Genomic DNA, 144,179 nt, shown 5'->3' with positions numbered 1-144,179 from the left:
GACTTGTGCACTGTAGTAATGAGAAGCTGTTTTTGTTTTCTTTCCTCATCATTTCCTCTTTCATGCGTTTGTGCTGCTGATATTAACATCAGATCTGAGTGCTCAAGCTAAAAAGCTGAAAACACAGCTCGTGTATACACAGACGTCTTCCTGGAGCTAACACACACCACATGAAAGCTTTTTTTAAATGTTTCAAGCAGCTTTTCAAGAAAGAAAAAATAAATAAATAGTGAGCGTGAATAAATTCTTAAAAGCTTTCTTTGAATGTATTATCATAAAAGCCCTTATTTCAATGTTGGGAGAAGTGCTCAGAACAAAAGTATAGCTACATTCATAAAAACAATTCGTAAAAACAATATGGAATATGTCCTGCATATCAAACAGACGTGGGTTCATGTGAGGGCCTTCTGAGCCTGGGATATTACATTGCTTTCTCTCTCTCTCTCTCTCTCCTTCTCTCGAATTATAAGTCAGTGTAGCTTGACCAGCAACGAGCAATCTGATCGATGTGATTGAATAATAATTTATCCTGATCGTTACAAAAAATGTCCCTTTTTTTTTAAATGATGAATGAAACAAAAAACAGTGTTGGATGTATAATTGGTCAACACCAGCAGAAAATAAACTTGACTGCCAGTCTCATAGTCGACCACAAGGATCATTCTAATTGTCTAATTTTATAAAGATTTGCCAGTTTTCTCCAAATGATTCAAGGCTCATAGCCTATCTTGGTAGAAATATCACCTTACTAATACTTGAAATGCAGTTGTGAAAACAACTCATACTCAAAATCTATCTAAGTGTGTGCATTAAGAAGTATTGATAGAAGCAGTTATCCATGTTAAGAGCATTTCATTGGCACAGTTGCGTGCAATTTGCCGCCAGAGCAGGGGGCCTCCTTTCAGCAAAAGCTCTCATTGGCCGTTATAGGCTGTCATCAAAAGGTCAGCAGAGTAGTGAAGTTTTTTTCAACAGACTCGTGGAACTTTATGGATGTAATGTGTTTGGATTCAATCTTTCACTGGATTGAAATCGTGGAGACTAATTTTGGTGGATTATTATAATCATGAGAGTTCAGTTAAAATTTAAATGGCACTTTAGAAGATGTTTGTTTGTCGCTGGTCTGACCTGCACGAACTGGGCTTTTAAGTGTGTGTGCCTGCTGTTTTGGTACAAGTGTAATATTGTTAAAAGCTCACATTAATGCAGTGGGAAAAACAATGACTTATCATGGACAAAAATATATTCCAATATCAGAATACAAATAATTTAAGGATGAGATTAAACTCAAATGAGACTATGGATCAATAAACGCAAAAAAAACAACAACCAAACTCAGTACAACATGCCTCAGTACAGGAGGTGTGCAACATTCTGTAAACACGAGGCTATCCAGCACCTCGATGGTAAATTTAGTTTTAACTCCTTAAATCAATAGTCACAACCAAAATTGCCTGGGCTCAACACGAATGAAATCCTATTGCCTTACCTGATTCAAAAGTTCTCAAAAGTACAAACATAAAACTATACAAAAAAAAGCAACTTTTGCAAATTTGTATTATGGGTTAATTATTCTGCAATACTGTGTTTAGAGAAAGTCACTTCATCTTCTTTCTTCTTGCTATGTCCAGGCTGTAAGAGCAAGGGAGGGCTACATGTAAGAATCAGGCTAAAAGAACTACCCTAAAGATTGATTGCCCAAACAAAACAGCAGTATCCTCATCAGTTCATTTTCAGCATGTAGTATGTAGGCGTAATTGAAGAAGCATACAGTGTTGTCATTTCGCAGGTTAGCGCTAGTCAATTAGCCCTGGGTAGTCTTTCAGTACAGAATTATTTAAATGAAAATGTAAACAGTCTAATCTTTGCTTGGATGAGAACAATAGAAAAATGTTCTTTTGCAAGCAACTTCGCGGTAACATAAATATTTATAACAGGGAGGTTTACTTTGAGAATAGAAAGGGCTTTGAGAAGTGGAGCTATGAGCTAATGATGAATCATGAAAAAAGTTTGAATGGAACATTATACGTGGCTTTTTAATAGCATCGATAACTAACTTCAAGCAGTTGATGTATTAGACACAGACTGTAGAAAGATATTGTACCTCTGGCTTATCCAATGCTTCTATTCTTTATTATTGTACCTGCTGATGACCAAAAGTATCCCTATAAGGAACAAAGACATCAGGTATTTCAATGAACAAAGCATTTTTTATAGTTAGCATGATCTTCACACCGACAGTGTATTTGTTTTATTTCTCTTAGCACCGCCTACTGGACTATGTGAGCATCCCAGGCATCCACAATTAAGCATGGGAATCCACCAGGACCGCTTGATAAGGGGGATGAAAAGGTCAGGCCATTCATCAGCCACATACCTGGTCATTACAGCATCACCAATGGAAACTGTGACAAATGAACCCTTCTCACTTTAATGGACTTGGCATTCTGGTATTCTGAATGCACACTCTAGCACGATTTGGAGTCAACAAGCCACACATATTCACAGCAGAGGGCTGGAACACTCGTAACCTCTCCAGCCAAGACCAGAGGCAATTAACAAGCACCTACTTAGAAGAAGAAAGAGGTAATGGATGAGGACGTGGGAGGAAACGGATGAATGAGGGAACGAGCGTCGTGTCATTATGCAACCTTATAAAAGGGGCTTTGTGGAAGGAGAGCATGGGAAGAATTGATACTATGTCCCTGTGTCTCTGTGCTCTAATCCTCTGCAGCTTTTGTTCCCCCTTTTGTCTTCCTTGATTTTCATCTTTGTGCAATTCTCTGCGTGTTACCACATGCACTGTGTTGATTTGGATTTGTGTGGGCATCCGAGAATAAGCCTGCCTAATGCATTACAAACAGGAGAGACACAGATCCAAATTTCACCTTAATATATGCTAAAACATGTTGGAATTTTGGCAACTTCTCAAGCTTTTCGACACAGGGGAAGTAATCAAAGCTGCTCCTCCAGGGACCCTGCGTTCTGTTGAAACCTCCTGCTGAAGTTTTCCCTGTTGACAGCGCTCTTTGCTCCCCGGTTGAGCCCCAAACAAGAGAGCGAGACCCCGGTGGCAGTAATTACTGCGCCACTCAAGCGAAATGACAAATGAACAAGCGTCACAAAACCACGACCTGCTCACTCCCTCTTTGCTCATCCAGCCTTTCACACAAACACACACACAAGGGCCAAAAAGTCCTCTCTCTCTCTCTCTCTCTCTCTCTCTCTCTTTCTTTCTCCCTCTCTTTCTCTCTTCTATCCAAACATACCAAGTTGTATTGACGGAAGGCAGAGCAGGTGAAAGCTTTGACAGATACACACGCCTCTTTTTTTGGCTTCGAACTGAGAGATGGAAGGAAAGAAAAAGGAGTGGGAGGATGAGGGACTGGTAGAGTAGCCTGTCAGGAGGCAGGCAGCCATGTCCGTAGCAGCAGGGTCGTATGCCCAACGCTAATTACATTGATGAATGGCATTGGCTGCGTGTCCCGCTACCAGCGATTTACAGCCTCAGTGACCCTAACTATCACCATACTTGAAGGACAAAGCATGCAGGCTGCAGGGGGAAAAAAAGTGAAGAGGGAGAGAGGAGTGCTCACTCTGAAAAAAAAAAAAAAAAAAAGAAGAAAGATTTGATGCTTGTTGACATTACCCGCCTGTATTATCACCATTTCATGGCGCCCACAAAGCTAATTGAATCTGTGCCTCCTCCCTGCACTGAATCCTTTTTACTGCTGGCAGGGCCACCTTCATTACCTTTTTTTTTTTTTTTTTTTCCCCTCAAGCAGAACACTTCACGTTTGACACATGCCTCACTTGAACACAAAGAAGATGGAGCATGTCAGCACAGCTTCATTTCCACTGTGGCTCAAACTGGAAAAAACCGACACATAATACATGTTTACTGGATGGTGTGTGGAAAAACAGGAGGTAGGGAGGGGTACTTATGGCGGATGAATTCAAGCTCTCTGCTCACATCATGCCAGGGATGAGATTGGGACAGCTGTAAATATGAGTGTGTGTGTGTGTGTGTGATCACATATGTGAGGTAGAGGCAGAATGAGAAAAGGGAGAATATGATGCAGAGAAAGGGTTTTTGTGTTTTTGCCTTTTCGGATGGCAGAGAGCGAGCAGGGTGCCCTGTGATTGATTCTCCCTCTGTTTCCTACATTCACATCATCAAAGGGTGACATGGTGATCTTGAATACAATTAAGACGGCTCAGCCCTGACACCACTGTAATCAAACAGACTGGGGGAAAAGAAATGAGGACGTCAACTCCGGCTGCTGCATCTGCACTTTCATCTATAGCCCCTTTTCCAATCCTGTCAGTTTTCTGTCGATGTGAGGGATGTGTGCAAAAAAACAGGGCCGACGACAGGTCTAACTTCTCAGTCCTGAGTCATCCAGCATCTCTGCTGTGTAATACTTCATAGACAGAGCAGTCAGAGGAAAATATTTTGCATTATTTGCAGATAATTAAGCTATGTATAGGGCAGTTGTTACATTATAATGTAGCAGACATTACTACAAAATTATCAAAACATAAGAATTTAAATCTAAATTACTGAATACAAATCTGTTGTAGTAAGTATAGAAAGGCTGAACTCTTACTGATGCACTTACCCAGATGTTTTGTTGTCAGAAATAACAACTAGTAAGCAATGAAAACAGGCTGTTTGTTATCGTGTTCAAAGAAACATTGATCCGTCTTTGCCCTCAACACACTCCCTGACTACTTTGGGAGCTTCTGTTTTTCTCAGGGAGTAGATGTGATTCAAGTTCAGCTTTTGTGTAGCCAAGACAGACAATTCTGAAGATGACTCATATTTTGAAGGCCATAAACACTTTGTATGAACTCTTGACAGTCATTTCGGGGGTGTTTTGAATGCAACAGAGATGCAGAGATCCGCCGTTCTTCAAAACTGCTCGAGTCTTCACTGCAGGTGTCGACTCTCCATTTGGGTCGTACCGACATCCATCTGTGTCCGTACAAACCCATTTGCAGAGCGCATTACAGGCTCCAACGTCGAGCTGCTCATCCTTCAACCTCTCCATAATGGCAGTGCTTGACTTTAACTGCAAGTGCAGAGTAAAATATCACAGAAAGGAGTCTGAGCTAAATTAGAAGCAAGATATATATATATATATATATATATATATATATATATATGTTTTTTTAAGTACAGTCGGGAAAGGAACATCTCGCGTGTCAGGGGAATGTGAATTGTTTATCCACATGAACAGCATGTATCTATTTATTTTATTGTTTAAGATATGTTTTTGCCTTCATTAGATCAGACAGCTGAAGACAGGAAGTGTTGGGAGAGAGTGGGGGATGACATGCAGCACAGGGCCAAGGTCGGAGTTGAACCAAGGTTGCTGCAGAGATGACCAAACTCTTTTGTACATGTGGCGCGCAACATAACCGCTAGGATATCGAAAAGCATGTATTGATCAGAACTATAACTAAGCTAAGGCAATGGTTTACAAATGGATATGGAATTATCATTCATGATCAGATCTTTATCCTTTTCCTTTGGTTTGAGGCACGCAGCTAGAAAGTGTCTTTATTATCAAGGTGATCAAACCAATTCAAGGGTTAGAAATGAAAAATTGTTTTGAAAACTCATGTCTGACAAGAATTCTAATAGGATCTCAGCTTCAAATGGAAAGTCAAAAAGGTGTTTCAGAATAATTACCAAATTGACAAGACTGAATCACAAATGAAAGTCTTTGTAAATGATCTGCCTACGCCATTATTGAGCTATTTGGAAACATTTCACACAAACAAGCTGGACAAGGCCAAACAAAGGGACAAAGGTGTAACATTCATCACTAATGTTGGCTGTCATGTAATGCATGGCGTATGATCCAAAGACTGGTTAAAGTTCCTATACAATTAGAAAGCTGCTTTGTATGATTGACAAGAACTAAGAGCATTTGAAGTCAAACAAGGTAGTAGCAAAAGTGAAGTACCTGACTTCCTCAAATATGCTCCAGTTCTTTCCTAAACTCAATCCAACAATTTAACCACATGCATTACCCTCAGGCGTGTTGTTGCAGGAGGAACGTAGCAAAAAAGAGTTGGCAGTGATTTGTTAAAATCATTGTCATTGAATAATTCAGCGATTGAATTCAAGTATTGTCGCACTTGGTAAATTGGTCGGTACTGCTCATATTATGACTGGTTTTTAATCCTGTTGGATTATGTAGAACTAAACGAACATCCAACAAAAAAAGCATCCCACATAAAAGACCAAAAACAACTTTTACTCAAGACGCTTTTACTGAAGCCAAAAAAAAAAAAAGTTTGCAGGAAACCTCCTTTTCAAAATGTTTGTAGATAGTAGGCAAGTGAAGGGAATCTTTATGGATAAAACCAAACCGAAAATGAAAGAGTTGCAAAATTTAACCTGACGGTGGTGCATAAAGGATCAATGGGTCTGCAAAAAGCATTAGGTTTCATGCAAGAGACCATGAATACCCAAACTTAATTATACTCTTTAATGTAATTGTATGGACATCATGATCCAGAGAGAATGTTGTAAAGGACAAACTGACTACACTGACATTTATTGATATCACCTTTCTTAGGCTGGACAATCAGTGCAGCAAATACATATCAGGTACATATTTTAATAAATGTTAAATATCCTGTCAGAAAACACACATCCATTAAAACTGACTTAGCTGTCAAAAAAGGCCCTGCTATCAGGATCCCTGCCCATTATCAAAAACATGTCTGAAACGCAAGTCAAAGCAGCAAACAGCTTTTTTTTTTAAATTACAATCCTCCATAATACATCAAACAGTACATTTGCATCAAAATGAAGTATTAGTGAGACAGTCTCTTCTCATTGTAGAAGGGAAGTCTGCAGCAAAATAAGAGACTATATCCTTATTCACTGATCAAGCAAGAAATTAAGTAACTGCTTCAAAAGCATCCCCAAGATGATGTCTTCCCTGACTGCTCTTGCTCCAGTGATGAGGATTAATGATCATGAGACAGCTGGACCACTTTGGCAAAGGGTGCGACACATAAAATAACAACAACCCATGTATTTAATTAATACTACAAATCGCTACCGATAAAAGGTGTACAACATATTAAAGGTGGGAGAGAACCTTTGTCTCAACTATTGGTTTCAAAGGTTAGCAGATGTTTTCACTCTACTTATTTGTGATTTCACTGCCCAAATGGACTGTGCAGTGTGCGCAGTTAGCTGCTCACTTTATTAGTTAAACAGACAGAAGGAAATATGCACAGAAATACGTTGGCAGCATTATGCATATTAATGCACAGCTCTGCGTTTGGCTGGTGCTGCTGCTGTGCAGTTTCTAAGATGCTGTTCCAAGCACAGCTCTCTATTGTTCACAGAGGTAATGCTTTTTAGCTGCTCTCCTCTGAAAGGTAAAATGATGACTCTTAATGTATCCTTTCTAGAAAAATTAAAGTAGTGCTGAGGAGGGAGTTAACTGGATTTCAGATGATCCTTGTACATATAAAAAAAAGGTAGAGCTGCATGTTTGTTAATTGTACTTTAAGGTTTGTTGCTAATTAAATAGAAAACATATCAACTGTGTCTCATTTAATATGTGCGTGCCCCTTCAGTTAACATGTCAGACACTTCCCTCCCTTTCGCCTCACCATCGTCTTCTCATCTTTGTGTCTCTTCAGCCAACAGACAAGTTCAGTGAGAAGAGGTCTTGTTGCCAGGCAACAGCCCAGAGTGTATGATTAAAACTTTGATTTCCAATCTATCACCTGAGAGACTGATGTGGCTCCTTCCCTCTGATGCTCTGCAGAGCAGCTGGGGATGGACTCATGCATAGCAGCTCCACACTTGCCAAATGAATCCTTACTGTGAAATGAAACATTTGGTTCACATGGAGTCGGGCTACCTCGTCACCAACCAGCTCCACATCCAGCTACACCTTAACAATGTCATTTTGCACCGTATTCCAAAGTTATGCCAACCGAACGTGGTCCGTTTGGGGATTTTTGGTGGAATTAGTTTCCTCCGCTTGCATGTTTGAGTACAATATTTGTTATAGCTCTGCCGGTTTGGTCTTTTGTCCATTTGTGCCCTGGCTTCAGATAAAAGTAACTGCTGTTAGCGTACAACACTGATAAAAGGAAGGACAAAAACCTAATTATTGTCTGCTTTGTTGAATGACAACAGCCACACTGATTGAGGTGTTACAACCAGGTTTCATCATTGTGATTGATTATTTTATAGCTGGGACACTTTTAAGTTTTGAAAGACAATTTGAAGGAGGAATGGAAGATAAAGGCCATGGAAGTGAGTGTGTGTGAGAATGCATACACGGTGTATGTTTTTGTGTTTGAGAGTTTGTGTCACATTCCCAGACGAAGTGCAGAGCTAAGGCAGCTAAACAGTTTGGCCCCTGGCAGCATAGTGAGACATGGATGACGTATTTATTCCTGGCAAACGATGTCTGTATAAAAAAAATGACAGGTTTGTGTGTATCTGTGTGTCTTCAGAATATATGTGTGTGTCAGAGCTATCTGAGTTTCATCTAAATGCTCCCCTCTGGCATCCATGGCATCCCAATAGGTGGGAAATCTAATCTAGAGGCCAAAGATGATAAGAAATGGTGGCACAGAGAGGAACGGGTGAGACAATCACATGAGATGCTGATCTTAGACGAGGAAAACAGGGAGGTGAAATGGAAGGCAGGAATGCAACATTTTGTACCTTTAGGAGACAGGTCAGAAATATATAGGCACTCTGAGATTCAAGAGGGGGGGGGGGGCTTGCCAATGGCGACCATATCACTGGAGAAGATGGGAAAAGGGCATTGGAGGAGATGTGAAGTGTGTTGATATAAAAGGAGCATCTATCAGTTTGATTCTTGAACCACAGTGGACAGAGGCTTTTTATGGATTCTGTCTTGAAGGACAGGTGGCAGATCAGATTCCAGAAGCAGCCAAGAAAACAGCTGTTGTCAGTGTTTCAACAGGTTGACATCTAAAAAGATCAAATAAGCAGATAAAGACTGAATGCAAAAAGTCTTTACAAAAGCATAATGAAGCCAGAAAAAAATTAAAACTATCACAGCATGTATCCACTAAAGCTAATCTGTAAAACTTGGAACAGATTGTCCTTTCAACACTCAACCAACCTGAACTCTTGAGCACCTACAGGGCTACATGGCCTTCACCAAACTGCAATGTACTAAAAGCTCCATCCGTCAAGTAGCTAAAATTAGCCTAAATATTAACATAAAGAACATCTTGTACTCTTACAGATCCCAACCTCGCCAGTGAACACGACTGACCTTGCAAAATCAGCAAGGACCACCAGAAGCAGAAATGGGACATACATGCATTTGCATGACTTACTCACTGATTTTGCTTCTTTGGCTGATAAGTAGCGATGTCAGCATTGACTAGTTTGTATCGCGAACATCATAAATTAATGCATTCATTTTTTAATCATGATTGATCGCACGCTATTTTGTCCCCTTAAGGTGCATCATGGGTAAGCCATTGCAACGTCTCCATGTAGACACAGTGATGGGAAAGAACAACACTGCTTCATCTTTGAATGTCTCATTTCATTTAAAAAAAAAAAACACTTTATAGTTATACAGGTAATATCCACCTTATGACATCAGACAAATCCATTTTTAACCAGTCGTTTAGCTATTTTCATTTAGTTTTTGATCTGTAACAAGTTCCCTTTTCATGGTTTAGTTAATGACTTAACCTTCAATCTATTAGAAGGTCCTTTCTCTATTTCAAAATATAAGCATAACAATTTTTACTTTTAAATGTGAAATAATGGCATTTCAGACATGCCATTGAAAATGCGCTAAATCACAATTAACTATTGAAATGTAGCAATCAATCCAGATTCAAAATTATAATTGTTTGACAGCCCTACTAATAGGTAAGCAGACTGCACTTTAACATTACCTTTCTAGTCTTATTTCCACTCGTAGCACCTTACACTATATGCACACACTCGTACTGATGGCAAAGGCTGCTATGTAAGGTGCCAACCTTATGTTGACCTCTTGTCTAAGCCATCCCATATGCAATCTCTCAATGATGATTTCACCCTCAAGAGTGATTTGGGGTTTAAGGGAACTTCATGTTCATTGGACAGGCAGTGAACCACGAGGATTTAGTTTAATCAAAAAAAATGTGATTTATTTCCTCGTACTTCACAGGTTTCCTTTTAGGTTTTGTCCGGCCATACTTTGAGCCAGCCTTTGCCAGTGCAATTTAATGTGTTTTTATCTCAGAGCATCAATTACCAATGATTTGTCACAACCATTTTGCATCTTTGTGATTTAGATTTGGACAGTGTCATATATATGCACATAAAAGCGTCTGTTTTCTTCCAGTCTGTAATATGGTTAAGTATGTGTTTGTTAGGTTAAGGCACAGAGAAAATGACATGCTTATAGTTCAGGTAAGCATCAAGGGGTATAGTCAACAATGTCAGTTTTTTGATACTGGCGGCGGGAAAGCGTTGGTATCTGACACCTTTTTAATGAATACATGCTTTCCAAACTGTAGTTTCAACTCTGGCTTTCTGAGGGACTAATCTGTTCTGTTGTGGGCTGATTTGGTTAAGTGGTCCAGCGTATAGTTTTCACATTGCTTACTCCCAGTATTTTCTCTGTTGGTTGCCTTTGTCATCCGTGGAGGAGTAGACACTGAACAGTTGGAGATGACACAGGCCTTAGGCAAGTCTGTGGTTTCAACTCAGTGAGGGAGCTCCCGAGAGCAGGACAAGGAAACCCTCAGCACCACAGGAAGCTGGAAGCCTCCAGGAGAGGAGGAGGAGGAAGAAGAATGGCTGCAATTACTTCTTTCATTGTGTGTGTGTTTGACTGTTGTGTTCTATCTGCTCTCTGCTAGCGGGCACAAACGAGTACCTATAAACTTTTAAAGAGCTGCCTACAGACTAAGATGAAAGAAAAACTAATTCAGACATGTTCGAAGTCAAAGAGAGTGGGGTTTTCATATGTGTATAACAAAGTGTGTTGATTTGAAGTTTCTCGTTTACCAAAATGTAAATGTCACCAAACTTCTATTTAGCGTAGCACCTCTGAGCAGGGATACTTCATTATCTGCACAGCTTTGCTACATACACTTTGATACAACATTGAATACATCAGTCTAAAGTAAAGACTAAGATTAAAGAGCAGTCTGGTCTTTTACTGTGCGATTATTCACATAACTCAACCAACACTTTTTTTATAACATAAACTCCATAGGCCATTACAAGCTGAGTGTTGTGTACAGTTTGAAGGAAAAGCTGGTGAATGATGAAATGGATGAAAAGGACTTAGCTGAGCCTTTGACCTCAATGAGCAATCAACCTACTTCTTTTCAACCAGATAGTTGTTCTCATTACGTAATACAAACTTTTAGTCTTTGACCATTTTGACAACCAATATGTTTTTCATTGTTTACTCATGGGCTGCTCCTCATGTGTCTTATTATCGATTCCTCACTCCTGGATCCTCGCTTCAAAGAGGCGTCGTTCCATTCCACCATGTTGAAGGACGTCTCAAGTCTCAGCACTGAGGAGCGAGGATCGAGGGAACAACTCTGAGGAGCTAAGATCGAGGAAACATGACACCAGCCTTCCTGTAAAGTATTTTTACTGACAGAAACACCCCTCTATCGAATATCAATCATTGATTGGACAATGCAGCCGATCGTACTTCAGTGAAACGTATCTACATTAGAGGAGTATAATAACGGAGAAAAGACAGACATTAAAAAGACAATAAATGTACACAACAGCTGAGCGATGATCAGCTGATGTCATCCTCAAAAACGGTGGTCGAATGTCTCTTAAAACATATTTCCTCTCTCCTCTGCTTCGTTTCCTCGTGTCGCTCCATGTATCCCTGGTGGGAGGGACCAAGATGCAAGCGAGGGAAGCAAGTGGAGGAAACGCGGATGCTATTTAAGAGACACGAAAAGCACCCATTGTGTAATATTTGTAATGCAACAATAAACCAGTGTAGAGTTTGATCCAAAAGTTAGAAATGATGCCACCTTAAACACATATATATATATATATATATATTTTTTTCCTCTCTGGAGCAGTGGACTCCAAAGTGCTATAAATTCCCCATCTTGTCCACAAAGCTGGCTGCATTGGCCTACACTCTGCAGAATCATTGGAGTCAAAGGTCAAGATTGTTGGTGGTTAGAAATATATTTATTGATTATCGTATAAAATGTTTTGTTTGCTTTGGTTTGCATGTGTAGTCTTTTAGTGGTCAAATATGTGACCCACATGTTCTATATAAAAGGTTGCTCTATAATTTTCCCTTCCCAGTCTCTTTTAATGCATTATTAAATCTCGCAGTGTGGCGGGTAGTATAATAATCAACTACATTAGTGTCCTCTGGGTGACGACTTTTGATTGGGAAACTATAGTAGCTAAAGTTTCATGAGAAAGAGAGATGCTGCTGCATTTAAAAACTTTTCTTCCCTGAGCCTGGTTGTAATTTTTTTCCTAGCAGATTAAGAAGCAGTCATTGACCACTAGCTTTAATTAGAATATCACAGAGGGGTGTCATGTAGCCTTACAATTATACAGTACAATAAAAAGGCTTGGAAAGCAAAGCTGTTGGCTCATCAGGTTTAAGTGTTTCAAGAGGTGCTGTGGAGTAAATCAACTGATGGTCCGCAATCATTTCACGAGGACAATAAAATACTGTGTGGATTCATTTTATGCCACCACAATTAAACTGCGACTTTAACAGGTGAGTAGGATTATTTCTTTCCTTCATGCATATTGCCTCAAATACGTCATTATCTCTTGTTTTTTTTAAAGCTGTCTTAATGCTTCATGCCAAAAATAGCAATGAACATGGCAAGTAACGTAAACAAAGAACATTTATCAATTACAATTTTGTTGCTGCTCTGGTACGCATTAAGCCAGAAACTAAATGGAACAAGGATAGAGTTTCTTTTTTTTTTCCTGTTGGCTAAGATTCTCAGATTAAATATTGTGTTGAGCAATGTCTAGAAGGAAAAAAACTTTTCTGCTGCTGGAAATCCTGACCGCCTCTGTGCCTATCCTTTCTGCAGACCTACAATTCCATTTAGGGAAAATAATGATGAAATGTCAAGTCTTGTCAAGTCAATTTTATTTATAGAGCCCCAAATCATAGCGGAAGTTATCCCAGGGCACTTTTCATATAGAGCAGGAGTAGACCATACTCTTAAAACGTGCCTGAGGCATCAACTGGGTGGATTGAAGGGGTGTTCACTCACACTTGTGCCGAATTTGAGTGGGTGTGCTGCTGCTGCTGCTTCATCCACTCTGGGGCTGACTGGTGTGATTGAAGTGGAATGATGAATAGTTTGATTTTACAAATGTCTGAGAAGCTGAACAAAGCACTGAATCCAGCGGGCGTCAAACCCTCTGGGATTGGTGTTGCGTGTTTATTTGACCAGTGCAAAAAAAAAAAAAAAAAAAAAAAAAAAAAAAACAGCTGGCTGGGAGCTATTTCATTAAAGAGAGTGTAGTTGATTGCATTTTCTCCAGCACTCTCTGAAGTGCCTAAATGGAACTGTAGTCATCGCCTCATAGCCAACACTAGATGCTGCTACAAGTCTCCCTAAAGCCTGTCAATTTTGAGACGGAACATTTCAAAATCTCGAACCAACCATCTACTTTTTAAGACCTACTTATAAAAAACTTTAAAGTATTTCTCCTCCTAAATGTCATGTAATCACAAGAGAAACTAACATCTCTCAGTAGTGTCTGGACTGCACTCAATCTGTCATCAACATTTAGATGCCAGAGCAGCAAAGAGAGAGACAAGTAAGTTTGAAGGCAATTGAGAAATCAAATGTATGGCTCGATTGATGTGGCAATGACCATGTGAGAGCAGTGTGAACACATCGAGCTGCGCCTCTCTAAGTTACTACTTCTGCTTATCAAATGTAATATACGCCAGAGTGTAAATTCAGACACGAAATGAGAGAATGGAGGACAGTTCAGCTGTATATTGAGGTTCCTCGGTTTGCATTTAAGCTAAATCTTGAAATTGCAGGTCATAAAACATGTTCAATCTCCTTACTCAGATTCATTTTGAGACACAGTTCACAAACACATAGGGCTGAAAGCACTAACAGGACCTGCATTCATGTCACAATGAAGGGGTTTTATAGAGAATGGCGCCCAAGGAATTTGGGGTTCAGTGCATTGCTCAATGGTAATTTGGCAGTAATCCGGGAGTGAACCTGCACCTCTACAGCCTCAAGTCCCAATTCCATGCTTGGTCTGTCAGGGACAGTCGACTCTCTAGCTCCCAACCCAAGTCCCTACAGACTGAGCTACTACCACCCTCGCCCAAAGAACTTCTGGTGCCTCTGTAACACTTCACCATCTATGTCTTTGACAGGGAGCAAGCCCCACAGTGTTTCTCCACTTTGCTTTTAAAGATTTATGGATGAGCACACTGTGTACAGTACTGAAAAACATACAGTTCCCGATAAAAAAATGTAAGATCAAACATGGTGAATACATGGACAAGCACAATTAATTACCTCACATTATTATTGAACAATGGAGATAAAGTCTCACATTGCAAGAAATGCCAATACATGCGAAAATATTCATGAAAAACAAATCAATATAGTCTGCCTGAAAGCATTCTCAAAACTGTACGTTCATTGAATTGTTACTTGGAGGGAATCCTAGTGATGGACAGCAACCCGAGGAAAGAATTTCAGTTGATATTAACCTTGATAGTCTGAAGGCAAAATAACTAATGCTGCATTGGGGTTAAAGGGGTCTTCGATACCACCAGGGGCCAACATGTTTTTTACATGAAACCTTTTTTTTGTGCTACTTTTTGAGTCTCTCCCCACTGTTCTTTCATTACAATAACTCAAATAAGACTTAGCTACAGGGATTTCTGGCAAAATACCTTGGATCAGCTGAATTTCATTAAAGATGTCTTAAATATACCCTAATCTCCATAAATAAGTGCATGTTTTATGGATTCCTTATTTATAATTTATCTGCCCCCCAACTTCAAGGGAGGGAGGGAGGGATAACAAGTACTGAAAATCCTCATCAAGAATTAACAATGGGCTCATCTGTCATGTTATTGACCTCACACAAAGCTGATTACTTCCCTTGGACGCCGTCTCATTTCCGCTAAGTCGTGTACTGTGTGGAAAAAAAACATGAGCTGAATTCTAACTGAAATTATAGGGTTAGAAGTTCAAACTGAGCAGGAGACAATAGCAGGTGTTTTTAAATGATTGGGTTCAAGGTGCATGTTAAAGTAATACATTTATAGTTGGGGTTTTGTGTTTAAATTCTAGAGCTTAAATAAAGCATAAATATCAGTTTGAGTTTGACAAAGTTAAAGTCTGCTAAGAAGTGTGTAAGCAACTGTAATTTCTCCTAGACAAGAGTAGATTAGCACGTAGATACAGTGCATAGTCCAATATTTAAATAAATATATGTACTGATAAAGATAAGATAGCCTTTAGCCCTAGTTACACTACTGACCATTTGTATTTCTAAACTTAAACCCATGATTGCCTGATATGCTGTTCCAGTGTGTGATTTTTAATGCGACAAGCAAAAGAGACATGTTAAACTAAGACTCATGATAAAATGATGAAGGATGCTACAATAGGGGATGTTTTAGAACATGAGATGACAGCGTATATACGTCTGCAATGTTAATGCTACATGGGAAAAGGAAGTATTTGCTATTAGTAATTTAATGCTAACCCAGAGCTACTCCAGAATTCACAAGATGTTGGCAGCTGTTTCCAGAGGACTATATCGTCGTCAGACAATGAATGCTGATGGGTTCTGAGATTGCTACCAAACCATTCAACCTCTGTACCTTTTCGGAAAGACTGTGAAAAAGTCCTGTCTTGAACAGGCTGTGTACAAGGGGCATATCATTAGAGCCAATCATTTTGAATTATGATTTAATTCAGAGAGCCTCCAGTGACAGAGTTTGAAGGAAGAAAGGGTCACTTTGGATTCAAACTGAAACTTAATCTGATTTTGCATAAAATGTAAGCAGAATTTGTTTTGGTTTATTGTTCATTTAGCCAAGTACTTCTCAAAGTATGGGGAAGGCCCCCCTGGGGGAGCACAGAGGCATTACAGATGTGTGGCCAACATGTACTGTAGAACGCAGTGTTTCTCAGCTAGATGGACTGCCCTGGTATACAGTATATTATCCACCTGCCCTTGTAATTTCCCAGCATGATCAGCATTTAAAACCAATGAACCAGTAGGTGATCGATGTCCCTCGCTCTGTACCCTCACATACATGTTACAGGTCTGTATACTCTGCAGGTGACCAGAAAGAGAGCTAAAAAGAGAGAGATGTCTGCTCCTGGTTTTGCTGTGTCTTGATAACAAGCACATGATGTGATAATTGCTGTGTTGTACAAAGCCATTGAAGGCTCAGTTTAGAAAAAAAAATAAAAGTAAGTTTGAAAATCCAAAATCCACGGTTTGCAGAATCTATGCAGAATTGCAATATGTGGGCAAGGAAATCATTAACAAATCTGTGAGCTCAGTGAGATCCATACTTCGGCTGATACTATTAAAAAATCAGAGTTATATAACAGAATATTTAGGACGATGTCAGTTGCAGCATATCAGCGTTATCTCGCTTGTTCAGTGTATTGAACTATTACGACCCTCTTGTTTAAGTTTAAGACCCAGTAAATGTTTGCATTTTTTATGGTTTTCCACTGTTACCAGTGTAAAAACAAAGCTACAGCTTAAGACATTCGGCACAGCTATAGTGTACTTGTAGAATATGCAGAAAACTACGGGCACACTATTCTTGTGTGATCAACACTAAAAGAGATTTGAAAATGACAAAAGGGACAAAAAAGTCTAGCTCCACAATCAAGGCTGTGCAGAAAAGCACAAATTGGTGCATAATAATTGAACCAAATGCAGGAAAAAAAATGTTTGGTTTTAAAAATGTTCTGTGGTGACTTTCAGACCCCCCTGGTCTAACCTGATGGGGGTGACTATTAAATAGCAAATTGATCACTTTTAATGCCATTAACCAAGATGCCCTGTTAAATCTGGCCCCATTAGTCATCATGTTGTTCAGATTAAGGGGTGCAAAATATTTTCCTCTCGCAAAGAGGGGCATGGCAGAAAAAAATTAGGGAGCAGAGTGCTCCTGTTGCCATGGCAACGTGTCTTTAAAAACAGGGTTGTTTGCAGAGCTCTTTTCCAATCTGGCTGTGAAGTGGGGTGTAGCAGTTTGCAGTGGAGCCTCCCTGTCGAGCGTTTTTTTTTACCTGACTGACTGAACAGGCCCTCACTATGTCAGAAAAGTCACAAGTAGTGTAGCTGCTGGGTCAGGCCATTTGATGACAACAATGAACCTGTCCAAAAGTTTTCTGTGATGTTGACATGTCCCTGTTAGCAAGGTAGCTCTGCAACATCTGACGGTTTGTGATGCTATTAACTCTTCTATGTGTGAGAATAGCAAGACAAATATGTTATAATATCTGTATCAATTAGTGATCCATTGCATTCATGCACTTTATCAATTTCTTTTTTAAATGTTGATTTTTGGGCTTCTTGTGCATTTATTTATAGACACAGCAGTGGATAGACTCAGAATTTGGGAGAGTGAGCGGGGAATAACTTGCGGGAAAGTAGCCACAGGTCGGATTTGAACCCAGGCAGCGCACTTGGAGGACCAAGGCCTCTGTACATGGGGCGGTTGACTAACCACTAGGCGACGGGCATCCCCAATGCATTTTGACTAACGTGAAAACTGAGTTGTAGATGTTGTGAGTCAGTATTGACACATCATCCTCTTTTTGGTTACATGACACCTAAACTGCCTTAACAACAATTTAATATAACTTGTTTCCCAAGCATCACTCCACAACCTTGGAACATTCAGTTTTTAGCATTTTAAGACTATAAAACTATAAGACTATAAAAATGACACAAATTATGAAATTATTGTCACAGTGGTTGCTGAACAATCTACTGTGGATTAACCAACTAATGGTTGCTACTTGAGATGGATTAATCAGCAAGCAATTCCCACTTTTGTCTGTATATTTTACATGTTTTATCTTATACACTAAAACATCATATTGAAACATTTGATTTCGAATCAAAATATTGGTAAAAAAAAACAACCTATTGAACGAATATTTCAAGATTACTGTGTATGTTTTGCAGTGCTTTAAAGGTGGATGAATGGAGTGCTAAAAGCTACGAGAGATGTCATGAACAGCAGGGATAAGAACAGTCACACACTTTGCAATTCACTTCAATAATTTCAAGCTATGTGCTCATGCATGTATACTGTTTGTATGCTCACACATACACATGCGTGCTTGGTAACGTGCGGGTACGTGTAGTGAAATGGTACGTACCCTGATTGTCCAGAGACTCAGAGACTGTTTAGAGGGTGTAGAGTTTCTGGAAGAAGAAAAAAAGACAGTGTGTCATGAGTCCTTGGTAGAGCAGACTGTCTGGTTGCTGAACCTTGAGTCTCTACGATGTACCTCATCTGAAGATGCAACACAATAAGTAACACTCTGAGTCCATGTACAGTACATGAATTCAAGTGAATAATTGATATACTATTTTAAACCATGCTTACCATGACCATTAAATATCATCCTGACCTTTGTTAAGAGAGACACATTTGGAACTATGAAATACAAGATGTTGAATATAATTGTATAACTATGTACTAGTACAAGTAAATCAATATATACTTAATAAACATGAAATGCAATACTTAGTAAACAATACATAGCAAACTTCAAGTACCATATCTTATTTACTCCTGCCAGGATGGCGTATACTGCCGAGATAAACGAAGCCACAATGCAACCCAGAGACCACTTTATACAGAAGCCCCAATTCAATCTCTGTAGACCTGGGAGAGGACAAACATCCATGATAACAAAACCTCAAAGACAATTTCAAATATTCTGACAGGTATCTGCATCACTCAGAAGCTCTACAACTACTCCAGTTATACTTTTTCATGATGCTTGAGATGTCTTGTGTGAAGCACTTTGAATTGCCTTGTTGCTGAAATGTTCTATATAAATAAACTTGCTGTACCTTGCCTTGGCTAACATTAAATCCTCTCACAAAGACAATGGGTCTGGTTAAGCCTCCAATACAAACATCAAATATGGTTAGGGTTTATGTTCTACAAATCGAGCTTTATCACACCAACAGTCTTCAATGGATCCAGTGTGTTGGTGAGCTGAAAAGTTACATGAGTATTATATTTTAACAATGAGGCCCAGGATGTCCACTAAGTATTCTTTAAAGGCTTTGTGATTTTTCACACTTAAATGTAATAAAAATCAAGTATATCTTCTGAAAATAACTCTGTGAGTCATGACTGTCTACAATGGGTGTGACAGCCGAGTCCCACTGTCTGTGATGCTTTCCGAGTCCTATCTTCAGTTTGTTGACATGGACAGGACGGCCGGCTGGCTCATCCCCTCGCGTGTAAAAGTTGTTTCATTGAGGGACTAGAGAAAATTAGAATAACATACTGTACTCACTGCTTAAGTGTGTTTCTAGATCACGGTCATTTCGGGTAAATTTACATGCAATATAAAGATACGAGCATGATAAAGATTGCATTGTGAGTTGTTTTGGTTTCATGCTGGTGCTTAAGAGCGACATCTGCTGGATCAAAAAAAAAAAAAAAAAAAAAAAAAAAATCGCACATAAAGCCTTTAAGGTTTTCATAAGTTTATATCAACATACCTGCTGGACAATGGTCTAATCTCCTGCAGAAGGAAACAAGGTTGGAAACATCTTTCCATCATGGAGTACAAAAAAACTTTTGTCCAGATGTTCAACTCCAGTCAAAAATATACCTGTCAAAAAAAAGCTTTGTGCCATTAAAATAAGTTGCCCTTGTCCAGGTCAAGCACAGAATGTTTCAATAGGGAGTTCACCTGGGGAGACATGACAAGGAGAAGGTTTTAATTTGTATTTTATCCACGTGAAGAATCCATTAGAATTGCAGGCTTTAATACAATTCCTTGATGGAAACTATCTCTGCAACTGTACATTTACATTTTTGCGACAGTGCCAAAGGTGCCCTGTCCAAGGACTGACTCCACCAGTTAGAGATGATAGATCTAGGACAGAGCCACATCCCGTTGGCTAACTATGCATCCTGGGCAGGATGAGCGGAGGACATGTTTGAAGACATAAGAGGGTTTGAAACCTGCTGCTTGGGTCTCAACGCTAAAAGGAGAACAGCTAAGGATGGATGTGGACGAAACATTATGACTACTTTGAGTCAAAACCACAGTACAACACCATAATATTTCTGTCTTAAGATACATTTCTTTAAAACTAAGTATATATTGTGGAACTTATGAGATCAAATCAAACACTCAGGAGGGTCATATATAGTGAATTATTTTTAGTGATAAGTGTAGTCCCAAGACCAGGGATCAATCATAAACATAAAAAAGACTTACCAGACTGGCTGCTGATGGGATAACTTGGGAAGTTCTCCACAAAATTAGCCAATAAACCTAATGAAAACAAGTTCTTACAAGCCTGATGGTGCTTCAAAATCAACAGTTGATTGAAGAAACTGTCTAAATGGGTCTTCACTCCTTCAAATTGCTAATCACGCTCTTTAGTAAAGCCTGTTTTATGCCTCCTACAGACTATGCAATTATTGCAAGCCAAACTGTGCAACAGAAATATCATAATGTTTGATACAGCAGGCCTGTGAACTGCATGCTGCAAGGGAACACACCGTGTCATTAGCATCATCAGTGTGAGGCTGAGGTTGCCATGGTGGTCAGCAGAAAGCAAGCTCGGGCCATAGTGGCGTTCATGTGCAAATAAAAAAAATATAAAAGAGGAGCAAGAGAAAATGCGGACATGGTTTTGGCTAAGAAAAAAGGTCCAATGTTGCGAAGAGAGCTTGAAGTAACGTTATTGTTAGCATACATTTTGACAGCTTTGGTGCCTGTGCAGTTTCTCTGATTGGTGCATCGATTCATGCTGCATTTGTATTGGTTGGCAGTTGTCATAGATCGTCGAATATTTCACATTGTGAGATAATCTTCCGAAGTTGAGATCAGTATCTACTAAAAAAGAAGACTTAAAGTTGCAAATATGTAACTAAGTTAGGGAAAAATGTCACATCTTGCTATTTGAAATGTCAGCATTTACTGTAAAAAAAAAAAAAAAAAAACCTTTTCAAGAATTAGTCCGAAGTCCTATTTTGGGTCCGTATTATATTGAGTGACATATCTGGCCCTTTAGCTGCTTAAAGCTATACTTCATTCACTATGCTATTGCACAAAGTCTACCGTGTGTTCCCCAGAGCTTTTATTTCTTTATTTTTATGCTAGAAAATTGCCGAGTGCAGAATAACGGTTAGGGAGTGATGAGAAATAAACAAAGTTGTGATCTAGTCAGTTAAAACAAGCTGAAACAGAAGCAGATATGTAGATATGATGATGATTTGGTTCTTCACCACCACATTTGATTCTATATTAATATGAACAACTAATATGCTTTGAGGGGTGTGACATGAGGCTTACATTTCCACTGTTGGACCTCAGTCCCCCAATGTAAAACTATGTAAGTATGATGTATGTAAGTATGATAGAACAAGGACAACAGAAGGACTGCATATATCAGACATGAAAATATATATGCCTGTTCAAAATATGTTTAGTATGAAATAATGAAAATATAAACATTTCACTGCCTCATCAGCGACTCCTTGTCCACTGATTTGTTATTAATTACCTAAATAAAAACGCAAATGTGCCAATTAATCAATTTGACAGTCACACATGGGAAGCCTGCATGATCCATTCAAGTCGACTACAAAGGAGTAATAGGGAAAGAGGAAGCGTTGACTCTGATTCGGTTTCTACGCTTGTGCATCTCCTCCTGATGAGCGCTGGTTGTTATTATCCCATCATGCCACAGAGCCCTGATAGTTCCCTATTAGTTATTGTTCCATTGTTATGAGCCAAGCACGGCAGTAATTGGAGATTCACAGTTGATCGTTATCACAGAGCTTGGATTTTATTTTTACTCATCCATTATGTAAAATAATGAGAAGTTATTTTTCCTCATTCTGAGACTCAAAGGACATTATCAGTCTGTTATTTCTTTGCTTTCTTGGTTTATAAAAGCATAAAGACGGGCTGAAGGGATTAGCACTCTTAATTTTGTTTTTTTATCAGTACAAGTTTGAAATTTAAGAAGTGTCATGACTTAAAACAAAGATGCATGGAATAATTTTATGTTGATTTGAGTGTATCTCCATTTTTGCATGGCTCATAAAAAAACAGAATTCCTGCAGGCTAAAGAGCATGTCCTAAAGAAACCCCTGTGATATTTTCCCATAATTATAGTGAGCTGGCCTTTCCGTGGCGCTTCCACTGAAGTAAGTAAGCCAGCCCCCTGCTGACAAATTCAACTGACAGAGCAAATATACACTTCCTCTCATCATTCAATCCCTTCATCCTTGGTCCAATGTCTTCTGGGACAGCAGAGGGTGGATTTTGCCAGATATTAGCCAAGGCCCAGGCCAGTACACTGGGGGGATTTGCGAGGGTAAACCTCTTGCTTTGATGTCTCCTCAAATTTCCCAGCTTGACACAGTGAAACAAGGAACAGCATGCAATTGAGGGGAGTGATCCAAAAGAGTTACCCTTCTGACCTTGCTACCAACACACACAGGGGCAGTAATTACTCAAGGGGTAAAAAAAAAAAAAAAAAAAAATTCAATCTAATCTCTGGGTTATAATAAAAATAAATGTATTAAGTGCGGGATACTACCCTTATGAGTAAAATACAAACAGGAGCATTCTTGCAAAAAGCAAAAACTAAGACATTCATATTTTTCCTGACACCACATCAACCTGCTCAACGTCTAATGACTACATCTCGTATCTCTCAATGCACACTGCCTCTCTGACAGAAAGTCCAGGAAATTGTTTGCTCACAAACTAAATTGAGATGGTTAGTCCCAAATGATCTTTGCAAAAAGTTGTTCCATACTGATTTCTTTTCTGCAGCATAGTAAGCTTCTTCATTATCAAAAGCAGGAACATGGCTGCCGGACACCTTGGTAATTGGGGAAAGCTGTCATTTGAGGTAAAGACGGCTGAGCGTTCAGCTGTCAGTGTGATGTGTCAGACTGCATGGCGATAAAAGTGACAAAGCTAATTGTCGTCTCGAATCCTCAAGCTCAAAGAAACTCCAGAGACCTATAAAAAAGCTCTTCTCTTCCATCCTTTCTTCAGAACTTCTCTCCTTGATATTGAAAAAGCCTGAGGGAGACATTTGGGTGGTAGAGTAGAGTAGAACAGGAGTAAAACTGATGTTGACGTTATACTGGCTGGGAAAATACGAGCGACTCAGATTTAGTTAAGAAAAATTAGCTTGCTATCACACCGACTCATGCGAGCAATGATGGAGTATCTGCAATCTGATCGGAGAATTTACCGGAATTCACAGAAGCAACGATGCACATAAAGAGTTTGCTCATTGAGCTGGAGCAGCAAGCCTCTTTTAAGCAGTTCAAGACCTAACGCAGAGAGAAACCAAACACAGCATTCCACTTGGTATTAAAAATGACCCTCTGATGAGGATAAACCGTTATTCAGTGCAAATTGAGCAGAATCTGATTTTAATCTGATGAGGAGGCAATCATAGAGAACGCCTTGAGTTCATTAGATGGCAGCATGTTTGATTTATCTGCCTGGAAACAAAATCAATGGCTTCTTTTTGATCTGCATCGTCAGTTGGTGATGAAGTGGAGCGGCCATTATGTTAATCCTCCACATTGACTTGCGACCAAAAAACACTAAGGCCATGAACATTTTTTCAAGTCCGGTCCTGAGGATGGAGGGGCTAACAGGCAGCTGTGAAGGAACACTCTGGGGTCAGCAACTTGCCAAGGTTTGATTAATCACCGTGGGAAACCTGGTCAAGAACAGGAGTGACTAATGACCCGTGTATGGCTGTTGATTTAATCAATCAAGAAAAGGCTCTTACCTTGGCGATACACAGCCAAAAACACACACACACACACACACGCACACGCACACTCACTCCCTTGCACCAGCAGGAGTTGTCATTAAATATTATGTGTGATATAAAGTGCTCTTTAGAAACCACCGGGCAGTTTTTTTTTTTGTTTTACAACACAGGACATTTCTATGGTGAACTGGATTAATCAAACAAACCCATTCAAAATGACCTGAAGAAGAAACAAGCGACTTCTCCATATCTGTATAAAAGATAACATCAAGGCATTTTCTCAGCAGGCTATGAGTTCTTCTACAAAATTGGTCTGCAAGGCATTTGTAGCTGGTGTTATTGATTCAACTGGAAATGTAGTTCTGGAGGCGTACAGATACTGTTAGAATATAAGAAATAAGCAAATATGAAATGCAGAAAGCTCCAACTGTTTCATGAACATGATGTTTGAGATCAACAATAGGTTATTTTGTAAGTTAACTACAGATATTTTGGGCTTTTGAATTCATATTGCTGGACTCCTGTTGTGTTTTGAAATTCTTAGTTTCGCTAAAAATCAGACAAAAAAAAAAATAATAATAGTACTTATGTTTCAGCTGGAAATCTAATTCAAGGTTTCCTAACAGTCACTGTTTCCATGCATTCATATTTTGACCTTAAACAGGACATAGAACAAACGTCAGATCACTGCTCAACCAAACTGGCTCATTTTTCAAGATCAACATTTGAGTATTGCAAGCTAATGAAGACTTCCATTGCTTGTCGATATTCAGAATGACTGTGGCAGGCCTATAGAAGGGGTCAAGTCACAGGTCACTAAGCTACACCCAGCAGTGTTCCTTTACGCGTACTGCTTGGTTGCACTGGTGAGATATTGGTTATTTCATAAAGCCTTAAACTAACCCCAAGCAAAGTCACATCATTCCCTTCATTAGTTTTGTTGCACAAGAAGGTCTAGTAGATTACATGAGATTCATTCAGACATCAAATGTCACTGACGAAAAACTGACCTTTTTCTGAAATCTTACTTCAAATGAAAAGGTGTAAGCTACTGTAAGGAACTCTGTGTTCATTTTAGCAACCCCTGTAGTCAGATTGGTACTCTTTATATCATGAAGCCAACTGTCTTTGTCAAATTGTAAACAATCTTAAATCATTCTTTAAGTTTACTGTATGTAGTTTTAAAGGTGCACAGTCCTCTCTCTCACTCACTCTCAATGTTTAAGTATCCTGGTATTTTAATACAATCTTCCTTTGAGAATTAGTTATTTCTATTTTGCAATGAGAACTCAGTTTATTTTTTTCTGAATCTTCTTCCTAAAAACAATAACAGCAGTGAGTAGGGAATTACTTGGAGCCATAAATTGGACATGAACCCAGCCTGCCTTCTTCAAGGACAACACCTTCTCTTTATGGGGCGTGCAAACTAACCACAGGGCCACAAGTGTCCCTTTTTAAAAAAAAAAACTATTTTTGCTATATCACGATTATCGTTTGACTCCGGGTGAGGGGAGATGGACCCTGCCTGAGTCAAGGTGACACTGCTGAGCAAATACCAGATTGGTCCAAGAAAGCAGGTAACAGTGCACACAAGATAATAACTTGAGCACACAAAATTTCACAAAAAGTCTCTTTTCGCAATCTCTCACATCCAATTCCAAAACAATGAATTAAAAAATACAAACTTTATAATTAGAAAAAGACAATGAATCAGTAAAATAACAGAGCATGTAAAATATGGAAATATGAACACGTTTTTTTTTTTAACCCTAGGTAATTGAACTGTTGCTGTGCTGGGTTTGTGTTGGCTGGCCTTATTCTTGAAAGGGTGTAGAGTGGAAGCTGTGAAAAGTCTAAAGTGGAGGATTTAGCAACTACTGGCTTGATGTTTGGATTGTGGTGGTAGCTATCCCCTGCTATCTTGAGCTGTCTAAGTCAGCAAAGTATGAAATAAATATCATTTAGGCTATTTCACTGCTGCAGTTGGAAGAAGGATAACCTTCTCCTTTTACATGCAGATCTGTTGAGGTGCGCAGATTACTGCTGTTAGGGTTTGTAATCAGGATTGGAGAGTGGGGGTGGTGGACCACCACAGCAGCCCTTGAGAGCTGTCTTGGTGGTCCTGCTTTCACACCCTCTTCATAAGGGTAAACTGGAGCATTGTTTAAAGGAAGTATGTGCAACATTTTAAACATAAATACAGCAGAAATCAAGTAAATCTTCTGTAAATGTCTCTCCGATTCATGACTGTCTACATTGAGTTCACATCATGGTAACATGGTCGGAACTGCCTCAGGTATAAAGCTGTTTTAGTCAAGGACTAGAAAAAAAGAAGAGTGACACAGCCTACTCACTGCTTATTTGGATGTCACGTACGTGTCTTTAGATCAATTTATGTGCAATATGAACCTACACGTGAACTAAAGTGTGCTAACATCAACCTGCCAACACAACAATGCAGGCAACAGGCAATTTCAGCTCGAGCAAAGGCCAATAAGCCACTTCCACTTAATGGTGCTTAATTATGGTGCGTTCTAATTCATAGCTCCTTTGTGCGAACACGATTGGAGAGGGGTTGAGGAGGAGAGCGGAGGCTTCAGAATAGCGGAGGTGTCGCCAAACAGCGATTTGTTTTGGTTTAATGCTGGTGCTCAAGGGCGACATCTACTGGATCAAAAAGTCACACATTCGTCCTTTAAACAAACAAATATTATGCAATGTGTGATCAGTTGAACCCAACACACATACAGTCAGCTGCACTTACAGCCCTTAGCTTTACATACCTACCTACTATAAATTAGCAGATTACGATAGCCAAATAAAATCCCAAACAAAAGACACCAACTAATACCTAACCAGCAGCCTGTTAACATTAGACATCACGTTAAAACTCAGCATGTCAGATGTAATTTCAGTCTTACCGTTGAAGATTGTCCGTCATTTGTCCAGCGGTGGGTACCATGGATGGAAAAGCAATGACCTGCCTGCATGGAGCCCTTTACAAGGTTGAGGAGCGCATGATCACGCTGCATTATTCCTAAAGACCAACTCCTCTGGAAAAATATCCAAATATGAAGGAGCTCTTTCAATTTCTGACTCTGCCATGCCAGGATGGGTAATGAGTGTGCTTTTTTTTAAATATGTAGGGTCCTACATAAAAAAATTCCACACAAAGCCAGAAAATATTAACTCTGTGGTCATGGCAACACACTTCCAACAACAGTTAACTGTTAGGAGAAGCCAAGATGCATTTGATGCTAATGTAAGAAGCTTTTTTTTTTTTTTTTTTAAATCAAATAACATAACGAAAAGGTAACAAGAAAAAGGCAGGGACTACAATAAGCAGCCCTGCAGTTGACTTCGTTCAATAAGCAATTTCTGTGTTACATATAGCAGCATCATGCTCAAACAAGTGGAGTCTCTCCACAGAAATGACTGATTGAGAAAAACTTGCCTGAAGTGTTAACAAAATGGATTTTTAATATTCCTTTAACACATTGTATAAGGCCATTATCAAGGTCATTAACGGCTCTCTACATAGAAAGACTCTTTCTATTCTCTTAGTTTTTGGCACGTGAGCTGCACTGCTAATGTAAGCAGTGTGAAGGTGGTTATCTGTTAACATGCAAGCTGAAAAGAACATGAAGAGGTTCTTCAGCCGTCACCACTGCTCACACAGCTTGTGTGAAGCTGCCATAAAATGATTAATTTTCCTGCTGTCTTCAAACGTTAAACAAACTACTCATATTTGTGGACCAGCATATGTAAATACAGGCACTTCCAGCCATTGCTCAGCCTTGTCTGACACTGACCTGATGCGATGGTTACAGACATCAAAAATAACCACTGTTTAATCTGCATGTTGTTCCCTGTGCTGTCTGTCCTTATGCCCCTTCTAATGGCTCCAACTCTGCAGGTGAAGCCACTGATTGCACAACGAGGTGCACCTGGCCTCAGTGCTTGAAAAACTCTGTGCTGAGTTGAGGAGGAGAGAGGTTTTTGGAGTGGGGACGGCTGCATGTTGCCTCTCAGTTAGGGAGTGTGTGTTATCTTGGTGATTAAATCCTTTGACTTTAGTTAACTATGTAGTTATTCTGGTGTCTTATTAAATACCCATCATTTTGACTTCCTGAAGGTGTTTCTTGTGCTTTATTTGTGGGTTGTCGTTAGCCCCATAAAGCTGTCTTAAAGGTGTAACACCATATAGATGTAATCTAACTGATGGACTGGTTGACAGAACCAACAGACAAAGTTTAAACCTGGTTGCACATTTAAGACCCCTCAAGAATTGAGTCTAAAAAAAGATAGGTAATAGGCCTATTTCAAAGCAGGCATTTGATTTGTACAGAAGAAACAGCACAGTGTTGTTAATGTGATTAACAGACAACATGACAGTTCTGGTTCACAGTGAGATCCTGAGGACATGTAAACTATTAAACCTTGATAACTGTTAGCAATGCCAAAATATTTACATGGGCAGATAGGACATCTGATGTGAATCTTAAACACTTACTTTTCAATACACACAGGATAAGGCTTATACTGTATATGGCATAGGGAAATATTACTCTTCAGAACAGCAAGCAGACAAAGACTGCTTGGACTAGATATGAAAAGCAGCACATTATTTGGTTATTATGCAATTGTGTTGCTTGCAACTGGCTGAACAGATCCCCGGCAACAGGTAAAAAAACACAGGTCATCAATAAATACACTGATGGAAAGTAGGTTTTATATTTTATTCCAAAACTTTCAAAATAAGTTTCAAGTTCAAGAAAGTAGAATAAGCTTAGACACAATGCAAAGCATCATATACAGACGGATAAAATACATTTTATATATTGCAGACAAGCCATGGTGGGTCTTACATATTTACAGTATGTATGTAAACTTTTATGTACAATATTTTTTACATATACAAAAAGCCTTGTTTCTATTTTTCTTTGTATATATTTATATATATATTTATATATTTATATATAGAGATTTTTCATATACTCCCCACTAGCATTTGTACTACAATAATGAAAAAGAAAAACATTTACATATATGTCAATCCATTTTTTCTTTTTATATTACAAATGTATTTCCATAAAAATATATCTCTGTACAAAAAAAGTTTTATTCGTTATTCTCTTTTCTTAGAGACGGTTTCACCTTTTAAAGTTTCTCTCTGTACTTACACACAGTCTGCTGACGTCCATGTTAGTCGATTTCTTCACAGGTAACCCTTTTGGTGTACAGCAAGAGATCGACTCTGCATCTTTGTCTTTCACTGTGTTGTTTTGTTGAGGTGTTCGAGGGCCGTGTTTGTCTGGCTTAGGCGCTATGGGTTGTTATGAGCTCTAGTCTCATTCAGAGGCTAGTTGAGAGATCTACTGGACATGAAATATTGTCATGGAAAACAAAAAGGTAATGACCGTGGCATGAATATATAAAGACTGTGGTATTAAAAAGCAGCTCTGTAAATATTTTGCAAGATCGTACTATAGATAAATTGGACATTCTGTTTGTAATTCAAGGTTCACACATCGGCAAAGCATATATTTTCCATTACTGCGCACAGACAGAGGAGCAGTTGTGGGGTTACAAATATTGAACACAGTACAGATAAATAAATTTCGATGCACTCAGTGAAATGAAATACATTCAGTAGTTTTCAGTAATAACTGCACTCATCTGATCCCAAATGATGTCACAATTGGTCCCCTCTTATCTGCATTTATAGAATCAAATTCATCTTAGCTCCATAGCTTTTCAAAAATACATCTCAGTTCCCTCTCCAACATGCTTCAGTCCCGTAGACACACTGAAATGGGCTGAATAGTGAAAGCAAATTGGATGGAATAGGTCTGAAAAACACAGCAGTTAGTGTGGCTTTGTCGTATAGCCATCGATGTGCGGTGACAACGAACAATGGACGATTACAAACGACAGTTGATGCAGAATATGTCACACAGCATGGCTGATGGATAGCTTGGTTTTTCAGTACATGTTCACTGTGGCCTGTGCCAAAATCGGAGCGCTCTAACTGCATAAAGAAACGGGTCATTTTTTTGGCCTAACACTGACAGTGAGAAGATTCAGTGAACTCAGTGCCAAGTGAAAGAACATAGCTGTGATGTGTTTCATGTTAGAAGTGATGGTGAGCAGGAGAGAAGTCAGAGCTGTGTCTGACTGATAACGGAAATGAGCCAAGGATGAACCCAGTTTCTGTCTTAAAATAAGTAAAAGAGAACCAGGAAGTAGCCAGCTGCTATCAAGGCAGACTCTACCCTAAATCGTAAAGCACGGCTCTATCCAGAACTCAGTCATCCTCATTGTCATTTAACTGAACTGAACTTTCTTTGAGAACTTTCTGGACTAACCTAGTTTGACTAAAAAGGAGCATATTTCTATAGATGTATTGCCATTAAGTGAAAATTCTTAGTCCTGCATAAAAGTTTATGTTGATTAGGACATTTCGAAACAAATTTGGCTAATGATTGATAACTGTCTTTGGTTATTCAGGGTAACCTTTTAAACTCTCAAAAACACACAAACCCTCAAAGCAAGCACATAAAAACCCATGCCACTGATCCTTGCGCACTAAGATACAGTACAGTTGAGCTCATTTCTGATTCATAAGGGATAGTAATTGATGGTTTCTCTGACATGAACAAGCTCAGTTTTTCTCCTAAAATATTACAAACACAGAGAGCACAGCACCTCTTCGGTCGACGCATCTCTGAGTGTGTCTGGGTTATACATGCAGAGATTATTACAAAGACTTGACTGAAAACCAGACAAAAAAAAAAAAAACGACTCTAATTTTCTATCTGACACAAAAACCTTTCAATAACCCCCCCGTGCTTTGTAAAGAAATGATGGAGCCATCTCATCATATCAGGGGGTTGTACCAAGGCACTATCATGAATGTAAAGTGCTTATTGGAGACTGGTGGAGGTAAATAACATGGGGAAAAAAAGGTAAGAGTCTGGTCCTTTGAAACCATTTGATTTTCTTGAGACTGAGCCCTTGTTGGTTTAAACAATCATAGTTGTGTTAGCTTATGCTTCTGTGTAATGTTTGTCCAGTTTGACAGCCTATCACGAGTCTAATAGAATTTGTTCCATGCAGAGAGTGAGGGGCATCATGTCCTTTCCCACTAGCTAATCACATTAGTTTGTTTGATTCCCAACACAGCTTTAGGATGTGTTGTTTCATGTGCTAGATGTGTACATGGGAGAAATGAATGACGGGGGAAAGATCACATCAAGGTGACCTCAACAGAAACTAGAGGGAATGCAATGAAGGGGTAGAAGTATTTGAAGCGTTTCAAGAATAAGACAATGAACCGTGCAATGCAACAGCCGCACAAAAATATGAGATCTGAGTAACAATGTCTTCAAGCTAATGCGAGTGCAACTGCTCCTCTCCCGTGAAATCTCCAGGGTAATTCAATCGTTTCCTTTTCCATCAATTCACGACCTGAGTAGGCAAGGGGCAATATTCTATCTGTACTGTCGAGATAAGCGAGAGCTTTGTAAGTAATAAAATTGTAAAAAGCAATTACCGACCAACAGCGAAACTGATTGAAGGAACAATACAGTGATTGGTTTGAAAGGCCTGGATTTCTGAGAAAAATTATGTACTGTAGGTGTCATTAAAAATAAAAATAAAACCTGTTTGTTTGGAGGTTGAAATGACTGTGAAAGCCACAAAGCTGCATTTTATATTTAAAAATGACAACAAAAAACAAACATGTTAGTCAATTTTTTCCCTTTTCTTCTAACATGAAGGGAAACATGTGAAAGTTGCAAATCAAAAGAAGTTTGGGTATTTTTGGAGTCAAACAGTATTCAATTGACTATGTGTCCTGTCAGTGGTAATAGTAAGATGAATTCAGGATTCAATATGGGTTCCACAGTGAAGCAGGGCTAAATTAAACCAAATTGCATGTAATGGCTCAATTTGCTGCAGGGAAATCTGAGCACTATTCACCCCACTCAGCATCCACAGGATACAAAGGTATAGGGACAGAAAGTGGAAAATAGGTGGGAGCAGGGTGTTTGAAACGCAGTCTGTTTCCTCTTTGAATCGGCTACTCGTACACTTTGCACACACATACACACATCATGAGGTTCACAAAAGCGTTCACATTTTGAACTCTTCCTCGTCACCATGCCTGTCGTTCCACTACTGTCCTGTTGTTAAATCTGATGACTAGATCCCTCCTGTGTCGCCAATTCAAAACAACATTTTCTGTATATTTCTCCCCAGTTGCCATAGATTAGAGAAGTGTCAGCTTTAGAGGCATAAACACGTTTTTTTTTTTCTCCCCCCATATCATATTCATCATTTCCAATTTAATGCATGGGCGTAGTAATCAGTATGCCAGCAGCTCCCCTGCTGTCACAGCTCTGAGGAAGCCTTCTGCAACGTTTTCATGACGAGCGAAGAAGCAAAACAAAGCAACAACTACTCTCTTTTAAAAGAATGGAGCTGTCAGAAGTTAGCTTGGAGGAAAAGACCTGAATGTAATCCAGGGGGAGCAGTTCACTGACTCATCCATTCTTCAGACTCAAGCGCCTTCAGTTGGACATTTTGTGGGAGTTTAAACATGACCACACTTGTGATCTCTGTTTTCCTAGGGCCAAGTTCAGAGCACTCATACTGCGTCTTTATCTCAGAGGGGATACAGTCCGTACCACTTTCAAGCCATGGGAACGTTTATCCGGGGTTAAAAAAAAGAAAAACTCAAAGTTGAAGGTTTTGACATCAGACTTGCAGCCTTTCCAAAGAGAATGTGCCACTTTTTACTCCTTTGCTTGGTGCTACAGCTTGTTCTGAGTTTTGGTAATGAAGACAAATAAAAGACGTGGTCCAAAGGCTTTCCATGGAAATGTAATGCACTGCAGTTTCCGTCCCTCCTTTGAGACAGCCTGTGTTTTTTTTTTTTCCTCCTGTGGTGCCTCAGTGTGACAATGGTACCCAATGCCTACAGGAAGCATAACAGACTATTGACTCTTGGTTGTAATTAAATGCATCAGTCAGTCTGTCCCTGACACAACAATGGAGGGTGAATGAATCGCCATCAACAAAAAGAGGCAGTGGACAAAAGTTGGAGCTAGACACTACCTGGGATTTCATTTTCTTAGAGGATCTTTACATCGTCATTTGTTTGTTCTGGTCCAGAGCATTTAGATATTGTGATGAAACTAAAACCAATTCTCACTTTCTTCTTCAAAATAAAAGGTGGTTTGTTTGGTGAAATCTTTGGGGCCAAAACAGACAGCAGTTATTTTGCATGGATTGCAGATGCTGCCATTACAAACGTGTGCACAACCTACATGCAAGTACACTCTCTCTCTCTCTCTCTCTCTCTCTCTCTCACATAAGTTCGCTCAACACCTTCACTAAGTGCTTTTTTCAGCAGCCATAGCTACCTTTAAACCCATGCTCTGGACACAGCTGCCTCATCCAGCAGAGAGTCATCTCTGCATGAAAAAAATGCTCTAAAAGTAAATCGTAATGTTAAAATCTGTCTCCAATATGGCCTTCAAAAGTTACTGAATTTTTTATTCATTCTCAGCCAGAAGCTCAGGCCTCTGATGAAACCTTTCAAGCAGCCTCAGGAGCAGACGGTTTAGGAAAACAGGGTTCCCAATTACTCATCACATAAAGCACGCCATGTGAAGAGAAAAAAAACAGGGAAATATAAAAGTAAATGGAAAACAGTCCAGACTGTCTCTCTTTGACTCATAAAGGCCAACGCAGGGCTGCCTGCCTTACAGTTCACTTGCACAGAGATCACTGTTAGCTACTGGTCAATTTCTTGACTTAGAGTTGACCTATAAATTCCCTTTGGGTTTAGGCGGAGGGTGGTGAGAAAAGTCATCACAGCTTTGCTTCCAGCATCACTCCGGCCAGCTGCAGTGTCAGGTGAAATATTTCCCTTAAATATGGAAAATGATCAAGAAACCATGTGAAGTTATAAAAGCATGTTGGAGTTGGAATTAGATACAGTCATTGTCTTCACATGGTTCCATTTTTTTTCTTGCCTCCTGCAGGTAAGAGCCTTTCCACTGGAGATGTTTCTTGAATGTGTTTCAGTGAATAAAATAATCTTTGAAGGCTTCTGCTCAAGGAACAATGGACGTCCTCCGTAGGCAGGCGAAGAATGTGGTGCACTCCTCCTTCCCTTACTAAATCAAGGATGAATGCATGGCATGAAGGGGGTGAAAATGTTTGTAGGATAAGGGCAAGACAAGGTATGAAGGGCAGGGAAAAGAAGGAATGCAAAGAAAACAGACAGAAAAGTAAGGAAATCAAAAGATGATTAAGGGGAACAAAGAAGAAGTAATAATGAAAAGAATGGATATAATGATGAGGGGAATCACAAAGAAGAGAACACATAAGCATTAATGTAAAACCATCATCACTTTTACATGAATAAAAAATCATGTTCTAGCTTTTTTTTTTAAAGAAGTTTAAACAAACCAAACGGAAGTCAAGTATGAGCAACAGATCAAAGGAACCACAGAAGGAAAAAAAAAATCTAATCACAGCTTTTTTTATCCTCAGGAAAACTTTGAAACTGGATGCTGAATGTGCGTCTTGTTGCTTCAGCAGTTTTGACACCTTGGAAGTGTGATTAGCGCAAGCTAGCCACAAGCTTATAACTTCATCTACTTTCAGAGAAATGTGCATACAAGGATGCCTGTTACTTCAAGTGCTTTATGATTAGTCCATTTGACCTGGTTTTACGTGAGACTTACCTCAGGAGGAAGCGGTTGCTATACGGCTGTGCACACTGTGCTGACTGTGAACTCTGTCTCATTGGCCATGATGTCAGTGGGCTGGATGTTGCGGTCATACATAGGGTTCTCGAACGTAGCTCGTCCATTGGTGTTTTCATGGCCCACGTAACCATTGAAGGGGACTTTGGGTCTTCTTCTAAAATGAAAAAATCAACAACATAATAAACTATGAGTTCACTTACACTAGGATCTGATAATACAGTTTATCAACCTAAGGCAGACATACTTGTCATCTTTATAGTTGAAACGTTTTGCGATCAATCAATCATTTTACTGTAACTTGACCCGTGGATTAGAAACAGATGAGGATTTGGCTTTTGGCTTTGTGATGAAGGGAGAATCATATAAAGCAACACCCCACCATTTTTATGTGAAAGCTTAGTGTGCGAGACGATCTATCAAAGATGCCAACTCAGTCGCATGTTTCAGTGCCAGTTTTCTAGGCAGTGGAATCATTCTTATCTAGAAAGTGCAGATGTTGACATGGCCTGAAGTCCACATTCTAAATATCTAAATGTGTTGAATGCATCAAAATTATGTAAATGTATTCGTCAGGTGGAAGATAATTTATCTAAGTTGATTAAGAGAGATAACTTGCAGAGGTGAATTAAAGCTGTTTTAATGTTTATTATACATAATGACAATAATGAGAAGTGTAAAATATAGTATACAAATTGTGTGAACCTTACCTATGCTTGTAGAGGTACAGAGCGAAGCCTGCAATGATCATTGCTATAAAAGGCACTAGGATGGCTGCTGCCACTGAACTGCTGTTTGACGCAAAGTTGTAGCCGGGGTTGTCTTTGCTCGGATCTAAACTCTCTGCAGGAAAACAAAGAAGACAAGGAGATGTATTTATTTAAGCATCAAGAGTGCAACGTTACTTCAGCAGCAAACATTATAATCAAAGAAAAAGAAGGAGACTAATGAATTAAGAAAGTATCTAAATGATTGATTTCATCCTCTTCCAAGAATGTGTAATAATATAATACAAATAAAACAGGAAAAAGTGAAATCAAATGACTTGTTTGCTGAAGATATCTAAATAGATATCTAAATTAATTTTTATTGAATACTTAAAAAAAATAATTTACCCCCTGGGAACGTCACATTTCTTTATTCTTACAATGACTCTTAATGACTGACACTAAAGGCCAAAAGCTATGAAGTCAGATTTATTACATTATTTATGAAGGTGTGCGTCTCAAAAACGGCTCCAGTGGAGGAGCAACAGCGCACCTGTTTGCCACAGAATGCCAAAAATCCTCCAATAAAGGACGACTGACAAACAGAAAAGGAATTCAATTAGTTGGCCCTGTGGTGTTTGCCAATCAACCCCCTGCTGCATGAGCGCAAGCACAGAAACAAACACACCAACACATCCACACAGGTGAAATGCAGTCGCCGCTATGACACTGCTGAGCTCAGAACAAAACACAGAATCCTAAACAAATTGAGTAGGATTGGTTCCAAGACGTCAAGCCCACCTCCAAGGTGCGCATGCCTTTTTTCTCATAGACACTTAGACACACATACACATGAATGCCCTGGCACCAGCCCCAGTCCTCTGTATTAATAAAGAGCTGTTTGCTCAATCAGTGTGAGCTGAGGCAGGATGGAGAGGGGGGGGGGGGGGAGGGGAGAAGACTCTGCACCTGCTGTACAAGCATCTCGCTCATTACAGCAGATTTTCATATCCACTTTCACCATGTCCACAGAACCATCCCCGTGCATACATGTGCTTAATCTGTGTTAACACCTATTTCAAATCGGTCAGTTCCTCCTTCCTGCTCATATGTGATCTATTTTTATAACTACACTCCTGCTCTATAGTCTGTCTCACTGCCAGTATGAAAGCACATCCAATCTGGGCTCTGCTTTTAAAAATCGACTAAATTCATGTGAAACCTGTCATCAGAAACAGCATTAACGTTAACAAACAGTAAGAAGCAGTGTCTCTTGTGTTAACTGCTTTAAATGTGTTTGCATGGATTCAATTTTCTGAGATCTGTGTCACAAATGGAGTAAGAAATACATTAAAAAAAATCTTCTTAGAACATATATCACAGTTGTTTTTTTTTATTTTACAATCCCACTTGGTTAAGTTTCAACTTGGATCATCCTTTTTCACTGCATTGGAACAGTGGGTGGCAGCAGTAAACTAGCATTGTGACCAGCCAAGTCAGTTCCAGCATCAATTTAAAATGCACCAATTAAAAGGCACATCCACATCTGCAGAGAGAGTCCTACTGATTCTACCTCCTTCCTCTACGTGTGCTTTATTTAGTTCACACAGAAGAGTGGGGAGTGTTTTCAGTTGCAATGCATCAAACCATGGGGGAAAAAAGCCCCCCCCCCAAAAAAAAAAAACATATCCAACAAACACATCTGCTTGACTGCAGCAGCAATTCACCTCCATAGAGAGTGGATGTACAGATTTGCTGTATACAAAATGAAACAAAAATCCCAGTGAGGAGCATCACATGGTTTTGTATTTCTAGGTCAGAAACATGAAGCAGAATAGATGGATGGAACTGCAGCCTTTTGAGAAAGAAAATAAAAATAAAATAAACAACTCTTTGAAGTAGCAGTAGCAGCAGAGCCGAAGCTGCTGCAGGAAACAAAGAATGACACACAGCAGAGAAAGGAGGATATTACTGTATCAAAACAAAGAGATGTGAGTTTACTTGATATGGCAATGACACCACAGGCATCAACACACTACCCACAAACTCCCAGAGGAAAGACTTTGTGAAGCTGTGTTGTGTGTGCATGTGCTTGACTATAATTCATGTTTGTGAACTGCGTTTGCCTCTCTATAGGGTTCTCAAAGCCACATTTACTGAAATTGTTTCAGATTTGTCAAAGTAAATAAATGATAAATTCAACACAGCAAATGCATGCTTTGAAAGCACTTGCTGCTAAGCTTAAGGATGCCGCACACATTGTAAGTGATAGATTTGATTTTATGATAGAAATCAAGACACATAAAAAAAAGACTGTCATCCCCCAAGGGAACATATGCTCACACTGGTTTCTATAACCGAGTGGTCAGCTCACTTACCCAGTCTCTGGAGACCAAATTGGCCAAAGCCTTTTCCTCTGACAAATCCCTGGTACACAAAGGAGTTGGATGAAGCGATATAGGACACCTAGAGAGAGAGAGAGAGAGAGAGAGAGAGAGAGACAGAGAGAGAGACAGAGAGGAACGGAAGACAGACACTTTATGTGTCACATCTAGGCTTTACAAAGGAGCGTATCATCAAAGTGTCAGCAGCTGGTGCACGCGGAAAATGAAATATCATGTCAAAGGAGCTGAGAGGCACTCTTATAGCTGACATTTAATGTGACGTTTTTCTGCTCAAGAGGACAAACATCAACACGCTCTGACACGCCACAAACACACTCACACACTCACACACGCAAGCATGTTACACAAGGGGGAAAAACTCACTGCATGTACGAAAACACCAGTGTGCTGTTGGGCTTGTGAAACATGCACGCGAAACCACTATTCAGCAGCGCACACACTTACACTGTGACCTGCTTTTTTAATTATATCTTGAGTACGTGAGCATTAGAGGTGTCTGGGGTTCGGGGATAATGTGGGAGAGGAGTGGAGGGGGTCTGTCGAGTCCTGATTACCAGGCAATGATTTAACTGACATTTTAATTAAAGAGAAAACTCTGGGTGGGCCTTCCATCTCCCCAGAGTGACAAGGTTAGCGTGTATGTGTGCTGAAGCATATTTCACAATAAAAGGTGTGTGTGTCTGTGATGTAACACCTTTGCAGTTACAAAGAGGGGTTCACATATTGGATCTGACCCTGGACTTGTACTTACATGTCCATCTAAGGCCCAGTTATCTATTTTGAACTTGTTGACAAAGATCTCCACAGGGCCTCTGATCTGGTGGACCTGAAGCAGCAGCTGAGCTTCCTCCCTTTTATAAGTGCCTACAAGAAGAAGAAAAAAAAGAGCGGCTTACAGTTAGTTTTTGGAACAGAGTCTGCATTGCTTGAAAAAGGATAAAACATTCATAACATACATACAAATAATAAAAATTCTACCATGAACAAAAACATAAATATTTTGTTCATTTATTACACAATAAACACAACGCTTCACTCAGTATAAATTATATATATATATATATATATAAAATATATATTATATTATATATTATATGTTATATATATATAAAAATAATAATATAAGCACCAATGTGGACAATTTCACCCGACACTGCCAAAAAAAAAAACCCTGCATCTGGTTGGTGCGGATTTCCAACCCTGAAAGACATGTGTGTTTCTGCTTTTTGAATTGTCTGTTCTACTGCCTGTGCACCAACCAGCTAGTTTGAGTTCCACTCCGCTGTGGTCGATGAGTGTCCCGTTAACCCGGTTGCTGAAGGGTTCAAAGGCAGTGATGCTTAGCATAGCCGGCTGCTTCTTCCCCAGGTACTCATAGGATCCCCTCCAGAGAGAGTTCTTAGCAAAGACGCCACCTGGGACTGACAGAGACAAAGAGTGTGAACACAGGAGGCTAAGACAGCAGGGTTTAGTTTACTATACTGTGCTGGACTACTTTGCTTGTTAAATTATTCCCTCAAGCTGAACAGCAGGGGTTTTTTCACAAACAGGGGTGTGAGTAAGCAGTTGTAAGGCTATAACACAAAAAATGATTTTCTAAGATGATACAAACAGTTAGTATGATACCAGAGAACCATACGTGAATACAAATAAAAGTAATCCTAAATTCATCTTTTCAGGACAGATTATATGTATTTTACTCTCATACACTTCGCGTTTTACTTTCAACTTTAGTAGTATTTGATGATCTTTTGTGTTACTCATTTGTACTGTAATTTTTTTTAGAAATCTGGTATTAGATTTTCCTTCAGGATTGATAAAGTTTTATTTTATGCTCAGAGTTCTATTGAGAACCGTATTAGCAGTTAGCAATTGTAATTATAAATCACATTTCATCACAGGTAAGCTCAATGCTGTACATAGATGTTAAAGACATAGGAATACAATAATTAAAAATTGTTCCCAAAGTCATGAATAAGATACAGAAATCAAAATACACACACACACACACACGCACACACACACACACACACACACACACACACACACACACACACACAGAGTAACTGTTTGTATGCTTGGGAGAGTAGATAGGTTTTGAGTTTAGCTTTAAAAGTAGAGACAGTAGTGATGGACCCTCAGGTAAGCAGGTAGTTCGCTTTAGAGAAAAGGATCACAGTAACTAAAGGCCCCCTCTCTGGCCTTTGATCTAATTCTGGGTATGACTAAAAGACCTTCACTTGATGACCTGAGGGCCGGGGTTGGGTCATAGTAAGTGAGCAGGTCAGAAATACACTGGTAGCTGAACCATTGAGTGCTTTATGCACTAATAAAATGATTTTGAAGGTAATTCTGTATTGCAATGGGAGCCACTAGAGTGCTTTGAGGACGGGAGTGATATGACAAATGTCCTTGTATGCTTTTGGACTCTGTACAAGAATCATAGTTTTTAATAGAAAACAACTATGTATCTGAAATACATTTCAGTTAGAACATCTTAAAATATAAGAAGGGCCTGTCTTACCTGGTAATTTGGAGGGTGGCTCTTGCACTGTCCCCACTGGGCTCTTACCACTTGGGCGGTTATCAGCTGAAGAAAAAAAAAAAAAACACAATTTACAAGTTTGTCCTGTAAACAGGTGAGGTGCAAGCCTTAGGAGGTGATAATAAAAAATACAATTTCCTCCTTTAACACAACAGCTCCGAGGTAATTGCCATGAGAGGATATCACCATCAGCTCTTCATGTCTACCTCCACAACTCACAACCCCTGCAGTCGCCTGAGTGAGAGCTGCCAGCGACAGGACTTGACTCATGCATCAAAGAGCAGCTCAGTTGTCCCCCGTGGGGGCTACGGCTATGTCAGAGACACAGCCGCTCTGCTTCAGGGAGAACACTTTAATAATGCCTTACTGCTCACACGGGGCCTCAGGACCACGCCACAGTAGTAAACATACACCCACACAGGCAAACAGAGCAAGGAGGGCTTTACACAAAAATACAAACAAAGACAGGTATACTGATGGTAGTTTATGGGCACAGACATCACCTCGTATAAATGTATACAGACACAAGCAAACACATGCACACACACTCCCACAGCCCTGCACTATATTAGCTGCCAGTCTTTTGAGCCGCCCTTCCATCCCTGCACCCACAGGTGCTGTTAATATCCTGTTCTCTCTCTTTCCTTCACTCTTAATGACACAGCTGTTAAAATACCCATCACCCTCGATATTTTAGCAGCGGCTGGGCATGGAATACATCAAACGGATATCTCTCTTTAGTCATTCTTCTCTCGTTAACCCATTAGCATTCATCTATCCTAGATAATTGTGAGTCGATGACTCTATTTTTTCCCTGTATGTATTTAGACCAATGCTTGGGGGTGTCTTAATGGCAGTCTATTTGTCTGCAAGACCTTGTTAACACTGCCTCACCATTTATAAGAGGTACTTCTGCTAACCTAATCAATGAGAAGCATTGGCCTAATCAGGTTTTGCACGCTCGTTAATGTTTCCGAGCTTGTGTGTCTGCGTGTGTGATTCCATGCACTGTTATTGTGTGATGGATGGGCCATTCAAGCCTGGCATGTGCCTTAGAATAAGCAAGCGTTAACAGAACTGTTTATCAACATTAGCTGATTCCCCAATTTCCCAACCTGAGTCACCACTGAATCATGCACCATTACAAAGCCCAGTTGATTCAATAAACACTAGTAATGGAAACAGCACATTATTTATTTGAGTAGATTTTTCCTAAAGTGTTCTAAACATCTACGCACTTGCCTTGGAAAGTGGTTGGTCATGCGCTTACATCTGTAGTGTCTAACATTTTCTTAATGTCTATGTGTGTGTTTGTGCCTTTGCATTTTTTTTCACATGATGTATTTCCCTACATCCCATTATAGATGTAATGCAACCATATTTATACCTGCACAGAGAGGTTGTTTCCCAGTCCAGCTCCCATCAGACCTGCATGTCCTGTGCTCTGATCCTCCCGCCAAGTAGAAGCCAGGCTGACATGTATAGATCAGCGTGTAGCCAAGGGATGGCAGTTCAATGGCTCTCACATCAGACTGGGCTGGCAGCTCTGGTTGGCTGCAATGGTGGGCTGGACAAAGAGAGGAACAGAAAAGATTAAAGACACCAAAGAAGAAGCGGGTTGGAGGAGACACAGGTCAGATGGAGGAGATGAATCTGCAGAGGGAGCAGAGGAGAAAATTCTAAAGAAAAAATGTACCACCAAAAAGTTGAAAAGAATCAAGGAAGATCATATGTAGACAACAGTGTAGGCATCGTACTTTGAGGAATTGCAACATTTGCATTCACTTCTGAACCCTAGGTTATGTTTCCCACTTTACTATGCATATTCATACTTAAACATACCTTGCTATAGATATTTGTTCTTTAACACAAGAAGTCTGAGTACTTACCAATGCACTCAGGCTGAAAACCACTCCAAGTAAGGTTGGGGAGACAAGTGCGAGAAATCGAGCCCTGGAGTAAATAGCCCTTTCTGCAGCTGAAGAACACAGTGCTGCTGATCTGTCGGGACACACATACAAGAGCATGATGAGCACACACATCTGACATAACAGAAAGAATATTCAGAAGGGACAGTCTAATCATTTGCAATTGTTACACTCGATTGCTTAAATTCTTACTTGATAGCCTTGACTGTTGTTTTGATTTCCAAAGAGAGGAATGCCAGGGTCTCCACAAGTAGTGTGAGTGGGATCTGAAACACATACACATCCTTTATGTGATTTATACTCTTAAGTTGAAGCAAGCTCCACTTACATGTCACCAACAACAAAATGAATTATCACCTTGGAGACATTGTATGGAAATTACTTTTTCACAGATCTGGATTGTATTTCTGACTGTTGAATAACTATGTGCAGACAAACATACACACAAACAAACGCTTGTATGCACAGTACACATACAGTATGTGAGCCAGCATACAACAACCGAAACAAATCCCACAAAGTCTTTCATTGGTTATCTGAATCCACTCTCTATCCCCGCTGAGGGGAGATTATAACACAATGATACACCCTCTGGACTCACCAGTCCACACACCCTGTCAACCAGATGACAGACAGACAGACATTTAGTAAAAATGTGTTTCTTGTATTCTTCTTCTTATACCAACAACTGTTATTTTACAACTTAATTTTACATTCTAACTGCTGTTGCTCATGTTTTGCTCATATTGGCTTTGGTTTAAGACAAACAAGGAGCCTTCTTTAGATTTAATTCTATTTACGGCCAACAGCACAGATTAACCAGCTTCATTATATCCTAAGGTCCTACGACATGCCCAAACGTGGTGCAGTGGATCTCAAACTTCACAGTTTGGATTGGATTGGATCACATACTTTTGTCAGGATGGGATTGTTTTTCAGGTTGGCCAAATAGAAGTATATATAACTAAATTTCCATTAATAACAAAAGAAGCAGTAAGATAAACCTAAACGCCCCTTTTTATTTGGAAAGCGCTTTATAAAATCTGAGTACAACAGACAGTTGTATAAAATTCTGCATCATTTCAAGAACAGCATTTGAAATCAATTATCAGCGACATCAATTTTAAAAAACAAAACAATTCAATATTTCTTCTCAAACTAGCTGTAATCTACAAAAAATAATTATCACATGAACTTTTACAATGTTAAACAGGTAGCATACACACACCAATCATTTAACAGATGTGAGTGAACAGGCCGCTCCTACAGCGCTTGTTTTTGGATGGAACACAGTATGATTTATTTTTTTTAAGATTTACTTTTGGGCACTTTGTGCCTTAAAAGGAGAGACAGGACAGTGGATAGAGCTGGAAATCAGGGAAAGAGAGTGTGGGGAATGACATGCGGGAAAGGAGCCACAGGTGGGATACAAACCTGGGCCGCCCGCTTGGAGGACCACAGCCTCCATACCTGGGGCGCACGCTCTAACCAGTGCACCATCAGCGCCCCCGGAACACAGTATTTGATTTGGGTAAATTTACAGCGACAAAAACTACAACATGCTGTAACGTTACTAACATGAAGTTTCTGATTGATATTATACACAGCCACCAGCTGATACCTGCATTATTAATACAGACATGATGAGAACTAATGAAACAAAACAACCATACCAACGAAATATCAAGGCTTAATGACCCCATCATGTGTGAAAGACGATTTCCCTCCCCCCAAAAAAATAAGTTTGAAAAGGCTGACTTGTCTTCCCATTTGTACAGCAGACCTTCATGGTACCTGCTACTTAAACTGCTTTGTTCTCTTTGGGATTTGGCGGCTTTTAAAAATACATTTATTTCACATAATGCTGATAACTTTTCCATCAATCCGCAGATAACATGCAATTCGTACAACTAGGGGTGATCCAACTGTAATGAAATGTACTAAAATGTTCAAAACAGGCTAACAGATTAAATTTCACTGATCTTGGTTTGACCTTTCCCACATTCCAGACACTCGGGATTTTTAATCGTGCTAAAACAAAGTGGCTGATAAATTATTCACAGGTAAAGTAGTTCCAAGAGATTTTTTTGCTATAATAAATTGATGTACAGACTCTTATTGGATCTTTTGTTGGCATATGTGCATATTTTATAGCACTTTAAATACCACAGTAGACCTACAGTCTTAATCACAGGAAGGAGCAATACTAGTGATGACAAAAAGGAAAAACAAAAGTATAAAGTTTGATACTGGGGTTGATCTCATGAAAACTGTTAAGGGAGCAGTACTTACAAAAATGTTTGTCACTTTAACATAATTCATTTTTGTGTGTTTATGCACGGGTCAATGGTGCAGTATTTTGGGTGGTATGGTTGGGGAATCAGGAAGTTTCAAAACTTAGACAGGATAGATGGGATCTGATGTTACAAAGCACAGCTTGCCTGTTGATATTCTGGTAAAACAGGCAGTCTGCAGTCAGGCATTGCCAGACCTAAAGTTTCTCCATATTGTGTCCACAACGATTTGACTGAACCTGGGGCTACGCTTCAATAGGTGAAAAACAGATGTCCTGGGCTGCTTTAATTAATTAAAGAAATCAAATTGAAAAACAAAATCAATGAAGCTTGTTGGCTGGGTCAAATGGTTTTTGCATGCATTATTTGTTGAATGCAGAGAGTCAACAGGACTCACAAGAAAAACAATACTGAAGCAGAATGCAAACCAGCCAATACAAAGCTTAACTAAGACCATTTTTTGCCAAGAACCACCTTACCGCGACCTGTATGCCATTGCTTTGATTATTACATCAAGTACTGAAGTCAAACTGATTGAACGTTACTCTATACTGAGTAACAAACAGTTAGCTTACCAATGCAAGAGGGCTGTGTGCCACTCCAGGTGCCATCGTACTGACAATATCTTCTGGTAGAGCCCACCAGGATGAGGGGAGAGTAGCAGGAGAAGGACACAGAGGAGAGATAAGTGAATCCCCGATCCTCCCTCCTCCCCTGGGCTGGCATACCGGGGTCTCCACAGAACACCGCTGCACAGATAAGACAGACGGAGGAAAGAAAGAACCAGGGAAATTTGAGGTGACACACTAATGAAGTTGTGGTTTTGAAATGTCACACAAGGGGACATAGACACTGTACATGTGTGAAGGAAATGTCAGCAGAATGCCAATGACGTGTAATGTAATTAGTCATTCCAGTGTGGTGCCACTTACGGAAGCACTGGGGTTTCTCTCCGCTCCAGTTGCCGTTGCCCTGGCATGTTAACACAGTGGGAAGGGACAGCTGGTAACCTTGGTTACAAGAGTAGCTGATGCTAGAGCCCCAGGTGAAGTCTGTACCGACAACCTGTCCTTGAGGGATGGTAGGTGGTGGACCACACACGATCGCTACAAGGAGACAACAAGGCAGGAACTCATGGTCTATACATTTTGGTTTAAACGATAAGATAAGTTACATTTTTGGCTTAAAGTATTGCAGTGATGTAAGGTAACTACGTTTGTAACAACAACAGGTCCTCCATTATCACTTATTATTTTCCTCTACCATCATTTGGATCTAGCTTTAAATTGCTTTGGCATTCATGTTATCCTTAACAACTTTACCTTTGCAGTGAGGTTTGGTGCCATTCCAGGTGCGGTCCTTGGTGCAGATAAGAGTGGAGGCTCGGTCAGCATCCATGTTGAAACCAGGAGCACACTGGAAACTGACTGTGCAGTTGTAGTTGAAATCATTGCCCAGCCTCAGCCCATTAGCTGGTACTCCAGGGTCAGCACAGTTGATTACTGGAGTACGAAAAAAAGGATAAAAAGCACTATGAAAAAAAGGATAAAAAGCACTATGAAAAAAAGGATTAAAAAACACAACAAAAACTAATGTCTTATTTTATTCAACACACAGAGTTGAACCCAAGGACAGAGATGCAGAGGCTATTTGTTTGGGTAAAAGGAGAAGAAAAAAATCAAAGGAAAAGTTCATACAGTTCACATGTGCATCATCTCCAAGTCATGAGAGTCGATGTTTCAATTTGTTTTGTATTTAATTGTACTCTATAAGGCAGGCGATCAATGTCACATACTTGATGAAAGATGAAATTCAAGCAAGTAAAACAAACTTTTTAAAATTGTACAATCAACAAAGCCTCAGAGTAAATGAGCAGTTTACCTTGTAAAAACAACTTAACTGTCTGAAAAGCTACATAGTAGGTGTGCACCTTTGGTAAGAGGCAGGCGATTCATTAATAGAAAACCAGTTTTAGATGATGTATCAAACAGTAAATGTAAAAAAAAATCACTTTCTATGGAACTGACTCTTCAACAGCATCAATTGTTGTCTCTGAAGGAACTGTCCTTTGATTGTCTCCAGTTCAGAGCTTTGAACTACACAAAGACTAAACCTTGTGATAAATCTTGTACAGTAGCTCCCTAAAGCTCCACAATGGATGACATTTCTCCTTGATTATACTTGAAGTCCTGCGGGGGGGGGGGGGGGGGGGGGGGGGGGGGGGGGGGGGGGGGGCAGTGTGAGTGAGTAACAACAGAGGTAATTCCAGTGTGTGACTCAGCAGCTTCATAGCTCAACACTGCTGAAACGTGTGAGATGGGAAAAAAAAAAAAAAGGGCACAGAAAGACAAGTTGCGCTGTTCCAGTTGCCTTGGGACCAAAAAAAAAAAAAGAATTATTGAATTCATATGACCAACATTCCAGTGAAACTCCCACTAGGGCAAGGTAACAGGAAGTGTAGTGTCTCCCCCTTGACTGAGCAAGCACTTACATTTCCCACTGGGCTGTTAAGACTGTGCCGCCTGGCGCTACAATGTCTATCTAGGAATTTGTGTCATGAAAAAACAACCTAAAGAGCAGAGATGCAGTGACATAATTCCTCCTATTGCATACCATTGTTCTGTGATAGTCAAAGGCTAACAGTCTATTTTTCCTACAACATCATAAACATTGGATCATGATAATGTATGAAAATATAATGTCTGGGTTGGTGTACGTTTCAACTATATTGGGTATACACTACAAAAATCTCACTATTAGGTCCATTTAGCAGTAAGCCTTTAATAGAACGGGGAGAAAAATCATCAGGAGGGCTCCAATTCACACATTCATGGAATTATAAAGGTCTTTTAGCGACATTTGTTGTCAACATTTACCCTTTCACTACTATGGATTACATAGTCTTGGAACCCTTTTGGGGCTGCTTAGGGTTTTTATCCTCTCTATTCAAAAGAAACTCGTTCTCTTGGTGACCTCTATTTGCCAGGGTCTCTCAGCTGTGAAAAGCAGCTGTGTGGCTTTTGTGAGGCATCATGATAAAGGGATGTTTTTTTCAGTGGACCATGCCTTCTACAAATGTCCTTCTATACAGCCAGGGATCAGTCATGTATGAGAAGAAAAAAAAAAGTAAAATCTAGCATAACAATATATATGCATTACCTCCATGGACCCCTGTATTTTCTCCTATTCTATGAAATTTCTTGCATTATATAACTGTTAAATAAATGTTACTCTATAGAGCCTAGTTGTGTGTTGTGCTTTTGTCAATACTTTTTCCTAAGTTCTTAAATGTAAACTGATGTTCCAGTACAAATAAACACCACTGGCCTCTCCCTGTGAGAGACTTTAATTACCAGAGCACTCAGGCATGTTGCCTGTCCAGGTTCCGTTAACAGTGCAGTGTCGGGTGAGCAGTCCAGTGGAGTAGTAGCCCTCCCTGCAAGTGTAGGTAATGGATCTGGAAAATGTTAGGCCATCGTGGATCAAGATCTGGGCGTTCCTCGGGGTTCCCGGGTTTCCACAAGAGATCACTGAGAAACAAAGAGAGCACAGCAGACAAGGATTCAGTATTATTAATTTACAGACTGATCCACAGTCACCATGGGAGTACGTGTTGGATAGTAATGTGTGTCTAGGGTAGATCAGAGAGAAGAGTAATGGTCAAAGGGTTATGTTTCGACGAGCTAAGTGCAGATTCAGTCTGAATTAGAGTTTTTAAATTTAAATATATATTTTTTTAATTCTAAATGTCCAACTACCACCCTAAATGCCTGTAATGTTTCTCTTTTTTGTTTGGTCAATTTGGTGGTAAATACAAGTTTTTAAACTCATTATTTTCTTGAAAGTTGATCAGTTATAATCAACCACCCGACATAATTGTGGGGGATTGCATTTTGTGTTTTCCATGTATCATAGCAAGTATATTTTTCTGAAAATAAATCCTTACACCGACTGTAATACAATGTATTTATAAAATACAGTACGTCTATTCTGTAAAGTCAACTTAATGCTGTTTTCTTGTCTGTGTCATGCCTTCTGTTCTCCTTTTTGTGTCTGGTTTGTTGTTCCTTTACTTCTGGTTTTCATCCACCCACACAACTTCCCCACTCATCATCTTCTCCTACGTCCTACTTCATTAAGTTACTTTGATGGACATATCCTTTGCTCAGAAATCCCCTAGGTGTCTGCCGGCCGGCAGCACTGCTTCTGTTCATTACAGTCTCCAGCTTGCCCGGGGCCCTTAGAGCCCTGTGGGCTTCACCCTCCCCTAATGACCAGATGTGGCCTGGCCCTTGAAGTCTGTGCCAACAGAGAACAGGTGGGCAACCTCAGCTAGTGGGCATACCATACACCAGAAAGGGAATAAGACATCGTGAGGCAAGGTACAGAGGTGGTGTGTGTGAGTGCAGAGGGGGAGTTACGCATAAAAAAGCACAGTTGAACACAGCTTGAGAAACAGGATGGAAATTCTGCAAACAACACACTGTGTAAAAAAGATAAGAAGAAAAGGGTCGTGCGCTCATGGAGAGTAAGAAACCGGCAGGGGAAATACAGTGTAACTACAGACAGAACTTGCCAACTTGGTGGTGGATAAGTGCAGCTGAAAGTTTATGCCTGATTATTGTGATTCTAATGTTTCAGGGGGACAAGTAAAAACCTTTGAACAGAACTGAAAGCAGATCACGCACTTTCAAATGTAAGGTTAAAGCGCAGACAAAATGAATCAATTCTAATATATGAAATTACTAGCGTTACGTAAAACCCAATAACAACTGACGCTGATGTTAAACAGATGCAACAGACTACATCCATGTTGGTAATTTTATGGATATTATCAAAACTGTTCAAACTGAAGTGTTTTTAAAATATCACCACTTGAGATCATCTTTAGCAGGCTCATTCAATTTTACTTTTGCTGTGGCATGCAAGATGTTTGAAAGCACTCTGCACTCTGTTTTTTTTTTTTATTGTTTTTAATGTCTTAGTCTTGTCTCAGCATTAATAAGGAACAGTGGAGGGCCTTAAGACCTATATTGATTGGATGCACGGACTACTACACATTCAGGGAATCTGCTTTTTCAGGTGTTGGCAGCAGAAAGAATGAGTGCTGCAGAAGGCAAAAAATTGAAAGCCTTATGGAGTTGAATCAACAGATAATGTCACCCATTCTCTCTTGCTCATTCACTGTTAAACATATTTGCAAACACATGCAAATTGGTGATATTTCTTTCATTCAGTTTGTGAAGGCAGCAGCTAATTGCAAAATTAGTGACTGCTTCATCAGTATAAGCCACAATCTTTGTACTGAAGGAAAGCTTACTACGGCAATTCAGAGGGGGATTTGTTGAGATCAGTTTGCTTTGACAAGACATCAAAATTGAGAAATGATGAAAGATAAATTTCCATTAGCAAAAAGTGGTTATACTCTCTAAAACAGTCATTAAGGCTACTATTTGCTCAAATTGAAGGGGATTATTTGGTTCTTTAACACCGCTGCAAATACAATTCAAATCCAAGCTAAAACAAGTTTGTTAAACTAAAGGAGAGGCAGTGATTACAAAAACTTTGGAGGAGAGAAGGAAATAAAAACAATGCTTGGAAGAAAACAAGTTATCAACGTGAATATGGTCATAAACTCGTGTGTCATTTATGCTTAAGTGCATGAGAAGTTCAGTGAACAATTTCAAATTCAGTTACACAGCCATAACTCTCCAGCTGGCCTGTCATATTGTTACATGATGGTCTAATACTGTTTATTCATCATTGCTCCCGCAGAAGTCCATCAAACCATTCATCCATTCATTTCCCACCAGTTATTCTGATTCAGGCTGCAGTGCCGACAAAGTAATCAGTTATCAAAACATTATTTTCTCCAGTGATGTCCTTTAGCTCATCTTAAGGTATACCAACGGGTTTCCCAGGCCAGATGGGATTTCTTATCCCTCCATGGTCTTCTAGGTCTGCTCCAGGGTCTTCAGTTGGATGTGTCTAGAATACTTATACGATTCCTGAATTACCTCAACTGACTGCTTTCAATGCAGAAGAGCATTGCTCTTTCTTGATATCTCAGCCCCTTCACTTTGATCCCGAAGAGTTTTTCTGAAGTTCAGCTACTTCTTCAGCACACAGTGATGGAAGTCAACGTAATCTACCTATTGATCTTATCCAACCCTCAGCTCAGACCCCAACATTCATAAGTGGGGAAAATAAATCAAAAAATAGAACTGCTGACACCACATAGGGTTTAAGGAGTATAACACCTATAGTACAGTAAACATACTTGGCCTTATAGGCAGGAGAAATAACCTTTGTGCTGTCAACCAATGATCACTCTAATATCAGTGTAAAGAATAAGAGATGGGGAGACAAAACTACGTTGGTTCCTAAGAATCTCCTCTCTCATGCAAGCTTTTTAATCTTGCAATCTTTTAGAGAAGTGCAACCTTGTTATAAAAGATTATGTGTGAGCGTTCCCTCCAACCAGTCCACATAATTCAGATATAGAACATCTCACACAGTCGATGCATATATTCCTTACCATGACACTCAGGTTGGGTGCCGAGCCAGGTCCCATTGGAAAAGCAAGTTCGCTCGGCTGAACCCTTCAGCATATAACCAGGCTCACAGCTGAAGCGGACAACACTGTTGACTGTGAACTCTTCTCCCAGACGGATACCATGTACAGGAACACCTGGATCTCCACACAGTCCGACTGATTCACCTGGAAAAGAGATAATTACAAAAAAATTAACATCTGTGACAAAATGATACTCATTAATTGACATTATAAGCATGCATGAGAGTTGTATTCTCCACATGAAAGATGTTTTTACTCACTCCGACCACTGTCATCTGGCAGGAAACCAATTTCGACTAGCTTCCTTTTTACATGACATTGCGTTAAATCTATTTACTTTACAGGCGGAAAAATGTGACATAGGATGTGATTTGTTTTCATTTGGCAAACATATATACTGGAACTTGTGTCCATATTAAAAATATAAACCCAAATTGTTCCTTGCTGCTGTTTACTGCTCTTATTCGACATTGGACAAGGTGGTTGTCAACATCACTTTTCAGAAAGTCAGGAATATCCATTATTCAGCAGGTGGCCTATTTTGTCATGTTACTAGATGATCACATCGTGTTCATTCATCACTGCTCAAGCAAGTCCATCAAACTATCCATCCATTCATTTCTCACCAGTTCACCAGGTTTAGATTTTAGAGCTAGCTATTTAATCACTAGTCAAATCACCCCCACCCTCATTCACCTCCACTGGCTCCCGATCAAGTCCCGCATTCAACATAAACTCCTCCTACTCACCTACAAATCTCTCCATGGTCTAGCACCACCGTACCTCACCGACCTCCTCCATCCCTACACCCCGTCCCGACAGCTGCGGTCTTCAGCCACAGGCCTGCTACCCACCCCCCACATCAAACTGCGATCTTTTGGTGACAGAGCCTTCAGTGCCTCAGCCCCCCACACCCTCTGGAACTCTCTCCCCGCCGAAATCTGCACTGCTGCATCTCTAGTCATTTTTAAAAACCTCCTCAAACACCACCTGTTCACCAAAGCATTCAGTCTCATCTAACACTCCCCCCCAGCTGATCACCCACTTCCTTTGTCCTTCATTTGTTTGTCTCTTGTTGTCTCCCATTATGCCCCCCCCCCGCCCCACACACACTTTGTAAAGCCTCCTTGGGTTTCATGAAAGGCGCTATATAAATCTAAGTTATTATTATTATTATCACTAGTCCACACATTGTTTTACTCAAGTGATGTCGTCCAGCTCCTCATAAGGAACACCAAGGTGTTCCCAGGACAGATGGGATTTCTAATCCCTCCATGGCCTTAAGGTCTGCTCCAGAATTTCCAGTTGGATGTGTCCAGAATACTTCCACAGTACTTAAAGGAACACATCCTTATATGATTCCTGATTTACCTCAACTGACTGCTTTCAATGCAGAAGAGCAGCTGTCCTATACCAAGCCCTTTCTTGATATTCAAGCTGTTCACTAAGTCCCTGAAGGGTTTCACTCTCTGTCAGCTCAAGGCTACAGGAGAGACTGGAGACCTAAAATAACCGTTAATCTGGGAGCATTAAGAGCACTAAGGGGTCAGCTCCCCCTTCAACTCAATATTGTAGATGCCATATGAATCAACCTATTGATCTCACATTACCTTCAAATTAACAGACCCCAAAACATATCTAGATGTAATGAAAATATCATTAGATCGTACAGTTTGGTAATTCTTTCGAAAAACTAGTGTTCATCAATGTCACTTTAAAATGTCAGCATACTATTTGTTTTCTGCCCGGTTGTCGGTGTGGCCTGATGTGTGCTGTAGGTTGTGAGTTTCTGTCACCGTCTAATTGTGTCTTTGTGACATCTTATGGTATTTTCTTTGTATTTTGGCCATCTAAATGTGCATTTCTTGAAACCATCATTCTGAAACCACATTCCTCAAGTGTATTAGGAATATGAGGGCTCTGAAGCAAATCCCTGTAAGCGGAAAGAGTATGGGGGCCTATATCTTCATAAACCAGTGGAGGGGCAGGCGCCTCCGTTTTTCAGCCTGTTATGAGCGGATTAAAGCAGTTTTATGGAGGACACTCTTTTTGCCCTTGAGGCCTCTGGAGCTGGCAGACAGCTCCATCTTTGTTCCATCTACTTTAATTATTACCTGCTAACAGCTGCCACCCAAACTTTATTTGTCGGCCTTGCATTATGAGGGTGACTGGGTGTTGATAATAATATCAGAAAGCAGATAGCTTCAAAAAGGCTAAGAACGCTGCACCAACAACTACAATGATTGGCTGAACTAAACAGTTATTTTCAGTTGAACCGTTCTAAATCCTCAGTAAATCTGGGTTTCCATACCGGAGCAGTGTGGTGGCGAGCTGCTCCACTGGCCATCCAGCTGGCACATTCTCGTTGTGTTGCCGATGACAGTACGCTGGCCGATGCAGCTGTAGCGGATAACTGAGCCTACTGTCCGACGGTCTCCTGAGATCTGGGCGTAGGGAGGCATGCTTGGGCGGTCACACAGCACCACTGTCCAATCAGAGCACAAGATGAGAGAGGGAGACAAATGAACATGTGAAATCACCCAATGGCTACTAGTACTAGAGAAGGTTTAAACATCCATCAGTAGTTACTTACTGAAAGTAGCCAATTAATCAAAGTGTTAACTGTTGAGTGACGTTGGATTTGTACTTTTTTTTTTACTTCTCAGCTAATTGGTAGACCTAGTTCCATCCGAATGCTTCATTACTTTTTCACACTGAGCCTGGTTAGATTTTAAAAGCAAAATCAGATTTCCTACTTTGAATGGAAGCAAACCAAGAAGTGCTGCTAAATGGTTAAGTTGGTGAAAAGATTAACCACTTAAGGATCATCATTTATGTCATTGTGATGGGGAAAGGGCTTAACATTTGCATTTTCTCTTTCCTAAATATGGATAATTTCCTACTTTTCTTAATTCGACATATTTTTTCTTGTTAGTCTTTCAGCCTTAGAATGTTAGTTGAATTAAAGCAGTTTTAATCATGCAGCAGCAATTACCCCCGAGCCCATGCGGTACTCACACAGACACTTTGGCAGGGAGCGATCCCAGGTACCGTCCCCCTGACAAGAGATGGAGCTGGTTCCCAGCAGGTAGTAGCCCGGGTTACAGCTGTACGACACAGTTGTCTGGAAGCTGTAGCGATGCGGCCCACTGGGCAGTATCTGCCTAATGCTGTTGTCTACATGGCCTGGCTCTGTGCAGTTCACAACTGGAGAAATAGATGACGACAGCACAGGATTAGGAGACAAAGAAACAAGGACATTTTGTGTTTTAAGTAAAGGGTCAATTGAACACATATTTTTAAACTTGAATTTCTCAATTATTGTGAGAATTGTTTTATTTGATATGGTATGAAATGATATTCAAAACTGCCCACATTATATTTACGTTTTTTTTTCTTTCATTATGAAAATAAAGGGTATAATTTCATACAGACATGAGACTCTCTCTTACACACTGAGAACATGAAAATTAGTTTTTGTTTCTACTCTCTCTGTCTTATCGCTTCACAATCCACATGTTCCAGCCATCCAGAGTTTATCCATCTATCCACCCCAATCCAAATGAAGTAGGAGGCGGACTCCGGAAATAAACATTTGCTTCATTAGAGCCAGTCTCCTGCTGGCCGCTGTGGTGCAGAGATGGTGATAGATGGGGAGCTCACAGGAGAAGAGGCACCATGTCAGTTAAGCAGCAGATGGAGGGAGTTAGGGAAGGGGAGAATGAGGGATGAGTGAGGAACGAGGGACGGCGAGGGGGGGTGCTGTACAGAGTTAGAGAGGAAGAAGCCCTGATGGTGCAGAATATATTAAAATTCATGACAGAATGTCAGGCTACGAATGTAACCAGCAGAGATCCATCTTGAGTGTCTCAGATACAAGACACCTTACACTGCCTCAACAGAGTCGGAGAACAGTGAGTAACACTTGCATTCTATTATGTTCTGTGAACCACAACTAAATGTGTACTATGATGCCAAAACTGCAATGGCTTCTAAAACACTGTGTGGGAGTGCCCATGCAGCCTTAATGCCTCAGTTTGCCTTGCCAGTCTTGCCCGATGATCATGCCTTTACCACTGCCAAAATGAACCCATTGTATGCTAATGCACGTAAAAGCTTTCTCATTTCCATGCTCCCAAGCTGGCCAGCACATCTAAATCATCCCCAAAATACCTATTATAATGTATTTCTTCCAGTGGAGCCCTGACCTGTGGTGCCATCATTTACAACTTACCGCATAATAACACTACAAAGCGCATTTGAATCATTGGAGCCGCTTCAGTGCAAGACTTTCCAAGCTTGGAATTCAGCTTTGAAAAGAATGTGCTCGGGCAACGAGGGGCTCAAAAGTGATCCAGCAGTCATCTAAAACGTTCGACCTCCTGGTACATTTTTTTGTGTGCTGCCCAGTGGGCAGCGAGAGAGGAAGCACAAGGATGAAAGAAAAAAAAAAAAAAAAAAAGAATAAACGTGAAAGGGGAAGAAGGGCCGAGGTAATTCATCTCTGTTCCACTCAAAAGTGTGGACCATGGTCGACCTATCCTCCTACTGGACTACTGCCAAGTTACAGCACAGTAAGTGGTGTGTCTGAGTGTGTTTTTTTTCTACTACCGTGTGGCTCTTGCTTTTTATTGCTGAACAACAAATAAACACACGAGTCATCCAAAGAAGGCGGTGTTGTGGCTCCGTGTCTGTGACTCAAAGTGGTGTTGATTAGAGAGGGATAGGAGACTGGCCAGGCTGACAGTGCTTTCCTGCTCGCCGCATTATTGATGGAAGCAACACAGTCTTAGTTAAACTGGACTGGGGAAATCGTTACCTTTGTCCTACTCAACCCCCTCTGTTTTCTATGCCTTTTGCATCCATCCACTACTCTCTTTCCCTCTAAAAAAAGAAAAAGCAGATTATTTGGCTTAGCCAAGGCTAAGGTGAGATGGATGAAGCGGATGTCATCCCAGCACTTCTAGCTTTCCACTCAGGGGAGGAAGTACATGGCAGACAGGAGAGCGTGCCTCACCAAAGATGTCTCGAATGCTGTAATTAAGGTGATAAATCTGATTGACAAAAAGACCCCTAAGCTACTTATGTCTCCACATCATCAGTGAGGATAATGTGCGATCCAAACAGACGCCCACATCCACACACACACAAACACACAGAGTCTCACACAAAATACATCTCACAGTCAGCATCTGCGTGGAAACAAGGCCAATGCTAATATGATGTCACTACTAGAGCGGAGAGATTTAAGGCGTATGTCTGGGAGAAAATCTTTCCTGCTTATGCATGAAGCAGTCAAATACTCTTTTCTCTTATTTAAAAAACTTTAAATTTAAATTTAAAAAAAGAAGGATTCCTGTGAGCCTCTCATCCCTTCATAAATGTCTAAAAAAAAAAAGGCAAAAATCCTTTCTCACCTCATTTCAAATAAACTCACCAGTCAATCAGTCACTGGTCCTGTCATTGCCTTGTCATATTCAAGGCTTGACCCTGCCAGCACCCTTTCAGTGCCTGTCACAGGGCCCTCAGTTAGTGTGGACTCAGAGACAAGACGTGGGTGCTGAGATATATTGCTGGTCGCAAAAAAAACTCTTCCAAATCAAAAGTCCCTGCCTCGCTCGTTCATAACAGAACAGGGTACTTCTTATTCAGAGCAAAACACAGGGTATGGGTCTCCAAGGGCTGCTGTCTTTCATACCAGCTCAAGGATCCTGTGATTGTTTTTGGCTGTCTCTGAACGGTTATTAACTAAGTTTGTTTCTCTTGACAGACAGGTGGGCCTTAGGGTGTAACAGAGGTAGCTATGCTGACAGGAAATAACATCAAATGTAAATATTATCTTAAACCTCCAATGACAATGTGGATGAGAACGTGGTAATTAAATAATCGAGGCCTCTCTTTTGGTTTTTCATTCCAATTTCCTTTAATACACAGCATTTAAACTCTTTCCCCCTCCGGGTGTCTCTGCGCTGTCTCTATGATTGGGGTCATCGCTGGTCATAGAAGATATGAACTTGCACATTACAATAGGTAATTTAATACCTACCCACACAAACGGATGAGAACACAAGAAAGAGAGAGCCATACACCTGCAGGCATAAATGAGGAATTAAGGACACATTTTGACAATGTCCTCAATTTGGGCATGAGGGATACACAACGCTGTATGCCAATGGCTTATTTAGCAAGAAAATATTCACAAGGCATGATGAATATATTCCATTGTGAGAGCTGCTATGCTACACATAGACATTGCTTATGTAGCTGTACATGTGCATATATATATATATCATTTGAACATTGTCTATAGTTTAGTTTACCTATAACCAACCCAACCCGTTGTTCATATCCCTCTACTGGTTCCCAGTTACTGCTAACATCAAATTTTGAAACCTTATTGCTCGCTTACAAAACAGCAACAACAACAACTGCTCGTCCTTACCTAAACTCTCTCATCCAGGTCTACACTCACTCCAGCCCACTACACTCTGCCAGTGAAGGGCGTCTGGGTCCAACCTTAACAACAGGGCCCTAAGTCTTTAGCTACACTCTTCTCCTCTCTCACCCCCTGGTAGGGGAACAAAACGACCATTCGATCCACTGCATCCCTTGAAGAAAACACCTACGCACTTGATGATATTGAGGATGATGATGGTGGTTTTTGATGATATTTGGAATGGTTTTGATGCTGATGAGAACTCTCAAGAACAGCTGCATATGTTGTGCTCTGCCTCTGTGAACTGCCTGTCAACACCTGTGTCTGATCAGACTTAAAGCTGTTGGTTTGCACTTACTGACATTGTTGTTTCCTTCTCTCTAGATCCATACTTGTGTTGTACTTACTCTCTGATGTTCGTGGCTTTGAACAAAAGTGCCTGCTGAATTAATTGTATAAATGTTTTTGCATATACAGTACATACAGGTTTAATGATATAAGAGGTGTAAGTAGATGATTGTTTGATAAAATGTTCTATTTGTGCAGTCTCTTTTTGCTCAGATGACAAATTGTTTTTTTTTAAATATTTAAGTGCATAAGGATCCAGCAGCAGCCGTTAAAAGGTGCATACCTCCTATCTTTCCTGGCTCTTTGCAATCATCCTATTTGTAGGCATACAGTTCATGATGCAATGACTACTAAGCCTTGGAATCTACTTGTTACTTACTTTTACACCTTGGGAGGGCGTTGCTCCATTGCCCATTGGACTGGCAGGTTGATTTCACAGCTCCCTGAAGAACGTATCCGGTATTGCAGACAAAGCGCACGAGGTCGTTTAAGTTAAACTGAGTTCCTTGGGTCAAACCGAAGGTGGGGTTTCCAGGGTGACCACATGTGATAGCTGAAAAGACAAAGAAGAAATAAAGTCACAGTTACATACATATGCAGAGCAGTAAGATTAAAGGTTAAGATTAAACACACCTGAGTAAACAGATTCTGATTCTGATAAACAACACCTAGATTGGTGGAGTAAAAGTCAAAACAGAACTAGTGTAGAAAAACACAGAGCTGAATGTCAATCATGATAAATGATGCTAACTCTGAAACTTGTTGTGTCTAAGCTGCTCCGACTTCATGCACAACTTGTGTCCTCTTTCCTCAGGTAAAACATCCTTGTAAAAAGTCTAGTATTATAGAGTACAACACAAAGTAGTCTGGTAATATCAGCCCTTAACTAGCATGATAAGAGAAAATCTTACCAAACACAATACACTAATAGATTTCATTATGACAAACTTTTCTCCATAGTCACTTACGGACACAGACTGGAGTGCGTCCTGACCAGCGATGATCTTGTTCACAGATCCGCACAGAAACCCCAATGAGACGAAATCCTGGGTTGCACTGATACACAACGCTGCCTCGATAATTATAATTCTCTCCAATGATCTGTCCATTCACTATTGGCTCTGGGGTGCCACAATGGCCAGCTATGAAAGATGGGAAAATGAAAGGATTAAGGACAGACCAAAGTGTTCTGAATTACTTTAAAGATCACTCTATAACTATATTATTTATTATTGGCTGGCTGCTGAAGATCTCACCTAAACATTGGACCTGTGTTCCGCTCCAGAGTCCGTTGGACATACACTCTCTTACCCGAGAGCCCACCAAGGTATATCCTGTGTTGCAAGAAAAAATGGCAGTGGCTCCATACACAGTCAGAGTTCCGATCTTGTTTCCGTTTGGTGGAGTCCCAAGATCCCCACAGGAGATGACTGAAACGACAAATGTATCAATTACTAATATGGTAAAAAAACATAACCAACAATACAAAACACGTTCTGTTTGAAAAGTTAAGATGTAAATATGTTTAAAAAGATTTGTGGATGCTTTGTTTTGTTATTTCTTACGATACAGTTTGAATTTAAAAAAGAAAAAAGTATGCTCTTTGTCTCATACAGATGTTTTTTTTTTAATATTGTTTGAAGCTCATCATGACACATCATCTTCATGTTCAGGTAATGTAGGAACATTAGGGACATGCAGTTTTCACTTACTCTCACAGGCCGGGCTTGGATCTGGATAGTTCCAGGTGCTGTTTGCCTGGCAGCGAATGACCCTTTGACCCCGGTAGTAATATCCAGGGTCACATATAAGCATCAGTATAGCGTCATACTGGTTTTGAGTCCCATAGATCAACCTCCATCTCCCATGCTCCACCGCAGAGTGACCAATGTCAGGGCAGGTCACCGCTAGAGGGTGAAAGGATTTACACTGATTATTAACTCAAATCTGTAATTGAGATTGTCACTAGTTTAATCTCAAAGCTGATAGGAACATTTGAAACACAAGATGGGTTTTCAAAACTTTAAATTTGTCAGCTTAAAGAGAGTGTTCCCTTGATATTGCTGTATTTAAATGTAATAGAGATACTTACGAATACATCTGGGCGGGGCCTCAATGGGACTCCACCTTCCAGATTCCTGACAGATGACTGAGGTGGTGACAGGTCCAGAGAGACGAAATCCTGGGTTACACCTGTATGTAGCTCGGGCTCCTAAAGAGAAGTCCTGGCCCACGATACTGCCATTCACAGGAGGCACTGGCATTCCACAGGACATGACTAGAAGGGAGCGAGAGATTAGGCAGGAAAGTGAGCAAAAATAAATGTAGTTTAGTCAAATGAAAGCTCAGATTGCAAACTATATTTTATTAATCATCTTAGTTTGTATGCAGAGTGCTAAGCTAACAATGGGCTTCCTGTACAAACACACTCCGAGAGGAGGTATTGATGTGTGGTAAACATTAGCTTGGGCTGCCATCTGCTCAATAGTAAACAATCAAGTCCAGAGAGAACACATGCAATTCATGGGAAGAGCCCACCTGGTGCAGACTTGACCAGATACTCAGTGATTACCTTGCTGCTCTCTGGTTTGAAATGATCTGCTGATACGATTTTATAAATGAGGTTCATAAATATTGTAGACTCCACAAGAGTTTTTAGATTTTAAAATCTTCATTTTATATACGCAAAACACATTAAAGATTACACAACAGCATCACAGTTTTGTTAAAAGAAAAAATTGATTTTGAGCGAATTTCACATAAACTGTTTTCACTTCAAATACATTATTCTTGCCCCAATGGCTCCTGCTTTATTTATACTATCTATTTTGTGTTTTTAAGAATAAAACTGTAAACTGTTAGTTAGGTCAGTCTTTTTTTAAAGCGTGTGAATACTATACTTGTTTCCAGCAGTAAAAAAAAAGAGCACAGAGAAAGGCAGAAATAACTGTGACTACAACCCAAAAGAGCGACATATCAAACAATTCAGCTTGTGTGAGCCAAATATCATTAATCTGACGCAGTGTGAACTTCAAAGCAGTTCTGAGGCAAGGTAAAGTGAGCTTCCTTGAAGCATGCCTAAGGCTGAGGGGCTGCTAGTGATGTCACACTGTCAGTTGAAAACGTACTTTGATCCAGGCAAATGGATTCAGTGATAGTTTTTTTTTTCTTAAATCCACTTAAATCAGAATGACTACACTTACAAAATACATTTGCAACAAAAATGTCGTCTTTAACTCATTTTAAAAATATTTATTTCACAGTCTGAGGTTCATTTCATCACTGAAAAGTGGGACTGATTGAGAATTATAATATTAAGTAACTTAGCAAAATCATTTTAAGTGTAAGTTGCATTAGCAATATAAAATGAGCCAAGACTCAGACTCAAGCCTGAGTCTTGCTCTGTACAAGGCTGATTGTACAGGGCAAGACTGTCTCACTCAAACAATACGACAAACATGACAATCTAGTCTATCAGATGTCAATCTGTTTTTCTCATTGATTTAAAAACAATATTTTTCCTCATAACTTGATGCAATTTTTGGACCCTCACCTTGGCAAAGAGGCACTGGTGCATTCCACTGGTAGATCCCCTGTGCAGTTCTGGTGCAGGTGGCACTGCTCTGTCCGATGAGCCTGAAGCCCTGGTCACAGTTGAAACGGAGGGTGCTGCCAAGTTTAGTCCCAGTCAGACTGTGCACCGTGCCATTTATAGGGTTACTTGGTGGGCTGCAGTAGGCCGCTTTGACAAAACAACACAAATAGGTTAATATTTGAAGAAGCTTTCGGATTAAATTGTGTGCAACAACCATAAAAACACAGTAATGATGCAAGTTGTTGTGGAGGAGGTGAAGGATTAATATGCCTTCAAAAAGCACAGAACCCAAGGTCGCTTTTGCATCCGTCTTCTCTGCCTGGCCTGGTAAAAGAGGGTATTTATTAATTCAAGCGCCACTGTGCAATCTCTTTAAAGCAAAAGCTGAAGACTAGAGACAAGGGAAACTGATTAGAGGAAACTTGTGTTTGCCACACAGCGTAACAGGAGTTTGCCAGCCGCAGCAGAGGACGATCATAAAAGTGACGGATACATGATAACAGACACATAGTATCTGTTTTTGTTTGTTGGCTAAATTAGATGCTGCAATCATCATTTGTCATCCCAAATGGTGCCAGCAACAGGTCTATGGATTCTGAAGAATGGAGTGCTTTGAATCCAAAAACAACTTGTAACTTCATACTTAAGAGAAAAAAAAAGGTTACACATTGTAAAAATAAATCCCCACAAAGTTATTGTGATGCAGCAGAACATGACTATGTGACCCAAACAGGGCTCGTTGTGGGGAGAGTTCAGGATGAAGTGGACCATGGACACAAAACAGCGTATTATCCATTACACTTAATCACTATGACCACTTTACGGCTCCATAAAAATGCTAATTCTGATTCTAACCGCTCACACGTGGCTGTATAAATGTGTAAATGGCCTCTCTTTGAAGTTGGTGGTGATTTTTAGCACCATGCAATCAGATAAAACTCTCATACAGTATAAAAAACTTAAAGCCATGTGAGCAGAGGGATCTTTATTCAGCATTTGTTAGAAGATGCTATCTCACACAAAATGTTCTAATCGGATAAAGAATGTGAGACTCTAAATGATCTGAAGAGACTGTAGATGAAAAAAACTATATATGTGGAATATGACATTACCGTCTCCAGAGAAACAATGTGATGTTTCTCAGGTGAGCCACAGAAGTTGTTACAACATCCTTTGATAATTTATGAATGGGCTCATTCAGCTATGACTTCCTCAAATTCATCAATCGAGGATGAATTATATTTAATGTCTGCCTTGATGCCTACATTGATAGGAATAGACTATACAAAATAAATATTGTAAAGATCCAATGATATCTATTTTGCAGAATGAGCAACTTTCCTCCTTCTGCCAGTTACAGTGACTGACTGCTACAAGAGCAATTTTTTCATACCCTTTGTGTCTAACTTATTGGCCCCTCTTTCTCGGTTCCTTGCTCCAACTGTCTCTCTGACTCTTACTGTATACAGCATGCATACAGCATTTCACTCCAAAAAGCCCTGCAGTTCACAAGAATCCGATCTACACTGGCATGTGACCACATCAGTTTCAATGATATAAAGGAGAGACAGAGAGAAGGAGGGAAGATTATGATACAGACAGAGAGCACTGCATAAGAGAACTGTAAGGGAGATAGTGACAGAATAGTTTAATAGAAAGTTTATTGAATTCTTGGAAAAGGTGATAGAGATGGACAAAAGCAAAGCTAATTGAATGAGGATCTACCAGAGAAGATGAAATAAAGTTGGTGACGATTGAAGACTCAAGGAGACATCATATGGATTGGTGAAGAACAAAAACACTGAATCTTCATGTGCCATCTGTTTCTACTCCCCACCAAGGTGCTACAGAAGTCACGTCTTGACTATGACAACTTGTGGGTCCTCAGCCATTATTTAGTCGTTTTGTCACTTTGCCTGCTTTAGCGAAATCACTCATGGCTAACAAAATATATGTATAAAAGAGGCAAGGGGAGAAAAAAAGAGAAACAACAGAACATCCGGTTGGGGAGACAGAGCTCCACAGAGAGGAGGGAGCTGATTAGTCAATCTGGCTGAGTGGTGTTGATACAAAACGGAGGGAGCCTTTTAAATATTTGAACACCCATAATTCACAGCGAGCTACGCTGCTGTTGTATACCAACTGATCCTTTATGGTAGCCAGCAGATACAACTGCAGCATTATAAGCCATACAAGAAGCAGCTTTAACTAATTCCCAGGCTGCTTGAGAACAACAAGGATTGCTGCACATGCCTGCCGCCCCCGCTAGGTTGTCATGGAGATGGGTCATATTTCAAGATGTTTCAGCTGCAGTTGGTTGCAATAATCTTGTTGACACAGTTAACCTAAGGAACCTCTGATGTGGTCGAACATACAAGAATGTCCTGAAGTAGCACAGTCGTACAACAATTTCCTTTTTGGAAATCAATTCTAAACGCACCACTGAAACCACATTTTATACAAAAAAAAAAAAAGAAAAAAAAAGACTTCATGCTAGTGTTTGCCTTTTCTCGACTCACCTGAGTAGCGGATGCGAAAACCCTTGTGGCTGGTTGTGTGGTCGAAGGACCAGTGCAGGTAGACTTTGTTACTGGAGCTGGTGATGCTCAGTGGGCTGGAATAGTTTCCACTCAGGGTAATCAGGAGAGGACTCTGTCTAGATGGGCCTGGGTTAGGAGAGGAAATTAAATCATTACAAGTAATACATTTCTGAAAGCCTGATAACTCTGCTGAAAAGAATAAGAGCTCCAATACTTTCCTGTAAGCACATTTTGGTCTTAAAAATAATGCATTCTGTTCCATAATGTAATCCCTTCAATTTGAAGAGCATTTCCCTTGCAAATGTAAAGTCATTGAACAGAGAATATGATTAATACAAATTCACATTTTCGAGAGATTTCATAATTTCAAAGTCTGAATTTTGATAGGAATACATTTTTCCCTACTCAAGGCTTGATAGAGATTGTGCATTTTTAAGACTTGTCGAAATAATCAAACTGAGTTGAGTTCTTCATTTAAAAAAATAGATCTCTTTCCATAATTGACTTGACAGGCTAACAGTTAGCACATTTCTTCCGCTCCAGCCTGAACACCGAAAAAAGCACATATCAGGAACACTGCTTTACAACTTATTTTTCTCACAGCCACCTGGCAGAGTTGATGATTGTACCTCTGACAGGACAGGCTTTCACTTTGAAAAAGTGGCTGGGTATGACTTTCTTTTATTGGTTCACCTGAAATTTAGTTTTTGGTCAAAGATGAGAGGAGGGTTTCATGCTTGGGTCCAGAGAATACCAAATATTCCATATGGTGGACATCACATACGCATATGCATAAGGAAATTCTATCAAACTCTAAGGAATGGTCAAAAGAATAATTAAGATGCTGATACTTAACACAATTGTTAGTATAACAATTAGCTTTCTCAGCAAAAATAGAGATACTCACCGTCAAAGATCTCAAGCTCGTCGAACTGACGGCTGGTCTGGAAGTGTTCAATCGTGAATGTGATGTTGTAGCCAGGTTCTATTTTTACCACCCAGGAGCAGGACTCGAAATGGGGGAAACCATTGCCAGGTGACTGACTCATGATAACACCTGTGGAGGCGGTCAGTATCTCATTCATGGGACAAGTCACTGTTGAGAGAAACAAAAGAGATGATCAATTCAATTAATCTGAATGCAGGGGAAATTGGTTTGTTTTGTATTGCCTTTCTTTGCTGCATCATAATTGCACCTAGGTTGTAATGGTTTGTGCTTTCTAGTAAATTAAATTTCCCTTGAAGCGCAAATTGGATTGGTTAGATTCACATTGTTGTTGGAGGACGACTCAATGTGACTAAAAGCATAAGCTCATTTAAATGTCAGCCTGCTGCTGATGCTGTTGAAAGGGAAAAAAGCTGTCCAGGCTAAGACATTTCAGGACCTGCTTTTACATTCTATATCACTAATGACTTGCATGAGCTTATTCCCTGTGCATTGCCCACTGTCAGTATGCAACACATGTGATGCTAACTTGGCGGGAGATTCTCACATCAGCCTTTAAAACCTATTACTAAGACACATTCGGGCGGACCACATCCATCCGCTCATCTCTCCTCTCCCCCTCCCTTCGTATTCTTGTGGGATATTGCCTTGACATGTCTGACATTTTCGAGTGCTTTCAGTCGTTATTATCAGACGTTGCATGGCACTCCTGTCTGTTGCATTTTTTGTTGCGAGGCTGTGAAGCAAACCTCTTAATCTGCCAGAGCTGACTGCATACACAGAGGATTCCCAGAGAAAATAAATAAATAAAACAAGCCGCGACATAAAAGGACGTTATTCCTGCGGCAAATACACAATACATCTGCTGCACAGTTTCTCTTGGTATTGTTTTAGCTGCTCACCTAATGTGGCTGAGGGCAGAGCAGGTAGAGTGTGAAATAACTTTCCACTGCAGAGCAAGATAGACACTTTTTTCCCCCTCTTGCTTGTGATTGCTTTTTCTCGGCTAAGTCAAGAACTAGAAACACATTCTCAGTTGTGAAATCAACTGTTTTTTGCTTTATATAATTGCTTTCTATATAACAAACAAATCCTTAGGGCCTATTTTGGCTTACATAATACTACAAACTTTGTCAACACTGTAGACTCGCTGAAACTCACCCAAGGAGTATGATGACTTTTATTATTAACAAATTACCATTCAAACTAGTAAAAATACCTTTTTCTTTATTTTATGCGAGTGAGGAGCTTACTAACAATCAAAGAAAGATTAGATAACACATCATGAGATGCAACAAAATATAGATTGTAAATCCTTCAAAGTAAAAGTTATACTTTTAATGTGCATATTTTTGTGTCTGACTATTAGTCATCCAAGTGTGGCAGAACATTTTGCAGTGGGTGTAAATGCACATGTTGTGTGCTGCAAATTGAATAACCAAGCCTGTTGTGCCTCAGGGTACGGCAGCAGGACTTGGCACTAGCAGGTCCTTCATTACAGTGGTGAAATACTGAATGCTCCAAATCACATTCTAGCAGCGTCTCCTTGGTGGGATGATGTGTGTATTTGGGTAGGTACTTGTTTTTGTGTATATAGATAGGCCACGTGTTTTTTTTGCACTTTTCGCTCTTGGCTTGTTCAACCTCCTCTCCGTGTGTTTGTGGAAGGAGAGATTATTCAATACGCGTAAAAAAAAAGGAGATGGCAGACAGCCTGGGTTGAACAGCATTTGCAAATAATTATTTCCATTTGATTTACTATTCCTGGTGTATCAACTGGGTGGATTTTTTGCCTCATTAAATCTCAGTACATGTCGGGAAAGCTATCACTCACAGACATGCAATCTACCTTTTTGACAACTTTTTGAAGTTCATTTGAGTCGCATTTGTTTTTGTGAATAGTTTCAAATCAACGTCAAATCAAACCCATAATATCTACTAAAGTTCCTTACTATGCGTATAATTGTATTTTGAGGCTTTTAATGCCTTAGATAAAAAGTTGACAGCAGAGAGATCACTGGCCAAGGTGATCAAGATGGAGTGTGGAAACAGGTTCAGATGTGGAATTCCCCCCCCAAAAATTGCAAATATAACTTAATGTATACATTTTCAAATCTTCAACTCAAGCCCTTGTTACATTACTGATTGTAAGTCAACATCAAAATGGGGATTTAAGTGTGGCTGTTCAGCACTGGTGGTGAGCAAGAAGATGTCAGGAGGCAGAAATAGATGCAAAATAAGGTGGTTGATTTATTAACCAAAAATCGTACAAAATAGCAAAGACAAAAGTCCTGGGTAATCTAATAAAACAACTAGATTAAATAAACTGAAAGAAAACACAGCCTCACAGCATGCTGCCACCAACAAACAGTTCCCCCCAGACTCTGGCTGAGTCTACCCAACTGAAGGCCTCACTCTGTCCAATTAGGCTCTGGTGATTACACTCAGCTTAATCACTCTGCACGCTGCAGTCAGTGTAGGGAAGGTGGAGGCAGGTGAAAGGTATGGGATAACCTTTTCACAGCCCTTTTAATGCAACATGTCACATTCACACACTGATGCTATGTGGATGCCCATCAGTATCAACTGACCCCATACAAACACATTCAAACAAAGCTGGCTTTGCCATCAGGTGCGATTTTGGATCAGTGTCTTGCCAAAGGACACTTCAACATGTGGATTGCAGGAGCTGGGAACAAACTGCCAACCTAAACCAAAATTAAAAAGACATAAAAGAAAAAGAAAAACAACCTGATTACAAAAGAATGGCAAACAGCTTGAAAGACATCCACCGCTTCCACTAAGCCACAGCTGGCCCAAATTGTGCCTTGCCTGAATATACCATGAACTAGAGTGGCAGGGTAACAAAGGTATAATTCTGTCTCAAACATTTAAGTGAACAATTGTTGAAGAACATCAATAGTATTTCTGCAGAACGTGCAGTGGATCTGACAGTCATGTTGCATTGTGGGAATAAGAAATGTACTGCTTCTTTTGGTGTATAACTTTAGAAGCTGAAGTGACACTAATCTATTTTATCCCCAAATCAAAGAAGGCATTGACAAAGTCTGGGAAATCATTTCAAACCTGAAGCACCTCGTGGATGTGAGTCAAAAGGACTAAATCCATCACTGATAGTGAAACTGATTGCGCCTGAAAGTGGCATATAAAATCTAAGAGTGAAGTTGATTAACCAATCAATTATCTGAGAATGCGATGTGTTTGTCAGTGACCTTTCAGAAGGCTCCAAAGTGTCTTCAAAACTGCTTTCAGCTTGTCGAGGAGTCGATGGGAAAAAGACAGGCAGGTGTTGTTATCTACAAACTGCTACTTTTTAAAAGTAATCCTTTTAAATGAAGCATCACTCTCTTCGGCTGTAAACAAAAGGGTATTAGGGGACAAATCTGAGAGCTTGAAAAAGGCTGCCTCGACCCACAAGGTGAGATGAACGCCGATAGGCCTGAAAATGAAATTTCACTTTAATGAGGCACGGAATAAAATAAACTGATAGCAGGATTGGCAATCTGCGAGACAGCCCTTCTGTTTGTGATAAATTGTTCATGGTATGAAATAGCTTCCTTATTAAAAATGTGGTGGCAGACAAGCACAGATGCACACGCATCTGCATCCATTCACATACATTTGTGCACAAGATTATCAAAGTATGGACACACTGGTGCATAAATCTGAATGTACTTTATGCTGCTGCAGTGGAGATGGCTTTACTCAAATTGGTATTTAATTAGCATAAACTGAGGAGAGATAACAAGCTGATTGGAGGGGATGGGCCACAACATAAGCATTAGCTATGATCTTACAACACCGAGAAGTGAGGGAAGACAGTAAAGATGTGGAAAAAGAAGAAGGGGTAAGCCATTGTGTTGGGTTTAAATTAAAAGGCTGGGGCAAAAAATAATAATCTAGTGAACAAATGGGGTTATACTGAGAGGCAAGGGAGGCGAAGGAGCTGAGTGGGATGAAGACAACTAGCTGGATAGGATACTAATGTAATGGGTGATTATGCAGGTTTAGACAGACTTTTGTCTGGGGGATAAACACAGGGATTTTGGATCATAAGAGCGCATTGTTTATCAGTAATGAATTAAAGTAACACTTTGTACCGGTGCTGTGGCTTTGTGTGTGTGATGTAGGGACTCCCTGTGGTCTCAGCAGACAGCAGATGAAGTTAAGGGCCAACAGAACATAGTTTAATCAAATAGCAGGCAAATCAAATACTCTGCAAATCAATTGGTTGATCCAATGGCAGGAAATACAAGAGAGGAGAAACATTTGCCATGTCAGTGTTGGGAGATAGTCAAAGTCAAAGGAAGACAGATTTGTGTGGAAATAGACCTGTGAGTGAGTGTGTGAAAGAACACTGCAGTGTGCTGTTGTGTTTTGAGCCAGCTTCAGAGGCGGACAAAAAAAAGAAAAGAGAATTGGGGATAAAGGGTACATATGTTACGTAACAACAGAAGTCTAACGCTTGGGAATCAGGGGAGGGAAGCGGCAGGTGAGGGAGGAGGGAGTACAAACGGAGGGAATGCAGAGGATGAGAGAGGATATTGGCGCCGAGGGGCAAGCAACACAGCCGAACAGGCTGGAGGCTCCAGTGCTGCTCTCTGAGAGAATATCACAATGACAACATTCACTGCTGTGCAACCCAGACACACCAGTGTGTATGTGTATACTGTATAGGTACAAGGATGCGATTGAGTGCCTTTTTTTGGGGGGGGGGGAAGGGGCAGCTAGAAGTTCAGCGAGGGTTGTGCTCGTCAGACGTGGTGATTTGATAGGCGCAGCTGCAGCTGGCATGTCCCCTGCATTCTAATGAGCTGTGCACTTCTTCTCTTCACCGCTGCCCTCCAACTATATCTCCTCCTGCCTCTAATTCTTGCCTCACTTTTTAACTCATGTCCTCCATTCACTTACTTGCAATTCTTCTGCTCATTTAAGAGTCTCTCCTCCATATTTTACAGAAAAGACCCCCCACCCCCTTCCCTTTTTCTCACTTGAATTTTCTCACTGGGTGTCCTTGGTACTTTCATCCAAGTCTTAGTTATTACCCTATACATAGCTTCTCTTCCCCATTTATTGCCCTCCTTTTTTATTTTTGCCAAAGTCTTTCATCTCCTTCTGTTTGTACCTCATGCTGAGAACATTTTTTACATGTTTTTTTCTATTTAGCACTCAAAAAAGAACAAATCTTCCACAGACTCAAAGTTTGGCACAAAGAAACAATGACAAAGCAAACTAGAGGGAAAAAAAGAACCAAAAGAAGCACCAAAAGAAGTATGAAATATATCCATCTGTCCGATATTTTAGTAGAGTAGAAGAGGGAACCCTCGATGAACCCAGTCTCATGGCCTTAGGAAATGTATTGCACACAACATACAGTATAATAATGTGTTGGGAACACTGCAGTCAGTTATTCCTATGGGAGGATGATATCTCAGCATGTAGAGAGCTGCACTCGCCACCCTCTGTCTCAAGGGAACAAAGTATTCTCCTCAGAGATAGAAAGTGCTTGCAAACTCATATGTGGCTACAGATTCATAACCACAGGCAGAAAGACACCCACATGGTGCTGAAATAAAGCAGAACTTAAGCTAGTGCAAGAGGCCATGAAAAGAGGAAAATACTATATGCTTCCTCTAAACCTGCCAGGAATAAATAGCAGGACACACTTGGCAGAGGAAGCAGTGTTTCACCTGAGTATCAATTTATTGTAAAACATTGCGACTTACCAGGACCCTGTTAAAATGAGATGATGCATCTCAAGGGGCTATTTAAAAAAAAAAAAAAAATGTATCCAGTATTTAATATCAATGTGCTTAGGTATGAAGTAGCTACATTTTTTTTTGTAAATGTTGAGGTTGTCATTGATCCATATTCTCATTTGCAACACAAGAGATCAATAAACTATTTGTCTTCTAAACTTGGGGAAACAATGTATTCTATGTTTGGACTTTTATTTTTCTCACTCATTAAGTTGCATTAAGATGACCTTATAAAGATATTACACAGGCCCCTTTACTACATAGAAGGCTCACACACATTCACGGCTCATGTGTGCAGATTCAACTACCATAGCATCCACAATCTACACATCTGTCAGACCATCAACTAACAACAATTTTTTTCCGGATTTTGACAAACCAGTTGAAGATTTACTGTACTCTCCCGATAAGTCACCAAAAACAAGTCCCGATGGTCCATATCCAGAGAAGGATTTAATCCAAACACATTATATCCATTATGATCCATGGATTGCTTCAAATTTACCTCTGCTGTCTCCCTGACCTTTTGATGACACCTCATATTCTTAGTTATGGCCTTCGATACGCTGTTTGAAGCCTATAAAAGTTGATGAGAGTCTGAGTTTAAAGGAGGTTGCACGCTACTGTGCAGATGACTGACTTTTCTAGTTGCCAATTACATTTTCAAAACATAGATATGCTGCTTCTTTGAGTACTAAGGGATGATTTCTTAACACACACACTAAGGAGATTATTATAAAGTATGAGTGGTTTTTAGAAATGCATCAAAAGTATTAATAAGGTGATACTTATACCAAGATAGGCTATGAGCCATGAATTACTTTGAGACAACAGGCAAATCAATGTAAAACTAGACATTGAGCACCCCCATATACAGTAGCTTGGATGATCCTTATGTTCGACTGTGAGATTGGTATTCGACTGGGGTCACCACTAGGGGTTGTATTGGACCGCTTCCTGGTGTTAATCTATGTGGATGAAGAGGGCCTTCCTGAAAATGAGAGCATGCGTTTGTCTGTGTATGTTTTGAGCCTCATGCATTCACTCACCATCACACGAGGGCGGAGGACCCTCAAACTCCAGGTGTGTTCCCAGGCGGCAGGTTTGGATGCTGTTTCCACTTAACTGGTAGCCTGGAAGACATCTGTAGCGGACTATATCACCTGGGCAGAGAGATGTGAAGGGATGACAGTCAGTGATTTAGCAGACCTGGTGGCAACAGTTCATATGACTGTATAACCAACATTTTATATATATAACTCAGTGCTCCTTCGCCTGGATACTCGCATGACACAGAGATAAAAGTTAATGTGTTGTGTGCCTTAGTTAAAAAAAAAGAAAAAGGACTTTTAAAAACTCCCCACTGTGACTCCATAGCTGAACAGCTATCTTTGTCAGTGTTGCTGCCCTTGTGTTCCTGAATAATAACAAATCAAGTAGGTTGCAAACAAACTGATAAAGATAAATAATCTCTACATCTGGGTGGTAAAATCAGAGCACCTGCCTCAATTCCCTCTGGCACTTTAACTACTTTGTCATAATCATTTATTTATACGGATGCCTCAAAACTGCTGTACTGCAGTTTGTAGTGAGCACCATATCCTTCTGGGGTATGTAGTCATCTAACCTAGGGTTGTGCAAACTGTCAAAGTTAGGAGGTGAACCAACAGTGGAATTTAAAGGCAACAAAACCGCAAGTCTAAATGGGACCGACATATAATACAACAAAGTCAGCTGCACCTTAGAATGTAGTGATTATGTCTCTCTATAGGTAAGGGTATGCGCCTTTTTGTGATAGTATTTCCCACCTACCAATTTTAAATTCTTTGCTTGCCATCAGGATCTCAGCATTCGGAATGATAGAGGGTGGCAGGCAGAACTGCAGTCTGTAACCTTTATTGAGAACAATAAAGATGGAGAGTAACAAGAGTGAAACCAAAATGTGTCATGTTTGGTAAAAAAAAGATTATGAAATAGCAAGATATTTACAGACCTTGATAGCCGATACGAAACAGTCCACCCTTCTCCGTGTTACTACGGAAACGTATCAGCACCTGATTGGACGTGCTACTGGGCGGTTCATTTGGCTCTCCATCAGTGAATACTCCCAGTTTCCTGGCTGTCTCCTGAGGACCGTCCCTGAAGGAATAAAGAAAGACTGGGGGTCAACAATGCCTTGAAATATAACAATACACTAGAGAAAAGTAATGATTAATAAAGATGGGTAATTTCTGTCAACATCCTCCGCTCAGATGTTCACTCAATTCGAAACCATAAAGCACCTCAAGGCTCTTTATATGCTGATATGTTAAGATGATGCGTACAAAACAAAGCCACATGGCACATTATCGTCTAATAGCTTATACTAGCAGATACTAATCACACTGCTCTCTCTTCATCATATCCAAAGTTTTCACTGATTTTTTATTTTTTTTTCTGTGGGTGATAATGTTGCAGTGAGGGAAAAAAATTACAGATACGCATGGAATGACAGGTCTGGGTAGGGCTCTTCCTGCTAACTGCCATCCAATGGGAATGTCTCTGAAGCTGCGTCCCAGCCTTGGCAGTCCCCTGGCTTGGGCATGGCCGATTAAGCCAGCTCCCAGATTCCTGCCACAACCATTCAGCTTAAAAACCATCTGTCTTTGGCTGTCAGACTGGGCATGGGAGATTACAAGCAGCTCTGGAAACGGCTGGCTGGGGACTGCTGCCTGACAGCACTCTGGCCAAGCCGCCATTACGGGGCCCATTTCCTTGGCTCAGTAGTTCAGTGGATAGATACACAGCGGTGGTAACTGGAAACTGGGGAACATGATAGTCCCCCATCTTGGCGCTGCGTGAGTGTGTTGGGAAAGATCAACACAGCGGGGGCTGTTTACAGAAGAGCAACAATATGATAGAAAGTAGACATTTTGGCTCATTTCAGCCTTGGTAAATAGACTCTATAGAGAAAAGAAGACTGCTCAAATTTCTACAAGCAGCCAAATCTGTCAAACATAGATGTCAATGAACACCATGCAGACTTTATATGTTGTTTTTTTTACATTGCTAAGTTGGCTGGCAATCAGATCTCCAGATTCACTGAGAGCTAGGACCTTTGCCACTTGTCACCGGGTGAGGGGATCAACTGGAACTGGAAACAACCATGCATGCAAAATCCTGCCTTTGGTGGCACATATGGCAGGACCGAACATGCTTTATGGAGGTGATGAAAAGAAGCATTACACCTTGATACCTAATCAGAAAAAATATAAACAGTACACGTCCTAAAAAAACATGAACCACTTAAAGAAGCTGAACAATTTTCCCCCAGTCTAACTCTGTTTTTCAGAGTTGGGAAGCAAAGATGATAAAAAAAACAAAAAAAAAACAGAGTCACACGAGTCTGAGGCAAGTTTTTTTTGCCACTCCATAGATGAGATGGATAATGGATGGAAGTGGTGTAGTATGATTAACAAGTAATTATTAAAACTTGAAGAACTGTGAATGAAAAGAAATGAGCGGTAAGGTAGGAGATTAGCTGACTTAGGGGTAAGAAGAACAGCTGAAGACATAACAGGCTGAAAAAAAAGACAGTTCGATGAGAGGGCCTTGGGTTTTTGAAAAAAAAAGAAAAGAATAAAAGTTGACCTACAAATGAAAAACAAACATCAGAGTACAAAAAAAAAAAAAACACTCTCTCTACTTGAGTTAAGGACAGTTCTATGCATCAAAGGGTTATGGAAGTAGTCATTTCTTACCATACAGTTATGAAGTCGTGTGGCCCGTGAACCTGAAGCAGGGTGAAGTTGAGTTTGATGCCAAAGCCAGGAGCCACAGTGATCAGCCAGGAGCAGTCAGCAGAGCTTGGGTACTCCTCTGGGTAACCAGGGGAGAAAATAGTCCCATTGTCTGATGTGATGTTCCCACCACACGGCACTGAGGGACGGAAGAGGAAGGGAGAAAGAGAGGCAGAGTATATATATCAGGGGGCCAGGAATACAACAGTTGAGATCCATAATTCAGCTTCAATTGGTGGAGAAAGGGGATTTTTCATCCCCCCCTCTTCTTCTGCTTCCCTTCTCAGTGTCTCTCTCCCCCTTCCTTCACTCTTCCTCTAGTTCCCAGGCGCTTGTCTGAGCTAAAGATTAGCCAGTAAAGCCTGTTAGCAAGTGGGGACTTGGTTGGAGTGTTTTGCTAAGATAAGGCCTCAACCCTTTCCCACTGGGGTTCAAGAGAGAGAGAGTGGAGATGAGGCGAGGGGTTAGTGTGGACTGGGCTTTCAGTTTACAGTTGTGTGTATGTACCGCACGTGTATAAGGAATGGATAAGCATGTGTGTGTAAACTTGTGTGTTTGAGTAACAAGGAAGGTTAAAACGGCATGTCTGTCAGAGCTGTAAAACTCACAAATCCACACAAGCCTGATGGTGATACCTGAGGTTAAAACACACAATACCAAGCACCCAAGCTACAATCTTCATGGATACTAATTGTTACTAGTTATTAGACTTTTAGTCTATTTATTTTCTAACTAACCCATTATAAACCCCATATTTGCGGTAGAAAAGCAGCAGAAATTAGGGAGGAGTAGTAATCACAGTAGTGCAGGAATTTCATGCAACCTCAGACATGGTATTAAGCTTCAGTGCACACCCTTGGATGCCTACGGGTTTACAATCGTTCCCAAAAGACAGTGGGCATGTTTTACCCCTCTGTTTCCGTCATAGGTCATGCTAGTATTCATGTCATACAGCTGCTTTAGCCCTGTGTAGGAGAGACCGCTCTGCCTCTGGCTCGACTAGTAAATGAGCTATTGATCAGACTGATTGATTCAACCCCGCACACCCTCTGGAGGTACACTTCTGGCTCACACCATCAACTGGCATGCTACTTAAACCTTATCCGCAAAAAGGTGTACTGTTGCTTGAAGGGATTTGCAAAGAACAAGAGTACTTGAGGCAGCGTTGCAACTGTTATCAAATACAAACAAGTGGAGGACAACATGCGGGATTGTGTAGAAGTGTGGCAAATAGAAAAAGAGGGAGAATGAAGAAGGAAGAGATGAGACAGCCAAGGTTAAGTGAAGAGAGAAGCAGAAACAATACATAGAGTAAAGAATTCTTTAGACACATACTTGTGATAAAAATGGCAAGGAAAGGTAGCACAATAAAGGTGAGGTGATTTAATCAATGTACTTGAGTGTCTCATTCACTTTAAAGGAAATCTATGCATTACTGCAGTGACTCAGGTACAAGTTGTACAGAGTTTTAGTACACCATGTATAAATAAGCTACTATGTATTAGCTTAGGGTGAGATTTGCTATGAATATGAATGCATTGACTTGTTTACGAAAGCAGTAATGTGTTTTTTGGCACTGCATGTCAATACAATCAAAAAACCATTTAAATGTTTTGGTCCATTGGCCCTCCTTAAGGGTTTTAACAGAAACTGGGCTGCTGACCCAGTCAAATATGAAATGGCATTAAGTCTGTCAAGTGATTTACTGTGTGTGTGTGTGTGTGTGTGTGTGTGTGTGTGTGTGTGTGTGTGTGTGTGTGTGTGTCTGACGTTGTTTTCTCTTTTCTCCTCTCTAGATCCTTTCTTGTGTTGTTCTTCCGCTCTGATGTACGTCACTTTGGATAAAAGTGTCTGCTAAATGAATTGTGGAATTTAATTGTACAATTCCTCAAACTAGGTCTGCACATGCATGCATGCACACACTCATGAAATGGTTCAGCACTTGTTACGAACGCACACACACAAAAACAAGGTTGATAATATTAGTGACTATGTAAAGAGTTCATTTTCAGAAACAGATAAATAATTATTTATTTTAAATTATTTTTGGGCTTTTGTACCTTTATCGGAAAGATAGGACAGTGAATAGAGATGGAAATCAGGGAGAGAGTAGGGATTGACATGCGGGAAAGGAGCTACAGGTTGGTTTTGAACCTGGGCCGCCCGCTTGGAGGACCATGGCCTCCATGCATGGGACGTTCGCACTACCCACTGCGCCACCAGTGTACAATAGATAACATTCTTAAACTGATTAACTAACATCCATTTGAGAGATATTCTCTCGAGTGCACTTCAATAAACAAACAAGTACCGGTATTACAAAAACGATAAAATATTGAGATTTCTCATCAAAACAAACTAACATCAGGTTGAATAATGCTCCCTGGAGTGCACCAAAAAACATGATTTAGGAAAACATTCAAATGGAGATATGTTGCCTTTTTCAAATGAACCCGTCTTCTCCATTTGCTTTGCTTTCAAATATCATGTCAAGGAATGTAAAGTAGTAGTTCATGAGTCAGGAGAAGATATTACAGTAGCATTTGCATAAAAAATTAAATCAAGATTATTATCACTGTTTATTGTTTTGATACATGAAGGCACCGTATTGGAATTGACTTAGTTATCTTAAACTTTATTAAAAAAAAACAAAAAACAGATACCACACCACATGGGACTGGGAGAGGGTACTGCACACCATCGCACATACACACACACACACATGAGATCACACACTCCCACAGGTCTGAGTTTCTCAAATAATAACATTTCATCCTTAAACCTGAAGTGAAAATTGAAAGGTCTTTCACAAAGAACGTAGCTTTGAGAGAATAAACTATTTCCTGTTCTCTCTACCTTTTCACTATGAAGCTCTGTCTTTCACTTCCATTTATCTCTCTGCTACCCAATTCAAAGTTCCCCTGTCACGGCCATCACCTCCGTCTGTAATTGTGCCCGCTTCATTGAATAATCGGCAGCCGGAGTGTGAGAATGTAGGTCAAGGACAAGGAAGAAGAAAGAGCACCCATTACTTTTCTTTTCAATTTAGCTCCTCCTTTATTTGTCTCCGTTTCTCTTCAGCGGTGTATGGATGTTCATTGAATAATACTTTGCCTCATTAATGAGGGATGATAATTCAGTTTAATAGCATTATTCATAATAGATTATCATTATCTTCAGAGCCGCACATCACACTAATGATGTAAAAGCTCAATACATTCTAATCAGTGAGTTATCATGGTATTACTTACTGCAGACCACTTGTTTTGAAGTCTTATTGTTTTGAGGATTTAGATTGGCACATTATCCCGGTATTGATAAGATTAATATCAAAGAACTTACCTTCACAGCGAGGGAAAGGGTGATCCCAATTGCGGGTTGTTCCATGCTCACAGGTGAGGATGGAATGTCCCACTAGCTGGTACCCGGGCAGACACTCAAAGGAAATAGACTGTCCCACATTGAAGCCGGCACCCACCACCACCCCATAGCGGAAAGGCTCTGGATCGGGGCACTCCTGAAGCTCATAAGCTGAAGAAGAGAACATCATAATCATCAGTCTTTTCAAACGGTATTCAATTCTCCACTAAAGTTTTCCTGAAGCTAGATACAAATTAGCAAAACTTTTTGGGATTCCATTCCATATGTACCGACTTTGAGAAAGTTATATCGGCGAAACCTTTATTTGTATTTCCATCCTTAACTCCCCCTTGCTCCTCTTTCTGTTGTTCTTACTCTTGTGCCTCAACCTCCCACTCGTTCCCCCAACCCGTTTTTTTTTTTTGTTTTTTTTTTCAGACAGGAGTTGTCAGAGAAAAGAAAAAGCCAGGGGCAGGTTTGACTTTTGCCGGAGGAGTATGATGCAGTCATCAAGAGCAGAGTGGGTAAATAATTCCTCATTTTTTTCCCCCCTTTAGGACACAATAGCAAAGCAGGCAGTGAGCCTTGAACAGCCAGGATACAAATATAACTTAATAAATTGATTTCTATGGATCACAGCTTACCTTTGTAAGAGATAACTCATGCAAATACTGAAATAGAGGGGACTATTTGAAAATATAATGCTTGATTTAAATGCTAATATACACATAATTATGGAAATGCACAGTGCTACCTTTCGATTTGCCGGCTCGTTTGGTGAATCACAAAACACAAACTCTGTGCGCCTGTTGCAGTTGCAGACAAGGACAATTGAGTCCTTGCAGCCGTGCTGATATGTAGTGAAGCTTTTTTATTGGCAAATGGTGGAGACATCTTTAAGAGATCAACAGTTTTATATACAGGGATTTATAGAGCTTGGGAATTTACTGCTCCTGTGGGCTGATGATTGTGATGTTCAGTTTGACAGATTATCTGTTTTTTAGGTATAATTCAGTACCGAAAAGGCTTTACAAGCAAATATCTTACAGTGAAGTAACATGAATAGAAAGCAAGTAAACATTAAGAAACACATGGAGACTATTTTTTTAATCCATTTGTAATAAGACATAACTCTCCCTGTGTCTTTCGTTATCTTATTTGATCTTTGATAATGTTTCTCTGGGAAGATAAATCAATGATTAATACAGTTTATCTTGTGTCCAATCACATATCAGGTGCGTCAAAGGTGGTTTGAAGCAGCCAAAAGTCTTCAGCCACATTGCAGTCATTTCTAGTTTAATCAGGCTTTGCGGAAGAAAGTAACTTGTAATAATGATACCAGCTTTGCACCGCAATTAGGAAAAAATTAAGTCTTGGTGATTACGCTCATTATTATAAATATATTAACCAAGTCTATTTTTGTCCCAGACAGTCCTGAGGCTGATCATTATTTCATGCTCCAATCTTCTGCATCTTTTACAAGGAGCGGAAAAGTGCTGAAACTTCCTTACCCTGGTACTCGAATCTGAACCCTGGTTTGTTCTGCGAGTGGTCGCTGTGGAAATATACTGTGGTCTCATGGGAAGTGGTGAGAAGGGACGACTGAATATCCTGGCCACTAAATCGGCCAATAACAGCGCTTGTGTCAAGGGGCCCATTGCGAATCTCAAGAAAATCATGGTTGGCCTCGGTGGAGAAGTTAAGGAACTGCATGTGGGCTCCTGGGAAATAAAGAAGAAGAAATGTTGAGAAAAGCGTAGCAGGATATTGAAAAATAATTACCATCCTCTGCCTAAAATACTCCTACGTTGCCCATAATGAAGCTCAGAATCACAGACATCAGACTTTTATTGTTTGTTATGTAGCAATACAAGAAAATGATGCTTGCTAACACTTAGAGAAATACACTAAAGGTCTAAAAATGTTGTCAATCCACACTCCAACCCTTCAGGTTAATTACAGGATCTGAAGTGAAAAATGCACACGTTCGGCATATCGTACGAGCCTCACCGTAACCAACTGGCAGGTAGATTCTCCAGGTGCAGTCACTGTTGCTAGGGTAGTTGCCAGGGAAACCAGGACTGAGAATCATGCCCTCCATCTCCTCTCGGATTCCTCCACATTGAGCTGGCAGAGGGAAGACCAAGGATTGTATTAACATCTGTTAACAATGATTCTCACAGATCGTTACAACACCGCAAACAATGTTCAGCGCAATTCGATGTTTTGAGGGAGTCTTGAAGCTGGAGCTCTGTACGAAAATATTTAGTGCCTATAATGACTGTGAGTCTTGAGTCTTCAACGCAGTCATTTAGTGCATCAATTACAGAATGTGTTAGAAATGATAGACAGGTAATACAGAAATCTGAACCCAAACTGAATCCTGACGGAGTATTTAAGGTGGATTGATATTGCTTGATGGCAATGGGTCTTTAATTGCTGTTTGATGTCTCCTTTCTCAATTAGTTCTATGTAGTAACAATTGTATAAGCAATGACACAAATGTTCTTTCACAATAACCTGGACTCCATGTAAAAACACCAGCCATGTTAAAGTGATCATATACTTTAAATTGGCAAACAGAGAGCCACCATCCCATCAAATGGGAGACTTTATCTCACTTTCAAGAAACTCTGATGCTTTTTCTACTTGAGATGTCGAGGGGCCAGAGACTTCATCTTTCGCTGCTCCTCATCCCTCGCCTTTCATCCTAAACGTTTGATGGATAAATGCGTTCGTGTCTGTTATCCAGGACTAAGACTCAAAAGAGCCAGATAAAAGGTTGAAAAGAGTTTCAAAAAAAAGAAAGGTTTGAAAATACTCAGAAAAAGTGATGATCAGATCATGAAAGATTAAAAGAGTGAAAGATCCTGACACCAAAATTAAAGCGATGAAAGGATGCTGATACTTATCGTAAAAAAAAATAAAAATTGCTGACTCGAGGGAGAAAAAAAAATCCCAGAGGTAGAGCGAGGAGGAAGATGAAGTCTATAAAAAAGATGGGACGAAAAACAGGTACAAGGCAGAGGAGGGAGAAACCACACAGAGGATTTCAGGGCTCTATTCCGTTGTGTTGCAATACAAATTCATTGTAAGGTTACATTTTTTTCTGTACCAGCAAGAAAACTGAGCTAATCAGCAAAATTGCTGATGCCTGTAAACATAATAGATCTGCCCTGAACGTCAACCAATCACGGTCCAGGATGGAACTAATTTGGCAATTCTAGGCTTTTTGTGGAGCATGAATGGCAGACAGACTTGAGATGCAAATATTATAAATAAATAATAATAATAATACAGTTAGAATTAGTTTGTAAGTGTATCACTGAAAACAGTTTGTAATGACAAACAAAAACACACAAGCATAAATCAGACATTACTTTTGTTGTATCCCCTTGTCCTTTTTTTTTTTAATGGATATTAGCGCAATTCTTCTAAATAGTTAGCTTGCATGTGTGCTTGACAAGGTAAAGGATCTCCAATCAAAAATTGAAGAACACAAGGGAGATGTAGAAATGTCTAAAAAGAGGCAGAGATATGGTGAAGGAAGAAGTTATTTTTACCAATGCAGAGAGGAGGTGGGTAGTTCCATCGTCTGACGGTCCCAGGCATACAGGTAATGTGCGAGTTCCCCTACATAGCACATCAATGTGTGCACACAGAAACAAAGATAAAAGTGCGACAAAAAAAACAAGAGATCAATTCATTTGTCCTCCCGCTGTCACTCATTGCTTGCTCCAATGATTTGAACCTGCTGCCTGTCTCCACATGACTTCACGTGGAGACTAAATAACTCAATCCATCTGAAGTGACAGAAAATAATAGAGAGGGAGCAACTGTGGCGTACTAAATTAATCCCCATTGATGTTACTCAGTTAATAAAAGCTATAAAACATCGTTCTGAAATCTCTGCTTGATACTCAAGACTAAGTTACCATTAAAAACAAAATATGTGTATCAATAATTGATGAACAACATGATTTACCTTCTGCTAAAGTATGACTACAAGTTCATTCAGAGAATGTCAGGGCCCCACACTAAAACAAACGTGACAGTATTTAAAGTGGACACCAAGACAACATGCTGGTGAAGACTTGTGTTCTATTCTTTATCCTGTGTGACTGATTAAGGTTTTGCTACTGTGCCGGCAGATATTTCCATGCTTTGTGATTTAACCTCTCTACCTAAATCTTATGTCTGAATTTAGCTCTGGAGCATCATATACCAGTATCTAGTAGTGAAGTGTAAGAAAGAAATAAGAAGTGACTTGTTAGAACTGTGCTCATTGTCAAGACTGTGTTCCTTACAAGTTAATAAAATTGCTTTTATCTCAGTTTAAACAATGTGACTGATATCACTTGTGTCTTAGAGCATGTCTGAAACAAATACACACTATAGATTTACTCTTTTCATTTTTTTTTCAATAACTCCACTACTGCAAATACACTTATTATAACAATATTATAACCATTTACACATTTAGTGTAGCATAGCACAAATAGCATTTATTACATGGGGTGAAACTCCAACACAATATTATTTAAAAAGACAAACGTTATCATTATCTCTTTAACGTTATTGTTATAGAGAGATTCAAAAAGACATGACAAGCTTTTTTGTTCAAATCTGCTGTCTGTCAAGCAGCTATTAAACGTTTCAAAAGACTCAAAGCTATCTTATTTAACGCTTGAAAAAATGTGACGCAAAACCATTCTGAAAGATGGGGGTTGTATCGCCAACATATATTTCTAGTGAGAACAGTGAGTGGGGGACAGTGGGAACACTTATTCCTGAATGACTTCTGTGATACACAGTGGAGAGGGATCTTTAAACACATTTTGTTTTAAACCACTGTACTGCATCCAGCATGTCCAAAGTTGCCAATCCATCCTCAGAACAGACCAGATGACTACAACAGAAGTACTGAAGGATGTGTATACACAGTCAAACAATGTGCAGCACCAGAAGCTTAGAGCACCATATCCTAAGCATAACATGCAACAGACGGAGAAAACCTTTCTTTATATACAGTATACCTTTGTTTTTGGCTACACAATTGAGCAGCTTCCGGGTAAAAACTTGCATGCATGTTTTATTCTTTACACTGAATCATACCTGAAGCTGGGAGATATTACCTGTAGCGTATATCCAGGTTCACACTGAAAAGACACCACGTTATTCATCTGAAGACGCTCCCCAACCTTGATGCCATTCATAGGGACCACAGGCTCTGGACAGTTGGTAAGAGACACAGCTGGGAAGATTTAAAAAAAGAATGGATGGACCATCATAAGGAGAGGAATAAATAAAGCGAACTTGATTATTACAGTGTGCAGACACAAAGAGAAAAAAAGCAAGATATAACACAAAATTTGACCAAAACATTGCAGGTGACACATCTGCTTCTAGGGAGAAAGCTTAAGTAAGATAAAAATGTACTCAGGGTGTACTTTACCCCAAGAGGAATTAACTATTTTTTCACTTACTTTTGTATTCCAGCCTGAATCCAGCTGCAGACACGCTAATATCAGAGAAAAAGTGGAGGTAGAGCTGGTTGGAGGTGCTGTTGAGAAGAGCCGGGACTGTGGTGCCTTTAGGAGAAGATTAATGGTGGAATTTAGCAAAGTTATCTCCTGCATAGAGCGACCAGAACTAAACTGAACAAGCCACGGGCAAAAAACTTTAAAAAAGGTGGTTCTTTTAACATTTCCCAGCTTAAGAGTGTGTTTTGTTTGTGTATGTGTTTTTTTGCCTGTGTTTGCTTAAGCGTGAATGCAGCATGACTGTGTGCATGAATGAGTGTTTTACATGTGCATCAGGCTATTTGAGGAGGCAGATGTATAGTAGTCTGACCTACTCACTTCACAAGACAGAGAAATGTTATCAAATTGAATTAAACAAAAACAAAACCCCTTCTAAATAGGGGGGGGGAAATGATCACAGGATAAAAACAAATGTTCTACAGACACTGTGTGACCTAAAATTAGCCGATTAATGGCTCAGATTTGTAAGCCTGCCGTTTCTCTTTCATCTCTTTACTTCAGGGTGCATCTAACATTTACTCTTGGTCTTGTTCCAAGCACAAACAAAAGCAGAATTCCCTGTTGCTGTATTGAGGGGAGTAACACTGCTACTGTAAACAAATGTTCCCATTAACTCCACACAGCAAAGGCTAACCTTTGTAGAGCTGTACCAAGATTTTTGCCAGAGGAAGCTCACACAGATTGGAATTTTGAAGAAATCCCATGACTATTCGAGCAGCCTTTATAGACTTTAAATGTAATTAGCAGTGTGTCTTCCAGGTCATATACTGCCTTGTGGGGACTATCATGTTTGCATTGAATATTCTTTTGGCAGGAAGTTGCTAAAAAAAAAAAAAAACCTGTTTCATGAACAAGGTGAAGGTGGTAATAAACATTGGAAACATGCTAAAAAGGAATAAAAACAAAACCTGCATACATGCACAGTTAAAAATACCTGAGAAGCTGCCAAGCATGGTGTCAGTGTTGTCCCCTCCATCAAACACCTCCAGCGAGTCCCAGTTCTGCTCAGTGACAAAGCTGATTACCTGGATCTGAGAGAGGAATGAGGAGTATTTATGTCAGTGGAAAAAGAGGAAGGGATTTAGGAAGCCAAATAAGGGGCGAAAGTGTGAACGTGAAGAGAAATAAGAAATTAGGTTGAAGGGGTAAGGGGATTAACAAGTGAGAGAAGGTGCTATAAATGGATCATGAAAGAGGGACATGGACGAAGTAAAACGGATGATCATTTGACAAGTCACAACTTGAGAAAAAGTTGAGCTGCGTCTCAAAATATCACAGGAAAGCTACCCTTAGCATGACAAAGTAATGTTTGATGTACAAAACACAAACCTCTCTTCTGTAGAGTACCTTGAAAGCTCCAATAGATGTTACAATTAAAAGTTTAGAATTCTCAGAACAGAGCAATAATCGTCGTGCATTTGTTTCATTCTTTGCTTTTTTTAAACCCCTGGTTGAAGGCAGTGTTCAAGTGGTTCACACTGGATTTGAAATTGAAGAAACCGTGTGACAGCTACAGAGAATGTTGGAAATTCTTCAAAGAAAGGCAGACTGAGACGTTAGCTTGCTAGACTTTGTCTGACGAGGGTTGCCCACATTAAAAAAAAAGATCCCACATACTGGGAGAAAAGCATTGTTGACGCCTACATGACGGGGTAAAAAACTATTTTGCAGTTGAATGCCAACCACAGGAAGTGGTAAGCTTACGGCGATTATTTAAATTTCTAGTTCACGTTCAAACCAAAGCAAATGAATAAATGAAGCTACACTGCGCTGTATTTTTCATGCTTTTTTCTGACTTTAGCTCAAATTATTTTCTGCAATGTATTTGTCCTCTTTTCTTTTTTCAGTTGCTGCAAGCCTCCCTTTCTGTTCCCTGTTACTTCAATTCCTTGGCCCTCTCTTCTGCCTCTGATGGTTATAGATCGGATACAAGCCTATTAAAGGGCCGGTAGGAGCTCTGGCGCATCGCAGGAAGACAACGCAGATCACAGATTGATCTTTCATTAGGGGGCCACGGCAAATGTGACGGCAAGGCACCTCACTCCTTTAAGTTCTGTGCTGGATCGTGACACTCCAATCTTATGTGTGTCTGCTCAATGGTATAGAAGGAGTGACATAAATAAAGACGGATAGCAGGGAGACAAGGAAGATGGTGTAAAAGACAAGAGGTGGAGAAGGTGTAGCAGGAAGGATTCAGCTTGTGTGTGTGTGTTTGTTGCCCAAAGAAAACAACATTTCATTTCTTGACTTTTCTGTTGCCACTTGCGTATGTATTTCCAGTGTCCTGCTGTTTGCCTTTCAGAGGGTGTGCATACTGTCAGCTCTCTGTTCTCATTCTTGGTCTATCTCACCTCCAAACTTCTGTGATGGTGGTGTGTAGTGCAGCATGCTAAGTGCACCTGTGGGCCACCTTGTGTATTTGACCTGCAAGGACAGTCAGCTAAGGTGGAGGAGCTAATAGCTGAGGGACGGCACTGAGGTCATTAGCCACAGAGGCTGAAGCATAAGCCTAAAAACTTTCTGTCAGGCAGATCCACAGGGACCATGCCCAGGCTCCTGGTGGAACTCCATCACACATGCATCAAAGAATAAGAATATGCAAACTGAATTAACTCCCTGAAAGGAAAAGAAAGTCATTGAAGAGGCAATCACATACAAATTTATTTCAGGTTGTGCCTTTTCAACTTTCTGGTATAGTGATCAGCCAAATTGAATTCTCGGGCTGAGTAAAATCTAGACTTTTTTAATCAGCTCTTCTGTACCTTGAGAAATGTGAATTCCGTATGCACTCACACTGTTAATATGCCTGTGGTAAGCTGAAAACATGCCAGCACACTGGAGGTTGTCTTGAAGACAAATTAATACTGTGAGGGAAACATCCTAAAGGTTTGTCAAGTTTGTTAATTGCTCAACCTTCCCTGAATTTTGAATCAACAGTAACATTAGCATTGCAAAAAAAAAAGTTAAATTTCAATGTTTTTTTATGCAGATTGAACTAGACAAAGCATCTTAAAGGCAGGGTTGGTAGTTTTCAAAAACTAGCATGATTTTGAAAGTAGCATTCCCTCAGTGCTCCCTCAAAAGCCACGCCCCTCACTTACATGACCTTCCTATACCGTCAGTCATTAAATATACATGCTATGTTGAAGCATTTCTTTTGTCCAAAGAAGTAGGCGGTTGTCATTGTGGATGCCGCTCCGTCTGCCAGGCAAACGTCAAACCAAAGGTGTTTGCAGTGATGGAAGTGGGCAAGCCGGCCTTAAAAGCCTCAGCATTTTTCTAATGACTTCGACAACGTAAAAACCAGGATAAATATTGTGGATGCTTTTGAAAAATGGAGAGAGTTTAGAATGCAGAGAGGTCTAAGACCAATTCAGAGCTGGTTAAACACTGGAGCTTCAGTGCCAGCGACACAGCAACCAGCGTGACCATCCACTCTAGGGAGAGTGCTCGTTTAATCAGAGTTAAATATTGCTCCTTTAAAAACATGATCATAATTATAACTACGTGTAGACACCTTAGATTTTAAAACTTCTTTAGTAAAAGATTCCTTATGCAAACTCATTTTTAATTTAACATCTCATGTCTTTGATCACAACAGTTATCACACTTTATCCCTGTAAGCTCAACATGTTAGAGGTTGGTCATCGATGCTTTAGCTGCATGTGGCTTGGCTTGGATTGGGTTAGGATATATACTGTATGGTGTTTTCAAAGTTGAATGTGTGTCAGATTGACTTTAGAATTCAACTAATTTTGGAATAAGCAAATCATTAAACGCCACTCTGAACTTTTATGCGAGGTAAAAAAAAAATCTGTGAAACAAACCTGGATTCCTGAACCCTCAGGAACAGTGATCTTCCAGACACAGTTGAGGCTGTTAAGGTATGGCTCAGGAAAGCCAGGGGATAAGATGGTGCCGGTGCGATGGGTCAGATTCCCTCCACATGGAACTACAGGGAATAAATTGCAGAGTAAAACAACACATTTATATAAGCAATCCATCAAATGTTATGGTAACAAAATAGAGGGTAAGATTAGGGATGTGGACACAAGTACACATCTGAAATAGCATCACAATTGTAAGATGAATCTTCTTCCTTAATCTATTTTGATCAAATATAGACTCAATTTAGCTAGTGGCATTAAAAAAAGACACTTAGTCATTCAAACAGGAAGACACAATAATTGTTCTAAAAGATTAGAAAATAAATTATGTCAAAATAGTTTTTTCAGAACTATTTTTTGAAGTGTGTTGAACATTTGAAATGATCATCACTCAGATTATTGTACATTTCTTATAAAATAAAATCTCTTTCTAGGACTCACTGTATTTAAACCAGTTTACCACAACTAGAATGAAAATGTACAATGTGACTACACAAACATACGCTTAGTATACCAGACATACTCTTTGTACACCATCGTCCCAGCTTGTTCTACACATCTGGTGACAGCAGAGAGGCACCTGCTACAGCTGTATGGAGTGTATTCTGAAATGTGTGTTTGTTTATACATGTCCATATGAGCTTGCGTATGCCTGTGTGTATTTGTGACCCTCTGGAGTGCTGGCCACCTGTGTGCCTTGTGTCTCAATCTTGTCGTAATGCTACAGGCGATGGCTGGCAGCCCACATCTGTGTCATAGTAACCTCAGCTTGACTCTTAAGTTATCAAGTGTGAGAGACACAGAGACAGAGTGAGAGAGAGAGAAGAGGCGGTGAATCAAAAAGTAATGAAAGAGAAACAAACAGATTAAGTGTGTGAGTGTCTGTGTTTGTGACTCGATTTGTTGTCAGTGTTTGAGTATTCATTCCTCACCTATACAGCTGGGTATTGAGCTGTTCCATTGAGCCAGTGCATTGGGAACAGTCAAACACTCAATGGCGCCCGATCCCTCCAGCATATAACCTGGACTGCACTCAAAGCGGATCACAGCGCCAACAGCAAAGTTGTTACCCATTCGTCGGCCATTGCGAGGCTCAGGGACTGAGCTGCACTGGGTGGCACTGGTCCGTGGCACAGCTGTGGAGAAAAAAACACATGTTGATTACTGGTTGATTTTAAGTGATTATCTGTAACATTTCCCATTAAAAAACAGTTATTCTGTTATTGACTACATTCTATTCTGTTATTGACTACAGTGATCCCATGAAGGATTCCCAAATACTCTCCCAAACACTTTGAACCTAACCCCTTAATCGATGGAGTGATGTATAAGAGAAGTGACTACAGTAGTCACTGTAACAATAATCAAACTGTGTGTCTCAAACAGATAATACAAAATGTGGTTCGACTTGTCTTGGTTTTTTTTATTTCCTCCAGCTTACTTACAATAAACTACACCAAAAAATGAATAATTTATTGATTCAACTTTCTCCAGAGTCTCTATTGCCTTTGGTTATCTGAAGCAAATGTCATTTCTGGTACAGTGCATTATTTAAAGAAAAATAAAAGAAATTCAAGAGAAAATTCCCTCTTAGGGGAATAGTAGAACAGAGCAGTTACAGACTGCTTTACCTCCACTGTGTTAATGCTTCAACACACGCACGCACGCACGCACGCACGCACGCACGCACGCACGCACGCACGCACGCACGCACGCACGCACGCACGCACGCACGCACGCACGCACACACACACCACAGCTGAAACAGTTGCTGAAGGTAAATCCTTTCCAAATCACTCAGCAATTCATCTATTATGGAGGTGAACTGTGACTGAGTCGGAAAAAAGAGGGAATCCAAAAAAAAAAAAAAAAAAAGCAGTAGGATTTGTTTGTATGCATTTGTGTGTATGCTTGTGTGTTACACACTTACCCTGGTAGACCAGGTGGAATCCTCTGGAGCTGGATTGGCCCTTGGAGGTAAAGCGGATCAGGATTTGGTTGGAGGTTGCCAATGGCAATGACTCGCCTGAGATGGAGAAAGTTAAGACATATTTATGTAAAGTGCTGCCATCAGTTTATGTTTGTGTGGGAACGTACCACTTTCTGTAGCTCCCAAACTGCCATTTAACACCTACGCAGTTAAAAATAATACATCCTACATCCGCTTAGTATAAAACAGCAGAAGTTATAATGTGTTCAGCAAACTTTGGAAGTTCAACTGGTAGTAAATCTGATAATAACTCTGTGATGGATGACTTACTGCAAGTCCCCCAACAAATGTCTATTGATGCTTCAGCATTGCAGAAAGGTTGGACCCTTTAGTGTAGGCCGGTAGTTATCTGATTTCAGTAAAAAGTGTGTGGTTTAGTTTAGAGCAGTGCAAGTTGAGGTTAGGCTGTAGTAAAATGACCTTCTCTTAGGATCAAATATCATGCAACTAAAGCTTTATAGTGCATTAGGCAAATGGGTGCTGATATCAAAGTTGATCTCATTTCACTCATAAACAGGAGTAGGCTTAAAAAGCTTATGGAAATTTAAGTATTTTGACTAAATGGAGTTAATTATTCTGATATCATTAAATCACAGATACAGCCGAACCTCTGACAATATGCTGTATACATTGTTTTGATTGATACAGCATATACATAGCTCAAACGCTACTTTTAATCAGTATACAGTACAAGCTCTACACATTGTGTCAAGCTCTGTTTTTTCCCCACTTTATAAGTAATTGATGGTAATTGTCTTTGTCTTGTCCCAGCTGGACTACAGTATTGTAACACTCTGTTCACATCCCCAAATTATCAAATCTTATCTCAAGATTCTGCAGCTGGTTGAAAAGTGCGCACTAACACTGTTAAGTGCAGTAAAGCTAGCTCTTCAGATAACAGCTTGCCTCGCCTTGCTTCATAGGCATAGTGTGAAATACAGAGTCAAACTCAAGGTTGGGTTTATCACCTGCAGTGTAAAGCTCTCTACAATCAAGCTCCTGCTCCTACTGTACAGGCAGGACTCTAAGGTCACCTGACCAGGGCTTAGTGACTGTCCATCTGTCAAAATACACGGCCAAGGGTGAAGGAGCTTTTGTGTTTGTAGCCAAAAGGCTTTGGAAAGAGCTAATTTGTTAAGTTTTTAGCTTTATATTTGTTTGTTTGTAGTCTCTGTGATGCTTTTGTTTTGACTGAAATGTAAAGCATTGTTGAATTTTGCTCTATAAGATGCCATATACATAGATAAACATTGCACTATGTTGGGGCTACAACTGCGGTGCTACAGTAATTATGTCTTCCTAAGTATTTCTCATATAACATTTAAGAGTGCCAAATTTAAAAAAAATCAGTCTATAAAAAAAAAAAACCCAGAGAGAGGATATTATGTCATAGCAATTACTAGTATGATTGCTTGCTACACTTGTCAACACAAAGTGTAATTAAACACAAGAAAAACCCCGTGACACATCTACTGTGGTGGAAAACTATTTGTTGACAGAACATGATACAAAGTGTGAGCATCTCTCTTTCTGATTCTGTGTGTCTCTCTCAGTGGGGCTGCTGACTGGCTCTCGGCAGTGGATCTCATTACTCTGTGTCTGCTTGCTGTCACACTGCAGAGGGAGGCAGATGTGCTTAACCTAAGAGGCAACATCTATGTGTCTGCTAGAAGAATGTTTCAGTGATTCTTTCCATTACATGTGTGTTTGCTTACATTTTAGTGTGTGAATACTTCTGCACCTTCAAACACAGCGTCCTGAGATACCTCAAATGGCACCGTTTTTTTTAGTGCATCATCACTATGATTGTTCGAGTTCCACAGTAGGATCCCTGAGGCATGCTGGGTAGTTTATTAGAAGAAGCCCTCGCCGAGCGCTACCATGGCGACAGTGTTTAATAATTTGCTGTGCTGGGCAGGTATTCATCCAGACAGATCAAACATGTGTCAGCATGTAACTTATCAACCCTCTGGCCACTTTCCAGCTGCAAACTGCTTTGCCCTTAAAATGATCCTCTACGCTGGCATATGGAAGACTTACAAGGACAGATATGTCTTTGGCTGGAAGTCAGTAGTAAAAAATCCATTGGCAGGTGTTGGTGTGTACTGGTTTAGATACAGCAGTCATGGAGAAAATGCCAGAGATTAACGAAAGCTCCAGCTGTTAAACCAAAACTCAAACAGGTTTTGAGTTAGAAGCTAAGGTAGCCCAGAGGAGACAGGGTGAAGAGAATTTTATGTTCCATGAATAACTGTTCAGCTTCTATTCAGCAGCATGCAGTAAAACAAAAGAACCAAAAACACTTAGCACTGAAGTAGTCAAACTGAAATAGATTTGAATGTGAATGGACTTGCCTGTAACACCTCAAATGAGTGCAGAGAGTGAACATTGTCCTTTTTAAATGAGCATTAACACAAGTCCCCTGATTTTGCCCCTCCTCCCTACATGCTGTCTCCTTTTCCTTTTCCCAGTCCAAATAATATCCAACCAACCACTAAAATACTCATTACCTGACACTATATTTACTGCCTGTAAATATTTTAAACTGCATGTTTGGCTTGCTAGCTTTAAATACGTGTGGTTGTGTGTGTTGGCCGATGCGTAAGCGTCAATGATCTGTGTGGTTAAAGTCGGTACACACTTCTGGATTATGCCTAATTCATGCTAGTTATGGATGTGTGCACTCGTTCTTGAGCTTCTCTGTCCGAGCAGGATGAAAGTCTCTCTTCCCTTGCCAAAGTGTGTCTGCTCAGCTGTGCCATGCCTGGTTAGAGAGCCCTGTGAACTTGCTGCCAGGAGTCTACAGTTAATATAGCATCCTGTTTATTGAGCTGTAAACTGGATTTTCTGAGGCTGCCCTGGACACAAACCAAAGTAATCATTTTGCTTTTGTCAAGCCACAGGGCTCGAGCAGGCTGGGATGGAAAGCTGCCCTATTCCACACACCTTTTCACCCCAACCTTCTTGAAAGGTTGAACAACCCCCACTGTTCAAGCTGTTCCTTTTGTAGCCCACCCATGCGGTTGTGGCATTTTTATCACACTTGTACATCAGCAATCTCACAATACTGTTGCAGCAGAAGTAATTAGATCTCTTCACATTCTCACTTTTGACCTTACAACAGTTATGCTTTTCCTTTGTCTCAGTTCTGCTACCTTTGTTTCTGAATGCTGTATGTTTTTTTTGCCCTTTTGAGTTTATTACTGCTTAAAATAACACTGGAAATGATGTATGCAATTTTGGGAATTATTTTGAATGAGATGATTTTCTAAAAAAAAAAAAAGAATCATACCTTTAAATTTAGCAATGCAGCCAACATTGTTCACATATTACCCCTGCTCTAAGGATGTTCTTCACTATTTTTGATATTGATGATTCATGCAGCTCTGAGTCGGTCTTCATTTAAATATGCCATTATTTTTCTTGAAGAAATCCCTGTGACACCTGCCTGACTTACCTCTGACATACTGGTGATCAGGTGTGTGAGTGCTCTCGTTTGTCTTCATATCTATATCCTTTGTTTATATCCTGAGAGTTGACATATTTGTTTGTGCAATAAGACTTCAGGTGTATGTTCGAGACAGTCTGCTGATGTGATGACTCTTTACGGTGTTGTTGTCATTGCTGAGCATTTTTACAGCTCACAGGAGCCCACCTGCAGCCCCAGCAGCTCTACCTGTTGTCAGCAATTTGTGAGAAGGGGATGAGGCTAAGGCAACATTTGATTTAGTTTTCCTCTTAAAGCTCTGTAAAAAATAGCTATGAGATCAAATAGTCAAATCCCACAGGCAATGACTTGCCTTCCTGCTGTTCAATCTAACTATATTTTATTTTTCTTATTTTTAAAGCTGAATCATACCCAATAGCAGCCATCTTAAAAAATGTCAGAGCACGCATGCATGCCAGTGTGTGTTTGCTAATGTACCTGTGTGTGCTCCAGAGAGGGAGCTGAGGACACGGGAGTGCTGCGTCGCCCCATCATAAACCTCCACAATGTCATTCAGAGCTGTCTGGAAGAAGGCGAATTGACTGAAGACGACTGGAAAAGACAGACAGGAGACAAATAAAATAGCATCAGAGGAAGAAAAATTGACTGCGTCACAAAAACCCTGAAAGCTCCATTTAAATCCCGAACAAAGTACTTTGTGGTATGCAGATAAAATACTATGAACAGCAATTTCAATCAAGCGTCTTCTATCAAGTGAGGTGGATGATGCTGCTCATTATGACAACAAAACCAAAAACTGATATTATACGACTAAATCAGCAATCCTGCCTGAGCTTGATGGCTTGTCAGTAGATGAAAGGATCGGGCAACGACAGCCAATCTGTTGCACATTGTGAAGCCTAAGCTCCACTACTGTGCTTTCATCCGTTCAAAACATCCTTTTACTACTTTTGCATATAACATATTCAGCCCGCTCAGATGTAATTTATGTCTATTTATCATTGTCTGTTTCTATTCGTGGGGGGGTTTTGCAGGTTAAAGTAGGGTGAAAAAAGGCAGGGGGGAGAGGGAAGAAGACTAGTGCTTTGGCAGTGCTTTTCTTTTTGCTTGAATACGGCACAACTTCAGTTTTTGCCTTTATCTGTACATCCTCCTCACTCTGACTCTGACAAGAGGGGGCAGTGACACCTGTCCTGTCCTCTGCATTTGAGGAGAATAGTCCATCATAAGGCAGGGTGCATCAAGCCTGATGGGAAGCTTCAATTTTGGCTTTGCACCACCAAGTGTGTTGTCCTTGGGCCTCACCGCCATTTCCAAGGAGTATGCAAATGTGGATTTTAATTATATCCCTTTTGCACTCTCGCTTTGGCTTCATAGAGAGAATATGTTGCCGACAGGGCCCGTGAAAGGTTGCCCCTCCATTTCAGACTTCCAAATGGGCGTCATGACCTCACCATTCAAAAGAATGGACTTGAAGTACCCCAAAGCAAAACACATGCCAGCCATTGCTGTTTGGTATAATTTAACAACGATGGGACTTGAGCTGTCCCTTAGAGAGGCACAAAGCTGATAAGTCATTAAAGAGCCAGAGGGGAAAAGAAAAAGGAAGCAGAAGAGTGGAAAAAACTGAACTAAAGACAGACAGTGAAGCAGGCAGACATCGTGGGCAGGAAGTGAAAAATGTTTGCCTCTGTTCTTACTTTTCTTGTCTGAGCTGTGTCTCACTTCTGCATTGTTTTGCTTTCTGAATAATTTGCTGCTCCTACAGCATCAGATCACATATTGGAAGCAAGCTATGACCTTTAAGATTGAAATGCCAAAAAGCAGTGAAAATGCGGGAACTCTGGATGTTCCAGACACCAATTATTTTTGCTGTATATGTGTGTGGGTATCTGAGACAGACAAATTGTATGCCTGATGTGGAAGATAGTGAATCAATTACTGTTCTGAAGTAACATGAAAATCTGGTGTGGCAATGAGACAGATGGATAGGGTAACTGTAGTTCACAGTTTTCTTTGAAACATTGAAAAAATATTTAAAAAAAACTGCTTTCAGTACACATCAGACTAGAGCAAGCAAAGAACACAGTGTGTGTGGGAGCTTCTATAGGTGTTCTGCAAAATTTCTTTCTCCTACTCAGCTGTGACTAAGAATATTGTTGTCTTGCTTTCATTGGTTTCTATTATTTATTTATTTTCAATTTATTGAGGCACTCAAACAGAGTTTTGGGCAGATAAGGACATCTTTTACATCATGTAAAATGTGTGTTTCTCATCACTCGCTTAGATACAACAAAAACACACATTTAAAAATATGCAATGTAGGGTTTATTTGCTTACCGTAATCCTTGGGCACCACCACAGAGTACAGACAGGTTCGTGAAGTGCTGTAGTTACCAGGGTAACCAGGAGATAAGACTACTCCCTCCAAACCCGAGTACTGTCCACCACATGGAGCTAGGGAGGCAAAGAGAGGAGGAACAAAAAGCAGGGTCAGACGGAGGAATGTCCAAAGCCAATAGTGTAAAGTTCCATTTCTCCTCCGCCTCCTGCTGCTGCTGCTGCTTTTCCATCCCCTCCGTTCCAGTACTTCTAAATTACTTTCCTTTTCTGATTGGGCTTTGGTCAGAAGATGTCTCAGATGTTTGCCACAGTGAAATTGCAATGTTTTCCAAGTGTCCCTCTGGGTTAACCTGGGATAGATGAGACCCTCTGCTGCTCAAATCCTCTTTGTGTGTGCTTATATGTAGTTGTTTTTTCTTTATTATTTCGCCTTTGAAAGCATGTATTCCACCTGACGTGAAACGGAGGCTTCATGCGGGGAGAGCCAGACTTGGTAGTGTTAGGGATCTTTTAGCTGCTTTAAAAGGAACATGCACAGCATGTGTTCGTCGTGCTGTGGAAATTTCAGAGAACAGGCAGCATGGCGCAGGTTTTGTCACAAGTGTGCCAAGCAGATATGCAAAAAAAAAAAAAACTAGCTCTACTCAGACTGCAGATTACATCAAAGCTGCACCCTCACATCTATCAGCAGTAGCCATAAAAGAACACAGCACGACACATACACCTGTAGGAAATAGCTCAGTGCAAAAAACCACATAATCAGAAATGCATGTTTACATGAGATGAATCTATAAGCACTGATGTGGTTTGTGTTCCTAACAACCGTCTCCAGATGTCAGTGTTTACCAATGCAGATGGGTTTGGGCTTGTTCCAACTTGGCTTGCCATCTCCCCCCATGATGCAAGTGAGGGTTTGGTCTCCCTCTAGTGTGTAGCCACTGTCACAGTGGTAGGTGACAGTGGAGCCCAGCTTGAGGTCGGTGCCCACCCGTGTCCCATTGCGCACCACGCCTGGCTCGAAGCAGGACTCCCTGGGGTTCTCTGTGGAGAGAGGTAACACAGCGGAAAATCAGCAACAGAAGGGAATGTGTGTTGATATTTCAGAAAATGGAGGGAGATATTTGCGTCAAGATGCAGCAGTGAGACTGGAAAAGAAACCCTTTTCCGTCCAAGGTTGCTGACATTCTGAATTTTCTTCCTTCCTTCACTCATTCCCTTTTCTCCCCTACTCCGTGCTTTCCTCTTCCAGTAAATATATCTCACTGACTGCCACTTTTCTCTCCAGCCCTTGACGGTGCCCTTTCATCTGTGGCTGCTGGAGGTATGTATGGCTGTGGAGACAGACAGGCACCTGATTGAGAGTGGCATTGCTCTGGCCCAAGGTCTGCTGACTGCACACAACCGCCTCTCGCACAACACTTCACGGTGCACTCAACTAGAGAAGACAATGCACATACGCAAGCTCTCTCCAGCGGACACACGCGCACACACACACACACACGGGCTGTATCTAACCGCATATCAATCACCATTCCTGAGGTCTTAAGAAAGATGTCTCGCTCAATCTACCATCACATTGTTCTTAGGTGGAAAATGTGCATGTGTGAGGAGGGCTGTCAATTTGGCACACTTCACACCCTCATGGCTAAAATAAACAGAGGAGAAATGCCTGATGCAATTTGATTCAATCTTAGACAGAGCAGACTCAAAGCATACCTCAAAATTTGATGACTTAACACACACATACAAAGGGGAGAGGAAGGTGGGTCAAATGTTTTCATTTGACAGGAAATCTTCAACTGACAAGTTTGTGCTTTACAAAAGAAAACATATGCAAGAGCCTTGAATACCACAACATCCACAGGTTGAAAGCAAGCTATCAATACGAGACATCCCTGTCTCCTGCAATTCTTTGACCAATTTTTGACAATTTCAATGTCAACAAATACGTCTTCTTTTTTACTTCTTTGTCATGCCAATCATGTTTACAGAAAGCCTTGTTATTATGCAACGCTAACCTTCCTTCAAACTATTTTCTGTTCATTTCTAACGCTTATGAAGAGGATCAAGATTTTGTATGGATTTTTTTCAAGGTTTCTGTTTTTCAACTACTTGTGATAATCAAACTAACCGTAAGACATTTAATTTATACAATCAAGCTTATTCCCCTTCCTTGTATAAAACAAGCTGTGTCCCTGTATATCCTATGTGTGAAGAGTAATTATCACAAAGTCTAGTGTTACTTAAGTTTTATTGATTAATGCATGTAGCACTTTGGACTAATGCCAGTGCTAACCTGAAATCTGTGGATCTGCTGACCAGACGGGAAGCTGCCCTTCATGGCTGAGCAGAGTGCTGAGGCCATGCATGTGTCCTGGCTGTCTGTCACCCAGGGCACCTGTTCTAGACAGGTTGAGCCCTTTCATGGGCTGATTTAGACCTGAACCTTCCCTTGCCGCTGCCTTCATTAAACCAGCACACCTGGCAAGAGACAGCAGAGGCGTGATGGATGAAGCGGGCATTAGGTGTGGACTGGCCCTGGACACAAGCTGGTGGTGAGAAGGTCGGTCAGCTCAGTGAGGTTGGACGATTTAAACTCCCTTGTGCTGAGACATTTACAGGCGCAGGGAAAGGTGGACAAGTGGCTCCATCAGTTTTGAAAAACACTCAGTGGAGTTTAAGTGGTGTGAGCCTGTGAGTTTGCAAGTTGTTGGATCAGATAGATGTGAGTATAAGAACTGGTGTGTGTGTGTCTGTGTGTGAATCTGTTCATGTCCGTGTCCATGTGTGTGATTCAAATGCGTTTCAGGCATGGCAAGTTTTAGCCCACATACTACCCAGGAGACACTAACGACTCAGGGAAACAAAACAGAGAGACACAACCATTGCTTGGTAAAGAGATTGACAGCACCTCAGGCAAGTTTTGTAATGAAATTTTTCAGCAGCTGCATTTTTGGGCCGAATTTTGAACTTGCTGCCCCTTCCCCAAACAGACCCAAAAACACAGCTAGCTGTGCTTTCCTGCCATGTTGTTTGTCTGAAAGTGAGGAAGTAATTTATGTATTATTTGGTTATGGTTCATTAGTGTGGAGAATTGGAAGTGTGGAGAGGGAGTTTTTCTGAGCCCCACACTGGGTCCATCTGCTCTACCAGATTGGCCATACAATATCACACACTGCATCACACACTGCAGTAAATATCGCTTGGAGTGAGTTAAGGGGTAGGCTCTGTAACACTGTCTTAACAAAATGCTGTGTTTAACTCCATTTATGTATAATTCACTAATGAAACCAACGAGGTGCATCGCATAAACGAGTAGCTTTGTGAAATCGGTTGAATTGCTAACATAGATCAAATCCAATCCGGACAGCAGCCAAGAAACCGAGAGCTCAGGGTCGATCTGGAATTGGTTAAACGTCTGATACCTTAAACAGCTCTAATTGAGGCTGGGAGGGTTAAGAAGATTTAATACTGTTCTCCAAAGCGAAGCCTATAACGAAGACGCCACGTCTAATTTAAAGCTTGTTCTGCTTCTGTGTGTTTGTGAGGAAAAGGCTTTAACATACAGGCACTGATATGCTTTGCTAGACTGTATGTTAACCCCCAACTGGCCCTTCTTCAAGGATGTCTGGGATCACTCTGCAGCATGTGTGTTGTACACAATACCTTGTACGAGCAAATAAATTGGGTCTCCCCAAACAACATGCTGCGGTCAGCTAAGCTCAGCATGAGACAACAAAACGTTGTTTGCTCTAATTTATGAGAAGCCTTTTGTGCAGCTGCAAAGCACTGATCAAACGGAGCTTAAGCACACATGCTGCTGGCTTTTCATTTTCATAATTCTTTGTTAGTCGGCTACTAGATGGGGGACAGATCAATAACAACGCCCGAGCAGACTATGGCACAAATGTGAGGAGGGGGATCGTGAAGCTGCTGCACAGACACCCCCTCCTTTTTTTCAAGACATTTTCTGACCACTTATCTCACTCCCTTTGGACTGTGACACAAGAGAGAGTTAAAAAAGATACAATCTGCAAGTTCAATAAGCAGCAGAGGGTAAATCCATTTGCACTGCCAAAAGGAAGAGTGTTAAAACATGAATTGTTTGGAGGATACAGCCTTATATAGCATTGGATACAATGAACTGGTTTGTTCTGAATCTTAAAGCCCTGACGATTAAAACTCCTACACATCCAAACACACACATACACAGACTACAAGTTCTCACTACACTGATATCTTTATTCTAATTAGCCAAATACTGTAGACCCTCCAATTCGTTCCTCTAATGAAAGAGGTGCCCACCTGTGTACTGAAGCACAAATCCATTGCTGCTGAGAGAAGCATCACTGCGAAAGGCCAAGAATAGAGTGTTGGAGCTGCTTTCGATGCGATCGGGAACGTCTGCGCCATAAAAGCTACCCAGCAAGGGGCTGAGAGAGTCCGGCCCATCATAGATATGCAAGAAGTCATAACTGGGCTCCAAGCTGAATCTGTATAGAGAAATGTAAGTTTCATTAACATTTGCTGTTCAGAGGAGCTGACAGACACTCCACAGGCTTCCTTTTTGAGTTGATAAGTCTAAATAGGTCAACATGTTGGAAATGATGTGCTATCGAAGCTTACTGGTTAAAGCTTAAAGCGATGACATAGTCCAGTGTCACGGTAACTCTCCAGTCACACTCTCTGCCATGCGGATAGGGTTCAGGATAGTCTGGAGACAGAATCAGCCCACTAGGACCTGTCAGGTTCCCACCGCACGGAGCTATGGACAGAGAGAAATCAGTCAGTAAATGATGCAAAAGAGTAGACAACACAAGAACTCTATTTTCAAAGTAGTCAATTTAACATCCCTAGATGGTAAACCTTAGCACAACATATTCAATTCAACTATGTTGTTTTGTTGATTTTTTTTTTTTTAATTCATTTTTTTAAGATGTAACTTGTTCTTGCTAATATTAGTTAGTTTAAAAAATATATCTTAAAAGCTAATTCTTGAAATGCGATTATAGGCAAACACTACTATAGTGGAAACACTACTTGAAGTAAAACACAAGGGATATAAAGAACAGAAGGTATCATTATACATTGTTTAGTCTTCTTCTGTATATGATATAAGACATTCATCCAACTAAGAAGTGACACATGCTTAATTAAGGCGTAGCTAATACCAGACGACATCGCTTTCATTTTCTCACCTGTAGCTCTCACTCATCAAAAAAATATTATCAAACTAATTAGGCTTAGTTGTAATTAAACAAGGCAGGTAATTGGGAGGTTTTAATATCCACGGTCAAGTCACAGCACTTTGTCGAGGATAAGAAAAATAGATTTTATATTTAAAAAAAAAAAAGGAGATGAGTAAAGGCCTGAATGAGAGCTGTGTTGTTACTAAGAAACAGGCTAATCAGATCTCCCTGTCTGCTGCACTGACTTCAGAGACATCTGGGGAACATAGCAATCGGTTTTGCCACTTAAGATTCACTTAAGGAGTCTGTTAAGTAATCACATTTGGAATCTGTATCGTCTACCTGTTTCTCTAAGACAGAGCAGTGGGAGAGGTGAGGCAGTACACTGCATTAGATAGGGAGCAGTCCTAATATACTTCAAAGACTTTAAGATAACTTTAATACTATTCTTCTTAGTCTTTGGCCAATTAAATCATTTTTACATCTTACAACTACAAAAAAAAAGCTTCCCCCAGAAACTATAGGCGCATATTTTACACCACATTATTATAACACAGCAGTAGCAACAGTATTCTCCACTGAATATTATAACATATTCAGTGGAGAATTTTCAGGCTGAAGGAGTACCTGTGCATGTAGGAGGGTCCGGCTGCCAGAAGAAGCGGCCGTTGATCTCAGTGCAGATGATCCTGTTGGCACCCTGCAGGATGTAGCCGGGATCACACTGGAACGCCACATGGTCCCCAGGCTTCCTGCTGTCCCCACTGCGGGTCCCGTTTGTTGGCAGGCCTGGGTCATTGCAGGAGGTCGCAGTAGAGACTGGAGGAGCAAGAGGAGACTCGATCATTGCAATGATGTGAAAGTAATCCTCAAATACAGGAGGAGAAAAAAAAAAACATTATTTTGCCGTCAGAATTCACTGATGACCCTGTGTGTCTCAGTCATTCAACCCAAGTTAATGTTAGATTTCCATTACACCGCTTCATCCCACCAGCACTCATCCTCACCAGAGAACTGCAAAGCAAAGCCCTGTTTGCTGGTGAAGAAGTCTGTGGTGAACTGCAGGCTGACAGTGTTGAAGGTGCTGTGGGCATCCGGGGGCAGCACCGAGCCACTCAGCTCTCTTAGTAGGACCCCTCCATCCTGGGGCCCGTCCCAGATTCGAAGTACATCATGGACCTCCTCCGTGTGGAAAACCAGGAAATGCAGGCTGTTGAAGAAAAAGACAAATAACTTTAGAGGGTGACCAAAAAAAACCAAAAACAATCCTCATTTTAATATGTTTATGCTTTTACCCCCCCCATGCATGTCTCTGTACAATTCCACCATTAAGGAAAGCAACTTTATGCACACAAAGTTCTTCTACATTTGTGTGATAATACAAAAAGGTTAGCTATTGAATTCACCATTTCTTCAATGTAAAATGGGATGAGTCAGAGGAGGGGGAACTAAAAAGGTTGAATCAAACTACTGAGTATTTAAAATAATCAATGTAGCCAAAGTAACAATGTGATTAAAGGAATCAATTAGAATAGAGGGAAGAAAGGAGAAATCACAGTTAAGGGCACGAATGAAAGAAAAACAAAACAAACGTTTTCAAGTGAATCGCTGATTGAACATCCAGAGCGTTCAATAGATCTTCTGCAACGTCAGTCAAGCAGATACGTCTGCCACTGCGTTTAATAGTTGCAGTCTAGACATCAGAAAGATGATGCTGTCAAAACATCTACCCTTCACTTGGGAGCAGACAGCTGTCAGGCAGCTGGTGGTCCTCTGGATGTGAAATGCACTGCAAGGTGTGTATGTGTGTTTGTGTTTAAGTGTGGTAGGCTCAATGGAGTGGATTCATAATAATATATTGCTCGGAGTCTTGTGCAGTAATAAGTATGTGATTTGGACAGATGCAGCAGGACTAAAGGGATAGAAAGCTTTCTTTTCGAAACAAATGAGAGACTGGCAGTAATGTTGACATGCTTCACTCAATATAAAAGAGTTACTATAAGGCAAACAGTATTCTCGGCAGCTTTATCCCGCAGCTACGTCTCTATAAGACTTAGCAACATTTTTACAAACACGGCCTGTTTATGTCAGCTCACTTTATTTAGCGCCTTTCATTCTTCTCCTTTGAAACAAACCACTGCCTCACATGCCGACAAAATAAAGCAAAACAGTAGGATTCAATGAGATGAAGGTGTTCTCAAAATGAAGGAAACACTTGGTTTAACTTTGCTGTTTCCCGTGCAAAGTGTTTTTCACAACAACACGGTTTATTTTCTTCAAATGTATTACAGCAAAAGAAAACACTGTGTCTAGTTTAATGTCAAGTGCTCTTCTTTGATGATGTGTAATATCTTGCATGCGTGTCAAAGAATATCTGAGCTCACTGGGGAATAACACTCGCATTCGGTTCCTGCAGTGAAAACTTCACTGGTGAAAAATTCGAATACAAGATAATACAACAAATGGATTCCAGAACTTCCTGAATTTTACATTTGTGCTTCATGAATTCAGAAACACAATCATACTGTATATCCATATCAAATGTATTCATAAAACAATCTATTATGATCATGATGTCATCACTGAAAACCATTTTGCCCCAAAGCTAATCGCTGACACTCTTCCTCATGTTTCAATTTAAATAGAACGTGACAATTTTTGCAATAAAATACAAAAAGCTAGCAACAGCATTTATTTTGAAGCACACAATCTGTGAAGCTGTGTTTATTTCATTATCATGTCCACAAGCTAAATCTCACCGTGTTGTTAATCTGTCCCTTTGTCAAAATCCCATTGAAACTATGTGTTGGATGATAATCTCTGCCCTACTCCTCCTGGATGAAACCATGGTTCTCTTTGCGCTTTTAGTATCCTCATCCTTCACACACGCGGGCACACACACACACACACAGAGCCTTAAGCTACAGATGATGCAGAGGAGAAACAGCAACCCACTGATATGTCGGGTTTAGCAACAAGTTCCCACCGTTCCTGCATAATTGGTGTCAGACTCCCGATTCCCATATTGTCTGATGTGTGAGCAGCAGCCAGAGGCCACTCAACAATGTGCTTGGTGTGTGGATACTGTACATAACCTACTCGACAAGCCCTGTCGCGATGCCTGTGAAAAAATAAAAAAGTGCTCATAAAACAAACAGATGCAGACAGGCGCATAGGTGCTTTATCCCACAAAAGTACAGAGATATGTATGTGAAGGGTATTCTGTATCACATGCCCATACATCAGCATTATGCCTCAGAGGGAAATGCAGGAACAAGAGACATGCAACACAGACTTTGAACATTAACCCTGTTATCTCCACAGAGCAGTACATCACATGTTTCAAACATTCATCTTCTGAGAAAAGTGAAAATCACTAATCCTATTATTTGGACTCATTCCTCTGCGCACGCTTCTCTTGCTAATATCCACTGGAGCATAGATAACACCCTGCGATATACAGTAATCCTTCGAAGCTCAATGGAAACAATTAAGACCAGCAAAACACTACACATGTATTCAAAACATGTGAGCAGTTAGCAGAGGTGAGAACAGACATCAAGCTAAAGCTCTGTTTACGTCTCCTCGCGCTCCGGGCCTCGCTGACAAGTTCTGATTTGCTGCCAAACACAGCTGCGTTTTCTCTTGTGGCACAGAAAATCAAACCCTGAAGTTTATAGTCGATTAAGAGTTCGAGAAGACACCTTTTTCTTTTTCTTTTCTTTTTTTTTGAGTGGCAGTTTGAGTGGCAGCAGCCTTAAGCTTGGGGTGATGGGTGTCAAACCCCTCAGTGCTTTGAATCCAAATCTGTTTGTGTGAAACTGACTCACTCTACTTAAGCAACTCCTGCTGGGGAGCACTTGTGAGGTGCAATTCACCCTGAAATGCTTTAGTAGAAGACAATGAGTTTCAATGGAAAGCTCTCCCCAAGTACCTGCTGCCAACAGTTTTGCATATGTGACATGTACCATGTTTAACTGTTTGAGTAACTTCTTCAGTTAAATGCGGTTTTGCCACAGTGTTCATTTCCCTGATCCTCCAAGGAGGACGAGGAGTTGAAATGTATATATTTTCAATACACTACTTGAAATATCAGTCCATGGTTTTACAATATAAACAAACATATTTTGATTTAGCACGTCTATTGGTAGAGTCTGTCATCTCTCAACAGGAAGGTCAGGGGTTCAATCCCCAGCTCCTGCAGTTAGGGAACACTTAACCCTAAATTGCTCCCATTGATTTGTCAGCGGCGTGTGAGTGTGTATGATTGGGATTAGTTACCTCTGATGGACACTTTACATAGAAACCTTGACCATCAGTGTTTGAATGGGTAGGCATGACATGTGGTGTAAAATCGCTTTGAGTAGCCAAAAGACTAGAAAAGTGCTTTAGAAGCTTCCATTTAAAATCCATTGTGGTTAAAATAATATCATATTAACCTTTATTTATAGAGAACTTTTGAAAATCAAAGTGCTGAACAATGTCAGCAATAATAAACAAACGTAAAAATGGGAAATCAATTGAAAAAAGTAAAATTCAAATTTTGAAGTGGTGACACTTATTTCCCTGAACCATCTTATCCAACTCCCTCCCCCCCCCAGTACCATCAACCGACTATTTTGTTCATAGCCCTCCATCCCTGTCTTATAGGTGCCTTAGGCACTTGAATGCTTGTTATGCAAATTCTGTTATGTTTTACCTACACGCCTCCTCCCTATAGCCTCGCGGGAGACACAGAGGAGTTTCACATGATTTGCCAGCATGAATAAAACAAAAAAAACAGCATGTTTTACATTTTATGTACGTCTCCCTGCATAGACTATTAAAGGGCATATGTATAGTATCTGTGCAGTGTCTGACTTCAGACAACATAGCACAGATGTGAGAGAGGGTAAAAGAAGGTTCTGGGGATTAGCATGAGCAATGTTGGAATCAAGCAGCAGTCACGTGTTGGATCTCATGTGCTAGCAGGCATCACGTTGTAACGCAACCTTCAGAACTGTCAGACACCAAATGGCTTTGTCTTCATGCTCAAGATTTATGTGTAAGAAGGACAATGGAAAGGTGTTTGGAGGAAGAAGAGGTATGTTGAAGCAAAGCATAGGGTGAGGGAGAGAAGAAAAACAAGACCAGCGTTAATCATTGCTAGGTTGCTGGAAGAAGAGGTTGATGGAGAGAAGAGGAAGCTCTGACGGATAGAGGGATTTTACCCTGTGCAGTCGGATGGATGGGATGGACGTGGGCTGCATGTAAGGATACTTGGTTCGTTTTCTACTTGATCTAAATTGCCTATCCCGTCTTGTCACTGTGTAAGAGTGAAGGCTGGGGGGCGGGATAAGGGGATAGTGAGAAAGAGGAGATTGTATGAGGGATAAAGGAGAGTAGCAAGACGTTGACTTTTTCATGAAAATACATGTTTATCTTTTTCTATCTTTTAATCAGAGGTCCTAAATGATAAATGGACTCGAGCTTGTGTAGCTTTTATACCGCAGGTCACACCTACTAATTCACACACTGATGGCAGAGGCTTCTATGTGAAGTGTCCATCTGTATTTTCCTAATCCATTTACACAGAATGACATTCTGCAGATGAAGCAGCAGGTGCAACTTCAAGTTAAGTGTCCCAAGGATACATCGGACATGTGACTGCAGGATAGACGTCCCACTCTACCACAGAGCCAGACATCCTAGTACACATATAGGGCATGTACACTACATTTTCTTTATTGAAACTTTACTATTGTTTTTTTGGGAACTTTCCCTACTTTTATCGCTTAATTCCCTTTTTTTATTGCTTTGTAAGTGATTCAAACTACCTCTGAGACTTCGAAGTGCAGGTTCACCATGAACAAATCTAGTCAACCATAGTGTCTCATTTACAGAAGGAATTACATAGGGGTAAAGATACATTTTCCAGTGGGACAACTTCTCAGTTTAACACAAATGATTGGGAGGTGAGGTGAAGTGGGAGGATGGGGGATGAATAAAACCACAAGTTGACACAATGGCTGGATCCTCAACAAAGAAAAGGGACATTTTGTTCCGCTTGTGCACATTTTTCACAATCATAAGAAACCATGTTTTGGCATTTACAGCTAAGGGCGCCCCTTTACACTCGTCCCCTACTTAAAGAGATAAAAAAAGCTCAATCAAGTGTCAGAGACGACATGACAAAATTTTGCAGATTTTTATTCTTATTTTGCCTTACTTATTTTGTATTCATATGAGAGAAATAGAGAGAGGAACAGAGAGAGAGAGCAGAGACTAACTCACATGAATACAAAATAGTCTGGCTGCAATCACAAGTCCTGTGGGGAGTCTTCAGAGAATTTGTATGTGTATATAAAGATGATAAATAAGCAAGTATGTGCGGATGTGTGTGTGCATGCGTGTGTGTGTGTGTGTGTGTGTGTGTGTGCATGTGTGTGTGGTATAACAGAAAGAAGGAATAGAGAGATGCAGAGCACACATAAGCTTGCAACGGTCTGCTTCCTCACAACTAATTGAGATTGCACAGAAAAGCTATGTCACACTGAGAAGCCATCCTCATTAATATGTGTAGAAGTGGCCTCTGTGGGACCATCCCAGTGGGACAATCCATCAAGGTTGAGACACATCCAAACTGAGGGCTTTGGAAGACATGAAGCACCTCAGACAGTACAAGCAGCACATGGAGGTTGTCTTGAGACATGAACCAAGACGTAGTCACAGTGATCTTTGTCCGGCTCACGTGCTGCAAGGCACACGATGAAATCACATGTAAGCAGAGTTATTGTACAGATACAAAGAACACAATTAAATACAAGGAGGATGAGGTGTGACACTGGAACATGAATCAGCCAGATTAAAGCAGAGTTTAAGGAACACACACACTCAATGTGCTTGTACCATCAATTTACCAAAAGTGTTCAACTTTCCTATCCTTAACCATCTCCAAACTCTAATCTTCATCCAAGCCAAACCTTAATATTATTTTAAACTACCAGAATCCAACTCTATTTCTATACTATATTCTTTAAAATAATCCAAAGACCGGCATGCTACTACAATTAAGCAGTGTAGAAAAATATCCCTATCTGAATAGTCCAAAACTCAAATAGGTTCTTAAGAACATAAAGAAGGACACACACACACACACACACACACACACACACACACACACACACACACACACACACACACACACACACACACACACACATCATTCAAATGGAAAATCCATAATATATGAAACTTTATTTTGGGCTGTGCAAACTCAGTGAAATGTATGTGCATATTCATTTGAATCCAGGGGCAATATTTTTGTGATAGAGCATGACAAATGGGGGATGCATTGCATTGGAAAATTGGAATATGTGGCTCCTTGAAGAAACGTACCCACACTCAAAAAATTAAACAAAGCCAACTTTTCCTTCAAAAAGTATTTCAGAGCTCAGATTTAATCCTCTTCTAACTAAAGCTGAACAGCATAATATGTGCTTCTGCTTGTAACAAGAAGACACAGACGTCCTGGTGCTGCTTCATAAACAGTGAACAACTTGAACATTTAAGGAGATATAAGGACAGCTGCACCACTTGTGATTAGCTTTAGATTTAAATATGTTTTGTAACTCAGCTCTTAATAAACAGTTCTGAATGTTTCTGGAGATTAATTCATCAGTTTTTATTTGAGACAGTATGAAGAGTGAAGAGCATACACACAGTACACCATGATTGAAAACAATGGAAAACAAATTAAAAAGCATGCTTTTAACTCAATACCAATTTAAGATCAAATAAATAAATAACTTCATTGTTCAGGCGACCATGTGGCCTCCATCCGTCCTCATTTGATCTCTTTAGCAGTAACCACTGAATGTTCAATCAGTGAAATGGCTCATTGCCTCCCTTATCACCTCTATTCCTTTTACATTGTTATTTTCTCTTTATGTCTGTATCCCACACTCTGCCTCCCACCTATATTCTCCCTCTGTCAATATATCTCGGCAAACAAATCCATAGGCTTCTTAGATGTCTGCTGTCACTCTGCACAACTCCCAGTCTCCCTCAAACTCTGTGTGGTTTGATTAGTGTGCTACCTTCAGTGACACCATTTGAAATACAAGGAATCCCTGGGCTAATGCATTGCAAATTCTGCTCAATAATGAATTGCGTGGGTAGGATCAAAGGAATGGATATGGCGCATACATTGCAGAGGAATGCCAGCGACCCAAAGGTAGTGAAAGCACTAATGAACCTATCACAAGGGACCCAGGAATGTCAGATGTACCAGCTACAGAACAGTATGTACTCACAAACAGAATCATGCAGACAACCTCACAGAACTGTTCCTTGTCTCAATGTTTGAAGAAACCTTTGATTGTTTAGTGTTTACTTGTCAGACTTATTAAGTAACATTAAAAGTAAAAATGTAAGATTGGCAAAGTACTGGCTGTGTTAAAAACGTACTAACAGAGCATTAGTGGAGAGAAGAAACAAAATTCTGGAGATATGTTTAGACTCGAACAAACTATTAAAACTAATTATTTGTTTTTCTACAATTGCACAAATCATGTAGCAGATGCTTTTATCCAGAGTGACCAAAGTATTTCAATTTATATGAAATTCTGAAGGTACACACTGCTCCCTAAGTGTACTTTTATTTTCCCAAAGGTTCAAGTCCACATGAAATGAATAATACATTTCACCTGTTTTACTCCATAGTCCCTGTGTTAAATATTTATTTATGTGCCAAATATTTTTCAGTAAAGCTTCATCACAGTATTTTTACATTAAAAAAAACTATATCTTATCTTCCTGTAGAACAATTAAAATGTCTTATGACTCATCCTGCACTCAGGGGCGGTTACTATTTTTGAACCAATTAAAGAGCTTTGTCAAATTTAACAATCCAATAAAATCCATCCAAGCCTTATGTCATGCCTTCTGTTTTGTGATTGGTTCTTTCCCGTTTTGGTAGGGGCAGTTCAGAAAACATTTAACATATATCTACATGCATTTGAATTGTTTTTGTAATTGAAAGTTTAAAAAAAAGATCATCTTTAAGTTCTGTTTCATGGGGACTTTAAGTCGAAAGAATGGGCATATGTATTTGTCGTGCTTAATTCCTACAATGTGCGTGTCAATACCCTTAAATTTAAACCGAGTGTAAACATGTTGACCTAATAGTATTTTCAGTTAAGACTCCAATGCCCTAGAGGAAAGAGCAACACAACAAAAGATTAAACTGCATGCAGCAGTACAGACTATACATAAATGTTCCTCTATGATGAGCATGGGATCTTCTGGGGAAAGTTAATCCAATTTATAAGAAGAGAGAGATTATAGCCCTCCTACTTAAACCATCCATTGTGTCCTCTGCCTCTCCCACATGTTTTCTTCATATACACACACGCTTATGGATTTGACACTTTTCTCATTGAAGAGCACCATTCCTTCAAGTAGCCAGGCTTACAAGATTATTACATTAGTTTATACTGCTGATACATGACAGCACATAAACAGTCAATATCCTCAATACATGCACCGCCACCGCATTTTGCTTGTTACATGTTTTGGGCTTAATGGCTATCCGTATCAATGCTGACACCATGAAAGTTATCAGCCACATGTTGACTGACTTTAGACCTAACATGTATATCGTCCTAAAGTAGCTTAATGGATAGAGAATACCACCAACATCAATGTGGTTAATTGTGATGCAGCACTTTAGCTCACTTTAGCTCAAAGAATTCCTTAGTATCTTGCACTAGCTCAGTGTGTATTTTTTTATTAGAGTGGGGGTAAAGGTAATGGTTTCGACTGACAGAGAAGTTATAGCATCAGGCACAGTTACTCATAATGACGTTGATGTGATGGCAACATCTAGATGAACAAATCCAGTCATTACTACTGTATCATTTAAATGAAAAAATAAAGTATAGTTTGCAGAGTCAATGAAGAGTTGGATGGAAGAGCCATCGCTGCAGGTGGTGGAAGCTGAAGCATGAAGCTAATTATTCCCAAAGTTCCATAACTCGAGTCAGAAATGTCTTCTCCATGAGAGGCTTTCTAGTTAGACTCTTTACAGGAACATTAAACGAATAATGGTATGAGGACTGTACCTCACTAAATACAGCATGACCTCTTCATAACGTATACCTCGGGGTAGCCAAATAATTCTACCTTTAAGATCCTGCAGAGTGGCCTGCAGGGCATCATGTGGAAGAACAACGGGGTTGCTTGGTTATATTGCCATTACAACCCTTAACCCTGAAGAGCTGCTTGACAATAGCACGCCATCAAGATTGATGGAATAAAGCACCAATTAGCCTGAAAAGATCAAATACCTGGCAGGATTTTGTTGGGTTGGGTGTCATTTAAGTTCAACATTGAAAACCCAAATACAAAGGCCAAAATTCACTTGAAGAACTTGACTTTTTTCATGGAAGTAAAAAACCTGGAGGCACTGAGTTGGCATTTCACTTACCCAGTACTAACCCCGACTTTTGGCCAAAAGCAACTCACTGAAGATTGATTACACAGCAGACTGTGAAAGTGATGAATACCACTGCAAAAAAAACTGTGTGGCTAAATTGGAAGTATATTGAAAGGTAGCAGATTGAAAGAAAGTCTGAAAAAAGAACAACGAAATCAGGAAACTATCAAAATAAAAAAGGTAGACAAAAAATAAGTGTTTTGTTCAGACCTAATGGTGCTTCCAGGGGCGGCTTCAACGCTCCACACACAGTGCAGGTTGTGTTCATATGGAGCCGGGTAGCCTGGAGACAGTATGCGACCAGAAGGCTCATTCGTGATGGTGCCACCACACTCAGCTGGAAGGAGGAAGGGGAAAAACAGTTGGAGAGATTAAGGAGGAGAAAAAATGAGTCCGTAAAGTCAAAAAACAGTGTGCATGCAAAAATGTGCTCAGCAGTGTTCTGAAAGTCATATCAATGAAAAAGGATACAGGGAGGTGAACATACTTAACACACAAGAAACTGAATAACCCCAATTCTAGTTAAGTGCATCACATGAAATCCCTCTCATCATTATTAATTATTGACAGAACATGCTCAAATGTAATGTGCTTCATCATCTTGTTTGCAATTTGAATGATAGAGGAGGGAGAGCAGCCAACTCAATACACTCTGTGTGGATCTCCTTGGCTCAGCCAAGGCAATCCACCTTCCCAACCAATGACCTCATCCTGTTACCTTTGGAAGCTGATGGACTTGTTGACGGCCCTGAACAACATTCAGTATCTCAGACCAGAGTTCATTGTAACTTTAAAAAGACACATATTGCTGATGAAGTAGAATACATATTGTTACATGTATTTCACATATCAGTCAGAATAGTTGTAAACTGTTTGGAAGGATAGCTGCCATAATGGAGTTAGTGCTGATATCAGCATTTGGTGGGCAACATTTTAGGCAGTGCATCAAAAAAAGTAAGAAGCCGTTCATCAGTTATGGAGTTTGCTCACATGTGTGCAGTACTGGGTGTCGTATTAGCAGCCAATAAAATGCTTCTGATATAACATTACAGTTCAGTACCCCCACCCACTGCCCCACCCTAACCCAGGATATAATACATGAGCACGTTCATTCAGATCATAGACAACAACTACACAAACATGAATCTATGAGGCTACAAAACAAAATCAAAGGAAAGAACATTTTGTCAAGAACAAGAGGGGGGCGAATTGAGTTTCTTTTCAGCGTAGAGTAATGAATTGTCGGCAATAAAGCTCGGTGACTGAAAAGCAATTTTCAGCCCCCCTTTCAATTACCATCTCCTGCCCTTATCCGAAAAGTGAATGTAAAAAGAGAAAGCGTGCCACAACAACATCAGACTTGGAGTGTTTTTGTTCACATTTTGGAAGTGTTTCTAGCTGACAAGAGGAGCGTAAAAGTGTTCTGGTTTCATTTCCCTCCCTTGAGAAGAAAATAGATCCTTCAAACAGGACAAAAGTGGAGGAATTATACTGATGATGAGTGTTATGACGAAAGTTTTGAAATCCATCTGGGTGAAGTAGACCCTTTCCAAAATGCAGGGTGAAAAAAAAACACAAACACACAGACGGAGACAAACTGGCTGAAGGGAAGTAACTAAGGATCTTAAAACATCATTCATATAAGGGATAAAGACAATCAGGCTGTGATGATCTATACTTTCTAACATCAGAAATACAGGTTTTGTTACGGCTCCTCTGAAACACATGTCCGTATGTTTTTAATCATTAATCTTTCCTTGTTTTTTTTTCTTGTTCCCCTCCTTCACACTATCTATCTCTTTCGTGCATTAAATATTTAATCAGCAATCATCACTGCAGCTGGGTAATTTCAGCTGTCAGAGCATAAACACTGAAGAACATTTAAGGTTTGAGTGAAGGTTTTGTTTTACTGTCTTGGAGATTTCCTCTCCATGCTCTTCTCTGTTGAAGAAAACTTGCTGGTTTGTGGAGTGAAGAGAGGAGAAGGTAATTTATCACAGTAAGACAAAGCCTTCTCTTTTGTCAAGCCTTATGACCTTCCAAAACTACTGCTCAGTGCTGCCATGGCAGTGTAACTCCCTCAGCGACTCTACCCTTTCAATCGCTGTCTCCACCTACATCTCTCTAAGATCAACTGAGGTTCTCCCTCTGTATTTGTCTACCCCGCTTCTCAAACTTTACGAAACAAGAAAAATTGCATGTGAGCGATCATATTTTATCAACGAATGAAGATGTATTTTGTAATTTTACAGATTTTAAACACACACCAATAGGACTGACATAAAAGGGAACACTCAGACTGTGTTCTGTATAGTAAATACATTAACAGATAGTATGTGTGATTAGCTTAAAAACAAGCTAAGGATGCTTAATTTGACAATTTGACTTTGCACCCTTATTAAATAGAACCGAGGGCTGCTCAGGCATTCAACCTTAAAACTTTCCTCTCCTGTGACTTTCAGAACATGAACTCTACCTGCTCAATTTCACTTTCCTCCTCCCCTGCTCCCTCGACCAGTCTCATCTGTGTTTACTGTGTCCTTGCTGCTAGAAAATAATCCCACTATTACAAACAGAAGCAGTCCCTCATCTGCTCCCAAAATTCACAGTGGCTGTTAGGCTATCATCTGCAGTGAAAGGGGCATGGGGAGGACAAACGTGTTCACAAGATACACAGTATTCTGAATGTTGTTTGTACCCAGACATGGAATTACCTGTCAGTTTGAGTTGAAACGGGAGCCAAGCAATATTATTTTTAATCATGCTGGCTGATGTCAAAGAACACCATCCTGCCTGTTCTCTTCCTGAGCTTTCTGGCTGGTTTCTGAGAGACTCTGTCAAAATGTCGCCCAGGAGAAGATCGAAAATATTGCTTTGGGTTTGTTATCAAGACACCACACGGGCGGTATATGTGTGTGTATGTATGTCAGTTTATAGTTTTGAAAATAATAAGGCATACAGGTTTGTGTCAGCTGGCAACAATAACAAGTGAACTGTAGCTGAACTCTCTAAAAAAAAAATAAAAAAAACATCAGATCAGGTACACCATCTGCTGAACTTTAATGGAGAAATTATCTCTTTACCATTGATTTGGGAAGTCTTTCCACATCTAACAGCTCAAGTTAAAAGCCCAACTCTGTGCGCCTGGTGGTGCAGTTGATGTGGGAAAAGTCTTATTTTAGTAAAATAAATTAATTTTGGAAGAGGGAATTTGCAACCGTGATGCAATGTGAATGTGAGGAGCCAAATGGAGCATCATTTTCTATGAGATAATGAACCAAATGAGGTGCTGGGAAAGCAACCAAATGGGGCCCCAAAATAGCAGAGCAAAATCAAACCGCAGATATTTTCTAAACCTGCAGCAGGATTTTCATATTGTTGTTAGGAGGAAGAACTAGGTCAGTCAGTGTGGTTCAGCTGGAAAAAAAAAAAAACTAAGAGTGGTTAGCAATAACAGTGTGCATAACATTAAAGCAACCACTGTCTCATACTGTCAAAATGTAAAACAGCCCAATGCTTTCAATCTGTTATGACTTTTTAGTGGAACTCTTTTCATTATGTAAGTTATAGTGATGTAGGCAAAGGTAATGAGACACTGTGAAGAAATCACAGAATATCATTACATAACACTATGCTTAAGATGTGAAATAGATCATAAATCTCACAGACTTTTGGATCTGATCGTATTTCATATGAGCAGAAAAATGGTATTCATATCAAAACTCACTTGTCTTCACTGTATATATACACATCGCTGCAATCCCATCAGTAACACAGAGAGTTAGTTAACTTGAACTCCCTTTTTTTTTTAGAAAGTGCTTTTTCTTAACAGACAGTAGAAAATGACACGCTGCATAATGTCTAAAGCAGTATCTGTTACCCCCCAACATGATCATCAACATTGTTTTTAATATAGATATTACTGTGAAAAACAAGTTTACTGTAATTTCCAAACATTATGCGAGTTACAGAAACTGGAACTTGTGTTCAGTGAATCTATCTTCAGTTTTTTACAACCTGGCACACACAGAGTTTTTGAGGCTAAGTTTACAACTATAGACTACAGGTAGCTACAGGATAACATCGCGAACAAGTTACTGGTTGTTGTCGTTCTGCAACAAAGCACTGCGTGAAACCATATACACTGTAATATCGACACTTAATGATTTGTTGATGTGTGTTAGTCTGCAAAAACTTAGTCCTCCTGTTTGAACAGTGGATCTCCATGGCGGTACCACAAACTTCTTAAACACTGCCCTGCATTTAACTTCACAGGGATTTTGCAGTAGTATATTTATTTCACACAATGATGAAACATTTTCCATCCATCCGGGGATCACATGCAGTCCAAACAGTGGGGGGGGGTTGTCTGATCGGATCACAAATCAACTGTGATCTGTTTCACCACTGCTATGGAATATTTTTTCAAGGTCGTGAACACACCTTACAATAAAACACAAACATTCCTAAACAAAAAAAGCATTCATTTCATACCAATAGACTACTTTATAAAAATACTGCACTACTTTTATGCTACAGTGTGAATACGTGTTACACTGCACATTTATATAATGTAGTATACGAAGCAACACCCAATTAGCAGAAGTGTAATTACTGCCAACTAGATGTATACTGCAGCCAACAGCCTGCACACACTTGATCTTTATCCCCTTCAAGGAGCATCTTACTCACCCATACAGAGTGGGAGGGGGTTGTCCCATGCCCTCCTTTCTCCCCTCAAGCAGGTGAGCACCTCTGGGCCTTTCAGTGTGTAGCCCGGATCACAGCTATAGGACACAGTGCTCCCTGCAAAATGACCCTTATCTTCCCTCTTGAAGCCAAACTGGGGGACACCTGGATCCTCACATTTCACCAGCTCGAAACCTTGAAGAGACAGAGGGAAAATGAGGGTAGTGCAATATGAGGCAAAGGAGGAGATAGAAGAAAATAGTGTCAGTGTTTCTGTATAGCAGAGGCAACAAGGTGGGCTGGAAAATGACATTCAAGCAAACAAACTGGACAGAAATGTTTATACTGAATGTACAGGAAGGTGGGTGTTTGTTACTCACTAATGAAGTGCAGTTCAAAGCCTTTGCTGGTGTTATCCGCATTGCTGATGAACTCCAGCCACATGGAGCTGGAAGTTGAGTTGAGGGTTGTTTCTAGCATCTCGCTGCCTGTGAAGACCCCCAGCATACGGGCCTTATTACTGTTGCCATCAAAGACCTGAAAGGGGCAGAGGGAGAGTGGGTGGAAGCATCTGAATTAAGATAATCAGATCTGCATGCATAGATATGCTAACAAGCTTGCTATTCACACACACACAGGGAGGGAACAACTCCTCCACCCCCCTCACTTTAAGCATGTCATCCTCCTCCAGTCTGAAGTCTCGTGCTCGTAGCTGGATGCCTTTGCCAGGCTGGGTCTGTATGGAGTAGATGCACTCGTGGTTGTTGCCGTAGTAACCGGGGTAGTTGGGTGAGAGTAGCACCCCTTGCATGCCAGTCACGGATGAGCCACATTCAGCTAGAAAAAAGAGGGTGAGCAGAGAGAGAGAGAGAGAGAGAGAGAGAGAGAGAGAGAGAGAGAGAGAAGGTGATGGAGTTGGAGAGAGCAGAGGACATGTCAATCGCTATATGCTTGAAACTCAGAGTATATTTATTCATGGTGTCATGCATAGGGAGATGGGAGAGGTGATGAAGAGAGGAATGTGGTCAGTGACTACACCTGAATGTTGAGTGGCACATCATCATAATCAAAATGCAATCTGAATATGATTAACAGTTATTTCAGCTCCATTTGAAAATTGCCTTTTCTGAATCGCACCAGGGAAATAATGGAAACAAAACTGGAGGGCAAAGTTTTCTATAGAAACTTAGCTGCAAGAATTTAAATGACCACAAATGTAGCAAGAATTTTAATTGAATGAATGCAATGAGGTAAAAGGAGGTATAATGATGTGTGAATAAAATGTGCCTGCAGAGGCGACTTTAAACGAAGTAAAGGCAAAAGAAGACCAAACATCGACTAACTTTATTCCTACTGATTAACAGATCAACTTTTAATTTTGCTAAAAAATTAACTGACCTAATTCACACACTCAAAACTGAACATTAAGATATTAATAAGATAATACTGTTACTTAACTCATTTCTATTCATTGAAGTGTAATTTCTTATTTCCAACTGACTGTTAAAAATTTTGGGAAAAAAAGTGTATTTGTTACAAAAAATAAACCTTTAAGACGTCCAAGTAATTGACTGTGTTTTGCTCTTATGCAATTTCTGTTGATCAGTGCAATTATTCACTGAAGGGAATCATCTTAAGGACAAACACAAGTCACTGAATTATTGTCACAGTCTGTTATTTTCCTTTTATTAACACCATGAGGATATCATTTCAAAACAGAAAAGCAGCTCTTGCGCTTTGCTGCGTCATAGGATCAACTACTGACCTACATCTTTGTGGTCTGACTCGTCATGTTTCCAAAGGCAGACAAGACAAGCAACATCAAAAACTGAGTGTATTTTAGCTCTTTAGTGTCATCCTCATTAGAGCTGCTGCTCTCTACTATTTGGACAAAGTCAAAAAAGCTGTTTCTGGGAAGCTGTCCAAATGAAGAGACAATTTGTGGGCGGATGGAGGGATGATAATGAAGATAGTTGAAAGGGAAATGCCTCATGTTCTCTTATGACTGACAGTTTTGTAATGTCTTTGTGGCGTTGGGGTGGGTAATGTGAAAGGGTCAGTGGGAGTGGCAAGGGGGAAGGGGGGGGAGTGATAAAAGGCAAAATAAAACATGTGACCACCTACCAACACACCTTGGCAGAGGTGAGCTCCACACCCGCCTCCTGCCCCCTAAGCAAATCACCCTTGCAGGACCCTCCAGGCGGTAACCCGGGAAACAAGAGAAGATGAGGGCATCACCCACTCCGTACTGCAGGCCTTTTCTGGTGCTGTAGGGAGGTATCCCAGGATCCTCGCAGGGCTCCAAATCATACTCTGGAGAGAGCATGACAAGAAATGATGCCAAATTGCTCACCAGAGAATCATTTAGAAAAGTGTTACCGTGTGTGTGTGTGTGTGTGTGTGTGTGTGTGTGTGTGTGTGTGTGTGTGTGTGTTATAGTTACATGTTTTTCATGGAAATATCACAGCAGTAAAAATCTCATCAGAGAGGTTTTGAATTACACATAGTAAGCATTATGCCATGGAAATTCTTTCCTTTTTTCTTACCTCATATAGACAACACCAAAGTAAGCCAAACTAAACAAACAGAGGTCCTAATTCTGGTTTTTAGATATTCACAAGGCCCTTTTTAAAAAACTCCCACCTTACATCACAGACTTTTTGAAGTGGAATTCGGGCACCTACATAATTGTCTTGATTGGCTTGTTTCTTAAAGTCCCTGCAGCTTTCACTGAACTTGGAAAATCTGCATTTTCTTAAAAAGCCTGAAATTCTTCTAACGCCCTCCAGCAAGCTCTAAAGATTAGAGGTCTCCCCCTTCTTGCAGAGTTTAGGATTTTTTATTTCTAGCCATTTTGCTTCGAATTGTAAGTACTTAAGATTATCTCAGTTGTTTTTGTAATTGATTAGAAGTGTTTGTTGTTGTTGATTGTGTTGCTTTTTAAAATGTTGTCAAAATTAGTAATGAGGGTAACCACAGTGTCCTTTTGACAATAAATAAAGGTTTGAATTGAACTGAATTATTTCTTGTTGTCTTTTAGGATATTCCTATAAGATGTAGATTAACTTCTCTGGTTACCGTACATTTTTAATCAAGTTAACTTTGTGCTTAACATTAAATAAATTGTGCTATTGCTAGAATAGAATTCTATCAAGAGGCAGCACCAATATGACAACAGCACCTTTCTCTGTTTCAAAAAGAACATAACCAGATTAAAACCTCAGAAACAGTGGGCTGCAGTGGGTCTATAAATGACCACCATTCATTCATCATTTTCAAAGAGCTGGAGGATTTTTGAACTGTTGGTAATTATCTTAAACATTTTGTGACACTCTATTTAATATGCATTTGTATTAAAACCAAGAAAGCCTGTTCACAGGGAGTTGAAATATTGGGCAAGTAGGTGGAGGTGTGCGCCATCTTAATTGATTCATTTAAGAAGCAATTATCTTTTGATGACACCCAGTTCATAATTATGTCTTTAGTTGCTTTGATTAGACAAATCTTGGATGCATTCTCAGATCATTAATTGCTCCTTGTTTACACTTGGCCTCCTCCTAAGCATCACTGTTAGTGTCAATATCCTATTGAAACAAGACTGTTGTTATTAAAAGGTCAGAACAAGCCTGTGATCCATACCCGGGCATCAAAGATGTCCACTCTCAACATGATCCTGAAGAGCTAAATGTTCTGACCTTTCTTTTCATTTCTCCTAACGCCTGCATCTAAGTCTCTTCTGAATGATTGGCACAGCACAGGTCTGTAAGCACACCAATAGCCTACAGTTTTGAATGTCTAAACCCAGTATTACCTGAGAAAGTGATGTTGAATCCCTCATAAGAAACAGAGAAGTCAGAGAGAAAGCGGATCTGAGCCGTGTAGTTTCCAAACAGGCCTGCACTGAGAGGTGGAGGCAGTGTGGAGCCCGTCAGTCTCCACAGAGGCTGAGAGAAGCTGCTGTTCTCTGTCACCAACAAGTGGTCGTGGGGGCTCTCAAGATGGAAGGTATGGAAGGTGAACTGGACACCTAGACAAGAGAGAGAAAGATTCATTGTTAGCATGCGATGTTGTGTGTTAAACATGCTTTTTTTTTTGTACCTTCATATGTTACATGAGTCCTGATGTTTGTAATTTGTAGAGTTTGCAGTTGAATAGAAACATTTGTTTCATCACAATATCCCACATTGCCTGGAGTATTTGGATATATTTTGAGCACACTATTTTTAGTTTCACAATGTGTACTGCATCAAGTCCCTGTATTCCTCCCTTACTACTTATCAAAGACAAAACACCCACGCAGACAGAGCATCTGTAAATAAGGCTGTGTCAAATTGATGTGAGCATTCAACCAAAGGTGACACGATATGAGAGTCATCCCATGGCGCCGTAGCCCCAGGCCAGCCTCTCAGCTCTTCAGTCTTGCAGAGGCAGATTGTTTAGCACAATAAAAAGGCCACTCAGTAGGGGGATATGACATTGCAAAGGGAAATTGAATTTGACTGCTGCATGTGTTGACACTGAGTTTCTCAGCTAACCTTTGCCATGGGAGGTCTCGATTATCCATGTGCAGTTCAGGTTGTGCGGGTAGAAGTCTGGGAAGCCCGGTGACAGGATGGTGCCAAAGTTGCCCTGGATATAACCTCCACACAGTGCTGGCAACACAGAGCCAATGGAAACAGCGGGAGATGGATGAAGAAGAGAAATGAGAGGGAGAGCAGAGAGGCAGAAATCAGAGAGGGCACGGCTAAGTGGATGAAGAACTAAAATGTCCCCGAAAAACGGCAGAACTTGTCTGTGCATTTACAATGTGGTAAAATGCATTTTACAAGAGGTGCCCTTCGAGGCAGCATAAAAAGGAAAGAGTGGTATCATCAATATCATTACAGAGTGGGCCGAAATCAATACTGTCCTAAAATATAAAAGCATTTACAGATGAGGGAAAGGAGAAAACATCAAAGGGCTATCTCACCACATACATATAAAACATTTATGATGAAACGAGGCCGAAACTTTGAAAGAAAAAAAAGATAAGAGGAGCTATCATCTTATATGGATTTTTATAATAACTCTGAATTATATAGCAATTTACATGTGATGCAATAGGAAGCAAAGTACTCAGAACAGTTTTGTTTTGTTTAGAACAATTTACAACAATTAATCTTGCTTTAATCCCATTTATGAATACAAGAAGATCTGGTAGAAGACTATTTGTTTCTAGGTCAATATTATGGAACTTACCATCACAGCTAGGCAGTGGGCGGCTCCACTGAAAATTGGGTTCACATTCTAATGGCTCCGTGTCACTGAGGGTATAGCCCGCCTCGCAGCTAAATGTCACCAAAGCGCCCACATAGAAGTCGTTGCCATGCCGCTGTCCATTGACAGGTATACCAGGGTCCACGCAGTGATCTGACTGTAACTGCAGGGCTAGAGTGGAAGGTGGAGAAAGAGGGTGAAGGATAAGCAACACATGAGACAGATATAATGAAAATCCACTTGCTTGAATTGTAATTAAGATTTAATTTTGTTTTCAGGAGGTCAAGTCGAGGTCCAAAAATGTTGAAAAGCATTTTGCTTTCCCAAAGTAATCCTGCTAAATGATTTATTTGAACATCTCTTTCCAACAGGAATAAACCAATGAGAAGTTCCAGCACTCTTTCCCCCTGCACCTCGCATAGTTTCTGCTTAAGTAGCGCTTACAGTGAATTATTGAAGCTCTGCAGAGATTTACCACAGAGAAAGTGCAAGAGGTCGCCAGTGTGAGCCACACAGGTAGAAAGGGGGATAGTACTGTCTCAAGGTTTTATTTTAGAGCATGGGAGAAGTGTATGTGACTGTGCACATGCCCATGTGTGTCAAATCTGACAGCATAATCTCACCCTATTACTTGGTAATTATAGGTGTTTTAATAAGAAGCTTGATGGTGAAATTGAAGCCTGAAGAGGTATTATTCACAACAAAGACTCAATAGATTGAGTATTGTGATCCAGCCTTATGGCTGCCATCTCTGATTGTCCCCCATCTATATAAGGATTGATTATTATTTCTATATAGAAGTATGTGTGTGAGCCCTTCCTTGACTATATATCTATATGCTTACTCTTTGTGCAGGTTTGTGCAGCGCTCAAAGCCCTTACTTTCATAACGTATGCGGAAGCCGATGTCAGAGTGGCTCTTGTCAGTCGAGAAGAGAAGATAGAGGAAGCTGGAGGTGCTAATGAGGAACTGGGGAACCTGGGTGCCCTGGTAACTACCAATTAGAGGTGATGAGGGAAAACGTCCATCGCGCACCTCTAGGACGTCATAGTTGACCTCTGTACGAAACCTGAGGACAGAGAACTAAGTTACAGATGGCTTTTTGGGCCACGAAAAGAAAGAAAAAAAAAACATGATTTGTAATGTAATGTGTCAAAACTCTCAGCTGAAAAAGGTTGTACACATGCACAATTTATTTTAAAATGTTAAATTTAAGAAAATCCTGAGACAAATTGCACACTTAAGTAAGTGCATATTTGGCCAGTGTGCATGTGAGTGTGTGCGTGTGTGTGTGCATGCTTGTTGTGTCTTTCCATCTTTGTTGTCGGAGCCACTTCATCTTCAAAGCGATGAATAAATTGCTTAGATTCAGAAGCGTGTCATCTAAATGAAGCGGTTCGTGATATTTTATTGATGTTACATAAAAATTAAAGAGCAACAAACATTTATGTTGTATTCATTTTGCATGACGCGCTATCAGGGCAGGGAGGAGGATGAGATGGGCTTGCAAGGATAAGCCTTAGTAAAAACGTTAATGTAGCGTTTGAACCCATGACTGTGTTTCTCTGTTGCACACAGAGCTCCTCTCCCTTTGCCCCCCCCCCGTTCCACTTGACAGATCTTCTCCAATAACTTGTGCATTTAATACAAATGCACATTAAACAACATGCAGTTTTGAGTGCAGTCTCTTTGATTGAATGTGCATTTATTAGTGTACGTGTGATAGGGATAAGGATATCTATGGATTTTCAGGCAGCAGGGTATCAAATGAAAGCATCAAATGCCTGTTTTTGAGCATTAACAAAATAAAACACAGTGGCAACATAGTTGGATGTTGAAGGTGGTAGAAAGTTGAGAGAAAAAATATGAGTATATGTTGAAACTGTGTAAAGGTAAAAGCACAGAAGAGCCAAGCTTCCTCTGAAAAAAGGAAAAAAAAAGAAGAGTTCAGTGATACGTCAGCAGTTGCTATGAGGGTGGCTCACTTGTCGAAGATGATCTTGATGGGGTAGCCTGGAGGAGCCTCAATGATCCATTCACAGTTAAGGGCCTCCTTATAGAGTTCCGGCCAGCCAGGGGAGAGGATGATCCCACTGGGAGCCTTCAGATCCCCCCCACATGGGGCTAGGTGAGAGAGAGAGAAGAAAAGGAGAGAGAGAAACAGCAGAGCGAGATTGAATTATGCATGTCTTTCCCAGCTGATGTATGACAATGTCCATGGATGATCTCATGCATCAACCGGGGCTCATCCCATTTCTTTTACTGCCAACCGTCTACCGCATGTAAATTGGTGATGGCGCACTTCAAGGTTAACCATTTCTCCGAGGGCTTCGCTGTTATTGTGGATTTCTATGTGCATGCATGAGCAAGGGCAAGCTGCATGTTTCCATGTGTGTGCTTATGTCTCCTCCCTGAAGCTGTTGTCTTTAAATCTGTCCATCTAACCCCTCCTTCAGAGGTGCTGCTGTCAGCCCCATCAAACAGGGGGAAACGGGACATCTTTGATCGCTAGCACAAAGACACTTGAGCACATCGAGCCCTCTCCCGTACCCTCATCCCTGTTACTGCTCACTTTGCCATGCATCTCTTTAACTGCCTATCCTTAACCAGAACACACGGGCACAGCTCCTCGCTGCCTTTTGAAGTGGAATGATTTAATCAGCCAACTCAGCATACTGAAGGACATCTATAAAACGCATTACGCTACAAACGTAGGGGTATGATAGATGGTCTCAGAGGAATACAAAGCTGATGGCACACGGGGGAAAGCGACATGTTTTAATAATGGTTTCTCCTTTGCGAATCATGAATACAGAACCTGATTTGGCCCCTTAGAGTCCTAGCTACGTCTGTGCTTGATGTGCTACACTCCAAGTGTATAAGAATCACAGCGGGCTAGCTTTTAGCTTTATCTTAGCTCACCTGCTTTATCAGGCCTTTTTAGTTTAGTGGGAAATTGTTTGTCTGACGCCGGGTCAGAAGGTGTTAAATGGAGTGTAACTGAATAATTTGGTCGTGGGATTTAAAATGATTGCCACAATAGTTGTTCCCAAGTTCCCAATGACAAAGGTAGCACCTAGCTTAATAAACATGTGAAATAGTTTGACCGCATAATTCTTTCAGTATAAAAGCCATGCCATATTTCCATTTGTGACTTTAGTCCTCTGTTTAAATTACCCCAATCCATTATTTTTCAGAGCCAAACAGATTCATCCGTTAGCTCAAACATAAAGGAACAGTTTGCTCTGCCATGTTGGTCACAAAAACATTCAGAATAAATCGCACTAATGTAGTCCATATTAACAACCAGCATAAAAAAAGTAGGTCAGTGAATCTAAGCATGTAATATTTCATACACTGATGTGTGTACCAAAGAATAGCTTCCTATAATGCAGCTTAATAATCAAGTTAAACCTTTTTGAAGGTACAGTAAGCTTAACTTGTTATGTTCGATAAAATGTACACACCTTCACAACGAGGAACTGCGTTATCCCACACCACGTTGCCATCCTTGAGAATGCAGGAAATGGTTTGGGAGCCATGGGTCTTTACAAATCCCTCCTCACACAGAAAGGAGATGGAACTGCCCAGCTGAAGGCTCTCCCCAAAACGCTTCCCATTCACTGGAACTCCTGGGTCTGGGCACTCATTATGGCGAAAGGCTAGGAAGACAAAAACAGACATGTTAGTGTGTAGGAGAAGAGGTCGGCGTGAGATGACAGTCTTTCTGTCGAGGATTTTTCAAAATTTAAAATATGTATGATGTATGTTGGGACCAGCCATGTGCTGGACAGACTCAGGCCTGTAGCCCCCATACAGGAGCCTGATTTGAGTTCTTTAGGAGGGAGACGAACAAGGGCCATGCAAAAACATTTATTCCCAGCATGCCCTGCCACTGTAGGGGGAACCTGGACTCAATTACCTCATTGGAGCAGATCTGGGGGATATCAGCAGGAAGTCCCAGGCTATAAAAGCTCTGGTCTCCCATTGTTCAGATGCTGGCCTTCCTGCATTAGAGGACACATCTAACTCATCTTCCCTATTTCCACGGCACAATTTTAAGAGTTGTGGCGCACAGTCAGCAACATTGGAGAGACCCCATTTGGAAGTTATTGTGCTATTACATCCACCTTTGAAACTACTGTTATAAGTGGAAAAAGTAACATGTTGTTGCTTTAAAGGTTTGCTGGTCAGTCAATCAGTAAAACACACAAAAACTTCTTAGGATTGTGCCCAAAGCAACAAAAAAAAGATTGGTTGAAGGCTTTTAAAATTAAATGAATAACAAAGTGTAATAATTTTTTATACAAATCGTCTGGAACTATTTATATAGTAATCATTTTAACATATTGCATTATCCATGCACTGCTGCTTAATTCTATGGAGAGTCTAAATTAATCGTCTGACTTTCTTCACCAAACTTTGCTTTTCTACTGTCAGCAGTTAGCAATGCAAACATTTAACAAGGAGAAATTTGTTTCAATTAGTGAGTCATATCGATTTTGCTTGCTGCAGTGACTCCAGAGAGTGGGGAACCACACTGTATGCAGATTGTCCGCACCAGATGACACTGCTGAATGATAGGTGGAGTAAACAAACAGGAAAAATGTGTTTTCATACGTCCTCAATACTTTATTTATCAGGCCTCTGAATAAAATGTCACGTAGGAATCAGCAGGGAAGGCCACTAAGAAATTCTGCACACAAGAAGAGGCATAACCCTGGAACGAGCCATGTAGACAAATATATCAGCTGCGCCGCTATCTCTCTAACACTTATTCTCTCACTCTCATTCTTGTAGACACACATGCATGCGGAGGTGACATGAGTAGGTGTTGATGAATCCTTCTTCTGTATCCATTGGACCCAAACGGAGTGCCAGCCACACCTCATCCATCACGATCATCTTATTTATTAGCGTGCCAAAAATCCCCTCAATGCAGTTTGGCATGTCCTTAATAAACATGAATGATGGAAGTTGTTTGCACAGGCCCATAAGCCCCCCCCCTCTAAAAAACAGTCATGCAGTAAGATGACACTGTTCTCAGGAACTAACCGTCATCTTCAATTAACTGCTCCAAACATTCATTCACCATGCTGCATGGTTATTTATTTATTCATCTAACTTGTTAATTAATGCATCAGACACCATGTGTTTCCCACGCTGTGGCTGTACAGGAGCACCTGGGTTGTTGTCACGGAGCCTAACTTCTCCTCTGCTAAATTCAAGATCATTTTTGATCGACGTTGGTGTTTAGGCAGACAGGATGGTGCACATTCCTCTCACTCATAAGACAATGTTGATGTTAAAACATGTGTAGATGACCTTTGTTCTCGAAAAGTCACTTACTATAAGTTAATATGACTTTAATGTGAAATAAACTTATACATGTAACAAAAACAGCACATCAGAGTGGAGCCCCTAGTAAAGCAGAGGTAAACCAAAGGTCAAGAGGAATGACGATTACAGGAATTCTAATGGAAGTCCAAAATTACGCTTTAAAAGATGTATTCAACCAGCATAGAACAGAAAATAGTGTAATGCTATATAAAGTTATTTTAGGATAGGATAGGATAGGATAGTCGTTACTCGAAGAAACACAATTCCCTACTCTCATAATCATACTGTTACATGATACATAACACATAAAACCACCTAACAACAACAAGTATCAAAAGGTAGAATCAAACCAAGGAAATACTTTGGTAAGCTGAGGGCAGGTGTGACAAAGTGGACCCTCTGAAAGCAGCATACTGTAAAAGTGAAAATAGCATTTCATTGTCTGTTTTAAAGTGAGTCACTACAGCTAATTATAGAGCCCAATCTTGTTGAGTCAATCCTCCCAACGGCACCCTAACTATCTATGAAACAGCTTTGTGGCTTGAAAGGGTTATGGTCAGACACTGTACCATCATATTTATTTTTGGATGTGAAAGAATGCAAAGATCCAGCTCATTACACAATAGTGTTATATGCAATGAATGCAAAAAAAATCCCGCTGCCAAACTCTCATGGTACAGTATATCCATGAAATGGGTTTACCAACAAGCAGCCAACATGTACTGCGTCAGAGCATTAAACCCATCTGGATGTTCCTCAGAAGTCAGCAGCGACCCAGAATAGAATATAATGAGCACTGCCGCAATGTATCTGTCAGGTGAGATGCTGCATCTTTGTTTGGGTTCTATTTAGATGTCAAGTCTCTATTTAGACAATAAAGACGGGGGTTTTGTCACTCTCTATGTCACTGTGTGTGCGTGTGTTTGTGTGTGTGTGTGTGTGTGTGTGTGTGTGTGTGTGTGTGTGTGTGTGTGTGTGTGTGTGTGTGTGTAGAAATATGCTGATGATGGCTGGAAGAGTTTATGCACTCTGTGGGAGAGGCACATAGATATACGGCAGATGATTCATGAGGCATTTTACATGCACACAAACTCACACTACAGACACACATACAGTACGTACACACACACACACACACACACACACACAAACAAACAATAATAGTGAACATCCAGTGAAGGTGTGCGTTTGTGATGAGCTTTAAAGACTTCCCTTTATCTCCTTTAAAGCAACACTACATTCTTACTTGTAAATGTGATGTTAAAGCCTCGGTCTGTATAGGTGTGGTCTGTGAGGAACTCCAGACGGGCCACATGGGCACTGGTTGTTAAAGAAGGAGGCAGGACGTCACCGGAGAAGGTTCCCAGGATAGGTGACTCAGCCTGAAGAAAGGCAGATAAAGGTTTTCTGATGAGAACAAAGGTATCATCAACTTAAAGGGGGAAAAACGAAGCGTACAAATCTTTGGAGAAAAATGGAGATAAAATAGGTAGGAAGTCCAATGACTCTGGCAGGCAGGGTGTTTAGCTCAAACACATAATTATATAGGCCTCTTTTCCCACTGACATGCACTATGACTGATGAAGCGATCAATACATGAAGTTCCACAGAGACCCATTCAAAGTAACTGAGGCTACCAGCTTCTAATTCAATTGTACCTTTCCGCCGTCCTTGATGGAGAGGAAGTCAAACTGTTTCTCCATGCTGAGGTCATTGAAGGCCAAATTGATTCGGCTCTCAGGGTTGGTGATGATCAGCCACACACAGTGCATGTTGTTGCCGTACTCCTGCGGGTAGTTTGGAGACAGAAGTACCCCTGACGGAGTGGTAAAGTTGAAGAAACAGGAGACTGTGGAAGTGAAAGAGATATATAGACAGAGAGAATGAAGAAAGAAACAAAACAATGAAACACAAAATTAGTTTTTTTTTGGTGGTAAAAACATCAGGAAAAATATATTTCCTTTCCTGAAAACAAGACAGTATGATTTGATATATGTGACAATAGCGTAATAAGACACATCCCACATACTGGAAGGAACAAACGCATCTGGAATGAAGTCATACTTCAAAAGAAATCGTGATAATATACTAAATCTATTGCCCTGAAATATCAACACAATTAGGTTAACAATCATTATGAATTAAAGTACCGTAAGTACAGGGAAAAAATAAATAAAAAAATAAATACAAATCTTTTTTTTTTTTTTTAAGTGTCGGTTGTTTATGGCAGAAAAGGTGTACGATTTATCCACAAAGCAGATGACCACAAAACTATCGTATTAAAGTAAGCAGTTTGAACAAAATTAGGATGAAGCCTTAGAAAAAGTTGACAGGTAAAGAAAGAATTTTTGTAATCAAAATCTGTTTAAGCGCATATGTGTTTGCACAAGCGATCGCAAATCAGATTGATATCCTGAAGTTAAACTGACTTGGTGTTATACTGTGATGATTAAGTTTTCCTTTGTAAGTTTAATAAAACCATGTTAACCAAAGTTATGGGGCCAAATTGACTCCTGTGCCAGGGAACCGCTTTGTCATTTTTATCTAGATACTGCAGCTTCTGTCCACTCCTTCATCAATAACAGTGGGCATTATCTGCATACTCAGCTCTCTTTTCATTTTCCCTTCAACCTCAAACTCTCTGTATTTGTCTTCCATGGCATTAATGAACTAATAAGCACTCCTATTGTTTTGAAATCCACAGCCTCCACAGGCAAACTGTAGGGATAATCTGGCCATTTAATATGCAGCCCCCCCTGTGCCCGTTTGCACAAACATGCTTATTTATGCACCAACGTGAGTAGTGTTGTACTCAGAAGAACTTACAAACACAGCTGGGTTTCTTAGCAGACCACTGGTTGTTCTTCTGGCAGGTGATGTTCTTCTTTCCGACCAGCTCAAAGGCAGGCAGACACTCAAAGTACAGTTTGTCACCGTGGCGAAAACCTGTCCCCTCACGTTTACCATAAGCTGGGATTCCAGGATCTCCACAGCTGCCTTGGTCAATTTCTGTGCAGGAAAAAAAAGAAAACAGATGGAACATTGATCATGTGAAACTGACACTGAAAAGAATTAGAAATCACACATCACTCATGAATTCAGGTTTTACAAATAAAGATCTGCTTCTTTTACCTGGAATCACATTAGTGATATGATTTTAAAGCTCCATCTTTTATTAACACAAGTAAAGTACCTCACTTTCCTCTCATAAAGAAAATCATACTTTCAGCATCTTAGATAACCATCATGTGTATCCAGTAACAAATGAGAGACAAGTAGGTTGTATTTTCAAGGAGAAAAAGACATCCATATCCAAGGTTATTACTTGCTTTAGCCTCCAGCAGATATTGACAGATACAGCTACATAAGAAATAATGTAAAATAAAATAAAAATCAAGCAAAAACAGATGTTTTTCATTTATTGTGGCTCCACATAAATCTGTGGTCAGCTTTTTTTAACGCTTAAGGTACAGATTTTTGTCTGACGCCTAAATGTGTTCACTTTTCTAACTCCAATTCATTTATTAAAATGTGTTTTTCCTTTAGTCACATTCATGTGAAGTTGTATGAACCAGGACTAAATGCCTTTCCTTACAATAGCTCTCTGCAAGGATTTTCTGCAGCCATCTTTTATCAACACAATATTCCCAGGCCTTCTCAAACATTGTCTCAACTTTTGGTCAAAATGCACATTAGAAAGAAACTCTGCATTATTCCCAGCACTTATTAAGGGACCACAACCTTTTTCAGTGCAGTGAAAGGTCTAATTGGTTTTGCATAGCCTTTTTAAACACAAGAAATTGGTAGGAATAGTTTGCATAATAAGTAAAAACCAAACCTATTTACCTCCTTCATCCTGTAAAGTGAGTGTTGTTAATAATAAGGTGGCAATGTAGGTTTTCATTTCTGAGGTGTAGTCTTATGCACAATTTTATTTTTGATTGCCATTTGCTGTTTGTGTTCATGCCACAACCTGTAATCAGCTCTACTGAGTAATTGTACGAGTGCTAGCTAAGGCAACGCATCGGGTATGTTGGTTTACAGTTCAGATTTCTATCTGATACACTTGACTCTAGGCATTATGAGGAGGAAATGCTGAAGAGGAGAACATATGGTATATGTATATATATATTTATTTATATTTTTATACTGTATATCATAGTATGGGTTGGGTGAACCAAGGCGACTAACCTGAGAGCGCTGCTGTTAAGTGCTCCTGACCTTAATAGAAATCTCATCTGGTTTTGCTGCCATTCTACAGGAAAGACATTCTTCCTCTCTGCCAAAGCCAAGGCTGAATGGATCTTAGCAATGACTATGAAACGAGCCAGCAAGCTTTACTAGCTTACTTCCAACATTTTTTTATATTTATTATCATGCACTTATTTTGAGTATAATGCTGTTTGAAACAAAGTAGTCTTTATTGTGACCATATCCTGTCAAATGTTGCTCACTCCTGCTGCTGCTGCTGCTCTCTTTCTCTCTCGCTCTCGTGTAAATACAAACATTCCCACTTCTATTTAGTAGCTGACGTAAGGCATACAAGGTACACACACAAGCCCGCACACACACACACATGACCACCCGTCTTTCTTAAAACACAAGCCAATTCCATTATTGAAAGATTTATGCATCTCTCTCTCCCTCACTCATTCCTCTCCCTACTTTTCTGAGGTTGCAGATTGCAGATGGGAATGCTGAGGCATCTTATCGAGGCATCCGGATGGGGTAACACAGGGAGCGAATAAGCTCATCCATCCAGGAAATGATGGCAGGGCCTAATACGATTTTAAACCGCACCAGGGGTGATGCTGGGTATAAATCCATACTGAGCCCTAATGATGATCATCATTTAGAACACATATTTAGAGCTCACTGCTGTTTGGATGCATGGCTGTCATGAGGCAGCCTCATTTCGCAAGACAACTCATTGATCTTACATGAAAGTCACCTTAAAAGGAGGGAATTCTCAAAGTCAGATTTGAGCTGAGCCTGAGAGGGAATTTAGGGAAATATAAACAAATGCAATGTCTGAAATCCAATATCTGGAAGTCAGCTATAAGGCTCACTCAAATATTCATACTTACATAAATGTGCAAATGTTAAAAAGCTGCCTCTTGAGTCACTACAATAAGAACTAAAGGGAAAATGAACATTAAATAAGAGTGCTTTGGAGAGTGTGTGTGTGTGTGTGTGTGTGTGTGTGTGTGTGTGTGTGTGTGTGTGTGTGTGTGTGTGTGTGTGTGTATGTGTGTGTGTATGTGTATGTTGTAAACATGTGTTTCCTGTGTTTCTCAGTTGTCAAACATGGGTTTGTGCATGTATGTTGTGTCTGAGAGAGCTGGCAGCAGTGGATAAAACTGCATTTGATTCTCATGAATAAAGGAAGAGCTGTAATAGCATATTTGTTGTCCCTGTCTGTTTGACATTCCAGAGTAATCCAAGCATTGTAATGGGACTCAGACTCACATTACTGTCATCAACTGCACCGCTGTCTCCCAGGGCCTCAAACGACAAAAGGACTTATACTAGTCCAGAGTGGTATTCATGGGGACAGAGGGGGGGGTAAGAACGATTGTATGGGCCTGTTACCTACAAGGGGCACTAAAAATGATCAAATCTTCTAATGGTTAATTACACACACCTTTAACTGGTCTATAACATGTAGAGTATGCAGTTGGGGGGGAAAAAAATGGGTGAGCATATCTTATCAGTAAGTTCCAGCTCTCTTCAAACACTTTTAACTAGTATGTGTTGATCCATGGTGATACACAGCACTGCATGTTTAAACGTCACCTATAAAAAGAAACCAACTTTTGAATTATACATGCTCAGTGTAAGTAAAGGGTAATAATGTGTATTGGTTCAGACCTTCACATATGCATTAACACCAGTTTCGTCGCCCAGTGTTGTAATATATGTGGAAAGATTGAGGCCACAGCTGAGTGTTTGTACGGTAGGGATTGAAGTGCGTGTACTGGTACGACTGTGTTTGCAAATGCACTTGATGATCGGGCTGAAAAAAAAAAACCAAGTAATTGAGAACGCAAATGAGATTTTGGCTGCTCGTCTTTGGGAGGTGAAGTGGTTCAAAGCATTTCTTCCCCCATCATTAAGTAGAACTCATTGTTTTAATTACACTTGGGTTCAGAATGTTGCTCCACTTTCTCTGTTATTTTTACTGATGAAAAATCAGCATCTGTGGGCAAGGGAGAAGACTCACTGTGATTGTGGGAGGCAAATGGGAGGCTTTCTGAGTAAAAGAACAAACACTCACAAAAACAGAAGAACACAACACATTTGAATATTCACGCTGTCGCTGCCACACACATGGGCACAAAACGGTTCACAAGCACTAACATGCATGTACACATACAGTAATGTTTACTTGACAGATGCAGGCACTGTGATTTGGAGCTACATGTAAATTGAAAGAATTGGTTAAATGTACTCGTGGATGTATTGACCGATAAGCTCTCCACTGCATGTGGAACAATTATTTTAAAGCAATTTATTTTACAGAAATGACTCCTCTATTAGCAGTTTAAGTTAATTTGAATTCATTATTTTTAAACGGTGCAATGAAACAAACAATTTAGGGCTTGTCTTAACCCAGTAATGGTACAGTATGAATTTTTAATTGAAGGTCTTTGTATGCCATGCAGCAGAGGGAGCTAACGTGGTAATAAGCAAATTGTGAGCCTTTTTTTAAGACCCTGTTCGGCTTCATTAGATGCAGCATTTTTGACCCCATCGTTTTCCAAACTAATTGAAGGTGATGAAACCAGAAAGAGCAAGGTCTTTCTGGGTCACATCAAATAAATATGTTCTATCCAAACCCAAGATGAGCAGTGAGTCACATTGCACTAGGGTAATAAACAAACAAATCATGTGTAAAGAAAAAAACTTGACTTATAAAAATAAAGTCAGAAAAGTCAGCACATTTCATCATACTCACCTTCATAGGACACCTTGAAGCCCAGGGAGCCACTGGTGTCATCTGTTTTGAAATTGAGCCACATCTGGTGACTGGTGCTGACCACAAGGTCTGGAGTAGTGGTTCCAGACAGGCTGCAATAAAGAAGTGAATGAATAAACATTAACTGTCTCTTTGTTTCGGCTACAAACAGAACGACTGTAAGGTGTGTTCATTGTGGAACACTGATCAGTTGTTTCCTTTATTAAGAGAGTTTTAGCATTTTTGCAGTGAATTGGGTGTCACTTCAACAGCTCGAGGCTCTGTTTTCAGAGTGTCATTAAAAAAACGTTAATGCAAGCAGCAAAACAACGACTGAAGTTTGATATAATATATTTATAAACTATCTGACTTTTCTCATCAAAGAGAAAGCACTCTAAAGCTGTTTCAGGCAATCGGAGTCTATGAAGCTTATTTTCTTTCCTTTTTTTTCCTCTCCCTCTAATTCAAAACAGTTGGAGACAAGAAAGTGGAAAATGAAGGCAAGATCAGTCAATGCCATAGAAGTAATTTAATCCTATTTGAATAGTAATTCCACCCAACTCTAATTAGGGAGTGTGTAGCTGCAGAGTAAATGATTAAGGGGTCTAATTTTAGTGACAGCACACGGAGGCTGGTGGAAGGAAAAACGCTCTGTCTGGATATGTAGGGTCTGTTTCTGCAGCCTTTTGGTACCTCAAAGTCAAACAGAAAAAAAAAAAAATAGCAAGCTGTTGTTCAGGTGTCATTTGACATCAGCTGACACAGGCCTATGGTACAGATGGTTGACAGCTAACATCCAGCCTCACACGTTTGGTCATTTTCTTAGAAGCCTGTTCAAGTAAGCCTTTCTGCTGATCACCATCCTGTCAGAGAAGAGAGGATCTACTACCTATTCACCATCATATTAATGACTGTGCAGCAGCAGGGTTACACGCACCCAGCCTTAAAGTAAGGCAAACAGTAATTCTCTACTCTCTGCTCATGCTTGCCTGCACCGCTGAGTCACACAAATATGGTGTAAAGTTAAACCGTGCCAAGCTGCAATCAATTACTGGATCCTAAATTGTTTCTAGTTTGTTTGTGTGAAAGAGCTTGTCTGATATCAATGACAGAACTGCTCACTCTGCTTTCATATCATAAAGAAGTCCATGCGGGCCGAGGGAGTTGTTAATTGGATAGCTTTGGCTATATGGTGCGAGGAAACAAAAATATTAAAGGGGTATTTTCCTCATCAACCAAACCCTCCTCCACAAACCTCTCCGTCATTTATCTCCCACCTCGCCTCTGTTCCCGCCCAGGCGAGGCAGCCTGGCGTAAAAAATGGATCTATAAAAACTTTATTAAGACGGTAAATTTCAACACAATTAATAACAGCATCCTGTGAATTGTTATGGAGCATCTGCTGGTGCAAACTCCATTAGGGGGCATCAATATGCAGTTCGCAATGCGGTGCCACATGGCTCTGATCTTGTTTTTAACATTGGAAAAAAACAAAAAAAAAAAAGCGATGATTGACAATGCGGTGCGGCATCTATTTTTCATGCTCTGCTGCATCAGGTGGTGATGAAATGAAAGAGAAACAGAGAAAGAGAGAGGCTACGGCTGGAGGGTAAAGGGAAGAGAGCGGAGAGCTGCTGGCTGAAAGGAAGTGGAGGAGGAGAAGAGGCGCGTGTGCCAAAAAGAAGAAAGTTGAAAAGGGAAAGAGAGAGAGAAAAAAAAACACAGTATATGATTAAAAAGAACATGAGTAGCAAAAGAGAAAATAACCGCGAGAGACATCGGTGTAGCATAAAGGCCAGGAAAGCAAAAGAACTGAGAGGAGATTAAAAGCGAAAAGATGGAGGTCAAAGGAGTCACTCACACATGGAAGATGGTCTTCTGGTCTCCCACCACCTCGCCGTCTCCCACAGTCAGGGTGTCGTAACCTCGCTCCAGGTCAAAATCCTCAAATGTCAGCTTGATCACCTAGATAAGATCGGGGACATCGCCAAGACAACCGTGAACAACAGATGCTTGAATTCTTGGGACACCAGGTGCAGAGGAGAGACCCCCGTCCATCTGTGACTTTCAGTCCCTTTGTCCATCCATCTCTCATCAATCATCACAAAGATATGTCTGGCACAATTCCCTCCACAGCAGGATCAGTGAAGTTTAAGTTGAATATCTTTCTGTTATCATGTATATGGGCTTATATCATATATTGTGGGCCTTCATTTATCATATCACATGAATGTATATGCACAGTTTGCATACACGACTGTGAGTGTACAATTTCTTACATCATTAGCTTTCTCCCACTAGTCAACTATTTCATCTGACCGCCTGCCAGACAACAACATGACAACAAATCAGCAGGTTGCAGAAGCCTTAGTGGCCTACAGGTAGGGAGGTTGTTGAAGGGGCCTTTAGTTGTGCATAAGGTGAATATATGTATCCTAATAATAACACAAAACTTTGAAAACTTTGACTTCTGTTTTTAATTTTAACCATGAGGGAAACAAAACAGCAATTCATTGTCGTCACATTTCTATCCTGCAGGTAGGAGCATAATGAAAAGGTGGAGACAGGTTAGAAAAACAATGCGTACAACATAGCCGAAAGAAGCGAGAGCCAACTTTAATAATGATCGAAAAACAAATAAACGTGGTTCTTATTAGTGCAAAATGTTGATGAGTAAAGACAAAAAGCAGAGTAATTTGGAAAGCTAAAATATAAATAAATACACGCGCACACGAGGGGACTTGCTTTGTGTCCTTTTTTTAAATTGACTGACAATGATTTCCCCCAAACTCTTAATGTTTTCAAAGGACTGAGAGAGCCAGGCCTAATGAAAAAGCTTATATAAATGCAAATTGCATTCTGTCCTATGTTAAACCCGCTGCTTAATGAAAATTGCCAAGGTGAAGAGAAGAGATGGATGGTGTGTGGGCAATGTAGGTCAGATCACTCGATAAATAGTTTCATAACACAAACTCATCTCCCATCTGCCAGCCAACAGGTGGGGCACTGAGAGGGGGGCAGGGGGGGATAAACAGAAAAAAGAATATCAACAATATATAGATCTTTTAGATTGTTTGCAATCTCAGACACCATGTCTGACATTTTGTTGTTTCAGAACAGAAACCCCTTTGGCCCTGCTGCTGACGGATACAACCTTAAAAGATTGCCATCTAAAAACAGCTGCATCGGTACCATCGGGACATTATGAAGGAGTATCACCTGACGAGAACCCACATTAGTCAAAATGTCAGCAGGTTGCATTTAGGGTCACGTAGAGCTGTGTCACCTCCCTTTCCAGTTCCGCGTCACGCTCCTGTCTGACCTAACGTCTCCTCTGGCTGGGCCTACGCGTACAGGCAGGAATAGAAGCCCATTACATCTTTAAACAGAAAGAACAACCTCACTCCATCTTCATCTGGACCAGACACAGAGCGAGAGACAGCCCAAAGTAGCACTGTCTGTTCCAGCAGGCTGCCCGCTGGCTTTACCCAAGGGTGTCTATGGCTGTGTGTGTGTGTGTGTGTGTGTTGGTATGAATGCAAGCAAAGGGTGGGGTTTGGTCGCTTTACATTATGCCTCGGATAGCCTGAGATAGCCTCAGATAGCCTCTTCTTCATTGGGGGCAGGGCAATAGGGGGGCAGATTTGTAAAACGCTTTAGTTTTGAGTTCAGAGAAGGGTATTTGGCAGAAAAGCAGTTGGGTGGCCTTGAACACAACTCCAAAGTCAATGGTCTGAGCAGCTATGACACTTTCATGATATCCTCTGAGCATGCACTCAAAGCCTCTCCATTACTCTTCCTCACTGTTTTTACGCTTCTCTCCTCTTGCTCACCACAGGTGTCTTAACTGCTCTCTTTGTCTTCTGTTGGCTCAGTGCCAGGGTTATTTTCCTCCTGTTTCATCTTCCTTATCGTGCACATTTTTCTATGAGAGAGCTTCTGTCACATGGCGTGTTCAACAGCTCTCCCGAAAAATGTCCAGCAGCAATTATAAAAAGGGGAAAAATGAGACGTGTATCAGAGTGGAACTGGAGTCTCTCTCTCTCTCTCTCTCCAACAGGTGCTCAAAGACTTTCCTGCTGGTTTACAGTCTAATGGTGCCTCACCATGTCACATGACACTGGAAAAAGAGGATTCATTTGGTAACGCAAAAACAGCACTGCAGTGTTAATAGATCCTATTCTAAATGTCTTTTACCTTGGAGGTCTCCGTCGATGTGATCAACCATGTGCAGTTTGCATTGTTGTCGTACTGGACCGGGTAGTTGGGAGAAGTGATGACACCACTCGGTCCTCTCAACTGGCCTCCGCACATTGGTGCTACAAGGGAAGACACAGAGAGAGAGAAACATTTTTAGTCAATGACAGTTTAAAAAACACATTTTGTCATTTATAAGCCAAAAAAGATTCTACATGTTGCAACCCTCTCTGGGGAATGCTTTTCAAATCCACCGGTCATGATGCTATCGGCAGTGTGGATTCATCCTTCAACCACCTTTTGGCCTCCACCTGTTATGGTTTTGTTTTACTCAGCCTTGCAGTTGTAAACTTTTTCTTTGGGCATTGTGTATGATCAATACTTTAGTTAACCAAGGAGCAGCACTGTCAAATCCAACGGTGGAACTCTCTAAAATCCATCTGTTTGGCTTGAGGTACCTTTAGAGTTCCCAACTGAACTGTAAGCAAACATTTAGTTTGAAAGTTTAAGCTGTTTAGCAAGTAATCGCCAATGATTTTTTTGTTTTTTTACATTATCAAATTGTTAAGCAAAACGGCCTTTAAAAAACAAGCACCTTCTCTGTTGCCAAATAATTGCAGCACCATGAAACTTGAAGAATGTGTGACATTTTACACATAAATAAAGCAGAAATCAAGTTTATCCTCTGTAAATGTCTCTCTGAGTCATGACTGTCTACAACTAGTGTGAAGCGAGATTTCACCAGCTGTTTTGATCTCAGAGACGTGTTACATCATGTTTACATGGCGGGAACTCCCTGGTGTATAAAACTGTTTCAGTCAAGGACTAGAGAAAAGAAGAATAACATAACCTAATCACTGCTCATTTTAATGTCATGTAAGTGTCTTTAGATCTTTAGATCACGGCCATTCTGTCTCAATTTGTGTGCAATTTTAAGCTATAAGTTAACCAAAGTATGCTAACATTAGCCTGCTAACACAACAATACAGGCCACAGCCAATTCCAGATCGAGCAAAGGAATGAATAACTCTTGTGTGAACGTGAGTGGAGAGGGGTTGGAGGTGAATAGCAGAGGTTTTGACAAAAAGCAGTTTGTTTGTTTTTTTTTTAAGCTGGTGCTCAGGGGCGACATCTACTGGATCAAAAAATCAAACATTCGTCCTTTAAATTAAACCCATAAGTGACAGTTACTCCACAGGTCTGAAACTGACTGTATTTTTATCAAACTAATCTATCTATATATATACAGATATATATATATGTAATCTTTACTTTTATCTGCCATTTTTAAATCTTGTGAAATGTATTGAGACAATAATTGACACGTTTGGTTACTTTTCATGTGTAGCTTGTTTTTCAAAAAATGTCATCATGGGAGTAATACTCAAACAAAAGACAAAGCGAGCATTCTGCTTTGGTATTCTGTCTGAAAACAGCAGCTGAGCAAACCAAGCTTTAAAGGACAAAGTGACTTTTCGATTAAGGCCCGAGGGTGTCTGCATGGCAAAACTGTTAAACACCCCTTCAAATTAAATCTGAATTCTTAATGAGTAGTTTAAGGGAGGTGAGTGTATACCTGTCCTAAAACATGGGGTACAACCTGAACATATTTAGAAGGGGCTGAACAAGCTACCCAGATTTTAATGAGTTGTGTCTAAGAGAGGTCCTTCGGGTGTTCAAACCCCACTACATGCACCACCCCCTTTCCACAACATGGCCCCTTATTAAACTGTAAAAAGAACTTTGGTAAAGTTAAGGGGAGAGTAAAGAAATTAATTTGAGTTGAGCCGACAGTGAGGGTGACCTTCATGAAAATAATACAGCAGAGAGAAAGTCCAGTAAAGTCGTCATATCCCTCCTATTTTCCTTGTAATCACAGGGATCATCGTCTTCATCGATATGAAAGTGCAGCAGGCCACCGTGCAATAAAAGTCTATGACGAAGAGGAAATGCAGCGGCTCAGTTTGACCAGAAAGACAGTAGAAGGAGAGTGAGCCTTGACTATCACATCAGAGGAAGAAATGTGGAGCCTGAGAGAAGTTTTTAGATTTTTTTGTTTTTTTCTGTGCTAATCATAGTGCTGTTTAATGATGACTAATGCTAATTTGGGATACAGATCTACTATTATTCCTGGATGATTTCTTATCTTCATTCAGGCAGATAAAAGCCACAGTACAAAATGTTAAATGAGGATAATACAATGTGACATTCTTAAACTGCGGTTTCATTGACATCTCTGAGGATTTTATCTCAATCTCGAGTGTTTCTGTACATAAAACAGAAAACCAACTGAACGTGGCCTGCAGTCATACGGCTCAATTACTTTGTTCATTTTTTTTTTTTTTATACTTTAAAGAACAATAGAAGTCAAATGTGTCAGAACAAGACCTTCATCGCTGCGTTTTGTGACACAGAAAAAAGCAGAATCATTTTCTGAAATGCTGGCAGCTGACAGTAGTTTGGAAGAGACGGAGCACTATCAATCCCTCCACCTCTATAATCCCTCTGAGATCAGGCCTCCCTCTCCTCAGCGCTGTAATTTAATTTAGGTTAAATTGGATCAGTCCAAGACAAAAGAGAGAGTGGGGTGTCTGTAGTAAGCTGAATTTCTTGGAACGCATTAACTCAAGTGGAGGAACGGAGATGGCCTGTAGGTGATCTTAAAAATGGATCAAATGCTGCAGGTGATTACATTTGAAAAATGAAAAAATCCCAGGCTTCATATGACTATGTCTATAACTAACATAGCTCTCATGCAAGCTTTCAGTATACTGTCCTTACTGATGTTTAAATTTATTAAAATCCATGTAGCTGCAGGACATAGGAATGTCATAAAAAGTATGAAGAATTGGGGCATTGTGGCTTTAAAAAAAAAAAACAGTGAACGTAAATAGTGAAGGCAAGTTAACTATGACCTAAAGATGTTATAAAGCTCTGGAGCTTCATTTTAATACACTGTACATTTACGTAAATTTAAACTTTTTGGAGGAATGATTTGTTTCAAGTGTTTCTGTTTGCGCTTTCTTCGATCATCCTGCTAGTGGAAAGAACAGCACAGTTGAAAACACAATGACTCATTATTTGTTTGTGCTAACTTGAGCAATATAAGTCATTACTTACATAAATCCTGGCACTGATCAGAGTCACTTGAATTTGATACAATTATTTTTCTTTGACCGTCTTGAGTTCTTTTAATCGTACCAATAATAAAAACTCATAGATTTAAACCAAACATAATTCCATAGGACTACTTTTTTATGAGTTTGCTACACACTTTGTGGAAGGAGTCTTACACATTACACTTATACAGGGAAATAATAAAGTCAGCTGATAATGACCATGTCTTTCATCCGTCATTTTTTGGTACTTTGTTTATGTTTTTTTAACTTTCAGGGACCAATTCAACCACATTAAAGCAAATCAAAACGCTTCGGATAAGTTGATGTCCATTATGCACATGATAATCAGGAACAGCCTGACCATTTTTCTTGCCTGTCACAAAATGGTCAGAAGTGAAGAAGACATGACTGATGGTTAGCACCACACCAGCATGGCTGAACAGCAGGGAGCAGAGAGTGCTAGCCACAGGTCAAAGTCAGGGCAGTCACACTTTCACGGTAAACATGGCATCAATAAAAAGAAGAAAAGGAGAAAAAAAATGACAGGGATGTACAGAACATGGCACACAAGACAAGACATCAACATCAGGGCATCTGGGTACAAAAAATATAAATTGAGGTCACATTGGGACGACTGGCATAACACATGTGCATATTGACAACCCACTTAGGTCCTTACCTCTGCAGATGGGCCGATCATCACTCCAGCCTACATAGCTGTCAGTCACTCTGAGACACGTAATGCTCTTTGAGCCCTGCAGTTCATATCCCTCGTCGCAGGAGAAATGCACTGTGGCTGCTCGCCTGCAGTTGAATTGCATACAGGGAAAACACATTAGCATCAACAGCCCTTTTCTGCAGAAATCACTGTGTGGCAGTAAAGAGTGCACATGAGGTCGACCAGAAAAATGTGAAAAAAAAAGTATCTTTTAGACTTTTTCCGGCTTTGATTTCCGAAAGTTCTGCTTTGTGGGTGACGGATGTTGCCCATTTGTCTGTCTTACAATTAATCAATGGTAGAGACAACAGCTCTGACAGGAATTATAGTCTACAATCCAACCTAACATCAGCTACACACAGAGGCAGACTATTACTGTGCAGTGGCTGAAACTGTAAGATGCACACATTTTTCTATCTAGTTCGGAAGCAGCAGCTTTATAGGGCATGGCATTGGGTAGTATGCACATTTTATAATGCAGTTTGCGACTGTGTTACATTACCCTATATTGTCTTAATAACCCATTTCCTTTCTGAGCTCTTTGTATATTAAAACTCAATTGGAATAAAAGTCAATATGATCAGTGGTTAACAGGGAGGTAATCTTTGGGTAAAATCAAACTTTACATAAGAGATCACATTTCAAATAATGTGGCTTTGGAGACATTTTAACATGCACTTAAAACTGCAAGTAGCCAATCATAACAAAATAAAAATGTACACAATGAAAACTAAATTAAACTTCATATCCCAGAAACCTAATAGAAGAGTAGAACTAATAAAAGGAATTATATGGGATAACTGAACTGAAAATAACAAGTGCTAGGGCAAATTTACCAGTAACCGTTACTACTGCACACATTGTTCACAGCTAGTCAATGTTAATCATCCTTTTCTTGTACAGGAAACCTTCCTCTGTCCATGCACACTTCCTACTTAATAAAATAGTTCAGGAGAAATTATTTGCTTGCTTTCACCTGAAGTCTGAGCCTTTTCTTTTCCCACGATCTGGGATCCCAGGGTCTGGACACATGTTGTGTCCCTGCGCTACACCCATCTGAGACACTGTAAGAAAGACAGACAGAAAGTAAAGTAGAGGTTGTCAACAAAGACGGTCCAAATACAAATCTGAAAATGTTCCATTAGAACTTACATATCTGCAAATGTAAACACTTGGTACAAGTCTATGTTAATGTCTTTGTCATGTTTTCAACAAGAAAATAAAAAGCAAATAAGTGTATTAAGAGTCATTGTTTTGATTTTGCATGATACTTTTAACCACTATTTGTCATCTGACACTAAATCTTGAATTATCATTCTGAAACAATCAATGTACAGAAAAATAAGTTGGTTTGCAGAATATTACAAATGCTTAAAAACTTTTTGTCTCATAAAAAAAACGTGACATGTACAGTTCACTAGCTGCCTCAACCAGTGGTGTGGGCAGAAGTTTAATTTTGGGTGGGGCAATAAACAAATGGGTCAGCCAACTTCCCCATGAAGAGAGAGAGAAGCAGTCTAAAAGGATCAGTTTTCAATTTCATGAAAATTATATCAAATCAGCAATTTTGTTGTTATTATTCATCAGAACAGTGCAGGAATATAACTGCATCAAGCTGACCGGTGTCGGATAAGAGAGAGTGGTGTATCCACTGGGAACAAGCGTCCGGGCTAACATTCCTGTGGGCAAATGAAACAGTACAACAGGACTTCTGTCTTCTTCCCCAGCTCGTAATTGTTTTAAATAAAAAAAGAAATGTGTACAATGTTTCATGTACAATTTTTATTCATGCCAATCGGTGCAAAATTGTGGAAGATAAAGTGCCAGAAGAGGTCAGAAAAGTTAAGCAGGACAGACTGTTTGACCAAGGAGTAAGGGTTGAAAGTGTGCAGTAGTAAAGCACTGCAACACCTTCTCATTGGCCAGGATCCCAGCATGGACAAAAAATAAAAACAAGGCTGACTGGTTCAGCAGAGGTAAATCAAGGAAGGGCAGAAGATGTGAAGGAACAAGACAATTAAACAAATAAACTTAATCATTTTCATTCAAAAAGACATATTCTGTTACGTGACTGTCTTTCCATTGGAGATCACAGGTAGTCAAGTTTGGCAAAATGAAGCAAAATACTGTGTATAGAGAAATGTTCATTGGAAAACGGCAAAGCGGAATAATAAGCACAAAAGCAATGCAAAAGACAGAAAAGAAGAGAGATGTAAGGATTGAAAGCACGAGATACAGACGGAGGTAGAAGTGCAATGAATTGTGAATGGCCTTGAGGCAGGATTATCATTAATTCACCCTTTTCTGTTCAACAGGTTGTTCTAAACCCTTCTACATCTGTTTCTTTGTATTAATGAATCCAGCCAGGTGACACGTGGATATTGAGCTTTTAATGTTACAGATGTTCTCATAAAGCTGTAGGAAATAATGAATGGACAATTCAGTCAGTGGGTGAGTAAGAACAAGGCCAAGGAAGATGGCCATGGCGAGACAAGAAGCCAGTGCAATTATTGCCATCCATTTGCAATTGGAATCGTGACTACAGTCCAGACAGTGAGTTAATTTGTGCCTGAGCCTCTAACAACAGCCAGCAATACCCTGCTGTCTGGCCAAGGAATGGAGGAATCAAAAATCCTGAATGACTTTGAAAAGGAGTGGACTTGAGCAGCGGGAGACATCTTCTCCAATAGATAGAAATGTAAGTTATAGAAAAGTAGATGTTCGATGTTCGAAGACCAGTGCAATTCACAGACATTATTACTGTCTCAGGGTTGTTTCTTTGCTGCATTGATCCTTCAGTCACTTTTCAATGTCATTTTCAGCAATGAAACTCAAAGTTCAGTTCATAACTGCAGCTTAACATGCTGCTTGGTTTGGGCAGGATATTTAACAACACCAAGTACTCGTACAGTCAGTCTGCAGCACGGTGACTATAAAGCCTCTGAGAAA

General features: G+C 40.3%; 1 protein-coding gene across 1 annotated transcript; it reads right to left on the bottom strand.

The window, feature by feature from the left end:
- Positions 1-28,780: 28,780 nt before the first annotated feature.
- csmd2 (CUB and Sushi multiple domains 2) lies at positions 28,781-119,664 on the bottom strand. The gene is made up of 51 exons (XM_065948158.1): positions 117,767-119,664; positions 116,310-116,479; positions 116,023-116,179; positions 115,646-115,837; positions 111,164-111,290; positions 101,484-101,686; positions 101,104-101,295; positions 99,914-100,052; positions 99,593-99,780; positions 96,134-96,328; positions 95,285-95,401; positions 93,422-93,535; positions 89,437-89,532; positions 88,439-88,642; positions 87,447-87,571; positions 84,554-84,650; positions 83,563-83,667; positions 83,212-83,330; positions 81,640-81,709; positions 80,087-80,203; positions 79,588-79,797; positions 78,059-78,247; positions 74,678-74,855; positions 72,931-73,076; positions 72,750-72,830; positions 71,987-72,100; positions 65,119-65,307; positions 64,191-64,337; positions 61,630-61,818; positions 60,169-60,354; positions 59,789-59,983; positions 59,333-59,506; positions 59,045-59,218; positions 58,456-58,629; positions 54,311-54,499; positions 53,604-53,777; positions 51,254-51,436; positions 48,069-48,245; positions 46,038-46,217; positions 45,648-45,821; positions 45,291-45,464; positions 42,614-42,687; positions 42,383-42,494; positions 41,881-42,060; positions 40,473-40,538; positions 39,208-39,369; positions 38,700-38,812; positions 37,922-38,009; positions 35,547-35,679; positions 34,816-34,993; positions 28,781-34,242 (listed from the first exon to the last, which is right to left on the bottom strand). The coding sequence occupies exons 1-50, from the start codon at positions 117,966-117,968 to the stop codon at positions 34,834-34,836; spliced, it is 7,614 nt and encodes a 2,537-aa protein (XP_065804230.1). The 5' UTR covers positions 117,969-119,664; the 3' UTR covers positions 28,781-34,242; positions 34,816-34,833.
- Between the last annotated feature and the right edge of the window lie 24,515 nt (positions 119,665-144,179).

Source organism: Labrus bergylta, chromosome 19, assembly GCF_963930695.1.
Source record: "Labrus bergylta chromosome 19, fLabBer1.1, whole genome shotgun sequence".
Taxonomy (NCBI): domain Eukaryota; kingdom Metazoa; phylum Chordata; class Actinopteri; order Labriformes; family Labridae; genus Labrus; species Labrus bergylta.
Note: the sequence above shows the minus strand (reverse complement) of the source record. Positions and strands in the feature narration are given on the sequence as shown.

Coding starts and splice junctions, on each gene's coding strand:
- csmd2 (XM_065948158.1), bottom strand. CDS start 117,968: ATGCTCTCTCCAGAGTATGATTTGGAGCCCTGCGAGGATCCTGGGATA. Junction 79,798..80,086: donor CTACCTGCCAGTTGGTTACG/GTGAGGCTCGTA, acceptor TTTATTTCCCAG/GAGCCCACATGCAGTTCCTT. Junction 39,370..40,472: donor GCCACCCTCCAAATTACCAG/GTAAGACAGGCC, acceptor TGTCTCTGTCAG/TCCCAGGTGGCGTCTTTGCT.